Genomic DNA, 144,179 nt, shown 5'->3' with positions numbered 1-144,179 from the left:
GCGATCTCCAAAAAGTGATAGAGGTTATTGTAGGTCTCTGCAACACGGTCCTGTAGGAACTAGAACCTCATCCATATCTTGCACAAGCTCCGAGATATGCCCCGTCAAAGATATTTGAATTCACAGTGTTTAATGAAAATATAGTTTAGGCTTGCTTTACTTTTCTATGTTAAGTTTGGCTTTCGATTTTGGTTTCCCTACTTATCTATGTGAAAGTTCCACTTTCATAAGTAACATAGATGCAATAATACTAAATTAAGTATAGGTCCATGGTTCTAGAAGCTTCACATAGCTTCTCTTCAACTATGGATCTTGTAAGCATTGTACCATGACTATTGGTGTTGTGAGAATATACAAAGCATATATATTGTTTGACCAAATGTCTTGAATGAACATGAACTATATGGAAGAAGAGAAGACATGTTACAAAGTCTTTGAAATTTTTCTTCAAGAAATGTAAGGAGCCATGGGTGATTCATGCAAATTATTTGGTAAAATACAAGGAATGAATCAACCTTGATGATAGAGGTAAATGCTGAATAATATTTATTTAATCACATTGTTTGAAAAAACTTTAATGACCTTTAAATACAATTGAAAGAAATGGAATTGATCTCCCTCACTCATGTAGATGAATAAAATTGGAATTTAAAAAAGAGAGGGACATCCACCATAAAACCATGCAATCATGCACTTCTTGATGGGAGTATCATAAGTTCATTGTTAGATGGATATGCCAAATGTGGAAGAATTAAAAGGAAAATATGTTGATTGATTGAATACAAGCATCAAACCAATGTGATAACAAAAAATTAAAGTTGATTCCATAAGGTCTAACAATATCATATAATTCATTTATCAATAATTTGAAACATCATAAGCATATGTCTAATAATGTCATACATGAAATATATGTAAAAAATGACATACATAGAAAAAATTATACAAAACATATGCCCAATAATGCCATATAGGTGTAAAATGTACATCATTAGATATATACTCTTTCCAACTAGGGGAACAAAATAAATCCCTAATTGTCTTTAATTGCCAACAAGTGGGAGATGACGAGTGTATATAACGAGGTCTTCCTAACATGCTCACTAGTCCATTAGTCTAGAATCTTCTATAACTCGACATGTTACAATCAAAATTATATATGAATAAATAACTATTTTATATAAAAAAATAAAATATATTTACACATAAAACTTAATATTTTCTTACAGCTAGCTGATAAGTCCTCTATATATACACCTTAGGGATACACTGATGGTCAGGAATAATAAGACCCTACAAAAACCATCAAAGTTACCACTCGATTGTGCCTATGAATTTTATATTGAATTTTAGTACTAATGAAATTTTAATGTAAACTCTTTCATACCTTAGTCATTGGCTTAGAACTAGTGAGTGCAATAAGGACTTGTTGATCAATACAATGATGAAGATGTAAAGGTATCTCTGATGTCAATAGCTGAAAATGATAATACATGAGACTCAAATGTAGTTATGAAGAATACACATTTTCTTTTGTCTCCATATCAAATAAAATATTTTGGTACCTCTATGAATGTAGTATGACATCCTTCATTTTATAGTGTTGATCCCAAAGCTACAACACTTATTATTTATTACACATGTATGTAAATCTGTTAAGCATCAAATTCAACACCTTTGTCTGCAAAATAATGTACTATATGTTAGAGTAATAAATTCATTTCCTTAGTAATTAAATTATATTGATATAATTACTAAGTTACTTATTATATTGATATAGTTTACTTATAATTCCTTTTGATTTACAACTAATTGAAATGATTTCCCCAATTTTCCATCTAGTCACTAGAAAATTGGATTTGTTGTCTCTTTCTCTTAAAGAACCGGATCTACTAGTTCCTTTGGTCTAGAAGCCTTCCATTGAGATTGGGGTTTTGAAAGGTTCAAGGGTTGAGGAACTTTTTATAGAATATCTTGAAGAAGGAGAGGTCATGTATAATGGTTTTGAGGAAGGCTAGAGTTCCATCCAGATGGTGTTGCAAAATGGCCAAGCGGAGGAGGAGGTAGAAGAATAAATAGAATAAATGCATGAGAAGGAGGGTCGTGGGGGAAATGGATTCAAACCCAAAACCAAGCTTTTATACCATTATACAAATTACAAATTATAAGACTATGCCTTTCATGATAGTCGTATTTTCATATTGGCAAATGAAGAATGACTTTTGGAACAAACATAATAAATACTTCCAAATACAAATGAAGCCAATGTATTGTATTATAAGCTTGAATGGTAAAGACCAAGCCCAAACATTTATTAAGGTGTAGCATTTATAATTGTCAGGTTCATGTGAAGAAGTCATCATTCATATTCTCATTGTTGTGTAATTTGATGATAAGAAGAATACAATGATATAGAGGTTGATAGTGACTTAAAACTCTACAAAATGCAATCAATGAGAATTTTACATTGAGGGGGGAGTAATAATCAATGTTTCATTCTCATTGTTTGACAAACTCTTATATAAAGAGGGAGTAGACAGATGATATGGTTTAGTCTTCTTCCGAGAATCTTAGTCATATTGGTTCAGAAGGATTCATGATACAACTACTATACTTAGCGTGACCAATTGATGCTAAAAACCTTAGTATTGATGCTACAAACCTTAGTATTGACATAATTTAACCTCTGCAATTCCAGGCATAAGATGATTAGCATATAATGGTACTTGAACAAAGAACACTAATAAATATTGAGGATGTGAATTGATAATACCATTTCGCAGATGATTTTGGCATCTCACCCTTTATCACTTGTGCATCAACCTTATTAGCCCTCTTCTTTGGTGATCTACAAATGAAGAATTAGCACAGTAACAAATCTAAGATAAGATTAAAAAAATGGGTCCTATTAAAGAATCTAATATAAATTCAAATAATGTATCTATATTCTAAACAAATCAAAACTAAATCTCATCACTTACACATCATAACAATACGGTCCACCTTAGTCATGTGATAGTCTTGGGGAAGAGGTTGTAACATTGTATTTGGATCCAATTGATCACTTTTTCTCTCTCTCCCAATTCAATCTAATGAGCCAACTGGATCTGCTTGACATTTTAATGTCTCAAGTATTGCCTCATGGTCTAACTCGCGAACTTTCCAAAGAATCTTATTATGTGGTTTTTCACCATATTTTATCAAGTGGACATTTGATGCGATAACAAGGTTTGAATAATGAAGAATCTTCTTCTCTGTTTGGCAATCCTCGAATAACCACAAGTTAGGATTCTTCATAGGATATCATCTAAACAATGTACCTGTTGCAACCACCGCACCAACATGGTACTCTAAACCTTCACCATCTATAACCGAGTGATCCAATTTTTGTTTGGCTTCAACACAATGACACAAATAATAATATTTCCCTTCTTTATTGTCTTCAGGTGCAATAATAGAAAAAACATGGCTTGCAGTGACAAATGTACAAAATGCGGTCATTAATTCAGAAAATACTTGGGTAAAAGTTATAAAGTTACATATTGAAATTACAAAGATATATAAATATAAATATATATATATATATATATATTACCAGGTTGCACTAAATCTGACAAGCGGTCAAAGTCAATAGATGAATCCATCTCTACCATTTCCAGTGCTTCTGGGGGACGATAGGTGTCAATTGGGTCCAAAACTCGTATATTCCATTTGTCCACCCATTCAGTTGACTCATAGTCATCCCAATTTTCCTCTGCACATGATGGACAATAGCATGCCATTTTTTGTGTGTGGATACTCCATGAACCTGCATCAGAGCTTCTAAAAGAGTGTAACTCACTAGATCCTATTAGTGTGCAACAATCTTGATATGGTGCAATGTTAGTATTATCTATCAACCAAAAAAATCTATGAATTGTAGACTCACCTTCCTTACCTGGACCCATTGTAGCGTTACACCATTGGATGATGGATTTTTCATCTATCAATATTGCTCCATCTTTGTACTTTAGTTCTTCACGAGCAAAGGCTCTTTTAATGCATGCGCCTGCACCATCATGCTCTCCCTTACCATGACCATCCTCTGTGAAATTCCACATATATTGAATTCTACACAACCTGTGCATCCTGCTCAACCAATAGAACATTCGTGCATTCTTGAATTGAGATGCACAACTGTCTGACCAAATAATGTGTTGATGATATGATATGCCCCTGTTAGCCAAATCTCCATAAAATAGTTGAAAACAACCATGGACAAACTCCGTAGAATTTGATCGATCATCGCTGATGTAAAAATGGTACTCCCTCAAAATCTTCCTGTCATCCTCTGTACTTGTAGGTGAATGCATGAATGTTATGTGAACAAATATAAAAACCTGTTGAGATGTATAATACTTTGCTTACACCTCATTTTGTGGTTGTACTGTGTAGTTCTCTGCAAAATCTACAACCAAAACAATGGTATCCAATGGAAACGTATCCTTGCACAACTTGAATTGCAAATCCAACCATCGAGCTCTATGGGTATGCCTTGCATACTCATACATAATCTTTTCACAAAAAATCTTCATGAACTCATACACTGGAATCTTTTCAATAACTAGATCACATCTTTTACCATGTTTCCCATGTTTTAGAGCATATGTCACTGTCTTGAATTTTTTGTAATCTACTATTTCATTTCCAATTGCATGTGTACTATCCATATGTTGACAAGTTGATAAAAGTTGCAAAGAACCACAAAATAAGCACATACCATCCAAGCATGATGTCTTGTAAAACTGTTGGTCGTCCCCTATTTCACATAAAATGTTGGATATGAATTCCCTTGAAGATCTTGGTGGCTCTTTTATGTCACAATCCTACAAAACAAACTGAGAATGCAAAACTACGCATATGTGCCTAAAAACATCAAAATGGTTAAAAAAATCAATATGTATCCTACAACAACAAGTTGTGCGTGTGTGATTTATTTTCACATAAAAAGGTTTACCCATCTCAAAAAATCTTTGACTTATTCAAATTTGAGGATACATACCAATAAATTTGGCAAAAAATTGTGTTTGAGTTGAGTCCAAAAAATGTTTTGCATGTGGCTCGCAATTTCCGCTGCCAATCCTCCTTCTTACAACATCTCTTTGATTAGGAGAAACACGTGTGTTATTTTTCCAAAAATATTCGATCAATGATTTCAAGGCTTCAGTAATTTCTTTATCCTTTTGCGGTAGTCTACCGCTAAATGTCCATAACTCATTTTTTGTTGGATCTTCTAATCTCTCATGCCTTAGCATGGCTCTCCTTAAGGTACCTCTACCAATTTTTAATGTTTTGCTTGTCTTTCTCATGAGTCGAGCTTTCTTCATTTGGCTACTTACTATTGTCGATGTGAGTACTCGTCTTGTGATATTACTATCTTTGGTGCGTGATTTAGAACCCACTTTGTCATAAGCACTCATTAGATTCTTTACAATATTTCTTTCATTTGAATCATCCATCGTTCTTAGCCCAAGAATCTTCATGATAGGCCTAAATTTCAAATTCCTCATCATTTCAACAAATAATTGGCATTGACCTATAATATTTAATTCTTCAAAAAATAATCTCCACATATGATTAACTTTTCTTTGACAAGTACGCTTGCTAATCTTGTCAGGCATTGATTTCAAAATGTTAGTATCAATATCAATCAAATATTTTGGTTTTCTAAAACGAATTCTAGAAGGTGTTATAATCTCTTCAATTCTCTCAACATTTTGAACATTAATATAAGGTTGAGTGTATTGCATACCTTGAACTGAAGATGATGTGCCTTGGCAATAAGATGTAAAAGATAGAATATCACCTACTTGATGTGTTGATGTTGTGCTTTCAACATGACATGATGGAGTGTGTATATCGTCGGATCTATAAATCAGTGTCTCTTCAACATGAGAGGATGATATGACTTCAACATTGGAAGATGGTGTAGTGGATGATATGACTCCAACATTCGAAGATGGTGTAGCAGACGATATGACTCCAACATTGGAGGATGGTGTAGCTTCACAATTCAATTGTCTTCTTGAGCGTAACAATCTCATTCGTTCTCTTTGTCTTTCTAATTCTTCCTCCTTGTTTCTTTGTACTGGTGGTTTTTGATCCTCTTCGAAAGTTAATTCTTCATCATTGCTTTGCAATTTTCTTTGTTCACGTACTAATTTCATTTTATCTCTTTTAATTGTCAAATCTCTCTCCCTATCTGCATTTGTTTGAATCTTTGGTTTCTTTCTTGGCATGATGATGATTTCTACATGTCAAATTATTCAAACATCTGAATTACTTAAAATGTGTAAATTACAAATTATTCAATTACATATAAAAATTATAATTATTTGAATGAATACACAATATATATCAAATGACTTGTCAAATTTCTAACCATTTCGAAATAACATTTCATTCAAACATACAATTTTTAATGAATTCACTATATATTACATAACATATCAAATTATAATCAAATTTTTATCTATATATCGACAAACAATATTTGAAATGGATTGTACTAACCTTTTCTATTAAAAGAATATTCAAAAATTCTTCAAATCACGTATCCAATGATTGAATTTGGTGTTTGTTAGCTTCCAAAAGTGTTGAAATAGTGTTTGCTAGATGTTGAAACCCGTATTTTCTGTCAGAATAATAGAGAGCATAACAGACCAAAAGTTTAAAATGGGCCCCAAGGTTGGTTTTTGACCATTTTTGGTGATTTGAGATAGTGTGTATGCACTATAGCGCGTACGCACTATCTCAAAACACATCACTCCCCATCCTCCCTACTCTCTATCCTCCCTACTCTCTCTCCCATCCTTTTCCTCTCTCTCTTCCTACTCTCTCCCATCCTTTACTCTCTCTCACCCTCCCTCTCCCACCACCTACTCTCTTTACCTCTCTCACCCCCTCTCCTCTCCCATCCCCGACTCTTTGGATCTGTCACACACACTCTTATCCCCCTATCTCTCTCCCTCTCCCTCTCCTACCACCTAATTTCTCTCCCTCATCCCCTACTCTCTCTCTCTTCTCTCCCATCCCCTACTTTGTCTCTCTTACACACATTTCCATTCCCCCTCTCTCTCCCTCTCCCACTGCCTACTTTCTCTCCCCCATTGTCGTACTCTCTCTACCACCCCCTACTCTCTCTCACCCTCACACTACTACTACCTACTATCTCTCTCTCTCAAGTTCTCTCTCTCCCTCTCTACTCTCTCTCCCCCATCTTGTACAAGCTCTCTCTGCCTCTCCCACTCTCTCTCCCATTGCCTACTTTCTCTCCCCCATCCCCTGCTCTCTCTCTCTCGTCTCCCATCCCCTACTCTCTCACACTCTCACACTCTCCCCCATCCCCTACCCTCTCTCTGCTCTCCCATCCCCTACTCTCTCACACTCTCACTCTCTCCCATCCCCTACTCTATCTCTCTTACACATACACCCCCATCCCCCCCTCTCTCTTTCCCTCTCCCACTGCCTACTTTCTCTCCTCCATCATCGTACTCTCTCTCTCTACCACCCCCTACTCTCACACTCTCACACTCTGTCCCATCCCTTGCTCTGTCTCTCTTACACACATACTCCCATCCCCCCTCTCTCTTTTCCTCTCCCACCACCTACTTTCTCTCCCCCATCATCGTACTCTCTCTCTGCCAGCCCCTACTTTCTCAAAAGACATCACTCCCCATCCTCCCTACTCTCTCTCCCATCCCCTCCCTCTCTCTCTTCCTACTCTCTCCCATCCTTTACTCTCTCTCACTCTCCCTCTCCCACCACCTACTCTCTCTACCTCTCTCACCCCCTCTCCTCTCCCATCCCTGGCTCTTTAGATCTCTCACACACACTCTTATCCCCCCTATCTCTCTCCCTCTCCTACCACCTAATTTCTCTCCCCCATCCCCTACTCTCTCTCTTCTCTTCCATCCCCTAATTTGTCACTCTTACACACATTCCCATTTCCCCTCTCTCTCCCTCTCCCACTGCCTACTTTCTCTCTCCCATCGTTGTACTCTCTCTACCACCCCCTACTCTCTCTCACACTCACACGACTACTACCTACTATCTCTCTCTCAAGTTCTCTCTCTTCCTCTCTACTCTCTCTCTCTCCCATCTTGTACAAGCTCTCTCTGCCTCTCCCACTGCCTACTTTCTCTCCCCCATCCCTTGCTCTCTCTCTCATCTCCCATCCCCTACTCTCTCACACTCTCACACTCTCCCCCATCCCCTACTCTCTCTCTACTCTCCCATCCCCTACTCTCTCACACTCTCACTCTCTCCCATCCCCTACTCTATCTCTCTTACACATATAGCCTCATCCCCCCTCTCTCTTTCCCTCTCCCACTACCTACTTTCTCTCCCCCATTGTTGTACTCTCTCTCTCATCCACCCCCTACTCTCATACTCTCTCCCATCTCTTGATCTATCTCTCTTACACACACACACTCCCATCCCCCCTCTCTCTTTTCCTCTCCCATCGCCTACTTTCTCTCCCCCATTGTCGTACTCTCTTTGCCACCCTCTACTTTCACACTCTCTCCCATCTCTTGCTCTATCTCTCTTACACACACACACTCCCATCCCCCCTCTCTCTTTTCCTCTCCCATCACCTACTTTCTCTCCCCCATTTTTGTACTCTCTCTGCCACCCCCTACTTTCACACTTCTCTCTCCCATCCCCTACTCTCTCACTTTCATAGATACACACACTCTTATCCCCCCACTCTTCTTCTTCTCTCCCATCCCCTACTCTCTACATCTGTCACACACACTCCCATCCCCCCTATTTCTCTCCCTCTCCCTCTCCCTCTCCCTCTCTTACTCCCTCTCCTACTACCTACTGTCTATCTCTCTCAAGTTCTCTTTCTTCCTCTCTACTCTCTCTCTCTCTCTCTCTCTCTCTCTCTCTCCCATCCCTTACTCTCACTCTCTCTCCCATCCCCTACTACTTTCTCTCAAGCTCTCACACTCTCTCCCATCCTTTACTCTATCTCTCTTATAAATAAATACATATTCCCATTTCCCCCCTCTCTCTCTCTTGCAGTCCTTGTCCCACTACCTACTCTCTCCCATCCCCTACTCTATCTCTCTTAAATGCTTCCATTCCACCTCTCTCTCCCTCCCACTCCCTCTCCCACCACCTACTCTCTCTCTCTCTCTCTCTCTCTCTCTCTCTCTCTCTCTCTCTCTCCCATCCCTCTACCATTGCCTACTCTCTCTATCTCTCTCTCGCCTCTCTCATTCTTGACTCTCTCTCTCTTTGACACACACACACCCATCCCCCCTCTCTCCTCTTCCATCCCCTACTTTTTCTCTCACTTGCTCTCCCTCTCCCACTGCCTACTCTCTCTCTCACTCTCACTCTTACTCTCTCCCTCTCCACTCTCTCTCTCTCTGCTACCCTCTAGTCTCTCTTAAATTTTCACACTCTCTTCTATCCCCTACTCTCTCTCTCTCTCTCTCTCTCTCTCTCTCTCTCTCTCACACACACACACACACACACATTTCCATTCCCCCCTGTCTCCCCCTCTCCCACTCCCTCTCCCATCGCCTACTCTCTCTTCCATCCCCTACTCTCTCTTGAGCTACTTTGTCTTCCCCCTCTCCCATTCCATACTCTCTCTCTTTCACAGACATACACTCCCATCCTCCTCTCTCTCAAGTTCTTCCTCTCCCACTCTATCTCCCATCACCTACTCTCTCTCACACTTCGTCTCTCTCCCATCCCCTACTTTAAATCTCTTTCCCCCATCCCACACTCTCTCTTTTCCACCCGTACTCTCTCTCACACTTCCTCTCTTTGCCACCCCTACTCTCTCTCTCTCATCCTATACTCTCTTTACCACCCCTACTCTTTCTCACTTTCTCTCTCCCATCATGTACTCTCTCCCCTCTCCTATCCCCTAATTTCTCTCTATCTCTTTCATGCACACACATAGCCATTCCCCTATCCCCCCCACCTAGTTCTCTTTTGCAACTTACATCTTAATAGTGTGTGTGCACTATAGTGCTTGGGCCCTATAGCGCGCACACGCTATTTAGAACTGAAGTTTAAATAGCGTGTGCATGCTATAGTGTGTGCACGCTATAGGGCACACGCGCTATTTAAACCTTAATCAAACCCAAGCCTAAGGCTTGGTTTTGCCATGGAGATCCAACCCAAAGGTTTGGATTTGATGAACAGGCCTGCGATGTGTTTTCCAGCAAAGATACAAAAAATGATTATTTTTTCTTCTATGCTCCCCTTCAAGATTTCTCGTGGTTGGGTATCAATAAGATCAAGTTACATAGCATTATAGGTCTCTGTGTTAGCTATCTAACCATATAATTTATTTTTAATTTGAACTATTTCAAGCCTTTCATCTATAATTTCTTTTGAATGTATGTTCATTTTTTGTCAAAAACCACCACGTACTAATTGGGCTATAGATTTTAGCTCGTTCATCAAATTTTGTAATAACTTAGTTTTTTAGAAACTAGACTCCATTCTACACACTTTGAAAAAAAAAAGTTTTGAGTTTAGATTATTTTTCAATTATTTCTAGGGGGAGCACACAGATATTTCACAATTTTTGGGATGTGTCTAGTTACAAAATTTGTTAAAAAAAAAATAGACATTATAAAATTACTCAAAAAATCTGGGATAAACTAAATAGTGTTAAGTAACTTTTGACCAGAGCGATTAAAATTTCAAAAAAAAAGTTAAAATTTTAGGGGGGCCACACTTTGTATTGTGCTATGTTTTTTTGGAATAAACAGTACCACTTTTTGTGGCCCCCTTTTTTGAGGACCTAAAACTAAACCATTTTGAAAAAAAATTAGTAGTTTAGAAACTAGATTCTAAGGACTACGACTTTTTTTTTGTCATATCTAAAAATTTTGAGCGTAACTATCTTCAAATTCTTGTTGAAGTTCAAAATTTGCAGATTTTAGGAAAAAGGTGTCCACTTATACCCCCATTTTGGCACCACAACTTTGTGCACTTACCCATTAGGGATAGGAAAGAGGAAAATGAAATTCAAGAAGGAAAGACATGAAGGTAAAAATAAAATAAAATCTTTTCAACTTTGGATCCAAACAACATCATACATATGCAAATTCAAATGAGAGGACATATTCATCAATTCATTATAAAATGACTATTTGAATAAGAAGAAGAAATCTAGATTAACTAGGGACATTACAGTGGTATCAGTGCATCAATCCTACTGTAGTGCCTACCCCTAGGTCACATTTTTGCTGTCATTGTTGAGCTCTTTTAGGGTTAGTATTATGTTGATGGTTAGCAGCATTGTTTTGAAACTATCAGATATTGTGCTATGGATTCAGTTGATATGTGATGAGACTACTTGATACTTTACATTTCATGTATGCATGATGATCATTACATTGCTTTCAGTTATTGATGATGATTAATTAGATAGTTTATTATCACATGTGTTTTCTTATGGATACTTACCCCATACTTGCATGTATATGGTGTGCATGTTTGTTCCTATGTATGGCGTGTTTGATGTGGTTAAGGAAGGGGGTCGTAGTCACCTGCTAGTCAGAATCTACACGATGCACCGCTTCCTGCCATTGCTTGTTTAATTTAGTATATATTGTGCTTGTACATGCATGGTTTTTATGCAGGTTGCAAGTATCGAGTATCGACTTCCCTAAATTGCCAGGATGAGCGTACCCTATCACATTATCTCAATGATAAGAGAGGGGAGATAAATTCTCAAGTCCAAATCCCAACCCTTTAAGTCATTTGTCCTAATTGAAAATTAGGACAAGTATCTAAGTTGAGTACCCTCCGAATACGTTGGATAATGTAATTCGTGATATTAACCCTTGGTTTGATTTTCTATGTATTTTGGCTATGATGGGTTTTCATATTTTACCTTGTGAGTCTTTGGTGTATTTTCTATTAATTAAGCCTAATTAAAAGATTTAATTAACAGTTTAATCTAATAATAAATTAATATGATATTTTAATATATTAGAAAATTAATTAAATAAAATAATTAAATTTGAAGATAAAAGTTATAAGTTTAAATTTGGAATGTGACAATATTTATTTTAATAATAATATATTTGGAGTTCATTTTTAAATAAATGACTAAATAATATTATTATTAAAGCTAATAAATATTTTAGCAATTAAGTTTTGAAAATAAAATTTGAAAGTGGAAAATATATTAAAATTATTAAAAGATTAAAAGTTGCATGATGTGTGCACATGATTAAAATATAAATATATTAAGGTTAAATAAGTGGAGTTATTAAAGTTAGTGCATGAGATTTAATAATAAATAAATTAAATTGAAGAGAGTAAAGTAAATATTATATTAATGATTGTGCATTATTTTAATGTTTTCTCACATAGGAGTTTGCAAATTTTTGAGAGTTGTCATGTAGACAACACAGGAGTTTGCACTCTAAGTATGCACCAGTTGTCTACAATTAGGAGTTAGCATTTTATTTGAGCACATGGTGTCTACAACCTTATGACTCATCTAGAAGGTTGGAGAAGACTCATGCTTGGTTGTCATGCTTATCTTCTAGTTTTTTCTAGAGACATTCTAGATTCATCTTAGAGGCCTTTAAATAGAGGCTCTCCAAGTGTGTTTGAACAAGCTTCAAAGCTTACATGCATTTGAGAAGCTCATATGCTTCTACATGCTCATATGTTTCTACATGCTTCTATGCTTCTTCAAACACTTCTAGTCACGTGAGAATTTTGGTTGGCTTAGATCTTGGAGGAATTGCATATGAGAAGAAGGAAGGGACTTTCTATGGACTTCTGAGGCATGAAAAATTGGCATCAATGTTCAGGTGCACTCGTGATAATCACATATTCTATTTGCACTCTTTCTCTTCCTATCTTCATCGTGTCTGTTATATGTGTCTGAAACTTCTCTATGATTGAATCTGTAATTTGAAATTAGAATCTAGATATGTATTTATTTGGTTGCAGAAGAAATCAATAGAGAACTCATTAGAAAATCCTAGCTTCAATTTAAGAAAGAAATTAGATCTGAATCGGGTTTGGGTTCGAATTTATATTGTGAAATTAGATAGACAAGATTTGAAATTAAAATAGAAATTCTAAGTTAAAAATTTGAATGGTTAGATGCAATATTTCTATCAAATTATATTTTCAGATGTGTACAGACAAACCTATTAGATGGATGAATGGGCAAATTTAGAGAACAATTACCTTTTAGGAGAAATTCTTAATTCATCACAAACTGACATGTCGCTGCCCCTTGGATAGACCCAAACTCAGTTATTCATAACTTTTTATCATGATCAAATTTACTCGATCACTCCAGTCAAAATTGGTGCAACTTGGCCCTCTCCAACATATTTCAATTTCAGCCCGATCCAATAGTTCATTAGGGAGATATGGCCCTCGTACTAGGACTATTTTATTCAAGGACAAATTTTTCTCCATTTCCCATAACCAAGAGTTCTTTATGCTTAAACTTCACAAAAATAATATATCAAAGTATGGAATGAATGAAAGATATTATTGCAATCTTCCCTTAGTAGAATCTTATTTTTATGCATTAGTTTTATATGATTTATTAAGTAATCTAATTTAATTAAGATTACTTAATAGTAGAAAAAGTATAATTAATCTATTTATCAACCAACATAGTAGGTATTTAGTTGAGATATTAATATTGGGGATTTATTATAATTTTTTATTAGTAAAGTAATAATTTGAACATTGATGGAATGATACATAGTTTTAGATTACGGTAAAAGTAGGTTTTGAAGAGACCTCGAAACCTTTTAACAAAAAATAGAAAGATAAAGCAAGACAGCCCAACCAGGAAAAAACCTGCAACAACCTGAAGAACAGTATCAAAATCAGGTTTTACAAGGACCTGAAACCACTAGAAAAGTCCAAAAACAAACTAACCTAGGTTTTACAGGGACCTGGAACCACAAACAGTCTAAACTATAAAAAACCAGAAACCAAGACCAGAGTCCCCAACCAGCGACCAATACCAAACAGGCACCAAACCAGAGAACCCACCCCAGTGCCACTATTGCAGCTCCAGGATCAATTTAGCTGCTTCCTTACCAATAGCAACAGTCTCTTGAATGGAAACAGCATCCATAGTAGTAGCAGCTTTCATAGCACTCTTTCTTGAGCTCTGCCTAGTTCTTTTGCTCGGACCCTCAGCCGAAATGATATCTTCATTCGCCCTTTTGCCCAGGCTAGCAGCGGCTGCCCAAATACTCGAGGTGACCTGTTCCATCTTAGTGCTACTCTCCTTGATTAACATTGTGAGGTTCTTCTCATAGTTGTTAAGTTTGTTAGGGATGATACATAGTCGACTCTTAATGAACGAAACTATTATCAACTGATAATCATTTAGTTATTGACATAGCTACTAGTTAATTTAATCGTAGAATTAATTAGATTTAATTGATAATAGAGTTTTAATTATTTTATCAAGAGAATATTAGTATTCTTTGAAAGAATGACGAAAGTGGTCATTATAGATTTATTAATAAGATTCTCAATATAGCTTGTTATTAAATATTAACAAGTTATTATTATTAAACTATGAATATGAATATTTGTGTACTAGATTATAGTTGACTTTTAACTTACAAAATTATAGTTAGTTATTAGTCAACTGATATTAATTGGAACATTGCCATGGATATGTAATTATTAATTAAATTAATTAGAGTTAATTAGATTTAATTAATAATTAAGTTATGTAATAAAGTTTTAATTGATATGCTAATATTGATTCCTCTAGCAAAGTTGTGAAGTATGTATATCGAAGTTGACAAGTCATACTCTCATGACTTGAATAATGACCTTAGATATTTTAATAGTGAGACTTAGTAATATTTAATTGAGAACTATTAGAATGTTAATAGGTCATGGATGGTGTACCTATGTTAATTGATTTATTAAATTGATCATTTTAATAAAGTTATAATCTTCTTATTCGAAGACTAGTAATTGGCTCTCTTATAATTTAGACGAATAATGATCCTTGATTTATGTTAAAAGTTGAAGTAACATTAAAGAAGAGTTAATCAACTAGAATATGGGTCTTAGTTAAACAAAGAGAACAATTTAATGAGTAAAATATTTATCCTTAAGTTATTCGTAGAATATTATTTCAATAATGGAAGGATAATGTTATCGAGGGAATAAACAGGTTGACTTGTAGGTCAAATGATTAACTTATATACTTGAAGTATACTTGCAAACAGGAACAGAAAACCCCTACACTTAATTCAACTATGTGATTTTAGTAAACCAAAACATGTGTTTGCATTGTGTATTCTCTATGCTTCTTGTTTTGGGTTTTTGGGTTGACTAGTGTTGACCAATCTTAGGTTGTTACCAGAGGCTCGAAGGTTATGCGAATGTGATGGCATGTTGATCTTATTTGATCTTCATCTTTATAAACCCAACCATGGTTATGTGATGGAATGCTCTATGAGATGTTTGTAATTACTGATTGTTATAGTTGAGATTCTTATGAATGAGACACTTGAGCTAATCATTTTTTATTCATCGATCAGTTATCCTTGGGTTACTTTCTAGCCGCCATGATGGAACTGAAATGTTGATTTATTTCTTGATGATGTCATTTTGTGATATGTTTTGACTCAACCATTTTGGAGTCTTCGATCAATATGATTTTGAGATATTCTTGATTGCTTGTTGAGAACCAATGGATATTGTGATTTATTTTGAGATATATTTTGGTTATTGAGAACCAATGATTATTATGATTATCAGTGATGCCTTCAGTTGCCAATAGAGAACTGTTCTGGTCATGATTTTCTATGGATGCTTTTCAGATGCTCATGGAGATTTGATGCTTTTATTGTGGATATTTGATGATTCTTTGTATGGATTATCTTTTAGATTTTCTTTCCAGTCGCTTGTATAGGACTGGGGTGATTTTATGATTCTATTAGCTTAGGGTAGGTTATCTACTTGTAGTATCGGGAAGTGGCTTGCAATGGGGGTCGGGGCCCTAAGTGGTTGCCCGAGTAACTCATTGTAAGTTTGGTTAATAAGTGATAACATCTACACACTAAATGGGGATTAAATGAACCTAAAAAGATAATTGTTTTGGTTCTTGCCCATGCCTCGAGTGCTTGTACAAACTAGGATGGGAGTAGAGGGAACGCATGGTTGCGACCTTGCATTCCATAGTATGCCTCGTCAGTATGAGAGGATACTAGTGGCCGCATGAGGATCAATATGGACCCATGGAATTTAGCTAACTACCAGGGTAACTTGTACATGATATATGTGATGACACTTCCCGCTTGCAGAGTAGGTTTCCTATATGTCATTGTGTGCCTCTAGGAATTAGATGTCGGGTTTGTGATTGGAACCTTTGAGTTAGTATACTTTTAGGATTCCTGGACTTATAGAGATTTATGATTTGTGGTTTTGATAACCTGTTTGTGACTTGAGATTATCTCCTCAACACAGTGGGAGTGGACCACTTAGGTTCCATGTGGTCGGGTGGTAGTGTTTTTCCACTCTTATCATTTGAGATCCGTCTGAGACATTGTGGCTGGAGCTTTCTTGGTTGGTATTTATCTTCATTCTATTCTTGGATCATTACGATAGATAATATACCTTATGATGGATGTATTTACTAATATGTATCCTTACATTGATGATTTGCATATGTTAGATGATGTTATCTTATGCTTCACTTTGCATGTTAGATTACTTTCTGCATTTGATGTAGTATGTTTTAGGTGTGACATTCCTACTATGTTAATACTGATGATCTCTTTGGTGATTTGAAATGTTATGCACAGAGGGATGGCTAGGATCCACAATGGTCTAATGATGCTATTTATGGTTGAGAGGAACCCTGCACTTAGTTATTTATGTTTGTGATATATGGTTATCTTTTATGATGGATGTTTATATCTTTTGTGATGATGTATCATGTATGATATGTGGTTTCATTTACTTTAATTGTATCATGGATTAATATTGGATGATAATGTACTTTATTTACATGGATGTTTATTCTTTTAAGCCTTTTCATACCCTGTGGCATATACAACGGATGATTGAGCAATTAGAAATGTAATGTAAAAACAAACTCTTCATTATTATCTTATGTGGTTATAGTACTAGATGGAATCATTAATAGTTAGTTTAGATGTAATTCAATGTTAAGGGATCCTTAAAGAATGTAATCTGTTATGTTATGCTATGTTTACTTTCATTTGATTTGTTGCTATTGCTTCTGTTACTATGTATAAGTTGTAAATGGTTTATCTTTCATGTCAAAAAAAAATTGTTTGGCAAACTTAGTGAAATTTTAGATTAATTCTTTGGATCCCTTGGCGGGGCATTACACCTACTAACCTATGAAGATACTTATAAAAATAAATTAAAAATAAATATACTATGTTGAAAAAAAATACTTTTAGATATATATCTTTGAGTACAATGTTATTGCTTATTCCAGATTCTAGATTGTAAAAATAAACAAATTTATTTGAAGCAAAACTCATGTTAACATATTTCTGCAAAAGTAAACCATTTGTGGAAGTATAGTTTTGAGGATCTTGGCAAGCTGTCTATTAATATTGAAGATCTTTAAGATTCTTCTTGTGACTTGAAAATTTATGGATATATCTCCCTGCAGTTTGGATTTAAAGAATAACACTTCTTGGCTATTGTGGCTATTATTATTGGACTCCAATAATGTTATCAAACATTTCTTAATGGTGCCATCTATGATTTTTAAATACTATTCCTTAAGTGGCTCTACATCCACATTTAACTAGGGCTACATTCATCAAGTTTTACTACACATAATTACAATCTTGTAAACATCATAGAGATTAAAACCATAGGAAAGTACTGCATTTTTTAGACATTGACTAAGGATTGAAGGAGCGGTATATAATCTTTAAATCCAAGAAGTGTTATTCTTTAAATCCAAACTGCGAGGAGATATATCCATAAATTTTCAAGTCATGAGAAGAATCTTAAAGATCTTTAGTATTAATAGATGGTTTGCCAAGATTATCAAAGCCATACTTCCACAAATGGTTTACTTCTACAGAAATACGTTAACATGAGAGTTGCTTCAAATCAATTTGTTTATTTTTACAATCTAGAATCTAGAATAAGCGATAACATTGTACTCAAAGAAATATATTTGAAAGTATATTTTTTTCAACATAGTCTTTTTTATTTCCATAAGTATCTTCATAGGTTAGTAGGATCGATGCTCTGATACCACTGTAATGTCCCTAATTAAACTAGATTTCTTTTTCTTATTCAAATAGTCATTTTATAATGAATTGATGAATATGTCTTCTCATTTGAATCTATATATGTATGATGTTGATTAGATCTAGGCTTGAAATTATTTTATTTTATTTTTACCTTCATGTCTTTCCTTCTTGAATTTCCATTTTTCCTCTTTCCTATCCCTAATGTGTAGTCTACTCTTGGTACTTATATTCTTTTAACCCATGAGTCATGACTCCTTGTGATTTAATTAATATCTTTGACACTATACTTATTGTCAATTAAGTTTATTTACTATATGAATATATTATTCTTTTACTAAAATTTAAATATTATTACCATATGTACAATAATGGCAATCTTTACTATATTTTATCTTTTCTTACTATCATAAATTATCAACCTTGATATATTATTTATTAGATCATATTATTTATATATTATTCTTTATATGATATATTGGAATAATTATATTTATTGACAATGAACTTATAATATGATTTATGTATAGTTATTCATTCCTACTAAAATTTAGTATATAATAATAATTATTAGATATAGAATCTCTTTAAAATGATTGCTATAAATATTTTACCTCATATATATATTTATCTATATTGCCATAATTCGGGGACATGACATCCCACAAGACGGGGTCAAGGGGAAATGCCCCTTGCAGGGTCCTGGGGCAGAGCCCTATGTGCACTCCTTGTTGCACTATAGGGTGGGGTTGAGGGGTAGTGCCCCTAAAAGCTCAACTAACTTTATTATACCGAAGGCATCAACTATTATTTTTCTATTGGATGATTTATTCTAACCCTAGTTTTGTAAGTGAGAAAAATCTTGTATAGAATGGATTAGGGTTAGGGATTTCATAATGTATAATGAGATTGTAGCTTCTTGCGACAGTATTGAACTGTAAGGGATTAAAAATTGTGATAAAGTTGTAATCACTGGATAATAAGAATATTGAATTCATTGTTGGTGAACATAGCCTAGAGATTGGGTGAACCACATTAAATATTTGTGTCTTGTGTTTTCTTTTGTGTGATTTATTATTTTTTGATATTGTTTATATTTTCATGTAATTGTTATTTCTATCTCTTTAATCCTAAAAAGTAGTATCATAGCCTAGTTGTTTTAGTTATCCTTTACAAAAAGGTCTCATAATTGAGTGGGAGTGATGATAGATGAGGGAAAGATGAAGGTTGAGAAGTTTAATGGGAAGAAATTTCAGTTATGAAAAATGCAAATGGAGGACCATCTTTATTAGAAGGATTTATGGTGACCATTGCAAGGAAAATCCAAGAAACCAACTATTGTGATAGATGAGGACTAGGATATTTTGGATAGAAAGGCACTTAAAAGTATTCGATTATGCCTGGCATAATTGGTGGCATTTGATATTACAAAAGAAAAGATGATTAGGAAGTTAATGAAAACCCTAGAAAAGTTGTATGAAAAGCCCTATGCTATAAACTAGGTATTTCTCATGAAGCATTTTTTTAATATGAAGATGACAGAAGGTGGATTGGTTGTTGATCATTTACATGAGTTTAATATGGTTACTACTCAATTATCTTCTATACATATTAATCTTGATGAAGAAATTAAGGCTCTATTAATTTTTTGTTTTTTTTTGTGAAAGGTGGAATGGCTTGGTAATGGTTGTAAGTAATTTTTTTTCTAGATCTAATACCCTAAAATTTGATGATGTGATTGGTGTTATTCTGAGTGAGGAAACTAGTAGGGAAAGATCAAGTTGATTTACATCAGGAAGTGTTTGGAACACACAAAGAAAAGGAAGAACAAATGAGAGAGGAAACATTTTGGAAATCATGAGAAATCAAGAGGAAAATTAAAGGGAAAGAGGTCTCAATCTAGAGGACTAAGAGATTATTGGCACTATTGGAAACTAGGACATAAGAAGAAAGATTGATGGACTCAAAGGCTAAATGAAGGAGACAAATAAGAAGGGAAAAATAAGGAAAATGTGGTAAGTAATAAATCTAGAGAGGATTCTTTGCTTCTTTCCTTAGAAAGTGTCAATGATTCATAAGCTTTAGACTTAGGGGCTTCATTTCATGCTACTCCCCATAGAGGTTATTTTCATGATTATGTCCAAGGGGATTTTGGGATTGTTTATTTGGGAGATAATGAACCTTGTTAGATTTTTGGAAAGAGGAAAATAAGATTAAGTTGCAAAATGGGAATCATTGGCTACTACAAGAGGTAAGACATGATCCAAGGCTGAGTAGGAATTTATTTTTAGTAGGGAAACTGGGTGATGAAGGTTGCACAATTATTTTTAATGATAAAAAATGAAAATTTTTAAAAGGTTCCTTAGTAGTAGAAAAAGGTGTAAAATATGTACTTTGTATCTTAGCATTTCATTGTACTTTTTAATATGCACAATTAAAATATGTACTTTGTATACAGGCACTCCAATTTCTTGGTAATGTACTTGAAGCTCCCTAAAAGTTAAATGTGTTAGCTCTTCTCTTCTGGAAAGATGCTTCCATAGTTTTAACTGTTGGAGTTTACAATTCAAATGCCATCCCATTTCGTTCTAGTCCAAGTTCAATTGTTGATTAACTTTGAGGTATAGAATGTGTAGCCTTTCCGGCTATTACAAATTCACATGATCACAACTAGGATTTGCAAGCTATAATGATTAAGTTTTTCTTTGTTGAATACTTAAAAGGGATCAGGTCTAATATTTGTAATGTCACCATATTCATTATGTTCCTAATAATCATTATATCTTGCTAGATTTTTCTCTGAGGCATCTAACAAGAGGGTTGGGAATTTGTGTTCTAGTCAATTGAGATGAAAAGAGGGAGTGCAGTAATCAAATCTACAAATACCCATACGTTCCAAGAATCTATGTTCATATATCTAGTTTCTCTTATATGGCAAATTTTTTATAGAATACAGGGCAACAATTATGATGATGAAGACTAAACACAACCAATCAAATTACTTAAACTGTCCATATCATAAATTAAATGGTAGAATATTAATATAAAAAAATGTTAACAAGAGACTCCATACATCCATGGCAATGTTCCAACATGCTCCATATTCATTAGTGCTTAGCATTTCATTGAGCTCTTGAAGATTTCTAATAAGGGTCAAATATTTACCAATTTCATCGCATCAAATGAATCTTCTTGTAGGGTTTCTTCTATTTGAAAATGTAGATCACCAAAGTCATTTTTTATTCTTAATATAGCATTCAAATGTTGTAGATCTGTTTGTGTTATCTACTCTTGTAGGGTTTATGTTTATGTTCTCATATCTGTTTATGTTCTCTTTTATTGTCATGTTAACTTCTATTATTGTTGCATTTACTTGTATTTGAGAAAGTATAAGTCATTTTTTTTCTAAAGCATCTGATTCTAATCTCTACCATCAAAATAATCCACCCCCTTTCCTAATTTTGCCTCTATGGGATTCGAACCAGAGACCAGATTAAATTTCAGACCCTAGTCTCCTAAAATATAGGCCTCGACAAGGCTCGAACCCTAGAATATATACACATACTAGTACATATTTGAAGATAAATATCTGTAGCGTGGGTGAAAATTTCAATCATTTAGATCAAACAAACAATTAGAAACAAATCATCATAATGAGTACATATTTAGAACATTTGAATGTTGATATTTTATTTAGAAACAAATCATAATTGTGTGATGCAAACAATGTTATAGTTAAATTAATCAAGGATAATTAATTTGAGTATTAAACAAAATTAAGTATTAGTACATGTATGGTCTAAATGTTCAATCACTATTAGTTTCATCTTGAATATTCCCAATCAACTTGAATATTTACTCATCCTATAACTCCAACAATAGTCTACGAAGCGTAACCTACATGAGTTCTCCTTGGTTTTGCATGGTAACTGAACAAACAATAATATGTATATTCCAACTCCCTCTAATCCTATTTTCTTTATAAAATTACACTCTTCCTAATGGTTTCATAGTCACAAAAATTCCTAGGAACTACAAGAATTGGAAGGAAAAACCCATTTAGGTTAATGGTATCATTGAAAAGAACAATATCCTCCATCAAATAAGTAGAGTCTACCCCTGTTAGATCACCAACTGTGACATCATTCCATGAAGCTTTGATGAAGTCCACACTAGGATCATTGCATTCAATCAAAAGAATCCCATATTTCATACACAATCTCCTAGCAAGAGGGTAGAAATAGTCTACAGTTTCTGAGAGGCTTTTCTTTAGAACCTCCACGATGGAGGAAAACCCTTTACTTGGGGAATATTAGATAATCACCTTTTGGTTGTGGTGAAAAGTAATATAAGGAAGATCAAATGTTATGAGATCCATTAGCTCTAGCATTCATGATTAACTAAGTAAAATTTCTACTAAATAGAGCATAAAACACTTCTTCAAAGTTCATATTTCCTTCTTGGGTTTCATTGAGAAAAGCCTAAAAGCATCAATCAATACTTGTACTAAAAGAGATATAGATACATTGATCAAGATATTGATCTACTTTTCGATAAGATTATAATGGAAAGAAACTCATATACCTATGTGTTACCTCTCCAATGAGTCTCTGTGAGGAGATATAGCTGATAGTACATATATGTATACATGTGGGAAGACCTCAAATGTAGGTTGGTTAAAATGTTGCAAAAGCATAGAAAAACTTGATTGATTACATGTCAGTGGGTTTAAGTTTGAGATAATGAAAGAGTTGAAGCTTAATGAATTGAGTACAATTGGTCAAGGATAACTTTAAGGAACCCCCCCTCCCAAAATTTATAAAATTGTCGCGAATCACATGTCATTTGGGTGAAGAAAAATTAATAGTGTTGGCGAATTATGCATCAATGCATGGATATTTGGTGGCGAATTTTTTAATAGTGTAGACAATTTTTATAAAATAATGGCGATTATAATTTTTATTTTTAATAAAATTATTAATATTGATGGTGAATTATGTTTGAAATATGGATATTGGTTGGCAAATATTTTAATAATCGATACCTTTTTTATAAAAAGGTGGCAAAATTGTTTTCTAAATAATTGAATTAATTTATTTGTTATGGAATATGGTTTTCAAAAATTTATAGTTGGTATGGCTATTTTCAAAAGATGGGAAATAAGTAGCCTAACCTAACATACCAACTTACATAAATTATTGGCAACTGACAAGTGATGGTTTAAAGACGTGGTTGTTTGACTGTACATTATGTAAGCATAATCTTTGCCACTACCACTGTAATTATGTTAAATGTATTATTTGAGAACTCAGACTGTCTAATGATCCAAGATCAATGGCTGAGGTTTAATTTCAGCCAACATTTCTTAAAGGAAGAAGGATTGTCGAGGTAGTCACCAGAATATTGACACGTATCAAGGTTTAATTAATATCTTTGACACTATACTTATTATCAATTAAGTTTATTTACTATATTAATATATTGTTCTTTTACTAAGATTTAAATATTATTACCATATGTACAATAATGGTAATCTTTACTATATTTTATCTTTTCTTACTATTATAAATTATCAACCTTAGTGTATTATTTATTAGGTCACGTTATTTATAAATTATTCTTTATATGATATATTGGAATAATTATATTTATTGACAATGAACTTATAATATGATTTATGTATAGTTATTCATTCCTACTAAAATTTAGCATATAATAATAATTATTAGATATAGAATCTCTTTAAAATGATTGTTATAAGTATTTTACCTCATATATCTATTTATCTATATTGCCATAATTTGGGGACATGACATGGGGGCTACCCCCAAACCCTCATGAAATAATCTGTGGGGGAAATGCACTGAATAAAGTGGGAAAAATTAACCTCCTAGTTTGATTAGGCTATACATCACAACAAAAGTGACCTTGCCAAGGAATTTTAATGATCTTATAACTTCATATAAGATCGAAAAGGGTTTTATAATACATGTCACCCACTATTCTATTCCCACCATTTGTGAGTTGAGGTAAGTCAATATCTACTATGATTCTATTCAAAAAAAGCCCTTTTTGTTTTATTATGAAATTACATAACCTTATTAATATTATTATTTTACTTGCCTATTTAGGGAGATTGTAATATGTAACTTAGAGGTTCTATGCACAGAATATGATATCATTGGTGTTCCCAACTTCTTATTCAAAGAACCAAAAAAATAACTATAAACTAGTCTTTTGTTAGTCCACCAAGAACAGGAAAAAATATTGGACACATTGTTACATCAACACATTTGACTCCTACTAAATTGATGTTTGGCCTTGATGCATCCCTATGGAAAAACCATCACACTTAAAGAATCACTCTATTTAAAAGTATGAACCCATATCAAACATTATGGCCTATTAATGGTTGTGTGACTGTGAAAAAAGAAAAATACCAATTCAAATCAAAGAATGGGAATGGTCATATGTTTAATTTTGACATTATCGATACTAAAAAGAATAAAATCCCTATAACCTACTTCAATGATGTTGCAGATCTCCACTTTGAGAAAGTCCAAGTTAGGAGTGTTTATACATTGTTAGGTGGTACCATTAATTCTACAAACAAGTTCTACAATAATTTGGATAGTGATTTTATAATCAATCTAAAGAATTAATGAAGCCAACCAAGTACATTCTTGGTTTTCCCAACATGGGCATAGTTGTCTTGCACCAATGTCCACCTTGCTAGATCTACCTCTAGTTTTAGCACAAAAAACAATAACCACCATTGAAGAGGAAAGTCCAAATTCTAAAAACATCTCTAATGCATTATTAAAGCAATCCTTCTTGTTATTATAAAAAATAAATTTTGTTATCCAACTTGCCCCCTTTACATAAAAGGAAAGTAGTGTAAGAAAAGAGTCGAACAAAATAGTGACTGCAAATGGTATTGCCTAAACTATCTCACCACTTTTTTAGATTGCAATTATAGATGTGTACTTCAAGTCAAGATTGAAGACCATATTAGAGCAATGTGGGCAACTACTTTTGATGAAATCTCAACTAAACTCCTTGGTATGCTTGAAAAAGAAATTTATTTGCTACAATTCAATAATATTGAACTTGACTGTGTAAAGTTCTTTATACAAATTGCACGATACAATTAGTTCCTATTCACAATTATAAGCAAAATAGAAACATATAATGATGAATTGCATCTCAAATCAACAATCTTAGAATTTGCACATTTACCACCTTCTCTTTTTTGTATTGACTACCATCCTTATATTATCTACTTGTCAATATTTTTTCAAGACCCCTTCAAAACTTGCCTCTTCCCTCCTACTATATTTAATTTATAGTTTTTGTTTGTTGGGTTTTTATGCAATATAGTTATTCTCCAATAATTTTTTGTGTTGTGTTATACATGTGCTCTATGTATGATTTATGCTTACATCTTGGATATTAATATCTAATAAATCTTACATTTGAAAATACCAAGTACATTACAGAATAATAATAAACCCTTTACTCTTGGTAATTTTACATTTCTAAAAAATTGAATACCAACAAACTACTACTCGTACTCTCCAACCTACTTGATTTGTCCACCTATACAAGTTACAAAGAAGGATGGATACTCTTTTTATAATATGTGTTTTATTCTTTCACTTATTTTATTTTTCAATGTATAATGGTAATAGAAATGTATTGTTCATCTTATTGTACAATTTAGGAAACAACTCTTGTTGTACCTAATCCAGACAAACAAGCCATCCATAGTAACACTATTGCTCTACAATCACACAAGAGAATTTTCGTATATTAGGCTCACCATATAGAAGAAATTAGAGCATGACATTGCATCCAACATTTCCAACATTTACAACTAGCACCAAATCAATCATTCCCCTGCCACCTCCAAGGTTCTACAAGCTCTCTTACTCCATAATGTTGCATAAACCTTCCACCAAATCCTATTGACTAGGGCCCTCATTGCCTAAATTCAACTACCCACATGAATTTTCATTTGTCACCTAAATGTATAGATGCAGCCCACAAATTTAGATCTAGGATAAATTCCCTCTCAAAACTACAAATATGTACCACCTATAAGGAATGTTTCATTGGTATGAATGTGTGTGTCTCGAATGGCATTATAACTTGTAAGAGATTTTTTTCCAAGGGAGTAATACATCACTTCTAAGAACAACAATATGGATCCCTATGGGTAACCAACTGTGTTTGGTGTTCTCATAGATACTTATTGTACATGTTACTCCCATCTTGCAAGTAACCCATGCTAATGGTGGGCAATACAAATATAATGGCCACACAATATGATTTCCCTAAGATATACAAAAAATTACAAAATATTTACCATGTACAATTGACCTACTACATGTCTTAATCATTTGAAGACTGAATACAAATGGGAACCATTATGATTTCTACATTTGTAGAAGCCATGTTTATAATGCACTCTCTTACAAGATCAAATTTGAACCTTATGAAAAGGATGTATAAATTGATAGTTTGGTATTATCATTTCCCCTTACTTTTAATACAAATATTTCAAAAATGTTGTATACAATTAATGATTGTAATGAAAACCTAGCTTCAACAGATGCTCTAGTTGAAAGCTTAGAATGTGATATTAAAGGTGACTCTCACTATTCAACATTTCTTATGATAAGCCTACCAAAAAAATGTCATCAATTAGATCATAAATATTATTTACAAATAGAACAAGAGACTAATGACATGGTAGTTTGGCCACCCATAAGTAGAACCCCCATTAATGATTACACTATTGACATGGCCTTTCCCATGCTTTTCCTAAATGGTAGTGCACTACCCATGCAACCTCAAGCTAGAGAAGTTAGAATGCATGAATATATAATGCACCTTATACATTTTCATGATAATAGTTTTGGCAAACATCCATGCTTTAGATACTTCCTCTTGAATCTTATGATGTGTCGTCACAACCAATCTACTGCGATTATTTTTATTCAATAAAAAGTTGAAGAGAATACAAGATCCACCATTGAAGATCCATGCTCCCACTTAATTAACCTATCTGATAATCAACTAGCAAAAGAACTGATGCACTTTGGGTCTACCTTACAAGGGAAAAGAGCATTATATGCAACATCATCTCGTGAAATTGACAAATTTGATTACCCAAATAGGATCCCCAACATTTTTCTTTACATTGACTGTAACAGACACTAAATTCCTAATATGCATAGTGATCTTTCTCCAAATATTGAATCTTTGTTTCTTTCCAACAAACAATGAATTGACAATGTTATTAATAACCCGCATACAACATCACTATATCTAAACCAATGATTCACAATTTTCCATGAAGAGATAATTGAGAAGCTTATGGAGGAGACTAATTATTAGTATTACTCAAAATGGCAAGGCAGAGAGTCTGCACACATACATGGTGTCATTTGGGTGATAATACCCCAAATATGGACACAATTGATTAGGAAGACCTTGACATAGTAGAACACAATTTTTTTTGTGTGAAAAATATGTCACTTCTATAAATCCTCACTCGAAAGCTGAAACATACAACATGCAACATAAAGTTCTAACAGATGATCCATGCCTTCAAAATAGAAATGAAATAACTTCTACAAATCCTTTTGTTGATTACAAAGAGTTGGTTAATCATGTGCAAAGGCATACAAGATGTATGAAGAGGACATGCCTGTGTAAGAAAGGTAAACACGTGCATAGATATAAGAATCCTTAGAAAGAATATAAACAAGCATTGTTATACTATGATGAATCATGACACACATCCTTTGAACCAACTAGAAATGATGAGAGGTTGAACATCCATAACCCACAAATGTTATCAATATGGAGAGAAAATATAAATTGTCAACCTATTACATCTCATTTTTTTAGATTCAAATCTAGGTGACAATACCATCAAATTATACCAAAATTTTATGGCCAAAATTATTGTTGAAAGAGACATTAGTGCACAAGAAACATGTCATATGCTTCAAAAATTGCCTCTTGTGAATTGCAATTGCTAGTTTGTCTTTAAATGCATGGAGAAAAGTGTTGCACTACCTTAAACAAATAATTGATGGAAGGAGAATAAAATCTAGCTACATACAAGTTTGCATGGAATGTCCAACTAACCAAGAACTACTTACACTAATTGAATTGGTGTAGTGCCTGCCCCTAGGTCACATTTTTGTTATCATTGTCGAACTCTTTTAGGGCTAGTTTTATAATGATGATTGTTGGTAACATTATTTTGAGACTTTCATATATTATGTTATGGATTCAGTTGATATATGATGAGATTACTTGGTACCTTATAGTTCATGTATATACGATGATTATTCAGTGATTTCAGTTATTGATGATGATTAGATAGATGGTTTATTCTACGTGTTTTCTTATGGATACTTACCCCATACTTGCATGTGTATGGTGTGCGTGTTTGTTTTCTTTATGTATGTCATTTCTGATGTGGTTAAGGAAGGGAGTCGTAGTCACCTACTAGTCGGGATCTACATGATGCACCACTTCCTGCCATTGTCTATTTAAATTAGTATATATTGTGCTTGTACATGCGTGATTTTTATGCAGGTTGCAGGTATCGGGTATCGACTTCCCTGAATTTCTAGGATGAGCGTACCCTATCACATTATCTCAATGGTAAGAGAGGGGAGATAAATTCTCAAGTCCAAATCCCAACCCTTTAAGCCATTTGTCCTAATTGGAAATTAGGACAAGTATTTGAGTTGAGTACCCTCTGAATGCGTCGAATGACGTAATTCATGATATTAACCCTTGGTTTGATTTTGTATGTATTTTGGCTATGATGGGTTTTCGTATTTTACTTTGTGAGTCTTTAGTGTATTTTCTATTAATTAAGCCTAATTAAAAGATTTAATTAATGGTTTAATTTAATACAAAATTAATATGATATTTTAATATTTATTTTATTTAATTAATTGGGAAATTAATTAAATAAAATAATTAGATTTGAAGATAAAAGTTATAATTTTAAAGTTGGAATGTGATAATATTTATTTAAGTTAATAAATATTTTAGCAATTTTCAAAAATGAATTTAAAATGGAAGAGATATTAAAACTATTAAAAGATTCTAGATTTCATGTGATTAAAATATAAATATATTAAGATAAATAAGTGGAATTGTTAAATTTAGTGCATGAGATTTAAAAATAATAAATAAATTAAATTGGAAAGAGTAAAGTAAATATTATATACATTAATGTGCATTATTTTGATGTTTTCTCACATAGGAGTTTGCAAATTCTCGAGAGTTGTCATGTAGACAACACAAGAGTTTGCTCTAAGAATGCATACGTTGTCTACACTTAGGAGTTAGCATATTATTTGAGCACATGGTGTCTACAACCTTATGACTCATCTAGAAGGTTGGAGAAGACTCATGCTTAGTTGTCATGCTTATCTTCTAGTTCTTTCTAGACACATTCTAGATGCATCTTAGAGGCCTTTAAATAGAGGCTCTCCTATTGTGTTTGGACAAGCTTCAAAGCTTACATGCATTTGAGAAGCTCATATGCTTCTACTTGCTCATATGTTTCTACATACTCTTATGCTTCTTCAAGCACTTCTAGTCACGTGGGAATTTTGGTTGGCTTGGATCTTGGAGGAATTGCGAATGATGGAGAAGGAAGGGATTTTTTTATGGACTTCTGAGGCATGGAAAATTAGCATCAGTGTCCAAGTGCACTCGTAATTTTCACTTATTCTATTTGCACTCTTTCTCTTCCTGTCTTCATCATGTCTGTTATATGTGTCTGAATACACTCCATGAATGAATCCTTAATCTTGAAATTGGAATCTAGATATGTATCTATTTGGTTGCAAAGAAAACAATAGAAAACCTTAGTTCCAAATGAGAAAGAATTAGATCTAAATCGGGTTTGGGTTCGAATTAGAATCAAATTGATAAATAGATTTGAAAAGGGTTTCTAAATCTACAGTCAAACCTATTAGAGAAATTAATGGATAAATGTAGAGAACAATTACCATCCTTAATTTATTGAAATGAAAGCCCTTCTGGTGTAAAAGTAAATATATGTTCTCTTTGAAAATACTAATTTGCATAAACGTATATATATACATATATATACATATATATATATATATATATATATATATATATATATATATATATATATATATATATATATATATATATATATATATATATATATATATATATATATATATATATATATATATGTGAATGTTTATAATTCTGCATGCTATTTTCCTGTCGCCTTGCAGATCTGGATTTTGCATGCTATTTTCTTGTCGCTGCTAAACTTCCTATCGCAATACAGATCTGGATTTTGCATGCTATTTTCTTGTCACCACTAGACTTCCTGTTGCCATGCAGATCTAGATTTTGCATGCTATTTTCCTGTCGCCACTAGACTTCCTGTCGCGATGTGATTCTGGATTTATAATTTTTTATGCTATCCTCCTGTCGCCACTAGACTTCCTGTCGCGATGCAATTCTGGATTTATAGTTCTGTATGCGATCTTCCTGTCACCCTTAGACTTTCTGTCGCATAAGCTCTCTGTTCTACCACTGCAGTAGGTTTGAATAGAATCTTATTACTATGCATTAGATTTATATGATTTATTAACTAATATAATTTAATTTAATTTAATTAAGATTAGTTAATAATAGAAGAAGTGTAATTAATTATTAATCAATTTAAGTAAATAGATTTTTTAATGAGGTCGATTTAAAAGAAAAAAAGATATTAATATTGATTAAATTTAATAGATGATGATTGAAGATTAGTATATAATTGTTAATTAACTTAATTAAATATAATTTAATTAAGATTAGTTAATGGGGTTGCATTATTATTAATGAAATTGATAAAGTTGAAGGTTATCTTATTAAATCTATAAAGATGATTATCCTTAGAATGTTTTAAGGAAATTGATTTTAGGAAAAAGAAAAAAAACTATTATAGGGGAAATTCCATATATGAATAAGTTTCTAGAATTAATGAGATCATTATTTAATGGATAAGATTATTAATGAATGATGGTATAAATAGTTTTAACGAGACTAATTGGTTGAGTTAGAGGAAACGAAATTCATTCTATTATGATAATGATTAAATCAGAATCATCTCTTGAGAGAACATTAATTATAATGATTCAAACATTTACCCTTAGTTGAGTTTAGAAAGGTTGATTTCAAAACATTAAGAGGATTATTCTATTTAAACAAGATAACTATAGGGTTAAAGGAAGTCTTCTTGCTTGATAATAATCATTGAGTTATCAGTTTAATTAATTAATTAAGTTATGCAATGGACTGATTAATTGAAATTGATAAGCATTATTTTGATAGTTTAAAATAATCAATTACTACGAGTAATTGCACCTATCATTTAAATATAAAAATGGGTGGAATCAAGAATCTCTTCTACCTAGAAATACTTTAAATTTGAAAATAGTAGTTGACTTATAACTTACAAATTATAGTTAGTTATTAATCAACTGATATTCATTGGACCGTTGATATGGTTATGTAATTATTAATTAAATCAATTAATTAGAGTTAATTAGATATAATTAATAATTAAGTTATGTAATAGAGTTTTTAATTGATATAATTCTTACATCGGAGTTGATAAGTCTTATTCTAATGACTTGAATAATGACCTTAGGTATTTTAATGGTTGTTAGTGATGATTTAATCAAGAGACTTAAGTTTTAGTGATATTGAGTTTTAATTAAGAAATATTAGAATGATAAAAGTCATGGATTGTGTACCTATGTTAATTGATCATTTTAATAAAGTTATAATCTTCTTATTCAAAGATTGATAACTGGCTTTCTTATAGTCTAACGAATAATGATCCTTTGATTATGTTGAAAATTTGAAGTAATATTAAAGAAGAGTTATACGATTAGAATATGGATCCTAGTTAAATAAAGCGAAATAATTGAGGGTCAATGAAGACTAGTATAATGAGTAAGTATTTATCCTTAAGTTATTCTTATAATGTTATTTTAAATAATGGAAGAATAATGCTATCGAGGGAACAAATGGGTTGACTTTTAGGTCAAATGATTACTCTTAGATGCTTGAAGTATACTTGCAAATAGAAAACTGAAGCTCTATGCTTAATTCAACTATGTGATTTTAGCAATACCAAAACATGTGTTTGCATGGTGTATTCTCTATGCTTCTTGTTTTTGGTTTTTGGGTTGACTAGTGTTGACCAGTTTTAGATTGTTACAGAGGCTCAGGGGTTATGAGATGTGATGGCATCTTGATCTTATTTGGTATCGATCTTTATTAGCCCAACCATGGTAATGTGATGATATGCTCTATGAGATGTTTGTACTTATTGATTGTTATTGCTCATCAGTCTTCTTGAGTGAAGCTGAGTTATATGTATATGAGACACTTGACTTAACCATTTTTGAGTCATCAATCAGTTATCCTTGGACTACTTTTTAGTCGCCATGATGGAACTGAAATGTTGATTTATTTCTTGATGATGTCATGTTGTGACATGTTTGACTCAACCATTTTGGAGTCTTCGATCAGTATGATTTTGAGATATATTTTGGTTATTCAGAACCTATGGATACTTTTGATTATCAGTGATACCTTCAGTTGCCAATAGAGAACTATTGTGGTCATGATTATCTATGGATGCTTTTCAGATGCTCATGGAGATTTGATGCTTTTATTGTGGATTTTTGATGATTCTTATTGTGGATTATCTTTTGGTATTTCTATCCAGTCACTTGTATAGGACTGGGGTGATTTTATGATTCCATGAGCTTAGGATAGGTAATCCACTTGTAGTGTTGGGAAGCGGCTTGCAATGGGGGTCGGGGCCCTAAGTGGCTGCCAAAGTAACTCATTGTAAGTTTTGTTAATAAGTGATAACATTTACATTAAATGGAGATTAAATGAACCTAAAAAGATCATTTTTTTGTTCTCGCCCATGCCTCGAGTGCTTGTACAGACTAGGATGGGAGTAGAGAGAACGCTTGGTTGCGACCTTGCATTCCATAGTATGCCTTGTCAGTACAAGAGGATACTAGTGGCCGCATGAGGATCAATAGGCACCTGTGGAGTTTAGCTAACTGCCAGGGTAACTTCTACATGATATATGTGATGGCACTTTCCCGCTTGCATGGTAGGTTTCCTACATGTCATTGTGTGCCTCTAGGAATTAGATGTGGGTTTTGTGATTGGAACCTTTGAGTTAGTATACTTTTAGGATTCTTGGACTTAGAAAGTTATTGTGATTTTATGCTATGTGATTTTGATAGCCTATTTGGGACTTGAGATTATCTCCTCAGCACGGTGGGAGTGGATCACTTAGGTTCCACGCAGTCGGGTGGTAGTGTTTTTCCACTCTTATCATTTGAGATCCGTCCAAGACATTGTGGCTCGAGTATTATTGGTTGGTATTTATCTTCATTTTGTTCTTGGATCATTATGATAGATAATATACCTTATGATGGATGTATTTACTATTATGTTTCTTATATTGATGATTAGCATATGTTACATGATGTTATCTTATGCTTTGAATGTTAGATTACTTTCTGCATATGATGTAGTATGTTTAGGTGTGACATTCCTACTATGTGAATATCGATGATCTATTTGATGATTTGGAATGTTATGCACAGAGGGATGGCTAGGATCCACGATGGTCTAATGAACTGTACACTTAGTTATTTATGTTTGTGATATATGGTTATCTTTTATGATGGATGTTTATATCTTTATGATGATGATGTATCATGTATTGTTTATGGTTTCATTTATGTTATTGCATCATGGATTAGAGTTAGTATAATGATGTAGTTTATTTACACGGATGTATATTCTTTTTAGCCTTTTCATACCCTGTGACATGTACAGAGGATGTAGTTTATTTACACGGATGTTATTTACGATTGGGAGGAACTGTACACTTAGTTATTTATGTTTGTGATATATGGTTATCTTTTATGATGGATGTTTATATCTTTATGATGATGATGTATCATGTATTGTTTATGGTTTCATTTATGTTATTGCATCATGGATTAGAGTTAGTATAATGATGTAGTTTATTTACACGGATGTATATTCTTTTTAGCCTTTTCATACCCTGTGACATGTACAGAGGATGATTGAGCAATCGAAAATGTAATTACTAAAAGGGACACTTGTATATTGTTTAAGAACATTGGATGTATCATTGTTAAGGATGTAATGATAGATGAATAGATAATTTAGATGTGGTACAACATTAAGGGATCCATAAATAATGTTACCTATTATGTATGTCATGTTTACTTTCACTTGAGTTGATGCTATTGCTTCTATTACTATGTATAAGTTGTGAATGGTTTATCTTTCATGTTTCAAAAAAAAAAATTGTTTGGCAAACTTAGTGATATTTTAGATTAATTCTTTGGATTTCTTGGGGGGGCATTACAATTGGCAAGATCCTACACATATGTTGCATCTCACAAACAAAACAAATGGAGAATAAGATAGGAAATAACTGTGTGCTAAAAATGTGTCACACTTATATAAATCATTACACTTGAGAGAACCATGGAAGAGGGAGTCTCAAAAAGTGGCTTATAGATTCATATCTATGACGTGCAAAGGTGTAAATAGTGAAATGGTAGCTCTCAAATGAACCTAGCGTATACAACCCTTGCAAGGTGTAACATAGAATGGAAGATTCAAAGATGGGATCAAGAGTACTAGCATCCAAGAATCATAATGCAAGTGCAATGCAATGTAAGATAAACTAATGAAAATATAAGATGCAAGCTAAGCTAACAAGACTGTAAGTATTAAAAATCCTCCTAGTTAAAGTATGTGATCTAAGTTATGAGCATAAAAGAAGTCTAAACTAAGAATGTCATGATGCAAGTATAAAGAAGCTAGAATTAGTGAGCAAGTATGAAAATACAAATGCTCTAAGTCTTCAAAAAAACTCCAAAATGCCTAGAAATCATGCAACATATTGTTAGCACTAAAACCAAAGATGGATAATGTAGAGAGAGCCCTCTCTTTTAAAGAAAAATGGAAAGTTGAGATCAAAAGATAAGAGAAGCTTAATCAAGGGTGGAGAATGCATCTTGAGTGATCCATGTGCACAAGCATCTCACCTAATCAAGATGAATGGTGGAGTTCAAAAAGGTGAGAGGTGTATGGAGGAGAATGAAGATTCCACCCACATTGGAAAGTGTGCACCTCATGTGAAAGAAAAAGTCTTTTCTTTTATTTTTAAATTAGGAATAATGCTTTATGTGTGCACACTTAGGATAAGTGAGAAGTGGAACTTTTTATTTAATTAAAAGGGAGAAATTTATTTCATTTAAATAAAAGACTTAGGATAAAGTGGTCAAACCATAGGTTATAATCAAATAAATAGATTTTTGATAATTTTATCAAAGATAAGTAATAGATAAATTACACAAAAATGCTAGGAAGGGGCTCATAGTCTAGATGACCATTTTGAGGTGATTATAGTTTCCCCTCTTTCACTAATATGTGATCAATTTGGGAATACATTAAGTCAAAGAATAATGATAGCAAGATAGTAGAAAATGACTCTGAAGAATGAAGTGTAGAGAGAAAGAAAATCTTGAACACTTAGCTTGTTAATGGTAGGACTAAACATTAGGAGAGAGAGAGAGAAATAGTATCAATACTTCAAGACAAGAATTAATATGTTAAGCCAAGCAAGAATATGAACCAAGAGAAAATAGAAAGGTCAAGCATATGCTTCTCAGGAATAAATAGTCATAGTAGAAACATAATTTGTAGTAATGATAGAATATTTCTGCCCCCTTGTGATCAAAATCAAAATGAGATAGAGGATTGCAAAAATGAGCTAGATGTGATCACATCAAGATAAGATATAAGTCATGATCACATATAAGTGATTAAAACCAAAGAGAGACCACCAAGCAATGAATAGATCCCCTAGTTTGACTAAGTTTGACCAAGAAAGGATAAAGCATCAAAATTAGGTCAAAGCAATAATACAAATGAAATGAAATGAAGTGGAATGAATAAGAGGAGCAGAATCATGAAGGAATGAAGAAATGATGGTTTCCCCAACAAAATTCAAAAGTTAAGCCTCAGAAAATCAACCACTACATAGAAGGGAGAAGAATTTTAACCAACAAGATGATCTCAAATTTTGATTTCAATCCCAAAAATGGATCTAGGATGTCAAAATTAGGCAAGGTAAAAAAGGATAATAAGATATCCAAAAGAGTAGATAGATGTCATGAGAAGATTAATCCTTTGTGATGTCAAGATAGCAAAGAGGTGAGTAAAAGCCAAAAGGAGGTGACAAGATACAATCAAGAAGAAGTAAGAATAGAGGAACCTAGTTAGTTGACACGTCTGTAAAAGATAAAGGCAAACTCTCTCAACATTTAAAAATGCAAAGCTAAACTAAAATGAACCCTAGAATGCAAGCTGGTAGAAAAGGTGCAATTGCAAGGGTTGTGTAATTAGGTCCTAGTTTTTATCATTGAGCCTTATTAGGAACATCTGAAGATCATACAATCATCACTAGTATAACTATGAGGAACTAAATATGATACATATTAGATAGGTATGTGGGAACCCAACCTATGCATCAAAGACATAGAAGTTAGATTCCCTAGGTTTAATATAGTAATATTATGGTTACATCAAGATACAAAATGTCAAGATGGCCATAAGTATGGTCTTGTAGAAAATAGATAAGGATGATGCATTGAAGATCTTAAGTGTCAAGTGGGACAAACAAGATGCTCAAGACACCTAAGAACAACAAGGTATACCCACAAGTAGAAAGCAAAAGAAAACATGCCCCATGCCCCTAATCTTCTAGTCCATGACATCCTTGAGAGGCTATTAGGGAGGGAACACTCAACAAAATAATTATCATAGACAAAACACAAAGTAAAATAAGTCAGCAAGTCTTAGCCAGTTTTAGTGTTTAAATTACATCATGAGACTATCTTCTTGGAACTCAATTCTGTCAGTGAGAAGTATCACAACATTCTAGACTATACCTAAAGTATTTGATAAGTGTTGATAAATACTCGATGTCAAGGGAAGTGTTGAAAACAATATTGAGTGAGCTACCAAAGAAACATCAATGCAACAAGGAGACCCTAATAAGTAATGTAGTTCATACCCACTAGACTTGAACAAGAATCAGCTCCAAGCTAGGCAAGGCAAAAGCGATGGGAGATGAATAGTTTATGAGCACAAAGAGAGATATTTATAGACATTGATGTAAGGGTCTCAAGTAGCACCTGTTTCCATGTTTTCACCACTTGGCGAGATTCACTAGCTCTTAAGAAAGATCACATTATTTTTTTCCATTCTCTAGCAAGGTGTAGGGTATGATGTAGTAGAAAGCTAGTAGATAAGAAGATATGGATAGGAAATGAATATGAAGTGAGTGAAATTAATATTTAGGGAGTGGCACCTCAAGAGTACCCAAGCTAGGGAAAGGGTAAAATAACCATACAAAGTAGGTTGTGAAAAATCCAAGTAAGCAAAGAAAAGAGATAGCATGTAGGATAAGCAATTAAAGACAATTAGTGAGATAGCACATAGGACAAGTAGTGGAAGTCAATAAGAAAGATAGCATATAGGATAAGCAATGAAAGACAATAAGAGAGATAGAATATAGGATAAGAAGTGGAAGCCAATAAGTGAGATGGGATATGGGATAAGTAGTAGAAGTCAATAAGTGAGATAGCATGAAAGCATGTAAGCTAAAAGAGTAGAAATGTCAAGAGGCCTATGAGAATAATATTTTTCTTTGTATGTTGAAGACCAAGGGGTCAATTGGATAGGACAACAATAGGATAAAATGTTAAGAATGAAGCTCATTATAGAGGCTATGAGTGAAATAAGCAAGGTCATGACAAGGAAGCAATAGAAAAGATAATAGATGCTCGTGGATAGCTCAAAATTGTCAAGATCAAAGAGAAAAGAGAGAATGGATGGATTATGGAAAAATTATGTATGATTCTTGTTTGCTAGGTTTTCATCATGGTATTTATCCCAGGCACTACAAGAAGTGATTTTCACCATATGGAAAATTTATTTCTCTTTACTTTTTCTGTAAGGGTACCTCTTTACCAGGTTTTCACCAAGGCACATTTTTTCTTCTTCTTTTTCTTGATTCTTTCTTTTTTGAAGATTTCAAGATAGAATGGATAGTGCTCCTTTTGGAAATATAAGCCATGATAAGCCAAAACCATAGAAAAGTAGGCTCAAAGATGTTGATAGGGTGATGGAAGGGAGGTGTTAGTAGAGAGAGCATATGAAAGATAAAGTTTTATGCTTTGGAAGGCCAGAAGGAGGATGGATAGTAGGTAAATGTAGGTTTGAAAAGATTGCATAAGGGTAGGTGAAAAAGTGTGCAAGATCAACATTGACACACACCTTGAAGGGTGGTAGAATCATGGAGAAAATAGCTTGAGGTTTTGGTATATCAGATAGTAGGAGTCTTTCAGAAGAAGGTGGAGTGGAAGGCTTTGAAATATTTTGAGGAAGGAACTTGAAAGAAGATGGAGTAGAAGCCTTTGGAAGTTTGAATGCCAACTTTGATTTGTTTTCAATATTCAAGTCTTCCAAGAGAGACTTAGGAATCCATATAGCTTTTGAGTTTTCTTTGCCTTTGGATGCTCTCAAACACATTTCTTCAATGATGGATTTAGGAACCCATATTTGCTTTTATTTTTCTCTTTGGTTAGTGGACATTTGTGGTCTCTTGAATAATTTTTCTCTTTTTGCATTCACATGTCAATTCGATGAGACATAGTGATCTTCATTTTCCAATGGATTCTTATGTTTATTCTTAAGTTGATCATCCAAATTACTTATAAAATACTTGGGATTTTTGGATGAATAAGGCTTATATGGCTGGCTTAGATGGTAATGTGGATGAATATTTATCAAGGATGAGTGTCTTTGTTGATCTTGAGGTATAATGGGAGAAGTAGGTCATGATCTAGGAGTTCAAGTAGGTGATGACGGAGCATAAGGTCCCAATATGGAAGGAAGTTTTGAAGGATTTAGCAATGATGGATAAGGAACAAGGAAAAACTTAGGAGTTTCAAATGGATAATGAGTGGGGATATTAGCTTCTTTAGAGTGAGAAGCATGGACAAGGCCATCAATAAACTCATGAGTAGCTTTTGTAGGAGCAACAACTTTGATAGGGGAATTTGAAGCTTGAGCATTTTTTTGAAGTGGATAACAATAAGAAGAACAAGAGGGTGAGGGAATACTTTGATCTTGACAAGCAGCATATGCATAGTGACTTTCTCACAATTTTCAATAAGCTCAATGTAGATAGTGCAAGTGGTATCATCATCATATGTAGGAGGTAGGTAAGACATAGGATATGGAAGGGTGACATCTTGAAGGAGATGAAAAGGTGATTGATCTTGATCTTTCATGACATTTATATCTTTAGCCTTTTGATAGTCCTCTTGACATGGAACCACTTCTAAGGACAAGGGAGCATGTGGGATTTGCATGATAGGATCTTGAAGAGATAGTGAAGGACTACTTGAAGTGGGAATAGTAAGTATAGCATCACATGAAGGTTGAGGATCCTTAGGCTTAGTAGCATGGAAAATTTTTGCAGCCAAGTGAAGATTAGCTTGAGTTTCTTTTAGAGGTAGCCCTTGAGGGTACATATAGTCAATTTAAAAAGAATTAGGTTCTTTGTTTGATGTAGGCATGTTGGAAAGCTTTCATTTTTTAGGAAGCTGATATGTGTTGGAAGAAGTAGAGGTATCAAGGAAACCATCACTAGACATGGGTTCATTAATATGATCTTTCTCAAGAAAATTATCCTCACCACATGAGTTTATAGAGCTTTCAATATAAAAAATCTCATCATCAATAAGATCTTGGAATTTATGTCTCAACTCTATGAAATAAAAAGTACTATGACCTTAGTTTTTATGGAACTCACAATAGTGGTTGTCACTCCACCATGGAGGTTTTATCTTGGGTTCATAAGGTCTAGAGTTTTGTAAAGTGATTATCTTGTTTGCAACTAAGATCTTAAGTACCATATCGTATGAATCTCCCAAATGGGTAAACTTTCTCTCGAGAGTATGTCTAGGATCATTTTTGGCATTGTCATCTTTGTCAAAGAGAGGTCCATCATTAAATCTTAGCATAGGCTAAAAGGAGGTCTAACTTTCTTGTTCTCTAGAGAGGTCTTCAGAGCTAGTAGATATAGGAAAACATGTAGACGTTGAAGAAGATAATGACCTTAAAGAAAGGGGAAAATGAATGTAAAGGACTTGAGGAAGATCTATGTGAGGATGTCATTCTTTCTCTTATCTTCTATATAAGATCAACCTCTATACACGTCATGGTCCAAGGGATCAAATGTCTTTTCTATTTTTTCATATTCAACATACAAGTCCCAAATTTTCTTAAGGTCATCAAGGAATTTAAGGTCAGAAGGACTCAATTGAGGTTCCATATCAAAAGATTTGGAGCCCATAGTCAGAGACAAAAAGTCAAGCATGAATGAGACTATAAGAAGCTAATAAGGTGACACGAGATAACTTGATGTCCAAACTAGAGAGGTATATTGTTCACTTATCAAGGACAGGTAGCAATGAAAGAGTGACTTGTCAAGAAAAGTGTCCAAGCAATTTATGACACCAGCGACTTGAGCCAAGAGCTAGACAAGAAGCCAAATAGCCAACTAGATAGACAAAGTGAGATGACAAGTGAATGACTTTACCAACCAAAGAGTGTAGTCAAGAGATCAAGGTAACCTTTTTAGCAAAACGAAGGTCCTGGTATGCTGACATAGACCATGAAGATAGAAAAGACCAAGAGTGATAAGACCAAAGAGCCATTTTAAGCAAGTTCAAGCACTAAAGACATAGCAAAGAAAAGTCAAATGATGAAACCCACCTAGCAAGAAACACAAGAAAAATGTTTAGACTTGATGTTTTTTATTTGGAGGAAAATGTTTTGGACTTTTTTTTTTTTTTTTTTTAATATTATTTTGTGTTTTTGAAGTTTTATGGTCACCAAGAGTGGATCTTTATGTCATGATTTCAACCAAAAAAATGAAAATACAAAGAAGAGACCCATAGTAAAAATTAGTGATAAATTTAAAAATGAAAAATTTTTAGGGTTATCTCTTAAAAAATATGTGCCAAAAATGTGTATCACACTTCTATAAACCATTAACTTGAGAGAACCCACGAAAGATGGAGTCTCAAGAAGTGACTTATAGCTTCCTATCTATAATGTAAAAAGGTGAAAATAGTGAAATGGTGGCTCTCAAATGAAGCTAGCTTATGCAACCCTTGCAAGGTGCACCATATAAGGGAAGATTCAAAGATGGGAGCAAGAGTGCTAGCATCCAAGATTCACAATGCAAGTGTAATGCAATGCAGGATAAACTAATATGATATGCAATATGCAAGCTAAGATAACAAGAATGCAAATTACAAAGCCTCCTAGTTAAACTATGTGATCTAAGATATGAGCTTTTAAAAAGTCTAAACTAAGGATGCCATGGTGCAAGTATGAAAATGTGAATGCTCCAAGTCTTCAAAAGAGCTCCAAAACACCTAGAAATCTTGTAGCATAACATTAGCATAAAAACCAATGATGGAGAGTGAGGATAGAACCCTCTCTTTTAAAGAAAAATGTATGGTTGAGATCAAAAGCCAAGAGAGGCTTAATCAAGGGTGGAGAATGTATCTTGAGTGATTCATGTGCACAAGTATCTCACCTAATGAAGATGAAGGGTGCAGTTTAAAAAGGTGAGAGATGTGTGGAAGAGAATGAAGATTTCACCCACCTTGGAAAGAGTGTACCTCATGTGAGACAAAAGCATTTTCTTCTATTTTTAAAATAGGAATAATACTTTATGTGTGCACACGTAGGATACATGGGAAGTGATACTTTTTATGTAACTAAAAGGGAGCAAGTTCTTTCAATTAAATTAAAGACTTAGGATAAAGTGGTCAAACCATAGGTTATAATTGAATAAATAGATTTTTGATGGATTGATCAAAGATTTAAGCAATAGATAAGTTATGCAAAAATGTTAGAAAGGGGGCTCATAGTCTAGATGATCAATTTTGGGTGACTACAACAACCATAGTACAAGTATTTCCAAAAAAAATTCACAATTCGAAAAGAGGATGGTGAACATTTTGAATTATTGTGTTGGAGCAAATTGCTCATGTACAAACACTTTTGTGAGATCCACGTAGATATAGGTTTGGACAAAGAAGACATTATCAAACATTAGAATCAACTAAATACAAAATTGTATAATGTTTGGCATGTGGACCACACTGATCAGGTTGAAGATGTTTTACAAGAGGATAATGAATCAGATGGTTAAATGGATATACATCATTCATTGCAAATGAATGTGTAGGAATTTTCATCCCAATTGGGCTTTACCAATAGTTCTAACTTAAACAATCTTGAATATTGGGAAAACACAACTTTGACATCAACCATCAATGGGAAGATCACAATGTTCCTTTGAATTTGCATGACCATGCCATTCAATTTATACATATAAACAAGATGGTTGGATCAGTTCTTCACTCCTCCGCCTCTATCTCCACTAACAACTATAACTTATCACATCATCAACAAATCACACTTTCTATCACTACAAACCACTACGCATCTAGTTTCTCCATGCAACCTTTATACATAGTCATACAAGGAATTGTTGGAACTAGAAAATCATACATTATTAGTTGCATAAGAAATGAACTACAATTCAATGCTTAACACAATAAATCCACTCCTTGTTCTTGCATCAACAAGCATCGCAACTTTCAATATCCATGCATCAACCACACATGTGGCCCTCAAAATTCTAATTCAAGAAAGGAAATCACTAAAGGGAGAAGCATTGACAAAATACAAAGAGGATGGGAAAAATATTCAATACATTTTAATAGATGAGATGAACCTTATAGGTCTCAAACTCTTACTAAAATTTGATTATAGACTATGTGAAGCTATACCCCAAAAATAACACCTTTTCTTCAGTGGCATGTCGATGGTTCTTGTAGGAGACCTAGCCCAACTTCCACCTATTGTAGATAAACCTATCTATGCATCTCACACCAATGCAAAAAAAAATTGAGGCACAATTTTAATATAGCTCTAACATTGCAAATGATATCTAGACAAGAATGTTACCAAGCACTACAAAACATGCATAGCACATAACCAATGCTACATGATTGGGAGTTGTTATGACTCAAACCAATGAGAATATCACTCTAAATTAGGTTATTGAGTTTGACAAAGCAACATATTTATTTGCTACAAATGAACAAGTTTCACTTATCAACAAAAAATGCTAAAAGAACTAAATATCTCTATTGCACTTTGTACTACAATAAATGCACATTATATGCTTGAGGAATCTGCTAATGATGACCAACTACCCAAAGAAGTTTTATTATGTAAACTTCAATGCTGGAGTAGTACTAGGATGGGTGACCTCTTGGGAAGTCCCAATGATTCACCTCTGTGAGCATCACCTATATCTAATGAGTGCTAAGTGTTCCATTTAGTCTCATAAGAGATGGACTCATGTGTGAATCACTACTTATGATACATGGGTCAATGAGTTTGACTCAAAAACTACACAGTTAAATCTTGATAGCAATATCACAATTTGACTTGTTGTGGAAAATACCTCCTACTTATCAAACTTCAACTCATTGCACGCTTACAAAAAAACCTCTAGATTATTGTTGGTCTTTTTAATGGATCTCTTGGAGAGGTAAAAGATATACTATATCCAATAAGCTCTAAACCTCCTTTGTTCCCTTCATATGTTTCTATAGAGTTCAATAGCTATACTTGTCCACCTTGGGATCCTAGAAACCCAAAAACCACTCCAATACAACCCATTTTATGAGGTAATCATACACAAATACCCCTCGTCATAGCCTAGGCTATCACTATACATGAATCACAAGGCCTTACCTTGGGTAGGGCTATAATTGCTACAGGTAGAATTGAAAGATAAAACCTCACCTTCACAACAATCTCCAGAGTCAAAAATCCATCCAAGGCTTTCGTATAGAGCCTTCCTTGTCTTTTGACCTTTTGTAAGATGCAAAAACAAACCATAGCATATTATTAGAAAGAAAGAAGAAGCAAGTTTGCACTTAATCTCACATAAAAACCATATCTATGAAGCTACTTCTACACACAATGGTAATGTTTGACATTCTAAAACTCTTATTTTTTCATTTATTGGTTTCTTTTTTTGGCTTCCTAAGTAATCCATTACTCTTTTCTACAAATTAACATTTGTTGAAATCAAAGAAGATGTTCATAGACAAAAAAATGATCAAGACAATTATAACTATGTTGAGTTCAATGCTTTCAACATTTCACTCATTCTAAATTTTATAAACATGACTCACATGTGCTTCTTCTTATCAATTAATCTCATTTTCTTTTTACTTACAAGTTTTTGCTGGCTTGCTACAAATTGGGTTCCAATTATTTCTATTTACACTAAGGAAAATTATTTCCAAAATTGTATAATTTGAATAAACTCTTGAATTGGGATTTCATACATCAAATAAAATATTAGAGTTGTACAATTTTGAAACTTCAAAGATAGATATATATATATATATATATATACCAAGTAATTCTGTACAACAATTATATGTTATCAATTTTAAATCTTGTCTTTAATTTTCCCTCTCTTCAATTTTACCTTTTTAATAAAACCTACCTATTGACAAACCCCTTATATAAGGCCCGAAAATCTGATATAATAGAATTTAATCAAAACTTTACAGTATTCTATTTAGCAAGATTCATTACATAAATAAGGTAGTCATATAGCAGTTTAATAACTATTATAAAATAACTACTACAACTAAAATATCTAACCTAACTTTTAAACCCTAATGATTAATACGTTAACATCCCCACCTTAATCAGAAAGGGTTACATGAAATTAGGAGTAGTTTGAACTCTTGAAACTTTGAACTCAACTAGAAACATTTGTTGGTTGATCTGAATCATCTTTTGAAATCTTGCACCTATGATGTGATCTAAAATCCGTTTGAACTTGTAGGGTTCAAACTTTTATACTTCAACATGTTGTCCATTGTTGGACTTTAAATTTATATGATGAGCCTATTGCTTTGATAGGTCTCGGTTTGAGACTTATTTTGTCCCATTAGAATTAGCACACTTTGGGTGCATAATATTTGAAAATAGCACACTTTGGGTGCAATGAACTTGCATTGTTCACATTACAATTTTAAAAGAGCACACATAATAACACACATTGGGTGTTATGGACTTGTTTGTTTGTAACAGTTTGATAAGAGCACACATTAGGTGCTATGAAATAACACACATTAGGTGTTATGAATTGTTTTCTCCATATGAAATTTTGATAATAGCACACATTAGGTGCAATAAAATAACACATTGGGTGTTGTGTATTTGTCCGTCATTTGAACTTGAACTTGAATCTGAGATTGCATTCACTTGAACTTGAACCTGGAACTCACTTGAACTTGAATCTGAAATTGCATTCATTTGAACTTGAACCTAGAACTCACTTGAATTGAATCTAAAATTGCATTCATTTGAACTTCAATTAGACATATAAGAATATCATCCCCTTGACAGATGAAAGGAAATGAATTCATGTGATAAACTATTGGATAAAATACCACATATTTATCTTCGTTTTGTTTGAATTTTTATTTATTTATTTTTATTGATACTTCTCAATCCTTGTTGCTACTGCCTTTTCTACCTTGTAATATTGTAAATTAAGCACTAGATACCTTGAAGACAATCTGTTAGTTTTCAAACTTTCTACAATAGTACTTCTATAAAATATACTTTGTTTGTATAACCAATTTCAACCTTCCGAATACAGAGACTATGATAAATTAAACTTTGATAATAAAAAATTGATGTAGAGCATTAGAGAGTATTTCTAAAACTTTCGTATCAAATGTCATTTACTATCATCAAATTGATAGAATAGAAACACATTCACATATTTTCCCATATGAAACTCATTTGACTGATTACTTAATCTTCTCCCCATAGGAAACTCCTTTGATACTAACATTCTAGACCATATTCTTGAACCATTCAAAATCTTCTCATAAAAACCAAATTTTCTATTTCAAAATGTTCCATACCCAAATCATTTTAAACTATGGATAAATCTGAAAATGGTGAGAATAATGGATTGATTCCATAACCTTTCAAAGATTTTGTAGACCCAAATCTACACTATGAAAACTAATTCCTTGCTTTGCTCAAACACACATTAAAATTTGATTTACCCACAATAATATTACCAACCAAATTATTCCACTTTGAATCCCATTGGACATTTCCGTTTACTTATATATTGCAGCCATCCATTTAATAGATGCCATATGACCGTTTAAATTTGCACTATGCTTTACCCAACCGATATCTTTCATGAATTTTGTCTATTTATACTCAACCATGAATCACTCAATAAATCAAAACAATAATTGGTTTGTTTTATGAATACGATTATTGTTGCACTTTAAATTTACACTTAATTGTTTCTTTATTTGTTTCCACATGTAAACTCAATACCATATATGATTAAATCCAACTCACTTACATCAAACCAAAGTGTGACAGATAGGATATCTTCATTCAATAACCAAAACTCAGGGCCAAAAGCATAACAGCATGGAAACAAAACTTCATTTCTTACTTTTCTAATTTTCAAATACAAAAATAAAACCAAATCAAGATACCATCCTCAGATCCTTCACTTGGATGTTTTGGTTGTACAGTCAGAGAGTCATCTTTAATCACATTTCATCCCCTCTCTCTGTTAAATCAATATTTCCTGCTCTGATCTGATATAATAGAAAATAATCAAAACTTTACAATATTGCAAGATTCATTGCATAAATAAGGTAGTCATATAACAGTTTCATAACTGCTATAAAATAACTACTACAACTAAAATATCTAACCTAACTTTTAAGCCCTAACTAATGATTATACGTTAACACCTTACACCTCTAGTCTTTACAAAATCTTCCTCTACTGCCTCCATAAGACCCCTGCCTTAGACTTAAGCTCCCCATTTGCAAAATGTTTGCTCTGTGTAAGTGTGCCAGATAAACAGAACATCGAACCTGTGATAATTAAGAACTCCGTTCCTCGAAGGAAGCTCAGTAGAGTAATGGAGCGTGGTATTCACATTAAACCCTTTAATGTAGAACTCGCTATCACAACAATTAAGAGAAACAACCTCAGCATCAGGAAAGTCAAGAGGTTGCCAAAGAGTAGATCAGCTAAACAAACTTGCAGAAATTAGAGGTATAAGCGGACTCGAAATGGTGAATGATATGCAAATCTTCCACTTCATATTTGGTGAAAGGTGAGTAGTTACAATGGTGTGGCACTTAATTGATTATGATTTGCCCTTCAACATAAAAATAGATAGAGCTCTCAATCTCTACAACAGAATAGCAAGGAGAATAAATACAAGATTAAAATAGACCCAAGAGAAGTGCCTCGCCTGATTTTATAGTTATAACAATCACTTCTCACTCCTATAACTAATGAAGTGTGTACAAGAAGCCCCATATTTAGATAGGAAGAGAATAAGTCAATACGAAGGGAGAAATGATTTTGTAGATTGATATATATACACTGAGCTATACACATATTCCTAGTCGGCAGCTATTCAGGACTTAGGCTTGGAATGTGCTCATCTTTAATGGAGATCAGAAAAAATTTGTTAACTGCGTTTGCCATTGCTCTATTGTTTTGTATCAATGGAGTCGGTGTTAGAGGATTTGAGGCTGATTATAGTGATGCATTGGCCAAAAGTTTGTTGTTTTTAGAGGCCCAAAGGTCTGGTAATCTGCCTCCTAATCAGAGGGTCACATGGAGAGGCAATTCTGGTCTCCAAGATGGATCCATACAAGGGGTACATACTTATGTCATGCAATGGGTCGAAGCTTAGATTATTTATTATTATTATTTGTTAAGATTAATTATTATTATGTGTTAGGTTCCATAGACTTAACCTATCTTTCAGATGATAGTGTCACAATTTATGTTTATGTTGTAGTTGAAGAAAATGTAAAAATAAATTTTTCATTAATATCACAAATGTATGTTGCTAATGCAATGTGAAGGAGTTCACAAAGATAAATTTTGGTATTGATTTAACAAATTACAAAAGCTTTTTAATCAAATGAACAGTAAAAGAAATCTTAAGATATTTTTTTCATTTATTCAAATTCAAGACCTCTTAAATGAAAAACTGGCAATTTTACCATTGTTCTAAGCTGTTGCATATTTTTTGTGGAATGATTAGTGTGGACAAGATTAAAAAAAAACTTCTATTGATTCAAAGATTACACAATCTTTTTTATCAAATGATCAGCTTGAACATGTTTATAAAGATAATTTTTTCTATTGATTTAAGATATTACAAAAGCTTTTTGATCAACCGATAAAATATCAGATTAACTGACAACGAATGAATTATAATCTCTTTCAGAATATACTGAATGTTTTTTGTTTGTTTGAATTGCAGGTTGACTTGGTGGGTGGGTATTATGATGCTGGAGATCATGTGAAATTTGGACTGCCCATGGCATTCACTGTGACAATTCTTAGTTGGAGTTTTATTGAGTTTGAGAAGCAGATTGCTGCTGCAGGGCAGATGAATAATGCTCTTGATGCAATTAAGTGGGCAACTGATTATTTCATCAAAGCTCATCCAGAGCCCAATGTATTGTGGGGTCAGGTACAATTTTAGATTTTTATGTAATCTGTAATACTTCCATTTCAGACTAATACTGATTTCTAATTTCTATGCATGTATCATTTAATTTATAAGAAAATTTGAAACTTCACATTAATTAAAAATAATTTCTATGCATACTTCATTTACATTGTGTCTTACCCTACGGAGAAACAACAATGAACACATGACAATCAGGAGAGATGTTGCCACTACTCGCCTGCTGCAAAGAAAAGTAGCCAAGCCAAATCAACACAAATCGCAATAACGAGAGAAAATGGCTCCCCCCACATGTCAAACAAACAACTGAACCCGTTCACTGACCACTAAAAGCCAAGAAATGATATTTAAGACCACATTTCAGCATAGCTGTTTTGAAGTTGCATGATCAACTGTGATCTTCCTCTTCAAATTCTTAGACTACCTTTTTCACTTATATTGTCTTGGGAAATAGATACTAGAAGGAAGTTGTCATTGAGATATTTCTAAAAGGGCGTTGACTATGCTCCATACAGAATGTATCAAAAGTATTAAAAAGAAAAAAATTAGATCTCCCAAAACACACTTTTTTGGTCAATTTGTTTAACTGTTTTGACAGAACATAAACATACAGATCATAAAGAACAAATATTAATATTTTAACAAAATCTTTTGTATTTTTTATTTTTTCAATTTTGATTAAAGATGCATTTACTGTAAACTAGGATCACCATGTCCTAAGAAATCTTTACTGTGAACTCTCAAATAGATTATTATTGCTACTTATCACTGTGAATTCACAAGTTAGATTGTATGATTTAACATGGTTAGTGTACTGAGCAATGGTTGAAGAGTTCAGGTGGGAGATGGAGAGAGAGATCATGCATGCTGGCAGAGAGCAGAGGACATGACAACACCAAGGGATGCATACAGGATTGACTCCTCTAATCCTGGTTCTGACCTTGCTGCTGAAACTGCTGCTGCAATGGCTGCTGCTTCAATGGTTTTTAAAGATGCCCAACCACAGTATTCACAGACCTTATTACAACATTCAATACAGGTGATCTCATTATAATTTTTCTGTTAGCAAAATTAGATTTTGTTTATTATTAATCATTTAGGATCTCTTATATCAATGTTTCAGATCATATTTAATGATTATTATTATTCTATCAATCTAATATTTTGAATATAAAAACTAATTTCTGAACCTGTGTTGTATCTCCAAAGCTTTTCCAATTTGCAGACCAGTACCGCCGCAAATATGACAGCAGCATCTCCAATGTTAAAAAGTTCTATCAATCTGCAAGTGGATATGGAGTATGTTTTTTGAATTGTTGAATTTGTTTAGTAGTATGTGAAATTGATCATAATTAAGTTCTATCAATCTGCAAGTGGATATGGAGTATGTTTTTTGAATTGTTGAATTTGTTTAGTAGTATGTGAAATTGATCATAATTGTTTTTAGATTTGATTGTGTGATAGTTTTTGCATCATATTTCATGAGGTCTATCATCAGAATAAAAGAATAATCTTGATACAAAACCCACCAAATTCAAAAGCAATTACAATCAACAATTTATCATTACTCTGAAAATCTTAGATAAGAATTGATTGCAGAGAATAAGCTTTAGTAACAAAATGGTGGTGTAATGTTCAGGATGAATTGCTCTGGGCTGCTGTATGGCTGTATCAGGCTACTAGTGAGGATTCTTATTTGCAATATGTGGTAAACAATGCTGAATCTCTAGGAGGCATTGGATGGAAAGTGCAGGAATTTACGTGGGATGTGAAATATGCAGGCGTGCAGATCCTTGCAACTAAGGTATACCGCTATAATGACAATATGAACCTATTAGTTAACATGAGATTTTCATATTGAGAAAAAAAAAGTTATAAATTTTTCAACTTTTATATGATAATTTATCAATGTCATGTGGGATAAGGATTCTTGAAACAAGTCTTAACACGTCATTATGATTTCTGTTTATACAAGCTGTCTTGTGTTTATGTAAAAATAAATTAAAGATACCCACATTATGTTTATATCAAGGATAGGGAGGAGAAGAGATATTTTGATTCACATTATGGTGAAAAGTGTTATCATTCGTGATTTTAAAAAATTGAAAATTTCAATGTCAATTTAACTCTATTCATAGGAGGGGGTTAAGCTATGTCACCAATCTTCTAATCCATGGGTCGGGAATCTCAAGATCTATGAGAAGTAGTTAAGTACGTTACAAATCTTTAAAAAAGAGCATAAAAGAAATTAATTTGTGCAATGTACTTCGCTGTCTTCTGTGATAAAAAACCATGTGAGAATTTCTGATAAGAAGATTTATGAGGGGGAGGACAGAAAGGGTCTTCATTCAATGGTAAAAGGTTGACTCCTTCCTAATCTAAGGTTTGGGAAATTGGCAAATGATTACTATTTATTTGATCATACTAAATGATTAAGCCTAATTAGCTATCATATTTTTTCTCTATATGAGTTGTCATCCATCTATTCCAAATTAAACTTCTATCTATATGAATTGTCCTTCAAATATGCCAGTATAAACTTCTGTTTTGTATGAGCTGACCTCCGTGTATGTTAGAGCAAATCAAGGAGAATTGAACTTATGAATATCATGACTTGACCATTGTCTAGTCCTCAACTATCTAATGTTTCTTCATGGATTTTTACTTTTGATTCTTGTTTTATGTTGGAGTTTTGATATTAGAAGTTTATTTTGTAAGATTTTGAGGGTCACCAAACTCACTTACATTTTTGGCTAATTGTAGATATTGCTGGAAGGTAAAGGTAGTCAATATACTTCAACATTAGAACAATACCAAGAGCAGGCTCAATTCTACCTCTGCTCAACAATACAAAAGAATAATGGATATAATGTCTATCAAACACCAGGTATTAGAATATATTTCCAAAACAAATTGAAACTTATAAATCACACTTTATGTTTTTTGTTGTTTAAGTAAAATCGCATAAATAGATGAATTCTATTGAAACAATTGATATAATTTCAATTAAGCCATCTAAAAATTAATATATACTATTTAAACATACCAAATAGCTAGCCGAGGTTCTATATTTTTTAATACTCTTTTGCTCAATACATACCTTAAAAGAAAATAATACTCTTTTTCTCAATACATACCTTAAAAGAAAATATACTTCAATAGCTTTTTCTTCTTTTTTATTGCAGGAGGTATGATGTATATGTTATTTTAACACTCATTTTGTCAAAGCACATAGTACAAGGAAATGTAATTTAATGGGTATTTTGTTTATTGCAGGAGGTATGATATATTTAAGGGAATGGGACAACATGCAACATGTTTCCAATGCAGCCTTTTTATTGGCAGTCACTTCTGAGTATTATACCATTGCTCAACAGAAGCTTTCTTGTCTATCTGAGCAAGTGGATCCCTCTGAGATGCTTGCATTTTCAAAGTCTCAGGTGGTACATTTGGATTAATGTTATTTGAATGAGAATCTTGGTACAATGATAAAATTATAAATACTATTTTTCCGTAATCTCTTTCTCAACATTTTCTTCTTTTGTGTGTGGTTGTGATGATCAGGCAGATTATATCCTAGGGAACAATCCAATGGGAATGAGCTATATTGTAGGATATGGGACAAAGTATCCACTCCATGTTCACCACCGTGGAGCATCCATGGTTTCTTACAAAAATGACCCATCATTCATTGAATGTATGGAGGGCTATTCTGAATGGTACCATAGCCTCCAACCAAACCCAAATGTTCTAGTGGGTGCTTTAGTTGGAGGCCCTGATCGAAATGATAACTTTGAAGATAATAGAGATAACTACCAACAGTCAGAACCAACTACTTATAACAATGCCCCTCTTCTTGGTCTCTTTGCAAAATTGCTCTATCCTCAAGGTACTAATGACAATAGATTATAACAATTTATATACTCAAATACACAACTTTCCAATAGATTATAACAATTTACATGCTAAAATACACAATTTTTCCATTTTTTAAATCCTTCACAAGTGATATACGTTTATGTGTTCGACAGAAGTCCAGCCTCCTCCTGTTCCAAGCCCTCCTCCTCCAAGCCCACCACCACCAGGTATACATTTTTCTTCAATTAATTATAAATTAAAATTTTCATTTTGATCTGAAAAATATAATTGAAATTTTGATTTGTTTAGATAGTTCATTAGAATCACTAGGTTCTATTACAGAAACTAACATGAACTCAAACAAGTTATCTAAACAAGTATTAGTGGAACTTATAGGAAAAAAAGTGTCAACTTAGACGATTCATTTTCAATAGGTCTAAGCAAATATTGGTGGTGTCATTTTAGATAAGGCACCTAAACAAGTCAAGTTTAAAGCATGTTGTTTAAACTTGTCTATTGACTTTTGATGTGTCTTAGAGAAAATTTGTTTAGGTGGCTCATCTAATTTCCGCTAATATGTAGCTCCTAGTGGAAAAAATTGAAGGATTTGAGATAAGCCACCTATGCAAGTATTGGTAGGCACTACTTAAAGGAGTAGTTTGATTTCATATGTACCACCTAAGCAAACCCAAATTTAGAATGTTCTCTTTAAGCTTTCTCATTGACTTATAATGTGTGTTAAAAATAATTTATTTTTTCCAATATGATTGATGTGACAATGTATTTATGTGCTTGACAGAAGTCCAGGCTCCTCCAATTGCAAACCCTCCTCCTCCAAACCCTCCACCACCACCAGGTATACATTTTTGTTCAATTATTTATAAATTAAAAGAATTATTTTGATCTAAAAAATATAATTTTGATTTTGATTTGTTTAGGTAGTTCATTATAATTGATAGGCTTTATCACAGAAATTAACATGAATTCAAATGAGCTATCTAAACAAGTATTAGTGGATCTTATGAGAAAAAATTGTGTCAATTTAGATGATTCATTTCAAATAGATAGGTTTTATTGGAGGAATTAATGTGATTTCAACTAAGTCATCTTACCAAATCATGGTGGTGGTATTTTAGATAAACCACCTAAACAAGTCAAGCTTGAAAATGTGTTGTTTAAACTTAAACATTGACTTTGATTTGTCTTGGATCAAATTTGTTTATGTGGCTCATCTAATTACCACTAATATGTACCTCCTATTGAAAAAAAAATTAGAAGAATTTGAGATGAGCCACCAAGGCAAGCATTGTTGGGCACTACTAAATGTAGTAGTATGATTTCATATGTGCTACCTAAACAAATCAAAATTTAGAATGTTCTCTTTAAGCTTTCTCATTGACTTATGATATGTATTTATTGTTTGACAGAAGTCCAGCCTCCTCCTTCTCCAAAGCCTTGGCAATCAGGTATATACATTACTTTATAATTAATTGTGAAGCAATACATTAATTTGCTTCATTTTGACTTACAAAATACATTCTTAGTTTTGATTGGTTTAGGTGGTTCATTTGGACAGGCAAGTTCTATTAGAGAAACTAATGCTGATTTTAGATGAACAAATTAAACAACTATTGGTAACCTTACTAAAAAACTATTGTGATTTTAGATCAGCTATGTAAACAAGTCAGAACTTTAGTGTGATTCTAGATCAGCCACGTTAACAACTCAAAACTGTAGTGCTCTTTTAGATCAACTATGTAAGAAAGTCAAAACTTAAAGAATTCTTATTTAATTTCTCTTAACTTTTGATATATCTTAGAACTAATTCGTTTCGGTAGTCCATTTCAAATCACACAAATAAGTAGGTGTTCCTGAAAAGCTTTATGTGATTACAAAGAAGCAAAACTATAGTGCTCTTTTAGATCAGCTATGTAAGCAAGTCAAAACTTAAAGAATTCTTATTTAATTTCTCTTAACTTTTGATATATCTGAGAACTAATTTGTTTTGGTGGTTCATCTCAAATCACACAAATAAGTAGGTCTTCCTGAAAAGCTTTATGTGATTTCAAAGAAATAGCTTAAATAACTTTTAATAGACTATGCTGAATCTCAATGAACCACTTAAACAAATCAAAATTTAAAATGTGTTGTTCAAAAATTTATCTGTTTGGCTTTTGACATATGCTGAAATTATTTTTTCTTCTTAATCATGTTTGATGTGATCAGGTGGGGAGGACACTTGCAAGGCAATTCAGGTAGTGAGATCAATACGTTCTTCATGGACTTACAATGGGACGATTCATTACCATATTAGAGGAACAATTTTCAATTCTTCAAAGAAGGATATCACCCAAGTGGTTTTGTCCATTAAAAAGCTTGGAGGGCCTCTTTGGGGGCTTTCCAAAATAGTAGGAAAAGCAGATCTTTACACATTGCCACCATGGAGGGCAACATTAGGGCCTCGAAAATATATCCATTTTGTGTACAACCAACCATCTCGCCAGGCCCAAGTCTCTGTTATCAGCTGCAACTAAAAATAGCTGCCCATCTTTTATGCTCACAAGCTACCAAAGCTCTATTAACATTTTCTCATTTGCTTAAAAGATTGTCAAAACAAAGGACAATGGAACAAAATGGGTGTTTTGAGTATGAATGTGAGAGATGGGCAAAAACCAAATTGGAAGGGAAACGAGAAGTAAACTATGGCTTCCTTCTCTTCTGCAATTATTATAACTTAATTTTTTAGTGTAATAAATTGATGTGGCAATGTTAATTGTTCTTCGTTAACTCTTACATTGTCTCCCTTTGATGGATGGGAGCATTTTGAGTTATGCACTGCCAACTATATTCATTTATTGAATTTCAAAAAAATAATTCAATTATTTTACTTGGAGGTTGTATTATGTGCCATTGCCATTAGATTAGGGTGGTTTATATTTGTTTAAATAATGATTATTTAATTTAAATTCAATATTAGAACTTTATTTAATAAGAATTAGTAACTAAAAATATTTATTTTTTATAGCATTATTTTAGTTGGTTATAACTAATTAATTCTAATGTAACTTAAATTAAAATTAGTGTCATTCAATTTCATTTGTCTTTATGTGTGTGTGGATTATTTAATTAAATTCAATCTTATAACTTTATTCAATAAGAATTAGTAGCTAAAAAATATTTATTTTTAATAGTGTTTTTCTAGTTGGTTTTAACTAATTAATTCTAATGTAACTTAAAATATAATTAATGTCATTCAATTTTACTTATCTTTAAATTCTCACAATTGAATAGAAGTATTTGATTTATGTATGTGATTTTTATACATATACATATAAAGTTTTTATCTCCACGTGATCTCTCACACATTTATTAATAGTCTTGTCTTCTCTTATATTCATGTCATCACTCACACGTGAGGAATCACATGACTCTTCTTAACTTCCATTTTTCTTTTCTTTTTTAGGTATGAGAGAACATTTATTATAGGTCTCTCTTAACTTCCATTTTCCTTTTCTTTTTTATATATGAGAGAACATTTATCATAGGTCTCTCTTAACATCCATTTTTCTTTTCTTTTTAATAACGTGACTCTTCTTAACTTCCATTTTTCTTTTCTTTTTAGTTATGAGAGAACATTTATCATAGGTCTCTCTTAACTTCCATTTTTCTTTTCTTTTTTAGGTATGAGAGAGAACATTTATCATAGGTCTCTCTTAACATCCATTTTTCTTTTCTTTTTTAGGTATGAGAGAACATTTATCACCGGTGTCTCTTATCCATAAATCTTTGATCCTTGAATTTAGTTAAGTTAAATTTTGACCTTTCATTTTTCCTTGAAATGTCTCCTCCTTAAGAACGTGAATCAAATAGACATAGCAATATTTTGTGCACCCTAACTAGCTCTAATGAATCTCTATGATTGATCTTGAAATAAGATCTTCGTCATCTATAATTTGTCCTCAATATTTATAAATCAAATACTCTCTAGACCATATTGTCATCAAACTTATTACAAATTCATGTTGTCAAATTGAGGTGTAACATGCATACTACAATTAACACAATGCGTGAAAAGAGAACATCGAGAGGATTATTTGGATTCCATTAAAAGCTTCTTAAGGTTTTGGGTGTGTATTCATTATATTTAAGCTCAAACAATGGTACAACATAATATAAAGTGAGGTATAATATCATTTAGTTTATATTTGTCTTTAGCTCTCTCCTTTTTTATTTCATATACATTTTAATATTGGTTGGACCCTTTTTATGTTTTTCTAGTCATCACATTACATGTTCACTACCTCTCATGTTGCCTCTACATATAGCATCTTAAATTGTTCTTCTGATAGAAACCCCATACCAAGATTTAACCCAATTCAAAAAAAATGTAGGTCTTCACATCATGTTACTATATTCCATGTCACAAGTCCATCTCCTAAGTCATCTTTGTAGCTTCCTAAATTGCATGTGCTTCCTAATATAAATGCTAAAATCTATTTACATAATTAAGTAATATTATTTAGTTTTCTTCTGTGGCATTATTAATTAAGTATAATTTATGTCATCGTCTAGTTAATTAATCTAATCAATTGACTATTTAGTCCAATTAATAAATCAAATGACAACCGACAGTCTGGTTATTAAATAAATCTTTCTTCCTCTATTAACTTAAATAATTACACAATACCTATTTTATTTAATTTTTAAATTCCCCTTTTGGTTATTAATTAAACCTCTCTTCCTTTAACTGTGGTACACCACCACCTTCCAATAAGTTCTTTGAAATTGAGGTGAGAATCCCATGAATATCTCATATCTAAAAGGAGTATGCCGTGGCCTAGGATTATCTATCCATTTTAACAATGGTCAGTGATGGTCAGAAATAGTTCTAGGAAAGATAGAATGAGTAGAGTTGAGACCCAAAACCCATGAATAGGAGATAAGGAATTGATCCAATCTAACCTGGAAGGTACTCTCCTTTCCTATTATTAAATTGGGTGAAAGACTACCTCATAGCTCCAAATCATAAAGGCTCGTAATACTAAAAAAGTCAGAGAGATGTCCCACATTGTCACTGTATTGCATTAGATATCCCAATTTTTTGAAGGGTAAAAGAGGGAAATTGAAGTCCCCAAGAAGTATGTATTTTGTATTCGGATCTTCCATGATTTTATTTGTAATCTTTGAACCCAAAACAACATCCTACTTGACTAGTGATTAGGAGCATAAATATTAAAGAAATGTCATTGGAGCTCCTTTAACTTAAATGTGATCGATAAAATGATTTGGAAAAAAAATGTTAGAATAAAGTAATAACTTAAATATTAATTCATTTTGACTTGATTTTTATGTTACCTTTAGTTCTCTCTTAAGATAACACTTTATGTAGTAGGTGAATGCTCTAATACCATGTAGAATTTGTCAATCCAACTTCATGAAGCCAAGATCACTTGCATGCAAAGATAACCTATCACCAGGAAGAATGGAATAACAAAGAAAGGGTCTTTTTGATCTAATAATATAATCTTTCATATTTTCAGATCCAAAACCCTTTCTTTGTTATTCCATTCTTCCGAATGATAGGTTATTTTTGCATGCAGGTGATCTTGGCTTTATGAAGTTGGACTGACAACTTCCACAAACTATGGGATCCCCTTTCCACCTTAGGTGGATTCCACAAGGTAGAATATATCTCCTTTAGCCCCCACCACCTCAGAGTAATAGAAATAAGCACAGGTTGAATCCTCCCACCATTTTAGAGAAAAGATTGTAAGTCATTTTAACCTCTTTTAGCAATGAATAACATATCTTCTAATTAAAGATATATTGCCTAATAACATACTAGTTTTGTGAACTATTTAGTCTCTTGATGTTCCAAGAGAGAAACATCATTTCTTACCTTTCTTATTAAGTTCTAGGATTAAGTTCCTAGCATGGACAATTTCCCTTACTATTTTTTTTTTATTATTAGTAAATGGCCAAAGCCTTTGATTATATTAAATTTAAAAAATTGTACAGCAAAGTTACTTTGTTCAAATAGGCACTGGTAGGAAAGAATGGAGAAGAAAATCTCCAGTCTAGCCCAGGACCATAGTCCTATTTTATTACAACAATAAAAGGGGCATACCCCAGTTATCTATCATAGGTCTTTCCTACTAATTACAAAAGGTAGTATAAAAAACTCTTTTGAGTTTTAGCTTTGTAACTTCAATCATAGTTTTCAAAACCAGTATCAGAAATGATTAGTATGTCCAACACTTTAACACTTTTAATATGTCCTTTCCTTGTCTATTTTTAGAGGTTCTTTCCCTTTAGTAACTTGTTGCTCATTTAAACAACTTAAAACAAAAGTTAGAATAAATAGTTAGACCATATGCTAACGTGAGATCCTACAAGTATGAAGTACAAATGTTATTGCTATCCAAATAGGATGGCATACTAAAAGACACCAAGTGAAAGGCGAAACTTGATAAACTTAAACCATTAGATATATTCACTCCTAAGGGAATTACAACCACATGAACCTACCAAAACACATTATAATTTATCAAAATAGGATTCATTATAATAATCTATTTGAATGCAAGGGTTAAGTAATATCAAAAATATGCTTTTAGATGAAAATTTGATCTAATTATGACTATCTTTGCATGTTTCTCTGTGATGAATACCTGATACCTTTCTATTATACTGAAGAAGCTTCAAATAAATCCTCCCTTCAGGGAGTACATGTAGGTTATTTAAAATTAGAGCAGAGCTATAAGCATAGTCAACTTACCATTGAATTTTAAATATGATGAGGATCTTATATTAATCGATACCCATAGTAGTTAATGCCTTTGGACTTTTATTATTAATGGACTTACACTTGTATCTATTTGGAGCCAGTTGGAATGACCTACTAAGAAACTGTGAAAATATGAAAAGGAGTCCATGTGTAGATGTTTATTTCATTGAAATTGGAACAAATACAGAGGTACCATACAAAACACAATGGAGAGTGAATCAGACTAAATGCTAAGATAAACTTTATATATTTTGGTAACATATGATTACATAGATTCAACAAAGAAGATCACAGAGTTGATTTACATTAAAAACTGGCCTATTAACCAGCCATTGAAATTACTGCCATATAAGGATTATTTTCATCCAACTTGATCTAAATACTACACAAAACACCCTTGTAATATATGTAATATACATTCCTTACTAATAATATAGAAGGCCAACTACCTAGCGTAGCAACCAGTACCTAACAAACAAAGAAAGAGCTAGGAGGAGCTTGAGCCAAGACACCAAGCCATGGGCAGAATAGGGGAAAACTTCAACCTTACTATAGGAAAACAAAAATTGAGAGCCTATCTCCTACTACTTTTTCCAAACGACCATTATAACCTCGATAACATCATTAGGTTTATTAGACTAGAAATGGGGAGGGAATATGAAGGAATTATTTTCCTTACTTGACTTCTCAATGTTGGGAGTACTAAAATCCAGGGCATCCAAATTTCCCAATTTCACCCTTTTATGAATGTAGGAATTGAACAAATTGAGATAACTTTTGAGGCATTCCTTTCCATTGTTCGCTACTATCCCTTTCCATATGAGGAGGAATTGAATGCTCAATTCCATTTTTGGCCATGCCTAGTTGAATGCAGCAAGATCATGGATTACCAGAGTAGGTCTCCTTGGAACTATAGCCAGGTCAAAGCTTCCTGGAGGATAATCCATATACATTTTAGGGAGGGGGATTGTGAGCATGTCATCTAAGCTCTTAAGGGCTTCTTCTAGGCTTCCACACCAAACAAGTTTAAATATGTTCTGGCATAGTCTCGCCATATCCCATTTGTCTATTCTTGCTCTAGCCATACACCCAATAAACGATCCTATAATATCATTGTTTTTCCTCCATGTAAAATCATATTCAAAAAATCCTTCACCTAGGGCCCATATTACTGCAATTCTTGTCATGCCATCCATAGGCTTCAAAACATGATTCTACCTTTCTGGCTTCACATTACCATGAAAAGTCATGGTACATACTTTTGAAGTATGAAAAACACAAATAAAGGTATCCATTGCTAAAAGGAGGGCACCATATGACAATGACGGACCATAGACTGTTCATAAAAGGGGGAAGGCTTAACCTACGAAGGATCTAGAAGGGCTGAAATGAATGCCTACATCATCTAAAGCCATTAGCGAGTCATCACCTTGCAACTTTCATGATGAAGGCATGAGAAACCATAATTGAAAGACAAGGGTGATCATACTTGAAGTATGGAAATAGAGCCACTAATGGCAATATGAAGGATAGAATAAAGGCTAACTTATAGATATTCCATTAATACTCTCACAACACTAGAGAAAACTAAAGTGGGGGGACCTAGAACTATTATACTATGTCTATGCCTATTTGGAATTACAAATATGCATTCCGTCTGTAACATAATTCACAATATAAGTAATGACTATAATAATATGAATTCAAAAAGTGCTAGAATAAAGCTTAGGAAATATAACATACTAATAATCAACATGCATACTGACAAAACCTATGTTACTAAACTAAGGTCTAAGAGACCACTACTTCCTAAGGGAGGGATTAAAATCTAATCTTAGTAATAACCTACAACTATGTAGGGTTGATATTAGAAACTTTGTTAAATTAATACTATGTATTATAAATTCTAGTGGCTCTATTTAACTAACAATCATTAATAACCAAAGAATCTTCGCCATTAGTCCCTTCATTTTCCAATTGGTCTTCCTTCCGATTACCTTCCCAAAAAATATGACAAATCTAGATATCTTCTAGTCAGTCTAGGATACTGAGGACTTCTTCTAACTTTGAGTTTAGTACCCAATTAGGCGTTGCTCTTTTCCTTATTGCATTTAATATGATCTGAGAGTCTCCTTCGATGATGATTTTGGGTATTCCTAAATTTAAGAAAAGTTGAATTCCTTCCTCCAATGCTTCAAGTTCTACTAGATTTTAGTAGTAGGATTGATAGATTTAGCCCTTTTGGCAATCCAATTGCTCGACTCATCAATATGATGCAATTGATACCTGCTATGCCTAGATTACCTCTTGTTGCTCTGTCAAAGTTTAATTTAGCCCATCCCTTCAGAGGCAAAGTCCATCTACACCTTTCCCTTGCTTCTTTATTCCTCTTAGTATATGTGAGTGGGGGATTAATCAGGTTAGTCCATTTCTTTTTAATATTTCCGTCCCAACTTGAGAATGATCCTTCTTCTTTCTTGAAATTCCTAAGGTGGGAGTTAAAGTCTTGACTATACTTGCTTCTATTTTTTTAACAATCTCTTCTAGCTGAATTTCCTGGCCATGGAATATCCTTCTATTCCTTTCTTTCCAAATCTCCCACATGAGAATAGATGGGTTAATGTTCCAAATTCTACTATAGATACCTTTACAAATACTAGTGGGCCAACTTTTGATAAGATCAGCTAATGAATTAGGCATGGGGGAGCTCCAACCTAGCATATGTCTAAGCCAAGCCCAATAGTGTTGAGCATGGAGACACCTATATAAGATGTAATCAAAATCTTCATTGTTTTGTTTGCATAACACACATCTAGAGAGACCTTCAAATCCCAATTTTTGAAATCTATCGACTGTCATTATCCTATTTTAAAATGCCAGCCATAAAAAGAAGCCTGCCTTTGGTAGACAATAAGGATCCCAACAAAGATTAAGTGGAATTTCCACTTCCTTAGGCATCTTTTAGAATAAATGAGAGCTTTGTATCAATTTTTCATATTATACTTGCCATTATTTGACACATCCCAAATGAGCTTATCGTTCCTTTCTAACTACTTAATTTTCCTATACTGGATTATCTTTTCATATACCTTTTTGCTATTGGTTCCAATTCTATATAATTCAAAAATTTCCAAACCCAACCGATGCTTCCATTCAACGTTATCTTTGTTTTATAATTGCTAACCTTATTGCCCCATAGTTTGACTAATTTCTCTTTGAGTTCCATAGGAATCTCCATGTTGTCTATTGGGGGGTGCCCATCCCATGAATCTTCCCAGAATAAGGCTTCATCACCCTTACCAATGTCCCAAGTAAGATATTTTCTTACGAGAGGATGACATCTAACAATAAAATTCTAGTTCTCAGAACCATTGGGAAGAGACTTCATCCTAAAAATGGAAAGAGGATCTGCAACAGTAGGGTACTTGTTATACATAAATAGAGGTGCCAAATTAGTTTGGCTCCTAATGCTTTGTTTTGCCAATACAAGTTTTTTATACCTAGTCCTCCATAATCCTTAGGTTTACAAATGTACTCCCATCTTATGAGGGCCAATTTTTTAGAGTCCTCACAATCATTCCAAAGGAAGTTTTGAGTTTTGTCTCAAGCTTCTTATTGATATGCTTGGATAGGGGAAGATAGGAAAGTGGATAAGTTGGAATAGCAGACAAAACTGCTTTTATCTTCATGACTTTACTAGCTTTTGTGAGCCATTTATCTTTCCAACCATCTATCCTAGCCTCCAATCTATCCAAAATATGTTGCCATGCCTTATTGGATTTACTACCTTTTTTAATTTGATACCAAGGTATTTACATGGAAATGTCCCTTTTTTGTAACCCATGATATGACATATTTGCTTTTCCATTTCCAATTTAGTGTCGATAAAAAAAATCATGGATTTAGTTGCATTTACTCTTTGACCAAATGCTGCCATATATTGTTGGATGATAGTTTTGATGTTTAGCACCTCTTTAGTTATACTTTCACTAGGAAAAATTGTGTCATCTACATACTGTTGATGGGTAATGTTGGGAATGCAAGAGCCTACAACACAATGGTAAATTGTGAGCCTCTTATCAAAAAGGTATTGGGTTCGAAACTACTTGCATTTAATAATAATTAATCTTGATTTTTGCCTCTTATTGAATATTTTACATTAACAAGTGAAAAATCTTGAGTGAAAATGATGAGTAGAGCAGTCTGTAATCTAGCAAAAAATTTGAAGAATGCAAAACAGGGAAATCATTCAGACGAAAATCTGTGGATAACTAAGAAGTCTGAAAACCCTAAGAAAAATGTTTCACCCAGGACACATGTAGTGTGAATCCATAGAAATTCCTTCACTTACAAATCTAATACACTAACCAAGTATGTGGTTAAAACTTCAAACCCTTTTGATGTCCTTAGTGGGAAAAAAGAGAAAAAACACATGAAAATGAAGTAGGCAAACCTAAATAACTCAAGCCTAATCCAAATGAATTTTCAGCTATCCCAGTGAATATTTTAGATAGAAGAGGAGGAAATTTTGTATCTTTTCTAACTAGGGATGGTAGAAAGCAAGTCACAATGATGCCTAACAAGACAACTCTACAACATGCTCGTCGGGAGGTAAATCGCATCCCCCAATTTAATTATTATTCTGATCTTGACCCCTCGCTTCATCGGATGCACTCAGTTTTCACCCCATCATATTTTCCATACCAAGCTTGGATAATTAGATTAGGTTTTTTAATCTCACCAAATACTCAGGAAGCAATAAGAATGAGTTGTTCTCTCAGCAGACAGGGTTTCTTGCTGACAATTATTTTGACAATCCTCATAAGGTCCAATCTTGGAGGATTAAGCCCTCTTCCTTTTCATCTCCTAGTGCCTCACCCTATTCATATGTTCCACCACATCGTAGAAACCTTGTTGCCAATCCATCTGGCCTCATTAACTAGCAACCCAGATCTTCTCCTACTTCATCCCTTTCCAACTCAAATGTTAAAACCCTCATCATTAGTAACCAGGAAAGTGAAGATCACTGGCAAGAATGCCAAAAGGTAGGCATTTTTGCATTGTAGAATGGTCCAAAGTGTGAATTTCTCAATCTTACCAATTCGCTATAAGAATTCTACAAGGAACAGGTAAGTATCTCTCACTACTAAGATAGGTCAGTATATATTCACTGTAGTAATGAATCCATTAAAAAAGATTTTCTTTTTGTTTTTGATTGTTTCTTTAAAGGCTATGTTGTGAATTTTTTTGAATGGTCCCCAAATTGCAAGGAAGGGATGTTAGATTTCTTGATTCCAACATGGTTTACCCTCCAATCCCTTTTTCCAAAACTTTTATAGCTAGATATTATTAATAAAATAGGGTCATCCGTGGGTGATTTGATAGGCATCGATTCTTCCTTTCATTTCTGTAATAATATCAAACTACTAATCAAATGCAAGGATAATAATCTAGAATCAAAATAGATTAAAGTGATTACTAACAAAGCTATGTATAGACTAAACTATCTCAACTACGAAGACAAAATCTTAGAAACTTTAAGATTAGACAGTGATAGGAAATTATACTCAAAACTTTACAATTAACTACAGATCTTAAAAGCACTTTCCCTATGATGAACATAGGGAATCAAATAGATCACCAAAAGGATTCCTTAGATCATAAGGATCTATTACAAATGCACTAGGATACCACAAAGAAATTAGAACTAATTCATGAAAAGGAGATAGTCTGAACAGATAAGAACTCAAAGGTAAACCCACTATTAGAGGTTAAACATAGCTTTCCTTTAGCTCCTAATGAAATTCAAAAGAAAATTTTAGAGTCTATGAAAGAAGATAAAATAACAGGCATTCAATGTACAATAAAGGAAAAGCATGTAGTATTAGACAACAGCAAAGAAATTAGTGATGGATCTGACACAAGGAAATGTAAAGGAATTGGTCCTTTCCCAAAACTACAGACTTCCCACAAAAATCAAAGCCTCAAAGGTGTTAGTACTATCAATAGGAAACTCAATGAAAAGATTTAAAAGTTAAGAAGAACAAGAAAATAAACACTTCAACTAAAGAGGAAGAGTCATCAGAGAAACTGGAGAAATAACATTTCAAATAGCCACTAGATAATGGGGTTAGCAGCATAGAAGAAAAAGAAGATAACCTTTTATTTGCAGGAGAAGAGTTAGAAAATGGGAAGATCAAGAATATAGGAAATGATTTGGAATCTCCACAATATCAGATAAGAGATAAAGAGAAAGAAAAAAGAATCATCAATAAAGACTTAATCAGCAGGCTCTCCAAATTTTGGCAGATCCACCATCTAAATGTGAATCTTCAGTTCTCTCTGGCAGCAATCATAAGGACAAGAGCAGTGGACAGAGTAGAACAAGAAAATCACTAACACAAGACTTTCAAGGATTCCTGCATAGGGATCCGGTATGGGTTGAAGACATGGAAATACTAAACCTTAACAAGTCTGAAGTAGATTATCTAGATTCTTTAACTAAGGAATTAATTCAAGTATTTAGCTTTGAGAATATTGATAGGAGCAGTGAAGCACAGAAAGAGAATTTGATTCAGAAAGTATTAAACTAGGAGGAGAGAACTATACCTACAAAGATTTAAAAAGAGATATGTTAAAAATAGAAGGTGATGATAAAATCAAGGAAAATATATAGTTAATTGAAGAATTAAAAATGATAGAGCAAGTTGAGGATCTTGAAGGGAATGATCTCAGGAAGCTACCATCTCTAGAGGATAGCTCTATAAAAAATCAGCTAAGCATTGCAGAGCAATTATTAAAAGAACTGGAAAGTGAAAACATAGAAGATAAAGAAGGTAACCAATTTGATACTACCTTAATTGTGTAGAAAAATATTGAATAGTTGGGTATCCAAATGAATTAGGAAGGAATAAACTCTCCTAAGTATGGCAAGGTTAAATCTAAAAGAGGAAGAAAATACCTTAAGGAACTCAAAGAAGTAGATGGGTAGGCTAAAGAGAAGCAAAAGATTAGTCAGTTATTTGAAACAGGGAAGGGGAAGAGCCTTCCCAAGGAAGCATGAAAATCATCACTTGGAATGCTAGGGGCTTAAATGCTGCTAGCAAGAAAAGAATATTAAAACAAAATTTAAAATTATTTGAATCTAAAATTATTCTATTACAAGAAACAAAGTTAAATAAGGAAGAAGGGATCAGGCTAGGTAAGAAATTAGGCAGTTGGAATATTAATCTACAAGAATCTAGAGGAGCATCAGAAGGTTTAGGCCTCATATGGAACCCCAGCAAAGTATCCTTAGATATTTTAAATTCAAATAACAATTGGATTAGTAGTACATTCAAAAATTTTAAAACCAATCTTTAGTTTATTTTAATAAACATATATGAGCCAATTCATAATTCAAATAAAAAACTATTATGGAATGAAATTAGCTTATTCATCAATAATCATAAAAATGAGCTCATCCTATTAGGTGGAGACTTTAACACTGTATTAAACATAAATGAGAAATTTGGAGGTATCCAACAGTCCCCTCAAGCAACTAAAGATTTTGAAAACTAGTGTGGTCTTAACAACCTGATCAACATCTCATTTAGCAATGGGAATTACACATGGAGTAATAAAAGTTAGGTTTTTGCTTTTATAGTTGAGAAACTGGATAGGTTTTTCCTTAAAGGAGACCTGGGTGAAATCAATATTAATATTTAATCTTCGATTCTTCCAATAGCTGATCGGATCACCTCCTAGTCAAAATTGAATTCTCTGAACCTTGTAAACTAGTAAGAAATCCTTTCAAGTGTGAAAAAATGTGGTTTTTAGACTCAAATATTTTAGAATGCATTAAAAAGTGGTGGAATCAAGGCAATTTTAAAGGATTTAGAATGTTCATTTTTGTCTCCAAAATGAAAATTCTTAAAGAAAACATTCTCAAATGGAACAAGGAACACTTCAATTATATATTCAGAGAAAAATTAGAAATTAAGGAAAAACTAAAGGAACTTAATTTAGAATTTTTTAAGAAAGGTATGAATAATGATAGCTTTCTTTTAGAAAAAGAGTTGCTAAACAAGAGATTATATTGGCTAAAGAAGTCTTTTGGAGACAAAAGTCAAGAGAGAAATCACTAGATGAGGGAGATCAAAACACGAAATTTTTCCACAACTCCACCCTCCAAAAAAGAGCTAAAATCAAAAGAGTTAAAATCAAAGACCATATGGGCTCTACTACTGAAAACCCAGTTAAAATATCTGAGATTTTACTGAATCATTTTTAGAATACATTATATAATTTTGACTTTTTGAATAGGGTAGCTCAGTCTAAAATGTTGAAAGTTATTCCTAAAATAATCTCAGCAGAAGACAATAAAGCTCTAAATAAACCTATCAACTTGGAAGAAGTTAGATTGGTATTATTCAATATGAACCTTGACAAATCTCTAGGTCTCGATGGATTCCAGACCTTTTTTAATCAAAAATGTTGGGACATTATAGGTACAAATCTTTGGAAAGCAATTGAAGCATCAAGAAATAGTGGTTCATTGTTATTTGAAATCAATTATACCTTTCTCTCTTTGATCCCCAAGAAGGAGGATCTTGAAAATCTAGGGTATTTTAGACCTATAGCCTTACATAATACCATCTACAAAATCTTATCTAAAATTCTATCAAATAGACTTAAACCTATTCTTCCTAAAATTATATCGAAAGAAAAAATTGGTTTTTTTCTAAGTAGATCAATTCTAGATGGAATACTTACTATCCAAGAAACAATACATTCAGCCTACAAGAACAAAGGGGCAAGTATGTTCATGAAATTAGATATCTAAAAAGAATATGACATGGTTGATTAGAGGTTCCTATGCAAAACCTTAGAAGCTTTTGGTTTTTCCCATCAATGGATTAACCTCATATATCAATTTATATCTACAACAAAAAATTTAGTTCTTATTAATGGGACCCTTGAGGGCTTCTTCGAAACTTCAAGAAGTATTAAATAGGGATAACCCTTATCCCCATTTCTTTATATCATTATGGCAGAAGCCTTTGGGAGAGCACTCACCGAGGCCTACAATAATAGGATAATCAAATGTATAACAATTTCCCTTGCTACTACCTTCTACCTTCTAGCTATTTCATAAGGTATTCCTACTTTAACATTAAGACCTGCATCAATCTTCTTACTCTTTTTCTTCTTCTTCTGAGCTTTCCATTCCTCCTCATCATTTGTGTGAAGATCAGCAATTGAAGCCTTACTATTACATGATAAAATAAAAAAACATGGTGACTTCTTCTACCACTATTTCACTTTGCAAGGTGGTTTTCTCAACCACATTAACATTGTAGGATGAAAGAATCCTCATATAAATAGGGGTAAAAAACACCTTATCTATAGAGATATATTTGATTATCATAGTCTATGTCCCTTGGGCAATAGGTAGTGCCTAACAATTAGTGTTCTCAGCTGATGAAATGGGTTTCTACACTATCATATATGTCTCCTTCAAGCGTCCCTCAAACTTGGGGATTTTCCCATCCTCCAAGCTAGGAGAAGAAGAAGTGGAATTAATTAGTTCCATAATCCCCTCCATGAAAGGGTAATCTTATAACATTGCTTGTTCTATTTTTCTTGATCAATCATAGCAAGAGCAATCAATAAGATTTCATCAAAAGGGTTTATCATTTTTATTCCCACTATGGGGCATTTTCTCCTTTACTTGGGCTCCTTTTGTAGAGGGACTTTACATTCATCCATTATGTATCCTTTTCATTGGAAATAGATCATTTACAATAGATGACATTGTTGGACTAAACTACATTGGCATGATTAACTGGGGGAAATGATGAGTGGAGAACTCATGCATCAAGTAAGTGATGAAGTGTTGTCATTTATTGGCAACCAATTAATAATAAAATTTGAAGTGTTTCAACTGCAACTATTGGTAGACTAGAATACTAGTCTTAATAAAGGAAAAAATAAAGACGTGGAACTCTAATGGTCAAGGCCTAGTCACCATTGATGTGACAAAACTAGAGAAGGTTTTTAAATAACGTGATGTGACATGCACATCGATAGAAGTGGCAAAATTCTACTGAAGCACACAAAGACTCAAGTATAGAAGTAGACTTGCAAATGAATAGGCATGCCTACGAGCATAGGAATCTATAAATAGGTAGTCACTAGTGTCTTGTGGCTATGCTCACTATGTGATTCAAACTTATAATTTGGAGTTTGAGAAGGATAGATTTTTGGATTTTTATATGTGAATAGTGAGAGTTATTTAAGTTCATTTAGGCTTCATTTTGAAGTTGTCATTTTTGTTGAGATCATTGTAATTGTTGTTGTTGTAACTATTGTGATGTGGAGCCTAAACAAGCTTGGAGATTTATTGAGAATGGTTTCCCCCAATATTATTTCTAAGGGGGTTTGGGGGAAATGCCCCTTGTGGGGTCTTGGGGCAACGCCCCATGTGCACTTTCAATTGCAGTACAAGGTGAGATCGAGGGGAAACACCCCTATGGGTTTCTTCAAGGGTAGTGCCCCTAAAACCAAAAATGTCCCTACTATTGTAGAAGGCATCAGCTATTATTTTTCCATTAGATGAATTATTTTAGCCCTAATTTTGTAAGCAACAAAAGCTTGTATAAAATGGCTTAGGGTTAGGGATTTCATAATGTATGATGAGATCGTAGCTTCTTGTGATGGTATTGAGTTGCAAGGGATTACGGATTATAATGATTGGATAATAATAATAATGGACTTGTTGTTGACAAACATAGCTCGGGGATTGGGTGAACCACATTAAATCTTTGTGTTTTGTGTTCTCTCTTGTGTGATTTATTATTTTTTGGTATTGGTTATATTTGCATGTAACTATTATTTATGTTTGTGGTTAATCCTAACAGTGAGTATGTTGAGAAGAGATAGATGTGAAGGTAGACCAAAACAGTTATAAAGAGAGAGTAACTATAGATTGGTTCAAAAACATGAGGAGGAGGAAGAGAAAGTGAATAGATAAAGTTCATCAAGCTAGATTAGATGAAGGAGAACAAAACATCTTGGAGGATTGTTTCATAGAGGATCTACCAGGCAAGGTGTGCTAAAAAATTAGATATATTATTTTTCTTTCTTTCTAACCTTGAAAATGATTATAAGTCTTTAACAAGGAAAACTTGTAATAAGTCTTTTAAATCCTCTAGCAAGGTATCTCTCGAAAAGATATCAAAATCCTCTAGCAATGTAGCCTTGACAGGCTATTGTAATCCTAACATATTATATGTGTTTATATAGGATGTGTTCTCAAAATGAATAAATGTAAACCTTTAACATGACACCCTTTTACTTGCAAGGAAAGGCTAATGGGTATATTAGTCCCACTATGGTTTTCATCCTCACTCTGGCGATTTCCATGTAAAACTATATGTTCCATTGATGTATGCATTTGTGTGTAATCTTGTAAGGTTTTACTGTATATCTTATATCATTTATTTAATAGTAAAGGTGTTAGTGACAAAAATTGTATTTAAGATAGCTACATTAACCAAAAGATTTTGTATAATTGAGAGTATTGGTTCAACACCCCCCTCCCCTCCCCAATACCAGTTCTAGGAACAACAATTATTATTAGAGTGCATACCCTAATAGCTACAAGCTTGAACTGTTGAGGGAAGATCAAATGGAAGCCATGAAGTACAAGAAAAAACTTTATAAAGTGATTGATAATATTGAAGATCCAAAAGACAAGTTGAGAGAATCCTTAGCCAAAAGAATGAAGCTAATGAAGAAGTTGGGAGAAAGCCAAGAGTTGATAGAGGAGCTCAAAGAGGAAAGCGGTTCTAAAGAATCAAAAGAGACAATCTCAAAACTCATGGATGAGAATGAAAAGTTGACCAAAAGAGTCAAGGGAATGAAAAGAAAACAAGAGCATGCAACACTAAGACTAATTGAAACACAAGATGAGAAAGGAAACATCATCCTAAGAAGAGATCAAACCTTTGAGGAACTCTGACTAGCTCAAGAAGCAAATTAGAAATTTGAGAATTTTCTAAAAGAAAAAGAAGATGAGATAACTCTCATGGAGGTAGAGCATCAATATATCACACAATAAAATAGTGTCTTATAAGAACATTGTCATCATAAAATTGAACAACTAGAAGTGCTAAATGAAGAAGCCAAGCAGTTGCATGAATTAGTGTATCAACTAACGGATGAACCTAAAGAATATCTAAGAAGAAAGTGAAAGGTGAGTATGAGTTATGCACTACAAGCTATATTCATTTATTGAATTTAAAAATAATAATTTAATTTTTTTACTTGGAGGTTATATTATGTGACATTTCCATTAGACCAAGGTTGTTTATATCTATTTAAATAATCATTATTTGATTTTAAATTCAATCTTATAACATTATTTAATAAGAATTAGTAACCGGAAAAAAAAAAATTTAGAGCATTTTTCTAGTTGGTTATCACTAATTAATTCTAATGTAACTTAAAATATAATTAATGTCATTCAATTTTTCTAATCTTTAAATTCTCACAATTGGATAGAAGTATTTTATTTATCCATGGATTACTTAATTAAATTCAATCTTATAACTTCATTTAATAAGTAGTAACTAAAAAATATTTATTTTTTATACCATCTTTCTAGTTAAAGAGAACAAATTTCCACAATCCATTATATTGTACTGATATGTTTCTGGATTCGATTGTGTTAAGATTTTTACCATCAACGTTTCGAATCACACTACGTGATCCATCATCAGGATGAAGAGCAAGAGATGCAAAAAACAATATATAACTAATTAATTCTATTGTAACTTAAAATATAATTAATGTTATTTCATTTTACTATCTTTAAATTCTCATAATTGGATAGAAGTCTTTGATTTATATATGTGATTTTTATAAATATGTATAAAGTTTTTATTTCCATGTGATCTCTCACATATTTATGAATAGTCTCATCTTCTCTTCTACTCATGTCATTACTCACATGTGCGAGGAATCACATGACTTTCCTTGACTTCTATTTTTCTTTTCTTTTTTATGTATGAGAGAACATTTATCATAGGTCTCTCTTATCCATAATTTTCCATTCCTTGAATTTAGTCAAATTAAATCTTGACCTTTCATTTATCCTTGATCTTTTTCCTCATTAAGAACATGAATCAAATAGCCATAGCAATATTTTGTGTGTCCTAACTAGCTCTAATGAATCTCTATTATTGATCTTGAAATAAGACATTCATCATCTATAATTTGTCCTCAATCTGATTTATAAATCAAATACTCTCTAAGCCATATTGTCATCAAACTTATTACAAATACATGTTGTCAAATTGAGGAGTAACATGCATGCTACAATTAATAGAATGGCTAAAAAGAGAATATTGAGAGGATTATTTGGATTCCATTAAAAGCTTCTTAAGGTTTTGGTTGTCCATTCATTATATTTAAGCTCAAAAAAAGGTACAACATAATGTAAAGTGATGTATAATATCATTTAGTTATATTTCTCTTTAGTTTTCTCCTTTTTTATTTCATATAAATTTCTATATTTTGTTGGACCTTTTTAAAAAAAAATTGTGAGTTTTCACATTGCATGCTCACTACCTCTCATGTTGCCTCTACATATAACATCCTAAATTGTTGTGCTCAATAGAAACCCCAAACCAAAATTTAATCTATTTTAAAAAAGTGTAAGTCTTCACATCATGTTACTACATTCCATGTCAAATGTTCATCTTCTAAGTCATCTTTGTAGCTTCCTAAATTGTGTGTGCTTCCTAATGTAAATGCCTAAATATAATTACATAATTGAGTAATATTATTTAGTTCTCTTCTAGGAAATTATTAATTAAGTGTAATTTATGTCATCATCTGGTTAATTAATCTAGTCAATTGACTATATTGTCCAATTAATAATAAAATGGCAATAAATAGTCTGGTTATTAATTAAATCTATCTTCCTCTATTAACTAAAATAATTACACAATACATATTTTATTTAATTCTTAAATTCCCCTTTTGGTTATTAATTAAATACATTTTCCTGTAACTATGGTACACCAACACCTCCAATAAGTTCTCTGAAATTGGAGTGAGAAGCTCACAAATATCTCATGTCTAAAAAGAGTAGGTCTTGGCCTTGAATTTCCTATCCATTTTAACAATGGTCGGTAATGGTCAAGAGTAGTTCTAGGAAAGACGAAATGTTTAGAGTTGAGACCCAAAACCCATGAATAGGAGATAAGGAATTGATCCAATCTAACTTGGAAGGTGCTCTCCTTTCCTATTATTAAACTGGGTGAAGGATTACTTTGTAGCTCCAAATCATAAAGGCTCATACTACTAAAAGTTAGAGAGATGCCCCACATTGACACTATATCCCATTAGATATCCCAATTTTTTGAAGGGTAAGAGAGGGAAATAAAGTCCCAAATAATTATGTATTTTGTATTTAGATTTGTTAACCCCATAATGGTTTTTGACATTTGAGTGCCAACACACTTAATCACATTCCACATTGGAAGCTGAGTACACCATGCATGCCAAGTGATCTTCATGTGCCAAATAGTTATCAGATACCAAGTGAAGATCAGATACTGAGTGAAGATCAGATACTGAGTGAAGATCAGATACCGAGTGAAGATCAGATACCAAGTGAAGTGTAAGTGCCGAGTAACACAAGTGTCGAGTGTTAACAAGTGTCGAGTGTTAACAAGTGCTGAGTAACTTAAGGTGTCGAGTGATACAATTTTGTTTAGGTGTCAAGCTATCCAAGAAACAGCAAGTGCCGAGTATCAGCAATACTTCAGGAGCCGAGTAACTCAGTATATCAGCATAAGAGTTTGTAATTGCATAAATTATGATGTAAACCGATTTTATAGCCGACATAAGGTAAATTTCGAAGGATTTGATGATGAGAATGAATCTTTTATTTTTCCTATGCAATCTTCATGCAGCTAATAAGAAAAATGATGAAGGCATGCAACCAATAGAATGAATGCAAATAATGAGCGAAAAATGGAGATTGAATATGGATCATAGATCCATACCTAACCCTAAATCCTCAAATGTCTTTATAAGGAAGACAAAATTTCATTGGTAAATGTATGAGTGGATATACAAGGGTGCACAGGGAAATCTATTTTCAGAAGCGAGGGTTATCAGATCACAAAGGATCAAGATCAGAGAAAGCAGAACAAGTGCCTGCATTCAGCAATCAAGGATTGTAATCTATCAAGTTCATTATACCTAATACTTTCTAGCAATTGTATTAGAATGAAAATCCTATGGTGATAGGTTAGCTTAACAGCTATTTCATCATATCCTTTATTTAGGTGATTAAAATCCTTTAACAGGGTGACACTTCATGTTAAGTGTTTATAAATCCTCTAACCAGGTCAATATTAATACAGTGTAAAGCCTTTAACAGGGCAGGCCTTTAACAGGGCAGACCATCAGAAGTGGTTGAACAATATTGCTGCAGTAATTTTTGTGGGTATCATTCCCACCCCAGTTTTACCTTCTTATTCTTGGACAATTTTTGGGTTACCAAATTCCAGTGTTATGAGTTGTTGATGCATGTGTTAAATTTCATGTTTACTTGATGTATTTACATGCATGCAATTTACTTATAGTTAAAAATTTTATTGGATAAAATAGGATACTTATGATTCACCCCACCCTCTCATAAATACTCTTTCCATATTTGAACATTCCAAAAATTGGTATTAGAGTGTGTCCAGGTTCTCACAAGGAAAACCCTAATAGCTTGGAGGAAAAGATCTAAAGATGGAAGCTTCCAAACTTGGAAAGATCATTGAAAATTAGGTGATAGATGTGCAACTTGCTTTGCATAGCTTGGAGGAATTTAGAAACAAGTTGAAAAACTCATTAAAAAAAAGGAAGGATCTAGCCATAGCTGAAAATGATATACACTACAAGGAGATTGATACCACCAACATATTTTCCATCGGAGATACAAAAGAGTTTGATGTAGCAATAGCAGAATTGATGGAGAAAAACAAAGTTCAAGCAGATGAGATAAGATCTCTCAAGATGGAACATGAGTCACAGGCCATAATGATATGTGAAATCACTGAACACAAGAAAAGAGCAGTTGAAGATAAAGTGATGATGGAAAATGACAAAAGAAATCTTGCAAATAGACTTGAAGAAAAATGTACTGAATTGACAAGGATCTCAAACATGTAGATGGATACACTTGCCCAAATGATGAACCTTCATCATGAACTCAATGTGAAAGATATTGAGATCTCTACTTTGAAGATGCAGAATGAACAAATGCAGAATGAATTGAACAGAGAAAAAGAGGTAGCAGAGAATCTCAATAAATCAAGTGAAGCCATCAAGTATTTTGAACAGTTCCTGAAATCTCCAAAATCTACCCATGATACATCAGGACTAGGATACAATAGCACTGAAGTTGGGGAATCATCAATGCATGCTGAACAAAGAAGTGACAAATGTAAGAATTCAAAACCCACTTGTCATCACTGTAATAAGAAGGGGCATACAGCTAATGTGTGCAGGAGTAGAAGATTCAATCAATCAAACACACCCAAAAATAAGAGTTTCTGTCACAAGTGCAACATGCAAGGACATATGACACAAAATTGCAAATCCAATGTCACAAGGACTCAGAGATTCGATGGACATTGTTATAATTGCAAAAAGTATGAACATAGGGCATTTGAATGCAGATCAAAACCTATGTGGACATCAAATCAACCAAAAAAAATAGAAGGGAACGATTATCATTGGGGTTACAACACCAGGTACAGTTGTCACTATTGCCAAGAATATGGACATATACAACAGAACTGCATAAGAACACATTTCAAAGGGAACTACAAAAGATGGTTGAATCAAACTACATGTTTCAGTTGTTTGAAAATTGGTCATATCAGTAGAAACTATCCTACAAGATCAAAGGCACCCAAGACTGAAGAAAACAAAGGAAAAAAAAAGATTGATGTCGAAAAGATAAGAGGGCAAATGAATAAGACTTGGAGAAAGAAAGATGAGTGCAACACATCAAGTGGAGGGATCACTTCACCCAATGGGTCAAGTGATCACACTTCATCAAACTAAGCATGAGAAGCACACAGGACTGATATACAAAGCTATATCACACATCAGTCTCAAGACAAAGAAGATAAGCAAAGTATAAACCTACATGAAACAAGATGTCAAGACAAAAATTAAATGTTGTTGCCGAGCTGACTTTGGATACCGAGTTAAACTCCAACAGATGTCGAGCTCCTAACAGCGACCGAGCTGATAACTAATGCTGAGTTGGATAACTCCAATGGAAGTCGAGTACAGTGGAAATATAGTGGAAGCCAAGTTAGGTTAAAATTTCCTCAAAAGACAAGTTGGTAGTTGAGCATTTAATGCGATGGAAATAGGGTATATTACTGCGATTTCAATCAATTTTACTCATCGCGATCAAGAAGCAAAGAAGAGGAAAGAGAGCTGAGTGACTTCATAGCAAGAATCCAGCATATCAAGCAGATTGCAACCGCATTCAACACGTTTTTCATTGATCTTAAGGTATTTTCATTTGTGCCGAGCTACGTAGTTTCATATCCTTTTGCTATGAAAACCCTAATTTGCATAAATGGCGTCAAGTTCGAAGAAAATTGAAGAAAAAGAGTCTTTTGAAGTTCAGTTTGTTTCAAATGAGGTCAAGCAACCTGATTTTCGTCCTATTCCCAAAGTTTCCTACAAAAATGACCCAGTCGAAGCTCTCTCCCATATTCCCCCAAAAGTTGTAATGGTCCAAGATGTGAGAAAATGTTACAACTGTAAGATAGGTGCTCTAGGAGACATAGAAATAAGACAAGCATATGATAAACTGTGTGTAGATGGAGTCTTGAAAGAAGAATTCAAAATCGTTGAAAGAAAGTGTTTGATCAAAGTTTTAAGCTTTCCCACCATATTCAAAATAGAATGGGTTAGACTTGTACTAAGCAGAATTCATGGTGGAGATTTTTGGTTAGAAGATATTCCCATCAAATTGACCAAAGAAATCATACATAGAGTAACAAGGTACCCAACCCTAGATCGGTACAAAACCCTGAGAAGTGAATCAAAGGAAGTTATTGAAAAGAATACTGGTGTCCAGTGGAACAAAAGAGGAATGACAATTCACACCATACAGGATCCTCTAGTTGAGTTTGCTATTAGAGTCATTGCCCATAAATTCTATCAATCCAGTAGACTCAACTGTGTACCATGTATTGCAGTAGATGTAGGCTACAAATTGGTGAAAAGGGATCATACTTATGATCTTGCTGAACTGCAACTACAACATATCAATGAAAACCTAGCTGCCATAAGAAGAACTAAGGGCACTCAATGCAAGTTTGGAGCAATCCTAGTTTGCATATTCTTCTATGTTCAGAATGAGTTTCCTTCTTTTGGCAAAGTGGCATGGAGAAATGACAGAACCATCATTGCCCAAATCAATGAATACATAGAGAAAATGGGAGAAAATTTTGATACCTTGATGACAAGCTATTTTGAGGATTTCAAGAAATCCATGAAGCAAAGATCAAGGATACCGGCTTCCTTAGTGGAAAAACATACTAATGATATATGTTTCTTAGTTGACATTGATTTTACCTATATTCAAGCAGTAATACCAAGGGTAAGATGGCTAAGGCCATTTGGATGTGAAATTAATATTGATGAGGCATCTGCAGCAATAACTGCATTATTAGCAAAAGAAACAGATAAAAGTGCTCCACAGTTTGGCACTTATGATGTGGTAAGATCAAAGATAAACATGGAATTAAAAATTGCTTCCACACTGAAGAAGAAAGACAAGTTAATAAAGAAGATTAAGAAGAAATTTGGTAAAGAAATTGAGGCTGAAGCAGAAGAAGAAGAGGATGATAGTGATGATGAAGATGAGCAGGAACAAGGGCCAATGGAATTAACACAAGGTCTTGGAGAAGACAAGGAAGCACCAACTGAAGCTAAGCCAAAGAAGAGAAAGGCAATAGAATAGCTTCCAGCTAAGCCCAGATCAAAGAAAGCTGCCACGCCATCACCTCAAAAGCCAACAACATGAGCATCAACAAGGGCCTCCACTCAAAAGGCCAAAGAAGAAGTTACAAAGAAGAAACAAATCAAGGAAACACAGGAAGATCCAAGGAAAAGAAGAAGGTATGTGGCTCAACCTAACACTGATGAAGAAGATCAATCTGAAAAGGTAAGCAATTCATCAGTTGATACCTTACGTAAAAAGATTGCAAGTGGTGACTTAAGTAATTTAAATAAAGTTGATTTTAGTAAATTTAATAAAGAAGAATAGAATAGAATAAAAGAAATAGTTTATGGAATGATGGCACAGTTCAAGTACACTCCACTTGAACTAGATGGTCAATTGCCAAAAGAACTGTCAAAGATTGTAGAAGATAGATGGCATTTTTGTTTGAAAATGGAGAAGGAAATGAGGGAATCAACCCTAGCAATTGTATTGCCATATTTGACTAGGGAACAAGCAAAGAATGCAGTCAAAAGGCATGATAATAGGTTTACACCTAAATACAGGGCATTCTTCATACTCCAAAACATAATGGAAGAGATTGTTCAAAGAACAATGAAATCATGGAAGAACTTGTACAACAAGATTGAAGATTTTCTTGAGGAAGAATACAAGGAAGAAGTTGATTTACCAATAGAGGAGAAAAGAAAAAGGAAAGAAGATGAACAAAAGAAAAGAGAAGAAGAGAGGAAAGAAGAAGAACAAAAGAAAAGAGAAGAAGAGAAGAAGGAAGAAGAAAACAAAGATGGAGAGGAGGAACAAACACAAAAATAGGATACAATGGCAACAGCTGAGCAAGAGCAGCAACCAGAACAGAGTGTGAAAGACACACAATTGCCACCCCCTAGCCCTCCTCAAGCATCCATCTCACCTACAGACACTGTAACTATTACTGATGTTCCTGATACTTCTGGTCAAAATATCAATCCATTAACTGCAGAAGATCTGAAAAGAATTCTTGACCAATCTACACAACAAGTAATATTATGTATAGATCCAGTATTGGTCAGTATAGATGAATTGCAAAAACTAGTAGAAAGTATAGTCAAAGATAAGGTGAATCCACAAGAACCAGCTTCTATCATCTCAACAACTACTAGTAGTCAATTCCAAATACCAACAAGCATAATTGTAGCAGCCAAGTGCAGCTATAGAAAAAGAAATAGAACAAACAAGACAAACTATTACATCTGATCCTACAGCACAAACACAAGGTGCACTTCCACAAATTACAATAATTGATCATGGTAGATAGAAGGAGGAGGAAATAGTGAAAATCCCTAAAGAACAGGAGGCAATACAAACATTAATAAATTTTCCTACCTCGGGAACTCCTTCACACTAGCCATTGCAAATATCTATACCATCATCCAGTACTACTAGAGTTGCAAGGGTACTTCACTATGGAGACCTTGAATCAGATGAGGAGATATTCATGCCGAGCTATGACTCAAAATCAATAACCATTGATCAAATCAATGAGGTGCAGGTAGCACTGAATAGGAGAAAAAGACAGGAGATACTCAGGAAAGAGTATAAACATAAGCAAACACTATATGAGATTAAGGACATCTTTATGGATGCCTTCAGTTTGCAATCACCAGATGAGTCAAAGCATATCATGAAGCAATTAAGAGATATTGTTGACCAGGTGACAAATGAAGACTTAGATTTACAAATGCAAAACTTATGGAATGGTCAGAAAGAAAATTTCAAGGTAAAGTGAATGAGAAAATATCAAGTCAAATTGCACCTTCACAAGTTGAATTGGCTAAGCTTATTGACAAAGTGAAAAAGGTACTTGAGAATATATTCTCATTGTACAAAAAGTTGTGATTTTTCATACTTCACACAACAAACAAGCCAAAAGATAATGAGCTTGGAAAGAAATTTAAACATTTCAAGCATGCAATTACCAAATGATCTAGCTCAGAGTGAGAAGCATTTTGCTCAATCGCTTCACACTCATAAAGAAATAGTTGTATTAACAGAAGATGAGGCTAATATCAAGGCCAAATTAATACAGCTCTAGTCCTCCATTACCACTCATTTAGAGATACTCCATAAAGAGCAAGTATATGTTGAAACTGTTCTCAAGAAAGACCCAAATCTTTCTACATCAGATGGACTTATTCATCTTGCTGCCAAGACTGCCATCCAGCATAAGTCACTGGAAATTGCTTTGAATAATTGGGATGCAACTCTTAGAATGATTATGGAGGTAAACAACACATTTTTGGCTAAATATGGTCTTAACCCTTAAACATTCTTTGACATAAGTGTCAAAAAAGGGGGAGAAAACAGTTATAATAAGGGGAGATATAGATATTATGAGATGAATTAATGGGGGAGAAAAGATACAAAGGAGGAGCTTGATATATAGATAAGACACAATCAACTCAAGGGGAGTTATAAAAATTTTGAGGTATATATTGTAAGATTGTAAGTTACAAATTTTGATCAAGTTTTCTTTAAACTCTGTACATACCAATCAGATTAGTAAATGTACAAATAAGGTCAGTTAAGTTTTTTTGTCACTCATGTCAAAGGGGGAGATTGTTAACCTCATGATGGTTTTTGACATTTGAGTGCCAACACACTTAATCACATTCCACATTGGAAGCCGAGTACACCATGCATGCCGAGTGATCTTCATGTGCCGAATAGTTATCAAATATCGAGTGAAGATTAGATACCGAGTGAAGATCAGATACCGAGTGAAGTGTAAGTGCCGAGTAACACAAGTGCCGAGTGTTAACAAGTGTCGAGTGTTAACAAGTGCCGAGTAACTTAAGGTGCTGAGTGATACAGTTTTGTTTAGGTGCCAAGCTATCCAAGAAACAGCAAGTGTCGAGTATCAGCAATACTTCAGGAGCCGAGTAACTCAGTATATAAGCATAAGAGTTTGTAATTGCACAAATTATGATGTAAACCGATTTTACAGCTGACATAAGGTAAATTTTGAAGGATTTGATGATGAGAACGAATCTTTTATTTTTCCTATGCAATCTTCATGCAGCCAATAAGAAAAATGATGAAGGCATGCAAACAATAGAATGAATGCAAATAATGAGCGAAAAATGGAGATTGAATATTTATCGTAGATACATACCTAACCCTAAATCCTCAAATTTCTTTATAAGGAAGATGAAATTTCATTGGTAAATGTATGAGTGGATATACAAGGGTGCACAGGGAAATCTATTTTCAGAAGCGAGGGTTATCAGATCACAAAGGATCAAGATCAGAGAAAGCAGAACAGGTGCCTGCATTCAGCAATCGAGGATTGTAATCTATCAGGTTCATTATATCTAATACTATCTAGCAATTGTATTAGAATGAAAATCCTATGGTGAAAGGTTAGCTTAATAGCTATTTCATCAAATCCTTTATTTAGGTGATTAAAATCCTTTAACAGGGTGACACTTCATGTTAAGTGTTTGTAAATCCTCTAACCAGGTCACTATTAATACAGTGTAAAGCCTTTAACAGGGTAGACCATCAGAAGTGGTTGAACAATATTGCTGCAGTAATTTTTGTGGGTATCATTCCCACCCCAGTTTTACCTTCTTATTCCTGGAGGGTTTCTGGGTTACCAAATTCCAATGTTATGAGTTGTTGATGCATGTGTTAAATTTCATGTTTACTTGATGTATTTACATGCATGCAATTTACTTACAGTTAAAAATTTTATTGGATAAAATAGGATACTTATGATTCCCCCCTCCCCTCTCATAAGTACTCTTTCCATATTTGAACATTCCAACAAGATTTCCATGATTTTATTTGTATCTTCTTCCCAAAATGACCTCCTACCCAACTAGTGGTTAGGACCATAAATATGAAATAAATGTCATTGGAGCTCCTTTAACTTAAATGTGATAGCTAAATTTTTTTGGAAAAAATGCTAGAATTAAGTAATAACTTAATTATTAAGTCATCTTGGCTTGATTGTTAAGTTACCTTTAATTCTCTCTTAAGATAGTATTTTATGTAGCAAGTCAATGCTCCAATACCATGTAAAAAAATTTACTCCAACTTCATGAAGCCAAGAACACATGCATGCAAAGATAACTTGTCACTGGGAAGAATGGAATACAAAGCAAGGGTTTGTTTGATCTAATAATATAATCTTTCATATTTCTAGAGCCCAAACCCTTTCTTTTTTATTCTATTCTTCTCAGTGGAATGTTGTCTTTACATATAGGTGATCTTGGCTTCATGAAGTTGGTGATAGCTCCTATTTTCATTGAGCCTATTTTTCAAATTTATGGTGAAAATGTTGAATTGAAACTTAGGGTTGCATTTATTTTGTTTCCATCTACAGAAGAAACCTTACAGTATTTTTCCCTAATTCAATTATTTTATGTCAATCTATCCCAAATATGTGGTTTAGTGCCTTAGGATTTGAATTTCATCTCACATTGCAAAAAATCTTCATGAAATTTTTCTAAACCCTAACCCTAGGTTTTTGAAAGTAAGCAAGTTTTTATTTTGCTTTTGACATCTTCCTTTACAATGTTATGATGAAGGGGTTAGTGGAACATTTTGCAAGCAAGTATCTTCTTTGTTATGTTCTTGAGATAAATGTTTCATCATCATATCGTGAATGGTATAATTTGTTTTTCTAACTTGATGACTTCCTTTGTGTCAGATCGTGTCATAGTTTTAATGCTTTAGTGTGCAACCGTCCCCGACATTGCAACAAGGGAGGTCATCGTGGCATCGAGAGCAATGAAAAGGGATATTATGATATTACAAAGTAATATATATCAGAGGATCACAAAATACATAATGGAGTATTACGACAATACAAGGTACCAATAGTCATAAGATCGTAGAGGTCTTAAAGGAAAGTGGTGGTGATCATGCATTTACAGACAGGTGTCTAGTTTTTCATTGGTCAAAATAGAAGGTATGGATACCAAGTGTGTGCTTAGTCAAGAAATGTGGGACCAAAGGAAATATTATATTATTTTGATGCAATATATAATGATCTCTAATGCTACAATGAATTGTTCATTGTAGCATCTCATGAAAAAATAGTGTGTCCCGATGATACGATGAAGTCGTGATTGTAAGATCAGGCATGAAAATTATAATGACCATGGTACTACAATGCAAAGGGTTAACCATTATCGAAGGATCGTAAGAGTTCTAGATGTAACTGGCAATTTTAGAAACTAGCAAATGTGACTGTGATCATAAGATCGTATGACAAGAAAGGTCAAGCTGCAATGTTATGTAGATGTTTGTCGAGATATTATAAAGGAAGAAAAGGCTAGTGCCAATGTAGCGACAACAAGGTGATTGTAAGATCATAGGAGGGTTTTTCCATGGGGCCCAATTGATCAACAAGTGTTTTTCAAGGGTTTTCGTAACATTGGAAAATCATTTTTGCAACAATAAGATATTATGAAAGGTCTTTTCATCTATCATTTTCGTAACATTGTAGGCTCTATTTTGACATTAAAATGGAGTCATTTCTCTGAACTAGAAAACAATAGTAAAGATCTCGACCAATAGGAATTGTGTGTAGTACAAAAAGTGCATTGTTGGATAGTAATGGCGAGGCTCCATTGAGTTGATAGAATGGATTGATATTGTATTTCAAGCATGTTGAAATCAATGCAAAGTGAACATTGATTTGCATATATTAATTTGTAAATATTTTCCCACTTCACAATCACAATTCGCCATTTGAAAAGAGAATGAATTTGAGCAGTTTCATAGTTTTTCAATGCACTCTAGATTATTGTTTCCAGAACTTTTGAGAATAGAGCAGTTTCCATATCAAGTGTTTACTTGCATAGTATCAAAATGTCTAACCAAGAAGTAGAAGAGACTCCAAGTTTAGACATGGCAGTTTTAGAACCTACAACCTCTAAAGGAGGCAAAACCAAACAAAAGAAACTGCATAGATTTGCTAAAGAATGGATAAAGCTTTTTCCTAGTTCTTCTAATGCAAATTTTGCAAATGATCAAGCTTTTATTGACTCATATGCTTTATGCAGAGATGCTATATGCCCTGGTGTTATGGGATCAGAGCTTTTAAAAATTTCTATCATAATAGGGAGAAGAAAATTCCTATATGCAACCCATGGAAGAAGAATCTTGCCAAATTGATATTTACAAAGGTTTTTGTGGATGTTGACTTGATGAAGGCCCTATTCTGATGCTACAATCTGGCCACAAAATTGTTCCATAAGAGGGATGGAACTATCTTATGTACCCTAGACCGAGATTCATTTATGGAGGCCTTTAGATCGGATGGAGCTATGGGTCAGCATGTAGATTTGAAAGATTTACAAAGGAAATTTGAAGCAAACACTAAGACATATACTGGTACATCAATGCTACAACATATTCCCATGGATTTGAATAAAGTGGGTGATTACCCTAAGAAGGTTGAGAAAATGATGCCACTAGACAAATTCAAAAATTATTTTGTTAAAATTGTATATGGTATCCATAAGGTGGTGGGTAAGGATGGATCTAATGTGGTCTATGAAGCAGAATTCATAATTGCAAGGGATGTACAGGACTCCTACCATGCTGGGGATAATGATTATGTTAATCATATTTTGGAAGTGATGAAGGAAAATATTGCCCATGCTCAGACTAAGAATTTAGAAGACTTCACTTTCCACCACTATTCTTTACTAATGCACTTGATTCTCTACAAGAACAAAGGGTACATCGGCTTTGCTTTCATTGATCAAACTTCTGATGTAAATGGAGACTTACGAGTATAGCTTTGGACATGGGTATGGTACAATACTTACCATTTCTCTAATTATCTATCATTTTTCAATAATTTTAGTGTTGTAATTATGAGAATGTTAGATCCAGGATACTTTAGGGCTCCTAATATATTGAAGGGTCTTTTGAGACTAGCCCGACTTCCTGAGGGAAAGATACTTTACCACAATTGGGGAGATATTTTCTTGTTTCCCATATTTTCTTTAATGAGAGTCTATGGTTGTCCTCAACCACCCCATATATTGCCTGAATTTATCCCTCCTAGGCTAGGAATAATTGAATTTATATGGAAACTATTCATGGTCAATAGGGAGTATTTAGGACCCAAGGTGCATAGAGGAACCTTTTTATATAGGTATTTTAGGATTGGCAATTTTACAATCCGCAAAGAAGTCGTGGACAAAATTCACTCTTATCTTCACCATTACAATTTGTGCACTGGTCCTTATAGAATGTATGATCCTAATGGTTGGATGAGGGTCACCCTTAAGGAAATGAGGAATTATGTATTGCCAAGCACCAAGGAATTTCCTCATGAGGATATTATTCCAAATATAGTAGCAGAGATTGAGGCAGCTGATAATCTAGCAAAGCTTGATGATGCCATAAGGGTGGAGAAATAATTGAAAAGAATAGATCCCCAATTTTTGGGATTCTACATGGATATCCCTTATCCTCAGAGGATTAGGAAGATGGTCATGGACCATGCTGAGGTCATGGCTAAAATGTTAGAGAGCCCAATAGGAGAAGAAGATAGATTTTTCCTTGATAGCCCTGAGCCAGATGTAACCCTTGAAATAGAAGAGGATGATGCACCTTAGGCATCATGGATGGCAAAGGGAACAAAAGGCATAAGATTATCCACATCCCTACTCAGGTCAAATAAAGGACATTGCAGATTTTACCAAGGCATAGTCAATATTTTGCTGACTTAAGATAGAATTATTTACAAAGTAGAGTTAATGCAATAGAAAATACTCTCATAGACTTGGAACTAGCAGTAGCAAGGCTAGATGATAGGATCATCCAAGCACAGCAGTTCTTAGAGGATGATGAATTCATCAAGTCCACTAAATTCAAGAGTTTCATACATAAGATAAAACAAAGTGAACTTGTGTTGAAGATGAAGCCAGAAGAGTCTAATGAGCAGAAGATGGAACTTATTGAGAAGTTGTAGGCCTATGATCCTAAGAGTGAAGTAATGACTCTAAAGGAGGCCAAGGATCTAGTATAGAGAAGTGGTATGTTACTAGTGCCTAGATGAGATTTGGAACAAGCATTTATGCTTGATCAAATAAGGATGTAGGAGAATGTCATTTCATATGAAGCAATTAGTGCAGATGGATTGAGAAGAGGGACTAGTTTAACATTGATACCAAGTCTCTTATAGTTTGGAGTATGGCTCCTCCCTCAAACAAGCCAAAATTGATGGATGTACAAAACACTAAATAAGGTAACATGATTGTATGGACTCTACAGGGCACCTCTCACATAGAAATCTCCAAGGCATTAAAACATTTTTCAATTATGAATGAAGCCAAAGTAGAGGAAATGGAGACAAGATTAGCCAAATCCATACATGATTATATTGATGTTAGGAAGCTCTATAAAGATGAGCTTAGGAGTAGCCATGTGTATAAGGAGAGAATTGCAGAGCTTCAGGCTAGAGTCCAAGAACTTGAAGATGAAGTTGCATTTCTTAGGGAGTAGCTTACATAGGCAGAACAAAGGGTTGTTCCAATTTAGAGAGAAAAGGAACATGAAAGACCACAATCGGCCAAGGATACTACTAAGGCCTTAGTGAAAATAGAGGATATGGAAGAAGAGGGGGCATCAGAACCAATAATAATGAGCATTGATGCTCCATATACTCAACAAGGAGGAGATATAAGGACAAGTGTCCTTAAAAGTATGATGAGTCATAGAATTGAAGTGTTGAAAAACATGTCTCAGTAGGCTCATCATTTTTATGTTTCTTTACAAAGTGCAGAGAAATTTTGCAATAAGACACTATCATGGCTATCACCCACATTCAATCTTTGGGGGCTATATATTCAATTCCAAGAGAGGCTAATTGTATTGATGGCTAAGAAGCTAGATTTTCCTGAAAAAATAATTACAGTAAAGGAGGGACTAGAGCTAGTGAAGGAATTGATGGGTTTCTTCACTGGAAAATTGCAAGTTATACAAGGGAAATTGAATATTTTATTTTAGGGAATAGAGCCCTATATGCCATCAATTTAGGATACTGTTAGCACATTGAAACACTGGAAGGATTGGTCAACTTCATTTGATAATATTTTGACCCAAGAGGCTATAGTGAAATTTTTTGAAGATGTTTCAGATATTCCTTTTAATAAATTGACTAATTCTTTGTTTAAAGCAGAAATAGATTTAAATAAATTCATTGTTGAATCCAAGGTAGTCATGGATGCTAGGTGGACTAAGGCCACTCAAGACTTGTAAGAAGTAAAGGCTACATGATGGCCCACTAAAAGAGAAATATATGTATGGGAAGCAGTGGGGGAAATTAAAGCTTTGTCAACAAGAGGTAGTTGAGATATTTTGTAAACAGGATATATAAAGAACAAAGAGGAAAAAGATCAGATGCCCAATATAAGTGCTCCTTTACTTCCTCAGCTACTTGTCTTTATGATTGATATTTTGAAAAAATATCTATGTCTCCTTTTGTTCTCTTCTTCTAAAGTTTTGTGTCCCATAACTTTTTGACATGTGTCCTCCTCTCATTTGTAGCTTGTTGCAATCCTATATATGGATTTCTAGGATGAGAAGTAGAGGTCAATTGTCTGTAAAAAATTTCACATATATCATGTATTATTTTGCAGTCTATCTATATGTTCTGTAGTTATCTGAATGAGCTCAGTTGTATGCATACTTGAATACTAAAACTGAACATTTGGGACCCATGCCTTGTCTTTGTGTCATATTGTGAGTTTCTATTAGCAGTATTAAGATCTAAATGAGAAGGATTTATCCTTAATTATCATTATCTTTGAGGTTTTGTCTCTTTTTCACATATCTGTAACTTTAGGATTGAATGAACAAGTTTCCTTCAATTTAATGCAATTTAAATAGTTGTATATCTCTTATTGATCGCTGCTAATTTAAATAATTGGGTAATTTCTTTCTACAATGGATAAAGTTCAAGGTTTGTGAAAAGGATGAGAATCAGAATGAAACTTAGAGTTTAATATTGACACTTCTAATCACAATTTGATTAAAAAGGTCCAAATCTGATAATCATTGACTCTATATCCCATTGGATAAGATATTGGTCCATTCTAAAGTTCAAGGTTACATTGATGGCTCATTTCATTACAAAAATTTTACAACAACAAATCAATTTACTATTTAATGTATCAAGAACTTTAGTGTTGGTCATTACTTATTTGCATCTACCTTTTGGTTGTAATTAGCTATTATTTTTAGAGGGTTTATCAGCAAATTCTAGAAGAATATTGACCATTTCTACTATAAGGAATAATCTAGAAAGAGAAAGTAATCAATTAGCCAGATTAATTCCTTAGGTTTACCCGCCTTGGCCTTGTAGAGCCTAAAGTGAAGTGAGTCCTAGTGACTCTGTTAATGTTGGCCCAGAACTAAGATTTGAGCATGTTGATTATAGGATTTAGCTCATCTTTAGGCTTGCCTCTATCTTCATTTCTTGGTATCAGGTGTAAATCTACTTGATAGGTTTCATACCAGAATGAACTCCAACAATTGGTTTGACAACTTTTACAAAATATGGGTTCCACCCTCCACCTTAGGTGGATTCCACAAGGTAGAAAGATCTCCTCTAGCCCCTGCCACCTCAAAGTAGTAGAAACAAGCATAGGTCGAATCCTACCTACCATTATAGAGAAAAAATTGTAAGTCATTTTAACCTCTTTTAGCAATGAAATATCTATCTTTTAATTAATGATATATTACCTAATAACAAACTAGTTTAGTGGACTATTTGGTCTCTTGATGTTCCAAGAGAGGAACATCATTTCTTACATTTCTTATTAAGTTCTAGGATTAATTTCCTAGCATGGAAAATTCTCCTTGCTATCACCTTCTACCTTCTGGCTATTTCAAAAGGTATTCCTACTTTAACATCAAGACCTACACCAATCTTCTTACTCTTTTTTTTCTTCTTTTGAGCTTTCTATTCCTCCTCACACTTGTGTAAGATCAACAATTGAGGCCTTACTATTAGAGAATAAAATAACTAACTTGCTAACTTCTTCTACTACTATTTCACTTTGGGAGGTGATTTTCTAAACCACATTAACATTTGGGATGAAAGAGTCCTCATATAAATAGGGGTGGAAAACACCTTATTTCTAGAGATATATTTGATTATCATAGTCTATGTCCCTTAGGAAATAGGTAGTGCCTTATAATTAGCATTCTCAGCTAATGAAATGGGTTTCTACACTATCGTGCATGTCTCCTTCAAGGATCCCTCAAACTAGGGGATTTCCCCATCCTCTAAGCTGGAAGATGTAGCATAATCCCCTTCATGAAAGGGAAATCTTATAAATTTCCTTATTCTAATTTTTTCAATTGTCATAACAAGAGCAATCAGTAAGCTTTCATCAAAAGGTTTTATCATTTTTATTGACAATAGGGGGCATTTTCTACTTTACTTTGGCTCCTTTTGTAAAGGGACTTTACATTCAACCATTAAGTATCCTTTTTTTTGGAAATAGACCATTTACAATAGATGATATTATTTTACCAAACTACATTGGCATTATTAACTGGGGAAAATGGTGAGCAGAGAAGTCATGCGTCAAGTAAGTGACAAAATGTTGTCATTGATTTGCAATTGATTAACAATAAAATTGAAGTATTTCAAGTACAACCACTAGTAGACTGGCATTATAGTCTTGATAAAGGAAAGAAGAGAGACACATAACTTTGATGGTCGAGGCCCAGTCACTATTGATGTGATTATAGCAAAGAAATTTTGAAAGTGATGTGACATGCACATAGAGAGAAGTGGTGGAATTTTGTTGAAGCAAACAAGGACTCAAGTATAGAAGTAGACTTGTAGATGAATACACATGCCTACATGTATAGGAATCTATGGATAGATAGTCAATAGGGTCTTGTGGCTATGCTCACTATGTGATTCAAACTTATAATTTACATTTTGAGTAGGATAAATTTATGGGTTTTTATCCATGAACAGTGAGAGTGATTTATGTTCATTCATACTTCATTTTGAAGTTGTCATTTTTTTCAAGATCATTATAAAAAAATTAATGACTATGTTGAGAATAGATAGATGTGAAGGTTGACCATAATAGTTATAAAGAGAGAGTAACTATAGACTGGTGCAAAAACATGAGGAGGAAGAGAAAGTGAACAGAAAAAGTTCATCAAGCCAAATTAGAGGAAGGGGATCAAAGCATCTTTGAGGATTATTTCATAGAGGATCTACCAGGAAAGTTGTGCCAACTATTTAGATATATTATTTAGCTTTCTTTCTAACCATGACTACTATTGCAAGCCTTTAATAGGGAAAACTTGCATTAAGTCTTTTAAAATCCTCTAGCAGGGTATCTCTTAGAAAGATATTAAAATCCTCTAGCAATATACCCTTTATAGGCTATTGTAATCTGAACATATTATATGTGTTCTTATAGGATGCATTCTCATAAGGAAAAAAATATTAACCTTTAACATGGCACCCTTTTACTTGCAATGAAAGGCTAGTGGGTATATTACTCTCACTATGGTTTTCATCCTCACTTTGGGGTTTCATGTAAAAATATATGTTCCATTGATGTATGCATTTGTGTAAAGTCTTGTATGATTTTACTGCATATCTTTTATTATTTCCTTAACAGTAACTTAGTGTTGGTGATAAATTTTTTGTTTAAGCTAGCTACATCAACTAGTAGATTTTGTAGAATTAGGAGTATTGGTTTAACACCTCCACCCCACTCTCAATACTAGTTTGAGAACCAACAATTGGTATTAGAGTGCATACCCTAATAGCTATAAGCTTAAAACATTGAGGGAAGATCAAATGGAAGTTGTGAAGTGCTAAAAACAACTTAATACAGTGATTGGCACTATTTAAGATTTAAAAGACAAGTTGAGAGAATCCTTAGCCAAAAGAAAGAAGCTAATGAAGAAGTTGGGAGAAATCCAAGAGATTATAGAAGAGATTAGAGAGAAAAGAGACTCTAAAGAATCAAAAGAGACAATCTCAAAACTCATGACTAAGAATGAAAAGTTGACCAAAAGAATCAAGGAAATGAAAAGAGAACAAGAGCATGCAACACTAAGACTAAATGAAATACAAGATGAGAAAGGAAACATCATCCTAGCAAGAGATCAAGCCTATGAGGAGATTGACTAGCTCAAGAAGCAAAATAGAAAGTTGAGGACTTGCTAAAACAAAAAGAAGATGAGATAACTCTCATGGAGGTAGAGCACTAATATGTCACACGAGAAAATAGTGTTTTACAAGAACATTATCATGATAAAGTTGAACATCTAGACATGATAAATGAAGAATCCAAGTAGTTGGATGAACAAGTGTGTCAACTAATGAATGAACATGAATAATAACTAAGAAGAAAGTGAAAGGTTGAGAAAGTCTAGCAAAAGCACCAAGAAGTTGGTAGAAAAGGAAAAAGAATCAGAGGAAGACCACTAGCACAACCAATCTTGGATTCAAAGAAATAAGCACAATTGAGAATCGAGATTCTTCAAGAGTAAAAAAATTACACTCCACAAAGAAAAAAAGGACCATAAAGAAAGGTATGTTATCAAACAAACCTACTTGTTGTTTATTGTGGTAAAATGGAACACAAGGAAAATGTGTATTGGCATAGGTGATCTACAACCAGTATTCAAGATGCTTATAAAGGCTATTTTTATGTTTGTCATAGGCATGGACATAGTGCACATGAGTGAAAGGATCTTTCAAATGAGCCAAGAGTAGAAGGCTACTACTATTACTATTATGTGTATGATTATAGTACCACAGATTGTGGGTCAAATGTTAGATCATATCAATTATCTCCTAAGAGTAAGAAATAGGTTTCCTTTGCATGTGGTAATGATGATCACATTGCATCCTATTGCAAATTGAAGACAAGTCATTAGATTTTTAAGACCATAGAAGAAAACAAGAAGGACATGCTACAAATGTCATAAGATAGGTCATGTAACCAAGGATTCTTGTGTCAAACATAAACCCAAACAACATCACAATGAAAACAAAGGGAAAGACAAGGCCATTAATATTGAGTTAGTCAACAAGGACTTTACTAAAGTGTGGAACAAGAAAATGTTAGAGGATACTGGGCTAAACATTGGGCAAGCGATATGCTCATTGGCAAGTGGTGAGACTTCTCAATCATTTTAAGCTATAAAATCTTAAGAGAGATTAGGCAAACAAAGTCAATCTTGGACTAGTCCCCACATTATAAATGGTAATGTCATGACAAGTAACATAGTGGGTAGTAAACATGTTGCACCTAAAAAGTTAAGTTAGTTTATCTCTGAAATCTAACCATGAGATGAACTATCAAAAGACATTGATTGCACAATGTGGAGGTAGGTAAGAGATGATCTTATTGTTAGGACCTCAACATTACTTTTTAGCCAAATCTATAAATAGATACATCATTGAGCGACACTCACTTTTACAATCTTGAGATCCAAAGAGCTTTTCTTTGTGAAACCCTAGCTACCAAAAGAGCATCCTTTGTGAGAATTTGAGTGAGAAAACTACTACTTATTTTGCAAGCCCAGAATCAATCCAATACAATAGAGTATGTGAAAGAAGACCATTTTAGAACTAAATCTTATAATAACACAACATGATGGTCTATTTGAGATCAAATTAGTTAATGGACAAAAAAGAGAGTCATTCCTTGATCCCAAGCAATGTGTTTGTAATCAAATCTGATGGCAATTATCTCAAAGAAAATATCATGGAGTTGGGAGACATGGAGATTAGAAAAATGCATGAGAAGTTTCATGAGAATGATCAGTGGAAATTAGGTTTTAAATAGCTAGAGGAAACAACCTTATCCCAATCCCATGTAGTAGATATACCTAATTTTTTAGGGATGAATAGGTGAGACTTGTGCTTAGTAGGGTTCATGATGAGTACATGTGGCTTGATAAGGCCCATAAGATATTGAAGGAGGTGAACAAGAGATTTATAGGGTTCAACAGAGCTAGAGAAGAGATGACCACCTATAAGCACAAGTTAGCAGTAGTGGAAAAGTTAAGTGGCTTCCATTGCGAAGATAAAATGTTCTCACTAAAAGATGTCACTGATGAGAAAGTGAAGTTAACTACAAGGGTGATTGCACACAAGCTTTACCAGTCAAGTAGGATAAATAATGTGCTCGACAAAGTGGCATATAAAGTACACCAAATCATAATAGAGAAAACCCCTCTTGACCTAAGTGGGTGGTTGGATGGACAACTGATAGATAATGTGAGGAAAATTAAGAAGGATAACAATTGCATTTATTCAAGTTTGGTGCAAGACTAATGAGTATATTATTCTATTTCAAGAAAGAATAGCCTAGATAAAAGAAGTTCCAGTGGAAGTCTAAGAGTTGCATTATAGCTTAAATAATGAATATGTACAAAAAGGTGGGCAATAGTGCCTTGGATAAGCTTGATAATTACTTCAAGAAATTTCAAGTAGATATGCAAAGACCAAAAAGGATACTATTAGAAATAGGAAATACTAGGGGGGGTTGGGGGTTGGGGTGAATCAGTATTTCACAAACTTTTGTCCAATAATGGATATCAATAATAATAGTTTAGCTTGTATATGAAAGTAAACTAATTAAGTTGAATAGTAAACACAATCATATAGGAATACAACACATAACACCGTATTTGGTTAACTAGGGAAACCCTGGCCAAGGGAAAACACTGGTGGAGATGGTACCCACCAAATGATCAACTAATAAAAGTAACTTTTGAAAAACATTGACTCTATTAGGAGTCTATTACATCTGTATAATGGCTTGGTCCTTGTTAGTGGACTAGGCCTTGTTAGAAGCCTCAACCTTGTTAGGAGTTATTGATATAATTTACAATATGTATGCAAGATGATCTCACTACCCAAAATATGCAATATACAATGATATTCTTCAATACAAGAGGTAAGTACAAAACCTCCTATTGTTGTTGATATCTTCAATATCTAATTTTTCTTTGCTACTCTTCACAAAATTGATCAAACATATGTATTATACTACTCATATATCATAGTTCACATTACATAGGTGTATATGTGAATATCAAAATATTATATTGTACAATATCGCATAACCACTTCACATAATTGTTTTCAAAAAGTATTTCTTTTATACCAATCTACATGTCTATTTGACCTTTATTCCTTTACATGCTTCACAAAATACAAAAAAATACCTTTCCCACTTAGGTTTAACATCTAGGATGTCATCCCTAATTATTCAAGTAATTATTTTTTCCAAAAAAAATAATTCCTTAATATAAAATACTTGATTCCTTAACTCTATCATGTTCTGTCTATTCAACACTACAACAAGAAAAAATGTTATATCTCTTTCTATATTGTTCATACAACCTCACACTCTCATATGTGGAATCCTTATACTCTATTATATCTTTCCTCAAGTATGTGCATGCCAATAAGGCCTATATGAACTATGCCAAGAAAACCTATAATTGTACTATCAATTAATCTCTGTGATACTTAGACAATTTTCTAAGTCTACTAGCCAAAACTATATCTCCATACTTTGCTCACTTTATATAAAGTATATATTTCCATAAATGATAACATCATAATTATGAATCTATCCAAATTGCCAACTATCCCCCCCCCCCCCAGCATTAATAGAAACATATTGGAAAAATTGGCTAAGTCCCTAGAACTTTAAAAAATTTCAAAATTTCAAAACTTGTAACATTTGTTACATGACCATACAAAATTTACAAAATGTTGATCACATATACCATCTTATATGGGGATACTCCCCCTTTGACTATGCTCTTTCTTATAACTCCCTTATACAATTTCCTTAATACACTCCCATATATATATATATAAAATTTTCCTTACTATACTCCCCCTTTTTACATCAATGACAAAGGTGGTGTCAAAACTTATATACAATTAAGATTTTAAATTTCTACCTTTAAGATTTTTGGGTGGATATTTGTGCAATGCACTCCACAAAGTTCTTCAAGATGGAAAATTCCTTTTCAATGTTTTCCTTAATCTAATATGCTTATCAATGCACATAATCCATATGATGCAATCTCCACTGCGTTTAAACCTATGTATGCAAACTTTTCATATGATGCATTGGTTGAAAAGCATTCATCCAACTGTCTATGTACATGGTCTATCTGTAAGGTAAGGTTCTCTCTCAATAGTGAAAACATTTTTAGTATTATTTCCTTCTTTATCTCTAATAACCCAATATCATCAAAATATTTTTTTTTTCTTTCTAAGTCCATGATCTTTATATTAGGATTTTGTAGCTCGCTAACAAGAGTCTTTAGCTCTTCTATTTTGTTCTTTAGCTCATCTAAGATGTCCTTGATAAAGATATGTGATAAGGCACATTTACCATATACTTATTTTTCTTCTATCAAACATCTCTTCAATTCCTTGATGCATGTGTCAAGGATCTTTAAGTCTTCTCTTATGTTCTCAAAAACCTTCATATAAACACTTTAGTATAATGAAGTTTTTTTCCTTAGTAGCTGTAAATTTTTTATAATTGAGTAAACTCATTATCAAAATCATTGATTACTACTTTTTCTCTTTCCAATGGATTAGATTCATTGATTCACTTATTCTTTCTAATATAGTGCTTAGCAATTTCTCAATAACTTCCATCAATGAGCTTTGTAGATTCCTCACTTTTTTGTTCTTTTCAATGATTTTTCTCAGGGATAATATAAATCTAACCTTATTATCATCATCATCATCTCTAGATAATGTTTCCAAAATTGATTCCATGTTGGAATTCTTTAGAATAACTGAGAGGGGGTTTGAATTAATTATCCAAGGTCCAGATGTACAATTAAAATTTTTCACAACTTAGTGAACCCATATCCATAAAACATTTTCATGATGCATGCATCTAGTAGATTATGCAATCACTTAAACTTGTAGGTTACTGTCAAATCAATTTGCAAAAATGTAAACATAAAACATAACAGATTCAATAACACATTTGACAAAGTGATTTAATGTGGAAACCCAATTTGGGAAAAACCACCAGTAATGTGCTATCGATTCGCACTATTCTGAAGTGATGCCTTGTGAAAGGCCAACCCTGTTAAAGTTTACAATACACAATGTTAAATATAACTCAGTTAAAGGATTTCAATCACCCTATTAGGAGTGAACCTTTTGTTAGAGGATTTTAGATCATTCACTTTGAATGTCACCTAGTTAAAGGATTTACAAATGACTGTTAGGTCAATCTTAATCCAAAGGATTTACCCTAGACTGATACAATGATTAGAGAGTAACAGTAAAGCTTGATCTGATAACAACTTACAACTTCATTTGCAGATTATAGATCTTTGTTCTAGTCCTCCATTCTACTTGGCTTTCACACTCTTTAGCTCTAATAGCTTGTTCACCCTTCAAGCATCCATACCCTTAAGCCTTGTTTCTTTGTTTGCCAATACAGTCACTTCTCCTAGGTCATTGAATGAAGCAAATACCCTAGACTCCTTGTCTTCCTTAGGTTATGGCACATCAACTCTTGCTTATGGCTAACCATCTCTATAAATGGAGAATTAATATATTTTGTTGTTTCAACCTCCATCATCCATTTTAGGATTAGGTTAGATTAGATAGAATTCAATGAATCTACTCCTCATTTCATTTTATTCCCTTATAGAAATTTCTCCTTCAATCCTCTTTGAATTCACCTTAAAGCTATTCATCTTGAAGTTTGTGCCACCAACTCATCAATCTTATCTTCCACACAGTTCACACAATCCAATAAAACAAACTTGTTGGCTCAAATTCATTGAATTCTCGATCTTTCTTATAATGCTAACACTTAGCATTAACTAGCTTATGATGCTCAGCACATACTGCATTGCACGATATCCACTGTCAAAATACTAGGCACAAACTAAACTTTACTAGTGCTTGGTATTAATTAAACTTTACTCGACTTACACTAAAATTGACTTTGCTCAGCTCCAACTAATTTTTTGCTTGGCTTGCACTAACTTTGCTCGACACCTACTAACCACTTGGTCAAACTTGGTAGACAAACTTCATTTAACTTGTTTTTCCAAACCTACTCGGCGTAACCAACCTTTGCAACCTTAAGTAGATTATCAATGCACTATAATACCACTATCTTAACTGATCCTTGTACTCTTTTTCATGTCATAACTCAACCTTTCCTCTAGGTGTTATTGTTACCTCATTTGATCAAATCTTCTTCATCAATCAAATAAATGATAGTACTTAAATCATATAAGCAATTGTCTTACCAGCAAGTAGCAAGTTTGACATCAGTGACAAAACAATGATTGGAACACATTTATCATACTTATATCAATATGCTTTCAACAATGTCCCTCTTTGGCATTGATGGCAAACCAAACTAACCAATCTTAATCAGTATGACAAATCATAATGCCAAAAAGAAAATAATTCCTTGTATTTAAATCTCTCCCTCTATCAGCAACTTTCATCTTCTGAATAGGTACAAAAATTATGTTCTAATCAACAGACAATCAACTCATCCTTATGACTCCCTCTTGATCACTTTTTATATCTCCCTCAATATTATCTCCCCCTTACTAGGCAGATCAAGATTTTTCTTTCATCTCCCTCATCTTTCATGAAACTTAGTACACTTTTCTTGTCAACAATTTCTTCCTCTTATTCTCTTATTTTAATTGCTTTATCTCCCTCTTTGACAACAATGCCAAAGAAGTGTCATCTAAATATGTAGATATGAATATTTTCAATTTCTCCCTCTATCATCTTGCTTGTGACTAATGTGTAGTTCTAGCTCTTTGTTTACTTTAGGCATCTCCTAATGTAAGATCCACTGCATCAATGTGTAACATATGTCAATCAACTTGTTTGATGCAAGGCACTTCTCATGCTCCTTAGATTTCCTTTCATATGGGTATCACCCCTAGTTTACCTCTTAGATACTCATGAGCATCCTTAGGTAATGCTTTTGTGAAGATATCAATAATTTGTTCTTTGGTGTTGGAATATTCCATCTTCACCTCTCTACCTTGAACTAATTCTCTCAAGTAATGATACTTGATTGCAAAGTGCTTAGTCTTTGTATGCATCACATGATTCTTTGATACATTTATAGCACTTGTATTATCACAATAAAGTATCACAGGTTCAGTGATTTCTTCCTTCATACCTTTGAGTAGTTGCTTGATGTTTGTATGATTTACCGCAACAACAACATATTCAACTTTAGTAGTAGATTGAGAAATGTAGTATTATTTCTTGCTATTCCATGTAACTAGTGTTTTGCCTAAGAAAAATTCTCCTCCACTAGTGTTCTTTCTATCATCAATATTTCCATCCTAATCAACATTAGTATAGGCTCTCAATTCAAATTTCTCATTTTTCTTTTAGTATAGACCATACTTTTTTGTTCCTTTCAGATATCTCATTATTCTCTTAACTACCATCAAGTGATTCTCCCTAGGATTAGAAGAGAATCTTGCAACTATCCCTATAGATAATGTAATATCAAGTCTCCTATGTACTATATATTGTAATTTACCAATCATAGACATGTGTAATGTTTGATTCACCTTAGTTGAATCATTATTCTTTGGCAATTTATGTCATGTCACCATAGGTGTACTTACTGGCTTGGAATCTTCCAATCCAAAAGTTTCCAATATCTCCTTAACATATTTTGATTGAGTGATGTATATATCATATTTCATCTACTATACTTGCAAACCCACAAAGAACTTGATATCTCCAAACATAGACATCTCAAATTCTTGCTTTATTTCATTTGCAAAAGTCTTAGATAAAGTATCTTGACCTCCAAATATGATATCATCAACAAAAACTTTAGATAAAAAAATACCTTTTCCTTTCTTTATCTTCAAGTATAGATTGTTGTTATCATCAGTCCTTTCAAATCCAATCTTTACAAGATAATTATGAAGTCTCTCATACCATGCTCTTGGTGCTTGCTTCAAATCATAAAGAGCTTTGTGTAGTCTACATACCATATTTTTGTTATTAGCATCAACAAATCCTTCTAGTTGTTCTATATAAACATCTTCCTCCAATATACCATTCAAAAATGCAGACTTAACATCCATTTGATAAACTTTAAAACCTTTGTATGAAGAGTAAGCAAGCAGAGTTATTATTCCTTCCAATCTTGCAATAGGGGCAAATGTTTCTCCATAATCAATCCCTTCTTCCTGTGCATATCCTTTACAAACTAATCTTTCCTTGTTCTTTGTGACTTCACTATTTTTATCTAACTTAATCTGTATACCCACTTGGTACCAATCACATTTTTGTCTTCTGGTCTAGGAACTAGAGTCATGTCTTATTTTTCTCAATTTATTCAATCTCTTCTTCCATGGCTTTATTCTAGTCCACATCTTCTAAGGCATCTTTCACTATTTTTAGTTCTTACATGATCAGAAAACATGTATCATTTCTCAACTTGTTCCTTGTCACTGGTCTAGTATATTTATTTCCAATGATTTGTGCAGTAGGATGATGTCTCTTGACATACTTAGACAATCTTGGTTTAGATCTATTTTCTTCATTTAGTCTCTCAACTTTTGAATCACTAATTGCATCTCTATCAAGTAGTTCAACATCTATTTCATGTACATTAATTTCAAAATTAGAATGTGCCTCAAGTTTATTTTGTAACTTGACACCTTAATGTAGTTTGTTTCCTAAATGCAACTCGGTATTCATAATATGTGACTCGACAATCACTGAAACTTGTTGTTGGTTTACAACATGATTTACAACATTTTCTTTAGTAGGCATACCTTCATAAAAGTATACAAATGATTTGTATTCTTCTGATTCCTTTATAGGTTTAGCCTCATATACTTCTATATATTCATCAAATTTCACATTTGCACTTTCCACAACTTTGTTAGTGTTAGAACTTAAACACTTATAAGCTTTACTTCCTATGGAATAACCAAGAAATATACCTTCTTCACTTTTTTCATCTAGTTTACCATTCCTAAAATCTTTGAGAATATAACACTTGCTTCCAAATACCTTAAAATATTTTACATTAGGTGAGTATCCATACCATAGTTCAAGAGGTGTTGAATAAGTACCTTTCTTGACTTGCACACGGTCCAAGGTATAAACAGTTGTACTTATAGCTTCTCTCTAGTATTTCAAAGCAACATTTTTCTCCATCATGAGTGTCCTAACATAGTCCATTATAGATCTATTCCTCCTTTCAGTAATTCCATCTAGTGGAGGGGTTCTAGGAGAAAATGTTTATCTTTTGATTCCTCTGTCATTACAAAACATCTCAAACTCATTTAATGTAAATTCTCCTCCTTTATCAGATCTCAAACATTTCATATTTTTACCTATTTCTTTCTCAACTCTTGCTAAGTACCACTTAAACATTTGGAAAGCATCATATTTTTATTTTAGAAACATAACTGTCATCATTTTAGAATAATCATCAACAAGCAACATAATGTACTTATCTCCTTTGTAGCTTTACACATCAATTAATCCACACAAGTTAGTATAAACAATCTCTAATATTCCTTTAGAGGTATGAGTCTTACTTTTAAAACTTGACTTTGTCATTTTGCCTAACTGACATTGTTTGCAAATTATATTGTCAGGCTTTTTCAACTTAGGCAAACCTCTGACTCTTCTCATGTTATTGATACTAACCAAGTTATCAAAATTAACATGACATAACCTCTTGTGCCATATCCACACATCATCAAATTCCACAACTAAATAAGTAGCATCCTCTATATCAAGGAAGAATATACTACCTCTAGTTTGATCACCTTTTCCAATCAATTTTCCATCAATATCATATATCTTAACAATTTTGTTCTCAAACTCAACCTTACAGCCCAAATATTTAGTTGCAATACACTCAACAAGTTATAGTTAAGTCCTTCAACACAGTAAGCATTGTCACATAGAATATTTTCTATGAGCTTGATAGAACCTTTTCCTTTTATTAGACATGGTGCCTCATTACCAAACCTTACACTATTTCCATCATAATAATTCAAGGTAATGAATTTACTTTTATCTCTAGTCATATGATGTGAACACCCACTATCAATGATCCATCTGTCATTCTTGCTCACACACAACACTAGTATAGTTGCCTCATCTTCATCAGATTCATCCTTCATTGCAACATACACCACTTCATCATCATGATCTTTAGATCTATTTTTTGTTTCCTCTGTAGCAATGTAGCAAGACTTCTTGCCTTTGTCTTTGTATTCTTTGTTTCTTTCATCTCTTCTACTTTTTTACTCATCACCACCTCTGTAATTCTTCTTCTCTACACATCTGCAAGCAATATGACCAACCTCATTATAATTGAAACACGTGATAGGTAGCTTACCCTTAAACTTTCCTTTACCTCTGTGAAATCTCCTTGCTAGTAGTGCCTCAAGTTGATCTACATCTTCCTTTTATGTATCACTATCACTGGACACATATTTTAACTTTTTCTTCTTCTCATTGGGTTCCTTAAATGACAACTTAGCTTTGAAAGAAGATTCAATATTTTCAAGTTTGTAATTATCAAAATTAAATAGCTCAACAGTAGTGAGCCTACCTACCAGACCTTCAAGAGTTAGATCATTCCCTGGTATACATCTTAATTTTTGTATTGCAGAAACTCTGATAGCATGGATGGGCAACAGTGTTCTCAAAAATTTTCTTAGTACAGTATCATCGTCTATTTTACTAGTAGCTCCTCTTATTGCATTAACAACATATTTTATCCTAGAACAATATTGAGCAACATTCTCACTTCCTTGCATTCTCATATCATTGAACTTACCTCTAAGACTTTTAGCTTTGGCTATTAGAAAATTTTTGTCACCTCCATAAATAGTGTGTAGAGCATCCCAAATTTTCTTTGCACTGTCACAACCCTTGATACCATCAAAATTGGCATAGCTTAGGGCAGAGGCAATCTCCAACATTGCTTGGTTGTGTTCTGCAGTTTGGGCTCCGATAGGATCAATATGCTCAACAACAATGGTAGATTGTGCATGATCTCCAAGACCTCCTAGGTGTAGATTCATCATACTTTTCCAAGCAGGAAGATTATCTTTATTAAGCTTGGGTATTTCTCTTTTTGACATCTTGATCTGTGTGCTTCTAGTACCTTCAAACTAGTCCTCTTAAGCAGACTACTCTGATACAAATTGTTGGAAATCTTTAAAATAAATGAGAGGGGGGTGAGTCATTTATCTAAGGTCTAGATATATAATTAATATTTTTCTCAACTTAGTGAACCCATATCCATAAAACATTTTCATCGTGCATGCATCCATTAGATTATGCAATCACTTAAACTTGTAGGTTACTGTCAAATCAATTTGCAAAAATGTAAACATGAAACATAATAGATTCAATAACACATTTGACACAATGATTAATATGGAAACCCAATGTGGGAGAAGCCATCAGTAACATGCTACCCATTCTCACTCTTATGAATTTTGATGCCTTGTAAAAGGCCAACCCTGTTAAAGGTTACAATACACACTATTAAATGTGACTCAATTATTGTTAGTGTAGTGCCTCTCATGTTTGCAACTTGTACCTTGTCTATTTTGATTCAAGAGATACTTTATACTCTTATTATATGTACCTTAAGATGACCTAAGGGTTAGATGTTATACTTTAATTTAGTACCATAGATGTTATACTGCTATGTTGTTCAATTTATCATATTTGCATGTTGATGCTATTATGAGATGACAATAGATCTATGATGGTATTTGGTTTTATGGTTTATTAGATTTTATGCTATGGTTATTTACTTCATTCATGTATCTTTATGTTTTCTATGAACGTGATTGGTGTAAATGGATTAATTAGTTATTTAATGCATTAATTGCTTCACCTATTATATTATATGCAATTGCACTTGATCATGTGTTTTAGTGTGCAGGATTTATATCCCTCGTAGTGGCTTATGGAGTTAGTGATTCAACTATTCATATTTTACCAATGTTGTCCCTGCATGGTCGACATATCCTTATTTCATTGTTTAAATTAAAACCTTTCAGTGATTAGTAAATCTGAACTCATCTACATTATGTGATTAGACTAGTGAGTGTGTTTGTGCATTTAGAGGTTCACTCTGTCATGAAAGTGTTAAGTGATTTTCTATGATTTTGGATTTTTGGGCTTTAAATCTTTTTGGATTTCATTTTTGGTAGCTTTGCCTTAGGTGAATTTTTGTTACAGAGAATAACCTATTTTTGTTTGAGTCAATTCAAAGTCTAGCTACTATAGTTGGCTATTTTCTCTAATCGACTATTCACTCAAAAAGTGAATAAGTGTTGAAAGAGGAATTTAATTCCTCACTTTTTCTAATTTGGATTCGAGAATTTGGAGAGCTCTTTTGAGAATCCTTTTTAGAAGGATTTTGATTTCTATTCATTCTGAGGGTTGTGAGTGTGGGATCTTCATGAGGTTGGCCTCATTGGATTCAGCTTGGATAGACCTAGCTTTGTCATGATTTTTGACAGACTCGACAGATGATTTATTTTATTGTGCAAGTTTTAGTTTCTACCCCTTTTTGTTATCAGGTAGGGATTTCTCATTTTATTATTTTTGCTTTGTTTCATCTTCTATTTCTTGTAGCAGTATATCAGGAGGTTGAGAACTAGTGTTCCCCTTTGTTTCTGTTTGTTGGTTCTGCCCGGTTGGTTGGGTATGAACATTTTCCCTGTTTTTGGGATGGGGGTTTGGGATTTTGATCCATTATGCTGGTTTTTTTTGCATATGGTTTCTAAATTCATTTATTTTTAGATTTTTAGGGTTTTTGTACCCAAAGGCCAAATGGGTTTTAATTTTAGAAATTTTCCAATTCTGGGGTCTTTGCCTCATTTTGTGTGCTACCTTGTTTTCTTGAGTTTTATGGGCACAATGTGGGTCATGGACCTAGATGATCTATTTGGATATCTATCAAACCACTATTGCACTTTTATGTTGCATTGGGATGCATGTTGCATCCGTCCTCTCAATTCTATCTTCAATTGAAGGACTTTATGCTTTGTGTTCTCATCCAGTCCTTATGTTTGATCTTCATGATGGTGGGGCACCACACATGAGTACATGCATGTACATTTTTTGGGTGACCTATGGGGCCCAATCTTCCCTGGTATTTCCAGAAGTTATGATCATTGGGGTTGGGTTGGGAATTTGCATGCCTACGGGCACCCATCATTGGATGAGCATGGGTAGGGTAGAGTAACATATGGAGGGGCTTCTATCCTATAACATGGTGACTATTTCCCATTGGTTGGTAGAAGAAGTTTTATATAAGTGATAATTAAATTAAAACATTTGGGTGGTAATAAAATATAAGATAATTAAAAAGTGGAATTGTGCACCTTCCATTGGGAAGTTGATGCTGCCTAGAATTGTGCACCTTCTGTTGGGAAGTTGATGTTGCCAATACTATCTTGGGCTTGTCGATACCAAGCAACTCTCCATGATGTCAGCCCTTACATAGTAGTCCATTAAGATGTCTGACCAAGACTTGTAGTTTATATATTATCTATGTCTTAGATTCAGTCATCATACTGCTTAACGTGTGTGTTAGCCATGGATGTTATTTTTGGTGTACTGTGGTTGGATCTTTATCTCCATCAACATGACAGGTGTGGACCTATGGGTGCCATGTGGTTGGGAGGCACAGCTACCTATACCACTATTAGGGACTGGTGTATAGAGACAATCTTTCATCCTAGTGTGACTGTTGCTGGATGTGTTCACTTGGCGCTTCGGATTCTAGAGTATGCTTTATGATGATTTATGCTTTCATTGAGATGCTTGTATATCATGTTTAGATGATTTTATTATTGATGCATTTCCTTTCTATGATGATTAGCAGGTGATAGATGATGTTATCTACTTGTAGGATTATCTTATGCTTTACTTCTAGCATGTTAGATTTCCTTATGCCTATGTTGTGGCATGTTTAGTAGTGACATCCCTATTACAATAGTACCAATGATCTAATTGGTGGCTTCGGATGTTATGCATAGGGGATGGCTAGGGCCCACGATGGTCTTATGATGCTATTGACAGTTGGGAGGAACCACATACTTAGCTTGCTTGTACTACTCATTGTGATGTTATTTCCATTTACTGCAATGTTACTTTTAGTACTTTGTGATGTTCCCCTTTTTTCCTTTACTTTGATGTATGATTAGATAGTTAGATGTTATTTCCAACTTTCCATCTTTCAATTATGGTTTGAGTGTTCTTGTCTCAAAATGTGGATCTAGTACTCCTCGGTGTGGAGGAACTTTGTTCCTAGATTTCTTAGTTTTTTACTACTTTTCATTCTTGCATGCTGATTTGGGATCTCGTGTGAGGATGCAAGTCTTTGCATGACATGTTGGCTTTCTTTACATGGCTTGGCACTTTCTTCGTGCAAAACCCTACACCAGTCTTGGGGTATCTTAGTGGTATGTAATGCCCCGCCTGGAGATCCTTGGAAACAAGGATGAAATACAAGCCAAGAATTTTAATTTTTTACAAGTATGAATGCACATGACAACATCATACAAGGATCAAAATGATCACAACGAAATACTTCACCACAATCCTGACAACCAATGAATCTCTAAATGCCACTACCAAACAGACACACACAAACAAAGCCAAAAATGACAACACACATGATGAGGGCTCAAGAAATGACCACTCATCAATAAAACACCAAGTTGGGGTAAATGCAGAATCCTGAAATTCGACTAAGCCTGAAATCCTGAAGCCCTAAAAATTGACTAAGTCTGGATTTCTGAAGCCCCGAAATTTCCTAGAATCCTTAACTTGTCTCCGAGAGGTCTGAAACCTATCTCAAAAGATTCGTCAACTTATACTTAAACGATATATTTTAAACCCCTAGGAAATCTGTTTTGAACTAGGAAGGTGTAAAAACCAAAAGGGTGTCCAAAACCAACTTTCGAACTTTCATCCAACAAGCCTAGATAGCCCCTGTTTCTCGTGTGAGAAAGAAAATTGGTCTTAAGTCTCGTGCGAGATCTTTCATCGCTGCATGCGAGAAAGTGCGCAACTTCGTGCGAGGACTACTGAGCATTATGCGAGGGCTTTCGCTCTTCGTGCGAGGATTCCCTGCACACCACGTGAAGATTTACATTCTCACGCGAAGAAGTGTATTCTCTCGCGCGAGAAAATACATTCTCACGCGAGGAACTACGTTTCCACGTGAGAAAACAAATAAGTGCGACAACAAAATGCAAATGAAAAGCTAAAAAACAAGGAAACCTCCACACCGGGGAGTACTAGATCCATGTAAATCAAGGAATGAACACTCGAGAGCATTAATAGTAAGGAAAGAGGAACATCTATCCATCTAAACCATAACAGCAAGGAACATACTGAAATAAACATTGCAGTAAACATAAATACTAGAAGAAACTAAACAACCAAATTAAGTGTGCGGTTCCTCCCATCCGTCAATAGCATCATAAGACCATCGTGGGTCCTAACCATCCCCTACACATAACATCCCAATCTATCGACCAGATCGTTGGTACTGTCGTAATAGGGACGTCACTACTAAAAACATGCAACACTATAAGCATAAGGAAATCTAACATGCTAGTAGAAAAGCATAAGATAATCCTACAGTAGAGAACATCACCTATCACATGCTAAACAGCGGTAAGCAACAGATATACTACTAAATCAAATAACATCATCTAAGCATATGCTAAACATCATGATAAGGGAATGCATCAAATAAACTAACATCATCTAAACATGATATACAAGCATCCCAATGAAAGCACAAATCACAAGAAAGCATACTCTGGAACTCGAAGTATCAAGTGAAGACATCCAGCAACGGTTGCACTAGGACAAAGATCATCTCTATACACCGATCCCTAGCAGTGGTGAAGGTAGCTACGCCTCCCAACCACATGGCACCCGTAGATCCACACCCGCTGTGCTGATGGAGATAATGATCCAACCACAAACACACATAAAGCACAACATCCAAGGCTAACACTCACGCCAGACAGTATGATGGCTGCAACCAAGAACCTAAGACAATGCAAGGAGTACAGGTCCTGGTTAAACACTCAATAGGCTACTATGTAGGGACTAACATCATGGAGAGTCGCTTGGCATCGAAAAGCCCAAGCTTGGATCACATGTGGAAACTCTCGCAAGCTACTTCCCTCTCGAGGTACTCCCTTGGAACCATCACATGAAGTTTTATTATCTTAAGTTTTATTACCAATCACACATTTTCTTTAGTTATCACTTAATCAAGCTCCTCTCAGCCATACCCATAGCGTCATGATCGTTGGGCTATGAGATAGAAGCCCCCTCCATATGCTACCCTACCCTACCCATGCTCATCCTACGACAAGTGCCCATGGGCATGCATACTTCCATCCCAACCCCAATGATCATAACTTCTGGCAATACCACGGAAGATCCACCCTCGCAAGTCACCCAACAAATGTACGCACACGTACTCGTGTGTGGCGCACCACCATCACAAAAATCACAACACAAGGACAGGAATGAGAACACAATGCAAAGAAAACACCCAACTGAAAGCAACACAGGAAGGATGGATTCTACACAAATCCCAAAGCCAATAAACCATACATCATAAAATCACTCAATTGGCCTCAATCCGAGAGTATGGATTCTACACGAATTCCAATGATGCAACAAGACCAAACATCATGAACTCACTCAACCGGCCTCAATCAGAGAGTATGGATTCTACACAAATCCTAGCACTCATGAAACAAAAGCAAAGGTCTAAAAGAAACAATAACACCAGGTATAAAATCACTCAACCGAACACAACGTCAGGAGTACGGATGCAACACACATCCCAATGCAACATAAAAGTGCAGGAGTAGTCTGACTGATATCCAAATGGATCATCCAAGTCCACAACCCACATTGTGCCAAGAAAACTTGAGAAAATAAGGCGGCACACAAAACGAGGTAAAAATCCCAAATTTTAGAAAAATTCCAAAATTAAAACCCATTTGGCCTTTGGGTTCAAAAACCCCAAAAATCCAAAAATAAATGGAATCGGACACCATATGCAAAAACGGTCAGCATAACGGTGCAAAACTCCAAACCCTCATCCCAAAAAATATGGAAATGTTCATACCCGCCCAAACGGGTAAAACTCACATATAGAAATGGAGGGGAACACTAGTTCTCAGCTTCCAAACAAATGGCTACCAAAAACAGAAGCAGAAACGGAGCGAAAACAATAAAACAAGAAAGCCCTACCTCATAGCCAAAAGGGCAAAACGAAAAATTGAACCAGAAAATAAAATGCACAAAACTAGCTAAAAATCACGAGAATCCAAGGTTTTCTTGAGCTAGATCCAACGAGCTCAACCACGCAACGATCCCACGCCTGTAGCTCCCACAACGAACAAAACAGTAAATCCTCATGAAGAGGATTTTGGGTTTTTTCTCTCCAACTTTCCAATTCAAAAGTGAGAAGTGAGGAATTAAATTTCTTTTTGGATACTTATTCACTTTTTGAGTGAATAATCGATTAGGGCATTTAACCAGCCAATCTAGTTAAACCTCGAATCGACCCAAACAAAAACAGGCTATTCCTATAAATAGGAATTCATCTATGGTAAAGCTGCCAGAAATTAAAATAAATCAATTAAAAAGCCCGAAAACCCAAAAACACAAAAATCTCCTTAATAACTTTTGTGACAATGCGAACCTCTAAATGCACAGACACGCTTACTGGTCTAATCACATAATACAAATGAGTTCAAATTTAATAATCACCGAAAGGTTTAATTTAAACACTTTAATTAAGGATACGTCGACCATACTAGGACAACATTGGTAAAATATGAAAGGTTGAATCACTAACTCCACGAGCCACTGCCAGGGATATAAATCCTGCACACTAAACAACACGATCAAGTGCAATTGCATATAATAACATAGCCGAAGCAATAATGTGTTAAATCACCTAATTTAACCATTTATTTAATTATATTAAAATAATCTATTTACATCACTCATGTTCGCATAAAGCATAACAACGCAAGAATGAAGTGAATAACCATAGCATTAAATCCATCACATAATGCAATCAGAGATATGTCCAAATACCAAGTAACCAGATATCATCATAAAATACACTATCATCTCAAAATGGCATCATCATGCAATATGATTAACTGAACAGCATAGTAGTCTAAAATCTATGATACTAAAATTAAGGTGTAACATCTGACCCTCGGGTCGTCTCAAATGAAAAACATCACATAAGAACAAATATCTCTTAGATCAAAATATAACAAGGTAAATGTCCGCAGCACATAACCAAATAATCCCACATGAACAATCCATTTCTAATTACTTAAGCATTTAAAAATGATTGATTACATAATCAACAAAAAGACACTTAAAACACAAAAGAAAACACAGCCATAAACATGACTAACCACTGCTACAGGAACCTAGTCTAGTGTAGCATGGTAATAGTACATAGTGCAATCTCTGCACACATCTCAAGGTAATCACAGAACAACCTCATGATACCACATCGATCCTGGTAACCACTAGCACAAACCTCAGTGAACCATCAATCACAATCATAATCTCATAGATCAGTCAAAAGCATAAAAAAGCAACTGATATAGAAACATAAATCCAAACACCTCGACGGTGTAGACCACTCAGGGTCACAATCATGATCCTATCACAACAAAAGATCAGCAAGGTTGCATCCATAAGGATGACTCATAGAAGTCAAATGGGAGAGGCACTACATGGTATGGTTAGGCCCTTCCTCACGTGAAAATACACTTCTTCACATAAAAAGGCACCTCTTCACACAGAATTCTAGCAAGGAATGTTCTTGCATGAAAAATAGGGGCTATCTAGGCTTGTTAGAGAAAAGTTTGGAAATTGTTTTGGGACACCCTTTTAGATTTTACACCTTCCTAGTTTAAAAGAGATTTCCTAAGTGGTATAAAATATATCATTCAAGTAGAAGTTGATGTATATTTAATTCCTTATACTTAAGATATATTTTAATATATGCGATGAATCTTTTGAGATAGGTTACAAACCTCTACAAGCTAAGATAAAGATTCTAAGAAATTTTAGGGCTTCAAAAATTCAAACTTAGCCAAATTTGAGGGCTTTAGGATTTTAGACTTAGCCAATTTTTAGGAGTCAGCATCCAATTTTTAGGAGTCAACATTTGTCTTTTAGCTTGGTTGATCTCATATGTTTTCTTGTTTGTGTTTTTGGTTAGTAGTAGCGATTGGAGATCCATTGGTGTTTGAATTATTGTTAGTCTTCCATTGCAATCTTTGTGATCCGTGTATGTTGTTATCATGTACACTTACAATTGTTTTAAAAAAAATTATCTTGTTTGTATTTCATTCTTATTTCCAAGGATCTCCAAACAAGGTATTACATCTACTATCAGAGCCCATGTTGCAAAATTGGGATCTTTGCGTTATGCTTCCACTATTTTTTTGTTTTCCATTGTGTATTATTATTGGTATGGTTATTATTTTGATACCTTGTTGTTCATGGTTTTGACTCTTATGCTTGTGATCTGATTGTACTAACATTATCTTGTTGTTCCCATAGTGATGCCTCCTACACATAGACCTAGTGGTCGTGGTGGTACATGTAGTGGAAATCGTAGTAATGAACACCGTGAGGAGGGACAGTAGGAAGGAGAGGGAGAATAGGGTAATGCTAATTAGAATGCCATGGGAGGATTGATGCCAGTGCTTAAGGAAATTCTTGCTTGGTTGGGCCCTCATGTTAAGGAGTGCTAATAGGATCATGATTAGGAAGAGGGATCTCATCATGGAGATTCCCATCAGTCAGAGCATAGAAAGGAGGAACACAAACATGAACATTCTCATACCCTACCAGATGGAAGGGGGCACCATCGAGGTGGTAGGGACCACAACTATGAAGATTCCATCAGATTGGATATCATGAAATCTCTTCAGCAATCCAAAGTGTCATTGCTTGATGGCAAAGGAAGTGGCCTCAAGGCTAAGACTCGATTGTTGGACATGGAGCACTGCTTCACCATGTATCCATATTCAACCAACATGAGGGCCCGTTGTGCAATTATGCAGTTGAGAGACCACACATCCATTTGGTGGAATATTGAGAGATAGAAGACTCAATTTAGTGTTGCAAATCTCACTTAAGAGATCTTTGAGGAGAGGTTTCAAGAGAGATTCCTATCTCCTTAGTTCAAAGAGGCTCATGTTGATGAGTTCCATGCAATCCGACAAGGTAACATGATTGTGGATCAGTACGCAATCTGATTCTTTGAGCTTAGATAGTATTCATACTACAACAATGATGATTTACTCCTAGCTCATCATTTCATCTGAGGCCTTAAGGATGCCCTCATTGGAGAAGTTTGTATGCATCAACCTAGGACTCTTGTGCTCATTGTTGAGAAAGCACGTATTATAGAGGAAATTCTGGCTAGAGGTTTCAGTAGAAGATCTAGTTCTCAGAACCAAAGTGCAAGGAATTCAAGGCAAGATTCATAGTATTCTTAGTCCTTAAGGAAGGCCCAGACTCAATCAACACCCTCTTAGGGTGGTCCTCACTGTAAGAATAAGAGGTTTTGGGGAAAGGGTGGACAATCTTCTAATACCTTAGGTAAGAAAGGAGATAAACAGAATTGAGGACAAAAATCACAGTAGGATCATCCTCCTCTGACTGCTCAGCAGAATTCTAGTAGGGGTAGTGCACCTTATCTTAGTGCTACCGAGGGTAGTTGTGGGATAGGTCCCAACTTTATAGGAAACTGTTACTCTTGTGGCCAACCTGGCCATTAATCTTTTGAGTGCTCTATTAAACCTTCTTTAGGACCTGGTAAGGGCGCAATGAGATCTAAGCCTACTATAGGAGATGTGAGTTGAAATCACAGAGCCTTTGTAGCAATTGACAATTATCAAGTAGATCATTAGAGTATAGTAGTCGAGGCTACAAGTATGTTGCATGGTATTTCAACTTCAGTTTTGTTTGACTCTAGTGCTTCTGATTCTTTCATTTCACCATCTCTTATTCAATGATGTGGGCTAGTGACAATGCATCAGGTTGATAGGTGGTAGGTTGAGTTAACCATGGGTTCTAAAGTGGTTGTAGACTCATTGGTCAGCAGTTGTAGTTTGAATTTGGGAACCTTCACCACCACAGTGGATCTACGCATTCTACCTCTAGGATCCTATGACATTTGTTGGGAATGGATTGGTTAGCTGCCTATTAGGTGAATATTGATTATCGTCATAAAATGATGTAGTGTGTTGATGACATAGGTGGGCAGGTAGAACTTTTGGGAGTTCTAAGACCAATCTCACTTCATATGATCTCAGCTAATCAACTAAAGCAAAGTGTGTAGAAAGATTGCCATTTGTTTCTTGTATCTCTTAGTGATCTTGAGGAAATTGAGAGCTGTATGGTAACACTTGATGATCACCCCCTCCTTCATGAGTATGTTGATGTGTTTCCTGATGAGATTCTAGGTATGCCACCATAGCGTGACATTGATTTTTAGATTGAGCTTGTACTAGGAGTGGAGCTAATTTCATGAGCTCCTTACCACATGACTACTCAGGAGTTCAGTGAGCTCAAATTGTAGTTGGAGGAATTGTTGGCCAAGGGCCATATTCATCCTAGTGTATCCCCATGGGGTGCACCAGTCATCTTCATGAATTAGAAGGATGGGCAGGTAGAACTTTTGGGAGTTCTGAGACCAATTTCACTTCATATGATCTCAGCTAATCAACTGAAGCAAAGTGTGTAGAAAGATTGCCATTTGTTTCTTGTATCTCTAAGTGATCTTGAGGAAATTGAGAGCTGTATGGTAACACTTGATGATCGCCCCCTCCTTCATGAGTATGTTGATGTGTTTCCTGATGAGATTCTAGGTATGCCACCATAGCGTGACATTGATTTTTAGATTGAGCTTGTACTAGGAGTGGAGCTGATTTCATGAGCTCCTTACCACATGACTACTCAAGAGTTGAGTGAGCTCAAATTGTAGTTGGAGAAATTGTTGGCCAAGGGCCATATTCATCCTAGTGTATCCCCATGGGATGCACCAGTCATCTTCATGAATTAGAAGGATGAATTTTTGTGTTTGTGCATTGACTACTGACAGTTGAATAAGGTGACAGTAAAGAACCATTATCCTTTGCTAAGGATAGATGACTTGTCCAATCAGATGAAGGGAGCACGAGTGTTCTCAAAGATTGACTTTAAGTGAGGATACCATCAGCTTTGTATCCAAAAGACTAATATTCATCGAACAACTTTTCGTACATGATATGGGCATTATGAGTTCATAGTTTTGCCCTTTAGGTTAACCAATGTGCCATTAGTATTTATGAGTTTGATGAATGGTTTATTTCAAACTTACCTCAATTAGTATTTCATTGTATTCTTGGATGACATATTGATCTATTCAAAGACTGTAGAGGAGCATGAAGTCCATTTATGTCAGGTATTATAGTGCTTGAGAGACCATCAATTGTATGGAAACTTGAGTAAATGTGGGTTTTTCCAGTTCGAGGTGAAGTATTTGGGACACATCATTATAGGTGATGGAATTGTAGTGGATTTGGAAAAGATTTTTGCTATCATGGATTGGTCGGTACCCACTAATGTCCTAGAAGTTTGTAGTTTTATAGGATTGGTGGGCTACTATTGTCACTTCATGAAGGATTTCTCATGAGTAGCTCATCCCATCACTTCTCTTTAGAGGAAAGAGAAGAAGCTTGTTTGGTCAGACCAGTGTGAGGTAGCATTTAATACTCTTAAGGAGTGTTTGACCAGTGCACCAGTCCTTGCAATGCCTAATCTTGTAGGTGATTTCATGATTTGCATAAATGTTTCATTGGAAGGTGTAGGTGCGGTGTTGATGCAAGATGGTCGAGTGATTGCATATGACTCTAGGAAACTCAAGGACCATGAGCTTAACTACCCCACTCATGATTTAGAACTCATGGCTGTAGTGCATGCACTTGTCCATTGGAGGCATTTTCTTTTGGGACATAGGTTTGAATTGCATAGCAATCATAGGAGCTTGCAGTATATCTTTACTCAGCCAAACCTAAATGCATGACAATGTTGTTGGATGGAGTTTCTGTGTAAGTATGACTTTGATGTTCATTACATTAAAGGGAAGGAGAATTTCATCACAGATGCTTTGAGTAGGAGGTGACATGAGGTATCAGTGATTTCCTTTGGAGTGAATTTGTGAGACCATATCTTAGAGGCTTTGCCTAGTGACACTTGGTATCAGGAAGTGAGGGTGAAGATTGAGTCCAGACATAGCCTTGAGGGGAGATTTTAAGGTTATGTGCATCACATGGGGGTATCTATGTACCCATGTTAGGTGATCTTCATACCTTAGTTTTGTTAGAAGTGCACCATACACCATATTTCACACATCCTGGAGTCAAGAAGTTGCATGCTGATCTCAAACAACCATACTTTTGGGTAGGGATGAGATGTAATGTTGCTGATTTTATTGCTAGATGTCTTGAGTACTAAAGAGTGAAGGTAGAGCATCAGCATCCGACAAGTCTTTTGCAGCCACATACCATTCTAGAGTGGAAGTGGGATATGATATCTATTGATTTTATCACAAGGTTGCCTATGTCATCGTGGAGACATGATTGTATCACGGTGACGGTAGACAAGTTGTCCAAGGTAGCACATTTTTCACCCATGAGAGAATCTTACATAGCTTCTTTTGTAGCGCATGTTTTCTTGGCAAATATTATTCATTTGCATGGGATTCCTCATCAAATTATTTTGGATAGAGATTCAATGTTTACTTTTGCACTGTGGATGTCTCTCCAATATGCTTTGGGTGCGTAACTCAATTTTAGTTTAGCTTATCACCCAGAGATTGATGGTTAGACTGAGAGAGTGAATCAAGTTCTGGAGGATATGCTTCGCATGTATGTTATGTACAAGTAGCTAAAGTGGGAGGACTATTTGTACCTTGTTGAGCTTGCATACAACAACGGGTATCATAGTTCTCTTCACATGTCACCTTTTTAAGCCTTGTATGGTAGGCCATGCCATACCCCTTTGAGTTGGGATTATTTAGAGGATTGAGTTCTTTTGGGTCTAGAGATGCTTTAGGATATAGAGCAGTAGGTTTTTCGCATTAGGGAGCATTTGGCTATTACATAGGATAGGCAGAAGAAGTATGCAAATGCCCATAGGTTGGATTGTCACTTTTTTGCTGGTGACATGGTGTTTTTGCGAGTGCATCTAAGGAAGAGCCCCATCCATTATGAGAAAGGCTCTAAGTTGGTGCCACATTTTGTCAGACCTTTTGAGATCCTCGAGAGGATTGGTCTTGTTGCTTATCGACTAGCATTGCCACCTAGCCTATCGTACATCCATGATGTTTTCCATGTTTCTATTTTGAGGCAATATATTTTGGATGTGACCCATGTTCTTGATTGGGATGCTTTACAAGTAGCAAATGAGTAGCTTACTTTGGAGCCCATTTGTATCCTATAGCACTGGAGGCTGACCTTGTGAGGTCGGGACATAAAGCAGGTAAGGGTCCAATGGGACCCAAGTGATGAGACCTCTACAACTTGGGAAGATGCTACACAATTGAGGGGATTGTACCCCTATCTTTTTGCTGGCTTCCAGGAGTAAGCCTATGCTAGTGGGGGAGAATGTAGTGCCTCTCATGTTTGTAATCTGTACCTTGTCTATTTTGATTTGAGAGATACAAGTGGTACTCTTATTACATATACCTTGAGATGACCTGAGGGTTAGATGTTATAGTTTGATTCAGTACAATAGATGCTATACTGCTATGTTGTTTAGTTTATCGTATTTGCATGTTGATGCTATTTTGAGATGATAGTAGATCTATGATCATATCTAGTTTTATGGTTTATTGGATTTTATGCTATGGTTATTTACTTCATTCATGTATCTTTATGCTTTCTATGAACATGAGTGGTGTAAATGGATTAATTAGTTATTTAATGCATTAATTGCTTCGACTATTATATTATATGCAGTTGCACTTGATCGTGTATTTTAGTGTGCAAGATTTATATCCTTAGTAGTGACTTATGGAGTTAGTGATTTAGCTATTCATATTTTACCAATGTCATCCCTATATTGTTGATGTATCCTTATTTCATTTTTTAAATTAAAACATTTTGGTGATTAGTAAATGTGAACTCATTTGCATTATGTGATTAGACCAGTGAGTGTGTCTATGCATTTAGAGGTTCGCTCTGTTGCAAAAGTGTTAAGTGATTTTCTATGATTTTGGGTTTCAAATCTTTTCGGATTTAATTTTTGGTAGCTTTGCCTTAGGTGAATTTCTGTTATGAAGAATAACCTATTTGCATTTGAGTCAATTCAGACTCTACTTGCTATAGTTGGCTATTTGCCCTAATTGACAATTCACTAAAAAAGTGAATAAGTGTTGAAAGAGGAATTTAATTCCTCACTTTTTCTAATTTGGATTTGAGAATTTGGAGAGCTCTTTTGAGAATCCTTTTTTGAAGGATTTTGATTTCTGTTCATTCTGGGAGCTATGAGCGTGGGATCTCCGCGAGGTTGGCCTCATTGGATTCGGCTTGGGTAGACCTTGCTTTGCCATGATTTTTGGTAGATTCGGTGGACAATTTGTTTTATTGTGCGAGTTTCCATTTCTGCCCCTTTTTTCTGTTAGGTAGGGCTTTCTCATTTTATTGTTTTTGCTATGTTTCAGCTTCCATTTCTTGTAGCAGTATGTTACTAGTATTCCCCTCTGTTTTTGTTTGCTAGTTCTGCCCAGTTGGTCGAGTATAAACATTTTCCCTATTTTCGAGATGGGGGTTTGGGATTTTGAGCTGTTATGCTTACAGTTTTCACATACAATTTTTGAATTCATTTATTTTTGGATTTTCGGGGTTTTTGCACCCAAAGGCCAAATGTGTTTTAATTTTAGAATTTTTCCAATTTTGGGGTTTTTGCCTCATTTTGCATGACATCCTATTTTCTTGGGTTTTCTTGGCACAATGTGGGTTATGGACCTAGATGATTTGTTTGGATATGCGTTAGACCACTATTGCACTTTATGCTGCATTGGGATGCATGTTGCATCTATCCTCTCGATTCTATCTTTAGTTGAGGGACTTTCAACTGTGTGTTCTCATCTAGTCCTTATGTTTGATCTTCATGATGGTGGGGCACCACACACGAGTACGTGCATGTACATTTTTTGGGTGACCTGCAGGGCCTGATCTTCCATGGTATTTTTGGAAGTTATGATCATTAAGGTTGAGTTGGGAATTTGCATGCCTATAGGCACTCATCAATGGATAAGCATGGGTAGGGTAGGATAGCATATGGAGGGGCTTCTATCCTCCAACCTGGTGACTATTTCCCATTGGTTGGTAGAAGAAGTTTTATATAAGTGATAATTAAATTAAAACATTTGGGTGGTAATAAAATATAAGATAATTAAAAAGTGGGAATTGTGCACCTTCTATTGGGAAGTTGATGCAGCCTAGAATTGTGCGCCTTCCATTGGGAAGTTGATGCTACCAATACTAGCTTGGCTTGTCGATGCCAAGCGACTCTCCATGATGTCAGCCCCTACATAGTAGCCCATTGAGATGTCTGACCAAGACCTGTAGTTTATGCATTGTCTATGTCTTGGATTCAGTCATCATACTGCTTGGCGTGTGTGTTAGCCATGGATGTTATTTTTGGTGTGTTGTGGTTGGATCTTTATCTCCATCAGCATGGCAAGTGTGGACCTACGGGTGCCACATGGTTGGGAGGCATAGCTACCTATACCACTGTTAGGTACCGGTGTACAAAAATGGTCTCTCATCCTAGTGCAACCATTGTTGGATGTGTTCACTTGGCGCTTCAGGTTCTGGAGTATGCTTTATGGTGATTCATGCTTTCATTGAGATGCTTGTATATCATGTTTAGATGATGTTATTATTTACGCATTTCCTTTCTATGATGATTAACACTTAGGTGATGTTATCTACTTGTAGGATTATCTTATGCTTTACTTCTAGTATGTTAGATTTCCTTATGCCTATGTTGCAGCATGTTTAGTAGTGGCATCCTTATTATGATAGTATTGATGATCTAATTGGTGGCTTGGGATATTACAGGCATGGGATGTTACACACAGGGGATGGCTAGGGCCCATGATGGTCTTATGATGCTATTGACGGTTAGGAGGAACCGCATACTTAGCTTGCTTATACTACTCATTGTGATGTTATTTCCATTTATTGCAATGTTGCTTTCAATACTCTACGATGTTTCCCTTCTATTCCTTTACTTAGATGTATGATTAGATGGTTAGATGTTACTTCCATTTTGTCATCTTTTAGTTATGGTTTGAGTGTTCTTGCCTTGAAATGTGGATCCAATACTCCCTGGTGTGGAAGAAATTCATTCTTAGATTTATTAGCTTTTTACTACTTTTCATTATTGCGTGTTGATTTGGGATCTTGTATGATAATGCACTTTCTCACACGAGGATGCAAGTCTTTGCATGACATGTTGAGTTTCTTCATGTGGCTTGGCACTTTCTTTACGCGAAACCCTACACCAATCTTGGGGTGTCTCAGTGGTATGGCCAGGCACTTCCTTGCACAAAAATGCACTTCTTTGCATGAAAAGGCACTTCTTCGCATGACATGATGCACTTCTTCACGCAAAATTCTAGCAAGGAATGTTCTCGTGCGAAAAACAAGGGCTATCTAGGCTTGTTAGAGAAAATTTTGGAAATTGTTTTTGGACACCCTTTTAGGTTTTACACCTTCCTAGTTCAAAATAAATTTCCTAAGGGGTTTAAAATATATCATTTAAGTATAAGTTGATACTTAAGATACATTTTAATATATGTGACAAATCTTTTGAGATAGGTTCCAGGCCTCTATGAGCTAAGATAAAGATTCTAGGAAATTTTAGGTCTTCAGAAATTCAGACTTAGCCAAATTTTAGGGCTTCAGGATTTTAGACTTAGCCATTTTCAGGAGTCAACATTTGTCTTTTAGCTTGGTTGATCTCTTATTTTTTCTTGTTTATGTTTTTGGTTAGTAGTGGCATTTGGAAATTTGTTGGTGTTTGGATGATTGTCAGTCTTCCGTTGTGATCTTTGTGATCTGTGTATGTTGTTATCATGTACACTTACACTTGTTTTAAATTTTTTTTATCTTGCTTTTATTTCATCCTTGTTTCCAAGGTTCTCCCAGTGGGGCATTATAGTTAGGATTGAGCCTTGTTAGAGGATTTTAGATCATTCACTTGGAATGTCACCTAGTTAAAGGATTTACAAATGACTATTAGGTCAACCTTAATCCAAAGGATTTACCTTAGACTGATACAATGATTAGAGAGTAATAATAAGGCTTGATTTGATAACAACTTACACCTTCATTTGAAAATTACATATCTATGTTTTGGTCCTCCATTCTGCTTAGCTTTCACACTCTTCAGCTCTGATAGCTTGTTCACCCTTCAAGCATCCATACCCTTAAGCCTTCTTGCTTTGTTTTCCAATGTAGTCTCTTCTCCTAGCTCACTGAATGAAGCAAATAACCTAGACTCCTTGTCTTCCTTAGGTTCTCACACATCAACTCTTGCTTCTAACCAACCATCTCTATAAATAGAGAATTAAGATATTTTGTTGTTTCAACCTCCATCGTCCATTTTAGGGTTAGGTTAGATTAGATAGGATTCAATGAATCTACCCTTCATTTCATTTTATTCCCTTCTAGAAACTTCTCCTTCAATCCTCTTTGAATTCATCTCAAAATGATTCATCTTGAATTTTGTGCCACCAACTCATTAATCTTATCTTCCACACAGTTCACACAATCCAAAAAAAAAACTTGTCAGCTCAAATTCAACAAATTCTTGATCTTTCTCATAATGTTGACACTCTCTTATGATCATCCACTGTCAAAACACTTGGCACAAACTAAAGTTTGTTGGTGCTTGGCATCAACTAAACTTTACTCCACTTACACTGTTTCACTTGGCTTACACTAAAATTGACTTTGCTCAGCTCCAATTGATTTTTTGCTTGGCTTGCACTAACTTTTCTCGGCACCTACTATCCACTCGGTCAAGCTTGGAAGAAGAAACTTCATTTAACTTGTTCTTCTAACTCACTTAGTGTAACCAACCTTTGCAATCTTAAGTAGATTATCAATGCACTATAATATCACTATCTTAACTGATCCTTATACTCTTTTTCATATCATAACTCAACCTTTCCTCTAGGTGCTATTGTTACCTCATTTGATCAAATCCTCTTCATCAATCAAACAAATGAAAGTACTTAAATCATATAAGCAATTGTCTTACCAATAAGTAGCAAGTTTGACATCACTGGAAAAATAATGATTAAAACACATTTATCATACTTATATCAATCTATTTTTAACAATTTGAATGGTGATTTAGAAGAACTAGGTGTCTTTTTACTTCTCATAGGAGTAACTAGTAGACTAGAATCTTCATACTGGAAAACAACCTTTTCAACCTTAGTTTCAATATGTTTCAACTAGGGCACAACCAAAGATGTTTCATGAGTAATCACTTTCAATTTCTTTACAAATTTTGATCAATTTTCTTTCGTTCATCTACTAAAGTAGCTAGATCATCACTCTTTTTCTCCTCTTCCTTTTTGACTTCCTTTTTCTTCTCTTCATCTTCTTCATTCTATTTCTCCTCTTCCTTTTTGTCTTCCTCTTTCTTCTCTTCATCTTCATCCTTCTTTTCTTCATCCTCTGAACTTGTATAACCTACCAAATTGTCAATATTTGGCTCAAAATCCTTGAAAGAATCTTCTCATGTGTCAACTATACTACTAGTGTTGTCCACATGAATTGTATTTGTACCAATAAATCTAATTCTCAAAATTTAAACTAATTTATTCTATATGTATGAAAATTTTATATTATTGCTTGATTTTATTTGTGTTTGATTATTATAAATTGTACAATTAAATATTTATTTGAGACTATTCAATTTAGTTATCTACTTAATTAAGCCACCCCATAATGTACATCACAATACTATTTTAAGCATTATTCTTTTATTACTATCCAATACATGATCATACTTTTCATCTAAATTTATATATAATTAAGCCAATATTTTCTCATTTATACAAGCATCTTCTAAATAAATAATAATAGCACTTCATTATTCCATGCAAACTTTGGAACATTTGAGAAAGAAAATTAAAAAGTTCATTTGAAAAGTACACTAAGTTAATGTTCTTTCTCAAAAAGTTCATTTGAAAAGTACACTAAGTTAATGTTCTTAAATTGAAAAAGTCCTTAAATTGAAAAGGAAGGCATTCTAGCCCTTAAGATGACCAATGATAAATTATCACATAATGATGACTTTTGCATGGATGCATCTATGAAATAGTCTAGAAATCTACCACTTCATATTTAGTGAAAGGTGATTGAGCAAAGAATAAGTAGTTACAATATTGTGGCACTAAATTGATTATGATTTTCCCTTTGATATAAAAATAGATAGAACTCTCAATCTCTACAAAAGAATAGCAAGGAGAATAAATACAAGATTAAAATAGACCCAAGAGAAGTGCCTCACCTCAACATCGATTTTATAGTTATGACTTATAACAATCACCCATTTTTAAATACACTTCTCAATCATATAAATAATGAACTGCATACAACAAGCCCCATTGTTAAATAAGAAGAGAATAAGTCAATAAGAAGGGAGAAATGATTTTTTAGATTGATATATATATATATATATATATATATACACACACACACACACATTCCTAGTTGGCAGCTATTCAAGGCTTAGGCTTGGAATGTGTTGATCTTTAATGGAGATCAGAAAAACTTTTTAACTATGTTTTCCTTTGCTCTGTTATTTTGTATCAATGGAGTCAGTGTTAGAGGATTTGAGGCTGATTATAGTGATGCATTAGCTAAAAGTTTGTTGTTTGTAGGGGCACAAAGGTCTGGTAATCTGCCTACTAATTAGAGGGTCACATGGAGAGGCAATTTTGTCTACAAGATGGATCCATACAAGGGGTATGTATTTATGCAATGCAATCAAAGGAAGCTTAGATTATTTATTATTATTATTTTTTAAGATTAATTATTATTATGTGTTAGGTTCCAGTAGACTCCACCTATCTTTTAGATGTGAAGAAAATGTAAAAATAATTTTTTTTATTGATATCACAAATGTATGTTGCATGTAGTGTGAAGGAGTTCACAAATATAAATTTTGGTATTGATTTAAGAAATTAAAAAATTTATTTAATCAAATGAACAGTGAAAGAAATCTTAAGATTTTTTTTCATTGATTCAAATTCAAGACCTCCTAAATGAAATACTTGCAATTTTACCATTGTTCTATAGGCTATTGCATATTTTTTGTGGAATGATTAGCGTGGGCCAGATTAAAAAAACTTCTATTGATTCAAAGATTACACAATCTTTTTTATCAAATGATTAGCTTGAACATCTTTATAAAGACAATTTTTTCTATTGATTTAAGAATTACAAAATCTTTTTGATCAAACAATGAAATACCAGATTAACTAATAATGAATGAATTATAGTCTCTTTCTGTCACAAACCATGTTCCCATTACCTGAATAATATTGAAGATTCACCTCCACATGGATGAATTAGTTCTAAATTAGTAACCTTATATTAGTTAGAAATGAACTATTCTTTTGGAGGTGTGATTTGATAAGGAGAAATGTGATTGATTCTCAGGAATGGGGCGTAGAGTCAGTTACGTGGAGTTAGTTACACCTTAAAGATTAAAATAGATACCGTTACTAGTTTGGAAAAAAAAAAGGTTGGCTAGGAGAGAAAGGAGAACAAAGTTGGCTAGGATGAAATTGTGGGGAGGCCACAAACCAGATGAAGTTGATTGTAACCACCTACTTTTGGGATAAGATGGTGTAAACAAAATTATATTTATATCATGGATCTACTCATACTTAGAGGTTTGTCACTATTATCTTCACTAAAGGTGTATTTTCTCTATTTCGATGTTTCTCTTTTATCAAGCTACATAGATTTTTTTTATTGGTATTTCCTTCCATTTAGATGCATGCAGACATTGGAGCTTGGGTATCATTCCACTCCTTCTTGATCAACCTGTGAAGTCACAACTAGGAAATATAGAGTGAAATATGTGGATGTGTGTGATTTCTTTGCCCCAATAACGTAATAGTCCTGGAAAATGTGTCTAGTTAGAAGATATTCAAACATAAATAGGAAGTATCTATAGGTGTGGTTATAATGATAAGATAACATTACTTCTATTTGAGAGCTTTTCAATTAATGAAGAAAACCTCTTACCTAAAGGGATGGTGTTTTCCTGTCAAGTCAAGCCTCCTATTTATAAGAGTCCAATTGTGTGTATGGAGAATGAGCAAGGTTGCTCTCATCTGATGACACTCATACATATTGTAGATCCTCTATGTATTTGATTGAAGCCATTTGAGTGGCTGAGAATGTCTACAATGTTAAATGGACTAAATCACTCAATCAATTTACTTCTATGTCATTGTTAACTACATCATATGAATAGTCAAGCATGTCTTTGCTATTCTATTGAAAATTGCATTATATAGTCAATATAGTATACTCTAATACTATTGCTTTAGAAATTATAGAAAGCTGGAATGAATTAGATTTAAATGCATAAGAAGCATAGTATTTTATGATCACTGGACTCGTAGTAGGATGACTGTTAGACTAAACTGAATAGTGTGTTGAATCTATCATTAATATAAATTAGAAACATCTCAATTCATTTTGGAATTACATTTTGGTGCTTCTTCTTGTGAAATTTGAGTCATGACTACCTTGCTAGCACCATACTAATGAATTCACATTTTCCTTCTACTTTATTAGTACTTGATCTAGAAAGTTGTTACCTTTTTTTTATGTATATATATGTCAATAGTATCAAAATTGTTTTTAGATATTTACCATAACATTATATTGAATCCTTTATTCACATTCCTTCTTCTATGTATGAATGGTAGAATATCATAGACTATGGTGTAGTATCCTCCATTGTAGAAGAATGCTATTGTAGCTTTTAGCAATGATTTAATAATGTATGGAAGTTTATTAAGTAGAACTGTGGTTAAGAGCTGACTAAAAATTCATTATATGATTTTACCTTGCTTGAAATGCAATATAAGTTACATTGAGATATCATAGTAAGTAAATGCCCCCCTTAGTGGTATAGAATGAAACATGTGCAATAATCCTTGAGCTCTTACGTGCAATCTTGACTGACCATATGCCTATATGTAGATAGAGCATAAGGAGTGTTGTTAAAATCTAAGCATACATTTCTTTTGAGTACATTTTAGATTCCTTATGGTTCGGTGTAATTAGGTTATAAATAGTTAGAGATGGATATAGTATGAAAGTGTTTTGGCTAAAGTCATTTTATATTACTACATATGTACAGATATGTTTAATTTTAATGCATATGAGTTTGAGTAGATATCATGTTATTTCTTGTACTGCATATGTGTGGATATGTTAGATATTTATATTTATTTTTTATTAGACTACTTAGCCATATGTGGAAAGTAGTGTCTTTCATGGTTGCACTAGATCTATCTAATCCTTTTGTTCCAAGTCGCTAGGCTCCTCGTGCCAAGGTCAGGGCATTCTTTATGTTAGGAAGAACCTTGGAGGAGCTAAACACTTTTGTTCCAAGTCGCTAGGCTCCTCGTGCCAAGGTCAAGGCATTCTTCATGTTAGGAAGAACCCTGGAGGAGCTAAACACTTCATGGTTGGCATGGTAAAAGTGTCTGGGCCACACTCCCATCTCCGATAGTAGATGGATGACATCTGATGGTTGGGAAACTGGATCACACAAATGGATACATGTTTGAAGCACTATGATAAGTCTACCATTGATGTAATGTAAACAATCATTTGATGATGATCTTTGTAATGTACGTTTGTACAATGGATAGTTTATCTATACCGATCTTGATGTAGTTTTTTTTTTTTTTTACACATTTTTATAGATGAATGACATGTAGGTCAATGTCTTAGATAATACTGTGTAGTTATATATTGTTATGGTAAACTCAATAGTTAATCTTGATTACAATTAATGAAATGATTATTGACTTTTCAAACTAGGGTTTGGTTTGTTCATTTATGTATTTCTAGCAATTAGATGATGTGGAAATTACTAAGTAGGACATGGTACTTGCACTTTTACAATATATTGAATGATTTTTGTTTGTTTGAATTGTAGGTTGATTTGGTGGGTGGGTATTATGATGCTAGAGATTGTGTGAAATTTGGACTGCCCATAGCATTCACAATGATAATGTTGAGTTGGAGTATTATTGAGTACGAGTAGCAAATTGCTACTATACGGTAGATGAATAATGCTCTTGATGCAATTAAGTGGGTAACTGATTACTTCATCAAAGCTCATGTAGAGCCCAATGTATTGTGGGGTTAGGTACAATATTAGATTTTTATGTAAATTCAATATTTTTTTTATGAGAGAATCACAATTGTTACAAGTTGCATTGAATTTGAGGAAATGTTATAAAATTAATGAGCATTCACCAGGTTGTATAGATAGGGATGATTTATAATTTGTGGATAGGAAATTCATATTTAATGCTTGATTTGTAATACTTACATTTCAGCATTAGCTATTTGTGAAGGTGCACGATCAACTGTGATTGATTATTATTTTTTCTTTTACTTCGCATGTATGTATAACAAAAATTGCATGTGGATTGTTTTTACTTTTGTTTTTTAGTTTTAGCATTTTTTTTTAAAATAGTTTGTTCAATTTTATTTTAGTAATAAAGGTCCTTAGAAAGAATGTGAACAATCATTGTTACACTCTGTTGAATCACAATACACATCCTTTAAACCAACTAGAAATGATGAGAGGTTGAACACCCGTAGCCCAAAAATGTTATCAATACAAAGAGAAAATATAAACTGTCAACCTATTACATTTCAAGCTCTGATTCTCAAATACATTTCCAAGTATGCTTCCAAAGCTGAAAAAAAATATGAAAATTGTGTTCAGATGTTGGCTAGAATTTGTTTAGATTCAAATCTAGGCGACAACACCATCAATGTATACCAAAAGTTTATGGCCAAAATTATTGCTAAAAGAGACATTAGTGCAATTAGAAACATGTTATATGCTTCAAAAATTGCCTCTTGTGAATCACAATCACCAATTTATGTCTTTTAATGTGGGGAGAAAAGTGTTGCATTATCTTAAACAAATAATTGATGGTATCAAAATAAAATCTATCTAAATACAAGCCTCCATGGAACGTCCAACTAACCTAGAACTACTTACACTAATTGAATTAACAAGATCCTACACATATGTTGCATCTTGCAAAGAAAACAAATGGAGAATAAGAAAGGAAACAATAATAGTACAAGTATTTCCAATTTGTTTTACAGTTCCAAAAGAAGACTCTGAACATTTTGAATTATTTTGTTGGAGTGAATTTCTCATGTACAAACACTTTTGAGAGATCCAAGTAGATATAGGTTTGGACAAAGAAGACATTGCAACCAATTCAATACAAAAGCGTATAATGTTTGACACGTGGACCACACTGATTAGGTTGAAGATGTCCTGGAAAAGTATAATGAATCAGATGGTAAAATGGATATACATGATTCATTGCAAATGAATGAGTGGGAATCTTTGTCCCAACTGGGCCTTGCAAATAGTTCTAACTTAAATGATCTTGGCATGTTGGGAAAACATGACTTTGACATCAATTATCCATGGGAAGACCAAAATGTTCCTATGAATTTGCACAGACATGCCATTCAATTTATACATATAAAAAAGATGGCTAAATCAATTCTTCACTCCTCCGTTGTAATGTCCCCATGTTTTTAGCAACTTAGTGGAGTTCTTAGCCTTGACATTCTCTAAAGGCTAAGCGGAGAAATAAGTAGAAATTGATTAAATTAATTTATTATAAAGTCATTAAATAAATTAAAAGAAAAAGGTAACTTTATATTTAATTAATTTAATTAATTGAGAGTTTTTTTAATGATTGGAAGGGGGAAAATTCTAGTAATTTAATTATCTAGAAGCACAATTAATTATTGTATTGTAAGAGAGAAGCTTCTTGCGAGTGCATTGATTATTGGAAGGGGAAAACTTCTAGTAATTTAATTTTCTAAAAGCACATTAATTATTGGAAAGGGAGAAACTTCTAGATAATGCAATTATTAAATATTTTATTTCCCTCTAGAAGGGTGAAGGAAAAGTATAAATAGAGGTGAGAGCTTCATTGTTTATCATCTGATTATTGTGAATTGCATTTGATATTAAGTTTTGAGAAGAAACTAAGGTTTCTGATTTTAGTCAGCCACTGGAGAACATCAACTCTTCAGTGTTGCAACCATTTGAGGTGGTGAAATATCCATTGAATTTGGTATTCGGGAGAGCTTCAATTCAAGGGTTCTATTTATGCTTAAATTGGAGAATAGATTTTGGCTGCTATAGTCTGCATGCATGATGTCACGTTGCAATATCTATGTTTGATTCATTTCCATTCTTGGGCATCACTATTATTAGGTTCCTCTTGCAACTATTAATATTTATCATTGTACTTCATAAGCATATGTTTTTGTTGTGATAATTCAGAATCAAATATTGGCATTTGTAGTCATTATTGTATGTCAATTGTTTGTCAAAATGTCAGTTGGTTGTAGGTATGCATTTCATATCTAGTTTCCATGTATTTGCATTGAAAATACCAAAAGAATTGCACTTGCATATTAGTTCCTTGTAAGAGGATATTACATTGGTATCAGAGCTTGCTTGAAAAGTGTTTGACAAAATGTCAAACAACTGAACTAGAGAAGATTTTTGTGTTTGAAGAAGTTGTAACTTGTTGGGGTTATTGCATTGGTATCAAAGCTAAATCATGCCATCCCGAGGGTTTAGTAATCACATGCAGCCATCTATGATTGACTCTCACATATTTTCCACTTGTAGGCAAGCTTTATTTGATAGGGAACAAGATTTTTACAGGCAGCTAGACATCATGGGTGATAGGAAATAGCATATCCCACCAAGAGACAATAGGAATGAGGATAAGGAAATAAGGTAATTTTATAGAGCAATGGTTATAGGACAAGAGTGAATGGCACAGGCTTTGCAGAAATTCACCACCATGGTTGAGCGCATTAATGCACAAGATAGATAGAATCAGGAACAATGAGATAATAGGAGTGTAGTGGGTCGCGTAGAGCTCATAGAGCTCTTTCCAGAATAGTAGACAAACCCAAGCATCCTACCTTTGTTAGAGAGGAACCAGTACATGAAGCTATGAAAAAGGAAAGAAGTATGGAATATGTAGTCCCAACAAACAAATTTCAGTCCAAAGGAGCATCTTCTAGTAAGGATAACAAGCCATTTTATAAAAAAATAGAGAGGACTAATTTTTAAAATGATTCTAAGGATAAAACTCCAACACCTTTTGACAAGGAAACATTAAATGATTTGAGAAAGAAATAATAATGTTTCTACTATAAGGGACCCTATGATGCAATCCATGACTATCCTCTTAGACCAAAGGGCAAAGCTAATAGAGTTATGTGGGCATACTATTAGGAATCAGAATTAGATAATTCAGACCAACAATCTGATATAGAGGAAATAGATGGTAAAAAAGAAGAAGAAAAGGCTGAAAACTTGTCTAAAATGGAGTTCAAGGATAGGGAAGGAGATGGGAAACTTATGGAAGCTTGTCTCACTAGTATTAACCAAGAAGGATCATTTTGAATGAGAGGAGTACTTGTTGGACAATGAGTTATAACTTTGGTTGATACCAGTGCTACTCATAATTGCATTGATGCTAGGTTGGTGGAAAGGTGTGGCATACAAATAGAGGAGTTTGGGGGAATTAGAGTGAGGGTAGCTGATGGCTATATCCTCAATTGTGATTGTAAGATCATTGGACTTCTGAAGTTAATAATTATGCCTTTAAGTCATATTTTTGTGTTGTGCTTATGGGAGATATAGATATAGTCCTTGGGATGAGTTGTTTGCATGATATTGGTGAGTTCGCTCTTAATCTCAAGGACATAGAGATGAAGTTTAAAGTAAATGGGAAGAAACAAAATCTTAAGGCAATTAGGAATAGTGATTTTAGGATGGTCTCTTTCCAGATGATAGCTAGATTGATTTAACATGGTCAAGTAGAGTGGGTAGCAGAGTGCATGTTAATGCCATTACAGGAGGGGCAGTAGAAGATTGAATATCCTTCTGATATTCAGAAGCTTAGAGTTAAATACTCTAAGGTGTTCAGTGACATTCCACTAGGTAGACCACTAGACAGGGGTATTGAGCACATCATTGAGTTAGAGGAGGGGGCTAAGCCCATCATGATTACACCTTAAAGGCATCTAAAGAGGTTGAAGGATGAAATTGAAAAAACCATAAAGGAGTTACTTGCTATGGGCCACATTAGACCAAGTAAGTCTCCTTTCACTTCTTCAGTGGTGTTGGTGAAAAAGAAGGATGGGACATTAAGGATGTGCATTGATTGCATAGTGCTTAATAGGAAGACAATTAAAAATAGGTATCCCATTCCCAGGATCGATGAGTTGATAGATGAGCTTCATGGAGCTTGCTTCTTCTCAAAAATAGATTTGAGATCAGGCTATCACCATATCAGAGTTAGAGAGTAGGACAACAAGAAGACAACCTTTAGATGTCATTGTGGCCATTTTGAGTTTGTAGTTATGCCATTTGGGCTAACTAATGTGCTTGCTACTTTTCAGGCAACAAAGAATAGGGTTTTCCATCCTTAGTTGAGGAAATTTGTACTTGTCTTCTTCAATGATATCTTGGTGTATAGTAGATCTTGAGAGGAGCACTTGGTTCACCTTAACATGGTGTTGGATATATTGGGCAGAGAGTCCTTGTATGCAAAGGAGTTGAAATGTGATTTGGGTATGACAAAGTTGTTGTATTTGGATCACATCATCAGTGCAAAAGGCGTACATATGGACCCTGAAAAGATTTGTGCTATGATGGAGTGGTCTTCACCGATGAACCTTACATAGTTGAGGGGCTTTCTTGGATTATATGGTTTCTACAGGAGGTTTGTGGATGGATATTCTAGGCATGCAACACCCTTGACAGATTTGATGAGAAAGGGAGCTTTCTTGTAGACTCTTGAGGCATAGGAGTGTTTTGAGAAATTTAATGAGTTGATGACTTCCTATCTAGTGTTAGCGTTACCAAATTTTAGCAAACTTTTTGAGCTACAATGTGATGCTTCCAGAGAGGGCATTAGAGTAGTGCTTATGTAGGAGAAGCACCCTATTGCTTATGAAAGCAAGAAATTAAGAGGGCCAGAGCAGAGCTTCAACATATATATGATAAGGAGATGTTAGCCATTATGCATGCTTTGGCTAAATTCAGGCAATATTTGGTAGGTAGAAAATTTTGTAGCAAAACCAACCATAATAGCTTAAAACACTTTTTAGGGCAGCGAAATCTCAATGATAGGTAGCAGAAGTGAGTGAGCAAGTTACAGTCCTATGACTTTGATATTACATATTTTAAAGGGACAAAAAATGTAGTTGCTGATGCTTTATCACGTAGGCCCCATTTGAGCTTATTGATAGATATATTAGAGGATTGGAGATAATTGATCCTTGTAGAGTATGTAAAGGATGCGTGGACTGCCATATTTATAGGTGGAACTATAGGGACAACAGATACACTCTTGTGAATGAGCTCATCATTTACAAAGGGCGATTATTTTTGGTTCTAGGCTCAACAGTGAGAAGGAAGGTTCTAAAATCTTTTCATAATTCACCTATGGTAGGACATCCTAGTTTCTGCAAGACATACCAATAGATTAGAGAGCACTTCACATGGAAAGGGCTCAAAGTAAAAGTACTTCAGTATATTAGGGAGTGTCCCACCTGTTAGAGTAAATAATTAATTGTTAATTATTTATTCTATTTACTTAAACTTACTTAGGTTAATGCATTTATTTAATATTTTGTATTTAATGCATGTAGTGGTTAGTTGTTGACAACACAGGAGTTTGTTCCCTTCTAGTTGTCACACTTATCTTCTACCACTTTTCAGCTTGTTCTACAAGCTTCCATGAGCTCTTTATAAGCAGGCTCTCCCTCATTGTATAACATAAGACATTGTGCATATTGTAAATACATTTTCTCTTGTGTTTGCACATATTGTCTCTCATGTCCGTTTAGGATTTTTCCCTTGCTCCATGCTCTTCCTCTCTTTGGCTTCTCTTTGACAGGTTCTCGCATGCAGGTGATCTTGGGCGTCTTTGGAGTTGGCTTTCCTCAACTCCAACATGGTATCAGAGCCTTCCTACTGCTGCTTCGTTGAAAAATTTTGAAGCCGTGATTTGGAGTCACAAACCCTAGTTTGTTTGTGCATTTTTTCTTCAAATCAGAAGATTAGCAATTTTTTAGAGCACTTTGGGCCCAAACGGACATCACCATTGGATCCGAAAGGCCGTTTGCAGTAAGGATTCATATAAAACTTTTCGTTTTTGGACACAGGGCACTTTTGGAGATTTTTTAAGCCTCCAGGGTCGCTGTCGTACGGATCGTACAGATGCAAGGTCAAATTTTTTTTAAAAATATATATATATAAATCGACGCTCTGTCGGGCGGCCACCCAGCGGCCACCACCGCGTGGCCTGCGCACCTCCGTCGCCGGTGGCAACACCGGCGAACAGCCGCGGCAACAGCTCCACCTCCGCCGGTAGTCCTGCCGCCCCTGCGGCCACCTCCGCCAGGTCTTCCACCGCCACCGCCTGGGATCTCCGCCCTCTGCTGCTCTGCTCTGCGTCAGCGACAATGTGTCTGCTCTAATCAATCAGCAACCGACACGTGGTCTTCTGCGTGTACAGCCTGCTTGGCACGGTCAGCATCCCGTGCCTAGTCAGCATTGATTGCGCGTGACATGTGGCACATTGCCACGTGGCCCCTGCCATGTCATCATCCGTACCTACCACGTGGTGATGCCACGTTTCATTTTTTTGTGGCGACGGCCTCCAAGCCGCCAAATTTAATCGCATGACTTGCTGACATCAGCGCGATGTCATCAACCTGCCTTGCACCTCTCTTGATTTGGTTTTGGACCTACTTGTGTTTTTTGGCCATAACTTTTGCATACAGAGGTATTTTTTCGATCCGAAAGAAGTGTCGAAAAGCTGGTTTCGAGACAAAGATTTTGGTGTAGGTATTTTTAGGTTTTGATGCTTTTTATTGCCTATTTTTTCTATTGAAGTTCGAAGCCCTATTTTTTACTCCAACATGCATATCTTTTGCATCCCATGTCAGTTTTTTGAAAACTTTATATTTTTGGAAAGCTGGTTCTGTCACCTTTTCAAAAATGTAGTCCTTGTCCTTAGTTTTTGGCCTCTACTCTTTCTATCATAGTTTTGGCATTTTTGCTATATGGTGGATATTTTGAATGTTTTAGGCCCGAGGATCATTTTCCTGGCATGGTTTGCTTTGTTTTTAGCTGTACTTTCTTTTGTTGTAGTTTGTTTTCAATTTTGATAATTGTAGCTATCATTTTGAAGCACTTTTATGTATCACACTGAGATAAAGTGTCACTTTTGCATTTCGGGACTCATGAACGTTGTTTTGAGTCAGTTGTACTTGCACTATTTTCATAAAGAACCATGGGGGGATTATTGTTTGCTATTTTAGGCATTCTCCCTTTGTCAAGTGAGTTTCCCTTCCATGACATTAGCCCCATGCAGAGTCAGTTTGACCGTGTCTTTATCGGTGTCTGTACCTCTTTTCCTCTCTCCTCGTTCTTGATTCGTTTGCAGGAGACTTTGGCCCACCTTCTCAGTTGCCTGTCATCACACCCCGTCTGCATTAAGGGGGGGTTATGCTATTGTTCTAATGCATCCATGGGTCGATGGTTCGATAGTGTGAACTATGTATTTAGTGGTTGATCCTATATACAAGGCGATTGCAGTGGCTAGCTACCTATGCATTTCGATGAGATGGATCATCTACCATATAGACATGCTCGGTTTGTGCCTTCTTCTTCCATGGAGGTTCTTCAAATCAGCAGTTTGAAAAATTTGTAGCTTCTTCATGCTTCAGTGATGCTTCTTCATGATCACTTCTTGTTCCTGTTTTAGGGGACAATTTCCCTAGTTGGAGACTTCTTCAATTCTTCACTAGGTTCTTACCTCTTTTTGGGGGAGGTTTTTTCGCACGTGGTTTTCTCTCTTTTCCCGTTTACAGAGGTTGCATCTTCTTGCATTGTACTTGGGTACCTAACATGGCCTCGTTGTCGGAACCCATTCTGCATTCATCTTAGTTTTGTGAGCTAAAGGCATTTCCCTAAGTTGCACTTAAGGGGGGGTGTTAGAGTAAATAATTAATTGTTAATTATTTATTCTATTTACTTAAGCTTACTTAGGTTAATGCATTTATTTAATATTTTTTATTTAATGCATGTAGTGGTTAGTTGTTGACAACACAGGAGTTTGTTCCCTTCTAGTTGTCACACTTATCTTCTACCACTTTCCAGCTTGTTCTACAAGCTTCCATGAGCTCTTTATAAGCAGGCTCTCCCTCATTGTATAACATAAGACATTGTGCATATTGTAAATACATTTTCTCTTGTGTTTGCACATATTGTCTCTCATGTCCATTTAGGGTTTTTCCCTTGCTCCATGCTCTTCCTCTCTTTGGCTTCTCTTTGACAGGTTCTCGCATGCAGGTGATCTTGGGCATCTTCAGAGTTGGCTTTCCTCAACTCCAACACCACCTGCCAATAGAATAAGTAGGAACACTCCAATCTAGGCAGTTTACTTGAGCCACTTCTAATTCTTGATAGTAAGTGGGAGTGTTTATTTATGGACTTCATTACAGGACTACCTAGAGCCCAAGGTAAGGACTGCATATATGTGGTTGTGGATCACCTTACGAAGTTTGCACACTTCTTTTCGATCACTGCTACACAGGTGGTAGAGTTGTTCTTCAAGGAGATATTTAGACTACATGACTTACCTTGGAGCATTGTGAGTGATAGAGACAATGGGTTTATGAGTAATTTTTGGCAGGAGCTATTCAGGTTGTGTGCGACAAAGCTCACTCTGAGTACTAGCTACCACCCTCAAATAGATGGTCAGACATAGATAGTGAATAAATGGGTGGAGGGATATCTCAGAAATTATATAATAGGACAATAAAAGGCATGGGTAAAGTGAATTTATCTCTGTAAGTATTGCTACAATACCACTTATCACATGTTTATTCAGATGTCATGCTTTATAGCCTTGTATAGGTATGACACACCCAATTTTATGAATTTTCTTTTGAGTGATAGTAGAGTGCCCAGTGTAGGTGATTTGTTACAGGAGAGTCAAGACATTGTTAAGACTCTCAAGGATAATATAACCAAGGCACAAAATCAGCAAAAGTAGTATGCAAACTAGAAGAGGACAAAGTAGACTTTTGAGGTTGTAGATATGGTGTATCTTATGTTGTAGCCTTACCATCAATCCACTCTCAAGAGGAGTGGTGCTGAGAAACTTAAGTCATGATACTATGGTCCATTCAGGATTATTAGGAAAGTGGGGAAGGTGGCTTATGAGTTAGATTTGCCAGCAGAGAGCAAGGTACACAATGTTTTTAATGTGTCATGCCTCAAGAAGGCGTTAGGACATCATATTGTTTCTTTTACAGTGCTCCCACCCTTGGATGATGAGGGGAAATTGATATTGGTACCAGAGGCTATTATTGATTTTAGGGAAAGGAACTTGAGAGGGCGCACTAGAAGGGAGCATTTGGTGAAATGGAAGGACCTACCAATAGAGGATGTGACAGGGGAGAATGAGGAGATTTTGCAGCATTTGGACTTGAAGTTTCTTGAGGACAAGCAATTTCAGGGAGGGTGGATTGCAATGTCCCCATCTTTTTAGCATCTTAGTGGAGTTCTTAGCCTTGACATTCTTTGAAGGCTAAGTGGAGAAATAAGGAGAAATTGATTAAATTAATTTCTTATAAAGTCATTAAATAAATAAAAATAAAAATGTGACTTTATATTTAATTAATTTAATTAATTGAGAGTGCATTAATTATTGGAAGGGGGAAACTTCTAGTAATTTAATTTTCTAGAAGCACAATTAATTATTGTATTGCAAGAGAGAAGCTTCTAGCAAGTGCATTAATTATTGAAAGGGGAAAACTTCTAGTAATTTAATTTCCTAAAAGCACATTAATTATTGGAAAGGGAGAAACTTCTAGAGAATGAAATTATTAAATATTTTATTTCCTTCTAGAAGGGTCAAGGAAAAGTATAAATAGAGGTGAGAGCTTCACTGTTTATCATTTGATTATTGTTAATTGCATTTGATATTAAGATGGTAGAAGAAACTAAGGTTTCCAATTTCAATCAACCATTGGAGAATGTCAACTCTTTAGTGTTGCAACTATTTGAGGTGGTGAAATATGTATTGAATTTGGTATTTAGGAGAGCTTCATTCAGGAGTTCTATTTGTGGTTAAATTGGAGAATAGATTTTGGCTGCTACAGTACGCATGCATGATGTCGTTCTGCAATATCTATGTTTGATTCATTTCCATTCTTGGGCATCACTATTATTAGGTTCCTCTTGTAACTATTAATAGTTATCATTGTACTTCATAAGCATATATTTTTGCTATAATAATTCAAAATCAAAATTTGGCATTACTGTAGTCATTATTGTATGTCAGTTGTTTGTCAAAATGTCAGTTGGCTATAGGTATGCATTTCATATCTAGTTTCCATGTATTTTCATTGAAAATACCAAAATAATTGTACTTGCATATTAGTTCCTTGTAATAGGATATTACATTGGTATCAAAGCTTGCTTGAAAAGTATTTGACAAAATGTCAAACAACTGAACTAGAGAAGATTTTTGTGTTTGAAGAAGTTGTAACCTGTTGGGGTTATTACATCCACCTCTATCTCCACCAACAACTATAGTTTATCACATCATCAACAAATCACACTCTCTATCATTACAAACCACTGCACATCTAGTTTCTCCATGCAACCTTCATACATGGTCATACAAGAAACTGCTAGAACTATAAAGTCATACCTTATTAGTTACATAAGAAATCCACTACGTAATTCAATGCTCAACACAATAAACCCACTTTTTGTTGTTGCACCAACAAAAATCACAACTTTCAATATCCATGTATCAACCACACACGTGGTCCTAGAAATTCCAATTCAAGAAAGGAAACCACTAAAGGGACAATCATTGACAAAATACCAAGAAGACATGAAAAATATTCAATACATTATAATAGATAAGATAAGCTTCATAGGTCCCAAACTAAAAAATGATTCTAGAATATGTGAAGCTATATCCCAAAAACAACACCTTAGCTTTTGTGGTACATCAATGATTCTTGTAGGAGACCTACCCAAACTTCCACTTGTTATAGATAAACTTATCTATGCATCTCACACCAATGAAAAAAACTATGACACAATTTTAATATAGTTCTAACATTGCAAATGATATTTAGATAGGATTTTTGCCAAGCACTACATGAAAACATGTGCAACACAAAACCAATGCTACATGATTGGGAGTTGTTAATGACTCACACAAACGAGAACCTCATTCCAAATGAGGTTATTGAGTTTGATAAAGAAACACATTTATTTGCTACAAATGAACAAGTTTCACTTGACAAAAAAAATGCTAAATGAACTAAATGTCTCTATTGCACTTTTTATTGTGATAAATGCACATAATAGGCTCGAGGAATCCGCTAATGATGACCAACTACCTAGAGAAGTTTTATTATGTGAACTTCAATGCGTTATGCTTATAAAAAAACCTCTGGATCATTGTTGGTCTTGTTAATGGATCTCTTGGAGAGGTAAAACATATACAAAAAACCTTTGGATCATTGCTGGTTTTGCTAATGGATCTCTTAGAGAGTTAAAACATATAGTGTATCCAATAAGCTCTAAACCTCCTTTGTTGCCTTCATATGTATCTATGGAGTTCAATAGCTATATTGGTCCACCCTAGGATCCTAGAAACCAAAAAAAACCTCCAATACAACTGATTTTATGAGGTAATCATACACAAATATGCCTCACCACAGCCTAGGTTATCACTATACACAAATCACAAGGCCTTACACTAGGTAGGGCTATAATTGATATAGGTAGAACTAAAAGACAAGGCCTCACCTTCACAAAAATCTCCAAAGTCAAATCCATCCAAGGCCTTCATATAAAGTCTTCTTTCTCTTTTGAACCTTTTGTAAGATGCTAAAAAAACCCATACAATATTATTAGAAAGAAAGAAGAAGTACATTTGCACTTAATCACACATACAATACATAACTATGAAGCTACTTCTACACAAATGGTAATGTTTAACATTATAAAACTCTTCTTTTTTCATTTATTAGTTTCTTTTTTAGGCTACCTAAGTAACCCATTACTCTTTTCTACAGATTGACATTTGTTGAATTCAAAGAAGATGTTCACAGACAAAAAATGATCTAGACAATTACAAGTATGTCAAGTTACTTTTTCTATGCTTTTAAAATTTCACTCATTCTAAATTTTACAAACATGACTCATTTGTACTTCCTCTTATCAATCAATATCATTTTCTTCTTACACATAGGTTTTTACTACCTTGCCACAAATAGGACTCCAATTACTTTGTATTTACAATCAAAAAAACATTTCCAAAATTGTATGCTTTGAATCAACTCTTGAATTGGAATGTCGTACATTAAATAAAATATTAAAGTTGTACAATTTCTCAACCTCCAAAGAGGCTTGTCATGTACATATGCCTCAATTCTATACAAGAAATTAATTCTATGTTATCAATTTTAAATCCTTCATTTAATTTTACATCTCCTTAATTTTACCTTTTTAATAAAACCTATCGACATACCCTTGCACCTCTTTTGATGCAAGTGCTAGTTATGTTGCATGCATTTCCATATAGGAGATGCAAGAGATGATTTGTGGTATAAGGGTTGACAGTTGTGTAGAGGTAGTGGTTGACCATAGGATATATGGTGATCGTTCCTTTTTCTCTCAACTTCATTTGTTCTTCCTGCCTTGTTTACATCACCTTCCATCAATTCAACTATACTGTATGAAACCTGATGTGTTTAGAAAGACATATTTGACTTACAAATACATGCTTAAGATTACAAAGTACTTTCGAAGTGACAAATAAAAGTGTTTGTTTGTAAATGAAAATCGCTTATTCAAATATGAGCGGTGAAAAGTTGGGTGTATCAGTGAAAGTGTCCTTACATTGAAATAATTGTGGCCTTTTCAAGCTCTTTATTTATTTGGCTCTGGTTTTATGGTAAGTTTGAGGGTGGTTATGGTTATGTAATTTATATTATTCTGTATTCTATTAAATTGATATACGTAATACTAAAACATATCCGTATTTGTTGCCCCCAAATAAAGACACAATTGATGTTTTACATGGATGTAAGGTAAGTAGTATAACGTGTGGGAGGGTTACTTTTGCCAAATCCAAGATACCAAAATAACGTGTATTGATAGATCTACTATGTACGCCGATGTCATTGAAAGAAGAAATTCCACATTTTTGGGTTTTCTTTTCATCCACATAATTGTCATATTCTGTGACAACCATGGTAACACTTTTTATGGGGAAATATCTGGAGGATCAAAGACAAGTGAAGTTACATTACATTGGCATTGCATATTTCGACTCCAAATCCCAAGCTATGTTTTGGTTCTATGGTGAAGTATCAGTAGGAATACAACCTACTTTTACAAATGCTATGGGCCTTCCAACCACAAGTTGTTTTGGGTATTTATTTCTCTACATTAAAAAATAAAGGAGAATTATATATTTTTTTCATATAGACTACATCTAGGTTAGTTGTGTTTGGTTATGAGTGCCATTTTAGCACATTAATTCTAATTTTAATCCTACCGAGTCTCTGGTGGACATCAAAAGTGATTAGTCATCATTAAATTCATCTCTGGTGGACATCAAAAGTGATTAGTCATCATTAAATTCCTTCTAAGATAGTGGTGATCTTCTTTGAATCACTTTTCATCGTAAGAATTAGGAGTCATGTGGAATTGTTTAATACATATAGAGGAAAGAGTCACGAGAAGTGTAGAAGTATGGAAAGAGGTAAATTTTTCATGCCAATGGCTATCAGGAGCTAAATGCACCCGAATAATTAATTTAAATTTAGAAAACCATGGAAGTTTTGTCTATTCTATCTTAAAAAGAAATCAATAAATACAAAGTTGATTTATTTTGCGTGAATCATAATTTAATAGAATTATAATGTGCAATGATCATACAATGTGAATATCTAGTGAAGTATAAAAACTTAGTTGATCATGTATAACATCCTAATTAGTCAGCTTTAAGGGAGCAAGAAGCTAAATCAAGTGAACCATTGCCTCATCCTCCAAATCAAGTCCACTTTACTAGCTATCTTGAATAATAATCCCATAAAGATTAAGCCAAGATCATGGACTTCAATGCGGTGTGAAGGTTGGCTATTGCAAGGGAAGAATTCTACGGAAGAGGATTTCAATGAATCTTATACTCCACTTAGATGTCCACCCTCCTTTTCACATGATCATATAGGCACAAGAGAGATTTTCTAGGTTGGTAGAATCTTTTTTCAAGCATCTCTAGACCATTAAGGGTAAGTATATTTGCTCAAAATGTAGCTTATATATAGTATTCATGGATTGCAAGTAAAGTGGGTTTAACAAGGGAGATAGTTACGTGCTTAAGTGTGCTTGAGATGAAGTAGTATTGGGATGGATGATCATTTGGAAAGTCTTGTTGCTTCACCTATGTGAGCACCACCTAAATGCACTGGGCGCTAAGTATTACATATGAGTTCTAGTGAGAGATGGGTTCTTATGAACCACTACTCAAGAAAATTAGGTCAATATATTTGACTCAAGAAATACACAATTGAATGGTGATGTCAATATTGCAATTTAGTTGTATCTGTTAATTTAAATATTTGATAGAGATAAACGATTTTGAAAACTATAATGGTAAATATTTTTTCATAGATATTTTATACAATATTTGGTTCAATGATAAATAATATTTTACATAAAATTAGTAAAATGTAAATTATTTAATTTTATTATATACTTTTAGTTTTAGTTTTGTTTATTTCATAGAGTTACAAGATTATAATGAGATCACTAAGAATAATTTTTTATATATGTAAGTTTGTTAAAATAAACACCAGTGAATTGTCACCATTAAACTATTTTAAAGATAAGATTTATATTTAGATAGTTGAAATAAAAAAGCTAAATAGTAATTGATATTATAATCTAACTTTTAATTAAGAACAATCTATTCATGAGTTTATATTTATATTTTATTTAACCTTTTATGTCATATGTTTTGGTATAGCATAATTTCTTTTTTATATACAATAATATCAATTTAAATACAATTTTGTAATTTCAATAAATAAATTTTTCCTTGATTCAATTTTCTCTTTTATTAATAAATAAGAAATTATATTTATTTTTATGTAGAGATATCATATCCACCATCAAATTCTTCATATTAATTTCAATAAATATTTATTATTCTTATAATATTTAATTAATTAATTTTTTTTTTTTTTTTGCAAAAAGAGGGGTAAAAATTTATTAAGACAGAAAGGAATACAACAAGGAGAGCTCAACAAGGAGCTCGATCCTGAGCAACAAGATCATCAAATTCTTGCACCATCTCAAAGGACAGTTGCCCCCTATCCCTAATATTCCAACCCAGATCATGACTAGAAGTCCATTTGGCTAAACAATCAGCAGTTCTATTCCATTCACGAGGAATATACATGAACCTAATGAACTGAAAAGAGGAAGAGAAGAAAAGAATCTGCTTAACAACAGTGGCCAGCTACCAACTAACATCCTCAAGCTCTTGCAATTTTTTATTAATATTTTAAAAAGTCATTAAAATATCTATTAATGTTTAAATCAACTTTAGTAATATTTCACATTATAAACCTAATTTTTTATGTCAAAAGATGATTAAATGAAATTAAATAAACAAAATGAACAAATATTTTGCCTTTCACATTTTAACTATTCGATTTATCTTTCTTAATATTGATAATAATACTTTAAAAACATATTTAAAAGTTTACATTTTCTTAATATTTGAATCTTAATAAATTAGAAAATCAATTTCAATTTTTTATATCTATTTATGTAATAAATTGAACAATTTAATATATTATATTATTATTATTATATAGTGGATCTTCACATTTTCTATTTCAATTTTTAATTTAGGTGTAAATTTTATTTTTATTTTTATTTTTGTTTGCATCTTTATTTTTATCTATCCATGTCTTTCCATGTATTTCTTGTTATCTCATCTTTCTCTCTCTATCTCTATAAATCACATTTTCTTTATTGTTTTACGTATCACTTCTTAACTCCATCTTTATCTTTCTAATATCACTCTCTCATCCTCTCTCTTCATATATTTGTCTCTTTCATTTCTGTGAATTTGTCTCTCCTCTCAATTGTAAATTGATAGCTTTTAATGTCATGGTCAAGTTCAACTAAGCTCAGGATAGAAAACTCTTTTTTTTTTCCATACATCTTTTCTCCACAAATGAAATGGTATTACTTCATAACAAAAGCATGTTGCAATTTTTAGCAAAGCTAGCTGCCTTATCAAATGCTAAGGAAATTAAAGGATTACCAAGCTCAAATCTAGACAATCAACTTCAATCCAAGATCCTCCTAGATATTGACAAAGAAGGTCTCGTTTTGTGTAATAAATGGGTAGAAAATAGACTTATCAATGGTGCACTTGGAAAAGTCAAAATTTTAAAATACAGTGACAGTAAAAAACCACGTCAACTTCCTTTGTTTGTCATTGTTGAATTTAGAATTTATATTGGCCCATCATGAGACTACAACAAATCAAAAATATATTCCATTGCTACCAATAAGTTGTGACATCTACAATTAAATACCATTAAAAATGGGATGGGTCCTAACAATACACAAAATACAAGGGCTTACACTCCAGAGAGCGACAATTGACATCAGGGACAATGATTGAAAAATACTAACATTCACAACAATTTCAAGAGTTTGTGAACTTTTAGAAAACTGAATTCAACCAACATTCACATTTGAAAGATATTCATGAATATAACAAAACTCATTTGTTGCTCAGGGAAATGAAGAGGAGACTCATTTGATGACATTATCAAATGATGTTTCTCCAATAAACAAAAGTAATTAGAACCACTACAAATGTGTTTCTTAGATTTTTTTTTCTCATACATTCCATTAAAAATTCACAGTTGATGAAAACAATACATGTAACAAATTTGAAGTCTTTTCCATACCAAATAAAAAATTGTCTTGTAGATATAATTGATGATTTCAAAGTATACTATACCATATAGGGTAAAAAATATCTATTGTCGCAAATAAACTTTAGAATTATACTATCTACTCTACAAATCAAGTGCAAGAATACTATTATTAAATGGTGGAATTGTGCATATTGAAATTTGATGAAAATAATATATGTATCACTTGTACAATTCTATTCTATGTAATGATTATAAAATTTGCTTTGCAAATATAAAATTGGCTCTATGTATGCAATTTCAGATTTCCAACTCTATTCTACAATATAGGGGCACAAAAGAGTACCACTTACATTATGATCACAATTACGATCATATATATAACAAGAAATACTTTAAATTTTTTTTAATGATTGTACTAAAAAATTATAAAATGAATATATTACAAATAATTACAGGTACCTATTGCACACCAAGGTGGCAAATAATAATGGGGTACCTATTGCACACCAAGTTGCAATTGTTAGTGTTAGTCTCAATCTCCCCATTTGCGAAATGTAAGTGTGCCAGATAATGGAGTGAGGTAAACAGAACGTCGAACTTGTGATAATTGAGAACTCTGTTCCTCGAAGGAAACTCCGTAGAGTAATGGAGCGTGATATTCACATTAAACCCCAAGGGTCTATTTGGCAACGAGAATAC

The 144,179-nt window shown here is 34.0% G+C and overlaps 1 protein-coding gene across 1 annotated transcript; it reads left to right on the top strand.

Annotated features, from left to right (window-relative positions):
* The first annotated feature begins 48,150 nt into the window (after positions 1-48,150).
* On the top strand, positions 48,151-126,423 carry LOC149572816 (endoglucanase 11-like). The gene is made up of 10 exons (XM_089815888.1): positions 48,151-48,363; positions 48,979-49,191; positions 50,027-50,227; positions 50,398-50,487; positions 50,828-50,992; positions 51,952-52,075; positions 52,465-52,628; positions 52,753-53,065; positions 55,566-55,741; positions 126,316-126,423. Exons 1-10 carry the CDS (start codon positions 48,151-48,153, stop codon positions 126,421-126,423), a joined length of 1,767 nt encoding a protein of 588 aa, XP_089672014.1.
* Positions 126,424-144,179: the final 17,756 nt, after the last annotated feature.

Source organism: Cupressus sempervirens, chromosome 2 (assembly GCF_028749045.1).
Source record: "Cupressus sempervirens isolate cs-2001-9-10 chromosome 2, ASM2874904v1, whole genome shotgun sequence".
Classification (NCBI taxonomy): domain Eukaryota; kingdom Viridiplantae; phylum Streptophyta; class Pinopsida; order Cupressales; family Cupressaceae; genus Cupressus; species Cupressus sempervirens.
The sequence above is the reverse complement of the archived record's forward strand: the minus strand, read 5'-3'. Positions and strand labels throughout refer to the sequence as shown.

Bases quoted from the DNA above. Each gene is read 5' to 3' on its own strand.
- LOC149572816 (XM_089815888.1), top strand. From the start codon at position 48,151: ATGGAGATCAGAAAAAATTTGTTAACTGCGTTTGCCATTGCTCTATTG. The intron at 50,488-50,827 runs GTATGTTTTTTG...TGTAATGTTCAG, and splicing joins AATCTGCAAGTGGATATGGA to GATGAATTGCTCTGGGCTGC. The intron at 50,993-51,951 runs GTATACCGCTAT...GGCTAATTGTAG, and splicing joins TGCAGATCCTTGCAACTAAG to ATATTGCTGGAAGGTAAAGG.